The 140,872-nt window shown below is 48.7% G+C and overlaps 6 protein-coding genes and 1 pseudogene across 10 annotated transcripts in view; 3 read left to right on the top strand and 4 right to left on the bottom strand.

Moving 5' to 3' along the window:
• The window catches only part of Paip2b (poly(A) binding protein interacting protein 2B), a 33,046-nt gene extending 19,105 nt beyond the window's left edge, over positions 1 to 13,941 (top strand). For all 5 annotated transcript variants that reach the window (XM_028860323.2, XM_028860324.2, XM_028860326.1 and 2 more), the window contains 3 exons: positions 4,695 to 4,842; positions 8,898 to 9,074; positions 10,195 to 13,941. In XM_028860323.2, coding sequence (XP_028716156.1) covers positions 4,695 to 4,842; positions 8,898 to 9,074; positions 10,195 to 10,251 — 382 coding nt within the window. In that variant the 3' untranslated portion in view covers positions 10,252 to 13,941. The remainder of the gene's footprint in view (positions 1 to 4,694; positions 4,843 to 8,897; positions 9,075 to 10,194) is intronic.
• Positions 13,942 to 16,588: 2,647 nt separating this feature from the next.
• Nagk (N-acetylglucosamine kinase) lies at positions 16,589 to 24,120 on the bottom strand. Its single transcript, XM_028860322.2, is given in 11 exon segments — positions 16,589 to 16,903; positions 17,620 to 17,698; positions 18,088 to 18,107; positions 18,110 to 18,184; positions 18,963 to 19,050; positions 19,714 to 19,826; positions 20,446 to 20,556; positions 21,404 to 21,545; positions 22,233 to 22,331; positions 22,474 to 22,558; positions 24,020 to 24,120. Coding segments are annotated over 11 exon segments (1,029 nt in total). The 5' UTR covers positions 24,049 to 24,120; the 3' UTR covers positions 16,589 to 16,715.
• Positions 24,121 to 59,041: 34,921 nt separating this feature from the next.
• Tex261 (testis expressed 261) lies at positions 59,042 to 66,028 on the top strand. Its single transcript, XM_028860331.2, has 6 exons — positions 59,042 to 59,194; positions 59,759 to 59,838; positions 60,982 to 61,135; positions 62,699 to 62,766; positions 63,304 to 63,406; positions 63,521 to 66,028. Exons 1-6 carry the CDS (start codon positions 59,125 to 59,127, stop codon positions 63,634 to 63,636), a joined length of 591 nt encoding a protein of 196 aa, XP_028716164.1. The 5' UTR covers positions 59,042 to 59,124; the 3' UTR covers positions 63,637 to 66,028.
• A 573-nt stretch (positions 66,029 to 66,601) lies between these two features.
• Positions 66,602 to 72,728, bottom strand: Ankrd53 (ankyrin repeat domain 53). The gene is made up of 7 exons (XM_037204313.1): positions 72,718 to 72,728; positions 72,209 to 72,514; positions 71,993 to 72,122; positions 71,500 to 71,699; positions 69,363 to 69,527; positions 68,888 to 69,008; positions 66,602 to 67,321 (listed from the first exon to the last, which is right to left on the bottom strand). Exons 1-7 carry the CDS (start codon positions 72,726 to 72,728, stop codon positions 66,623 to 66,625), a joined length of 1,632 nt encoding a protein of 543 aa, XP_037060208.1. The 3' UTR covers positions 66,602 to 66,622.
• Positions 72,729 to 75,137: 2,409 nt separating this feature from the next.
• Atp6v1b1 (ATPase H+ transporting V1 subunit B1) lies at positions 75,138 to 91,458 on the bottom strand. The gene is made up of 14 exons (XM_028860332.2): positions 91,235 to 91,458; positions 84,620 to 84,675; positions 81,989 to 82,087; positions 81,721 to 81,814; positions 81,110 to 81,187; positions 80,185 to 80,324; positions 79,243 to 79,344; positions 78,584 to 78,681; positions 77,706 to 77,829; positions 77,324 to 77,474; positions 77,097 to 77,179; positions 76,044 to 76,148; positions 75,759 to 75,888; positions 75,138 to 75,674 (listed from the first exon to the last, which is right to left on the bottom strand). Exons 1-14 carry the CDS (start codon positions 91,353 to 91,355, stop codon positions 75,511 to 75,513), a joined length of 1,545 nt encoding a protein of 514 aa, XP_028716165.1. The 5' UTR covers positions 91,356 to 91,458; the 3' UTR covers positions 75,138 to 75,510.
• A 3,671-nt stretch (positions 91,459 to 95,129) lies between these two features.
• Positions 95,130 to 123,154, bottom strand: LOC114685688 (ventral anterior homeobox 2). Its single transcript, XM_028860333.1, has 3 exons — positions 122,869 to 123,154; positions 98,968 to 99,155; positions 95,130 to 95,831 (listed from the first exon to the last, which is right to left on the bottom strand). Exons 1-3 carry the CDS (start codon positions 123,101 to 123,103, stop codon positions 95,400 to 95,402), a joined length of 855 nt encoding a protein of 284 aa, XP_028716166.1. The 5' UTR covers positions 123,104 to 123,154; the 3' UTR covers positions 95,130 to 95,399.
• Positions 101,919 to 110,926, top strand: LOC114685678 (annotated as a pseudogene).
• Positions 123,155 to 140,872: the final 17,718 nt, after the last annotated feature.

Genomic DNA, 140,872 nt, shown 5'->3' with positions numbered 1-140,872 from the left:
TAGGTATCTCCATTGATGCAGTAAGCCAGATCAAACCAAACTGAAAAAGTATAACAAGTTTATTTGAGCAGAGCAACTCCCTGCTGGGTTCTCCAGTCCCAGAGATGGAGGCTGGAGAAGCCATATGCCCAAACTAAAGCAGGGAGATTATATAGGTTGTAGGCAGGGGTGATGATGTGTCAGTTACAAGCTGGGTTTGTGCCCAAGTATGGTCAAAGGCTGACCACTTTAGCCGCCTGGCAACTTCAGGGGAGGAGCTGCAGTAGCTGCCAAGAATGTAAAACTGGGCTTTTTGGTGCCTTCCCCTTTGTTTGGAGATTCTCTGTGTGGGTGGGGTTTGGAGAGACAGGAATGGGGCTTCTCAGACCATGCAGGAGTGAAGTGGAGGTTCCAACAGAGCACTGATTTGAAGCCAGATTGAACCAAAAGGCTGTGGTTGTATGAGCCAGAAACCTTTGATGAGTCCCAAGATGGGTCTGTCATAAAATCAAAAGCCAACACACCAGTGTTGTGCTTGGTTTCTGTTCCCACTCCATGAACAAGTGTATCTTGGAATTTACTGTGTTCTGCCTTGCTCTGCACCACAGTTTTTCTTTTACTGCCTTTTTATCCGTACAATCATGTGTACAGGATTTCTTTATTTATTTTGGACAAGGGTAGGTTTTTTTTTTAGAAAACTGCTCTGCTTCTCTGGATGGTTTCTTTATGGTGGCAGAAATAACTGCTTGTTATAAACAGCTACCAACTAAGGCCTTGGGAACGACAGCCCAGCACAACCTGGGCTAAGTGAGGTGGGAAAACCCACCCTGAATGTGCATAGCATTGTCCCGTGGGCTAGGGTTCAGGACTGGCTGAAAGAAAGCTGGGCATCAGCATTCAGTACTCACTGCTTTAGCTCCTTACTGCTTGTCACCATGCCTCCCCCAAGATGGACTGGACTTCTTTTTTCAAACATACATTTATTTATTCATCTGTTCAGAGAGCTATGTTTTACTTAAGTTGTGTAAGTGAGATTCCTATTAATCTTCCCCTTCACTGTTTGATTTATGGCAGACATTTTTCTATAGGCTAATCCATAATCTAAAAAGATTTTAGCCTCCCCTTCTGAAAGTATGGCCAGCATTTTCTTTCATCAGCTTTATACAGTACAAATTCTTATCCTAATAGTGAAATGTTTCATTAAGCTTGCCCAGTGATTGGGTAAAACCAAAACTTAATTATAAGCCACATTCATCCTAGGGTCCCCTCTGCTAGGTAGCCTCCCTGGATCTGTGGATTACAGTCTGATTGTCCTTTGTTTATATCTAGTATCCACTTATGAGTGAGTGCATACCTTGTTTGTCCTTCTGAGTCTGGGTTACCTCACTCAGGATGATATTTTTCTAGTTCCATTCATTTGCCTGCAGATTTCATGCTGTCAATGTTTTTCTCTGCTGAGTAGTACTCCATTGTGTATATGTACCACATTTTCTTTTTTTTTTTTTAATTTATTTATTTATTTTGTATACAACATGTATGACTACAGGTCAGAAGAGGACCCCAGATCTCATTACAGATGGTTGTGAGCCACCATGTGGTTGCTGGGAATTGAACTCAGGACCTCTGGAAGAATAGTCAGTGCTTTTAACCTCTGAGCCATCTCTCCAGCCCCCGACCACATTTTCTTAATCCATTCTTCAGTTGACAGGCATCTAGGTTGTTTCCAGGTTCTGGCTATTATGAATAATGTTGCTATGAACATAGTTGAGCATGTATCTTTGTGGTATCCAAAGTATATAAAGAACTCAAAAAACTAGACATCAAAATACTGAACAATCCAATTAAAAAGGGGGCTATAGGGCTAAACAGAGAATTCTCAAAAGAAGAATCTCAAATGGCTGAAAGACATTTAAGGAAATGCTGAACATCCTTAGTCATCAGAGAAATGCAAATCAAAATGACTCTGAGATACCACCTTACATCTTTCAGAATGGCTGTGATCAAAAACACTAATGACAGTCTATGTTGGAGAGGATGCGGAGCAAAGGGAACACTCCTCCACTGTTGGTGGGAATGTAAACTTGTACAACCACTGTGGAAATCAATATGGTGGTTTCTCAGAAAATTGGGAATCAATCTACCTCAAGACCCAGCCATACCACTCTTGGGCATCTATCCAAGGAATGCTCAGTCATACCACAAAGATACATGGGCTGTACTTTAAAACCCTTCCTTTATCAGGTATTTGGTCCCAGCAGTATGTAAAGTAGCTAATACAGAAGCCAAAGTCAGCAGTTATAAACATTTGCAACTTAGTTTACTTGTTAATTTTGCCATGCTGAAGATGAACCACTGCACTCTAAACGCAGCCTATGTATGCCTTTAAAAGCTGTAAACAAAAGAGCTGGTGGGATGGCTCAGTGGGTAAAGGCACCTGCTGCCAATCCTGATGACCTGAGTCCCATCTCCAAGACCTACAGAGTAGAAGAGAACTGGTTTCTGCAAATTGTCCTTGGCTTTCACATGTGCACCATAGTGTATATGTGTGTGTACATATATACATACATGTATACATATATATATATATGTGCATGCACACACAAAATAAAGTTTAAAAAAATTAAAAAATCTATAGACATGTATGAAATTGTCAAATAATTTTTTTAGAAAAAGTATACACAAGATAGACAAAATTAAGATGAATAAAAGTGTTGCCAGCCAGGCAGTAGTGGTCCTGGCCTTTAATCCCAGCATTCGGGAGGCAGAGGCAGGCGGATCTCTTGAGTTCAATGCCAGCCTGATCTACAGAGCTAGTTCCAAGACAGCCAAGGCCACACAAAGAAACCCTGTGCCAAAAAACTGCCAAGAGTTAAACAAATAGTCAATGAAAGTAAAAAAATAGGCGCTACTGGTAAGTTTTTTTTTAATCTCCACCCTACTCCATGCCGTGTGTGTGTGTGTGTGTGTGTGTGTGTGTGTGTGTGTGTGTGTGTGTGTGTTTAGAGAATAACTTTTGAAGTTACTCCTCTTCCTTCCACCATTTGGGACCCAGGAATAGAACTCAGTCATCAGGTTTGGCAGCAAGTGCTTTTACCCTCTGAGCTATCTCGCCAGGGTGACAACAAATCAAGAACTTCAAAAAAGTGAATATAACCAACACCGAAGCAGCTGTGTTTCTGGGAGATAGTCTCAGGAAATCAGTAGGAAAGATGGACAGAGGCTCTTTCAGACTGTGTCACACAGAAACACTGGACTCAGTTCCCAAGACAGGTTTGCATGCTAACATAGAACATGTTGAAATGGTCCTGTCATCATGCTAGTAAGAAAAGATACTGGAGAATGTATGTAGCTGCACACATTAGGCGTTTAGGTGTAAGAAGGCTGTGTGCACCGTGTTGCTCATTGTTTTTAACTATAGATGGTTGAGGAGCTGGTGGATTTCTTTCTCTTTTTTGCTTAGCAATATAGTGGGGTTTTTGTGTGTTTGTTTGTTTGTTTTTAAAGACATGATCTGGCTACGTAGCCCAGGCCTCAGAATAATAGTAATCCCTCCAATCTCGCCTCCCATGAATTGTGTTATTTTTGGAATACATTTTAAAGAGAAATAGAATTTGATACTCAGAATAAAGAGCAGGTGCTTACACTGTTCATTACCAGTGTGTTTCTAGGATGCTGGAAAGATGGCTCAGCTGTTAGAAGCACTTGCTGTTCTTGCAGAGGACCCTAGTTTGGTGTAGTTCCCAGCTCAGATATCAGGCAGTTCACAACTACCTATAACTACAGCTCCTCCAGGTGATCTATTGCCCTCTCCTGGCCTCTGAGCATCCCCACACATGTCATACACTCATAGACACATATACATAAATGAAAATATGCATAAATAAAAACATTTTTTAAAAGAACGCACTTCCTCTTCCTGTTTAAATATTAAAGAAGTTGATCTGCAATAGGTTCTAGAATGTTTAGGAATTTGGCATAGGAAAGTTTCTATTACCATATCCTTTGGCTTTTGTTTGGGAAAAGTAAGCTTAGACATTTTTTTTCTTAATCCCTTTTGTTTGTTTTTTTATTTTGTTTTTGTTTTTTGTTTGAGAAAGGTTTCACAATAGCCCAGGCTAGCCTGAAACTGGAGGCAGTCTTCCTGCTTTGACTTCTGAGTGCTGAGATGACAGGAGTGAGCCACCTGTCTATTTAGGGTTTCTGTCACTGTGTAGAGACACCATGACCATGGCAACTCTTATAAAGGAAAACATTTAATTGGGGGCTTACATTTAGTCCATTATCATCATGGTGGGACATGGCAGCATGCAGGCAGACATGGTGTTAGAGCAGGAGCTGAGAGTTAATACATTTTGACTTGCAGGCAACAGGAAGTGGCTTGAGCATATGTGAGAGCTCAAAGCCTGCCTCCACAGTGACACACTTCCTTCAACAAGGCCACACCTCCTAATAGTACCACTCCCTTTGGGGGGCATTTTCTTTCATATCACCACACTACCATGCCCACCCCTCAATTCTTAAAGAACTATACATCTGTATAACTGTTAACTGTATAGATATGATTGATAGCATAACACTTACAAACTAGCAATCGTGTTCATTTTCATTAAAGTTATTGGCCTACAACTTGAGAAGCATCTGGAAGGACCTGGATGGTTTAGATTCAAATTTTCTTAGTCCTTATCTTCACTTTTTGCCTTCTTTTATCTGTTTAGAATCTCCATAATGAATGGATCCAGTGTGGCAAGTACATCACCCAATGTGAAATGCAAGGAGGACCAAGGATTAAATGGACATGAGGAAAAGGAAAACCCATTTGCAGAATATATGTGGATGGAGAATGAAGAGGATTTCAATAGACAGGTAGGCAGAGGTAGAAGGCAGTCGTCATCCCCTATGAACTACTGGAATCTTTTGCTGTACTTGTAGGAACAGGGTGGCTCTTCTAGAGTTGATAAAGGCCTGACACAGAGAACAGGGGTTCCAGATCTTAGCAGCTAGAGGCATATAGCTCAATTAGAGTCTGTAGCTCTGGGTTCTAAGCTAAGGCCTGACCCTCAAGACATAGTGCAGTCCTCGGCTCTAAGCAGCAACAGTCAGAGCCAGCCAGGATTATAGCTCCCAAATCCTCCTAAACCCTCAAGGACCTGTAGTCTCTCCCTCCCTCTTCCCTTCCACCCTTTGTGGGTCTCTGTATTTCCACCCCATGGTCCTTCATTGTCTTTGCTGCTTGTGTGGAGTCCTTCCTTGCCCTCTTGCCTCCACTGACATTGCTGCTATCATTGTCAAGGTGGTGGCTACTACAACACTTTGCTGACATGCCCTCGCTGCTGTTTGTGTATCTCATTCTGGAAAGTCATATTAAAATTGACAAGACAAACAATCAAGATTTAAGATGCAGTTTAAAAAAATTGATGAAACAAGAAGTTACTATATCAAGGTTTCCAATCAGGCCACAATTTCTGTACCATAAGATTCAAGTCAAGCTGCATAGTATGAAAAACACCTTATGGGGCCTGTGAGATGGCTCTGTTGATAAAGGCAATTGCTGCAATGCCTTACAATCCGAATTAAATCCCCAGGGCCCACATAGTAGAAGAAAAGAACAAACTCCCACAAGTTGTCCTCTGACCTCCAACAATAAGTAAACAAACATAATAAAAATAAAAAACAAAACAAAACTGTAATCCCTAATACTAGTATCAATTGCCATTGGTTGGATTGGAAGATACACATCCTCAGACACCTATGCATGTGGAGGCCAGATGTCAATATGTGTCTTCCTCTGTCAGTCTCCACTTTAGTTTTTGAAACAGTCTTCAGTGAATCTGAAGCTGGGGATTGGCTAGACTGGCTGGCCAGTGAGTCCTTAGATTTCCTGTCTCTGCCACTGGACACTGGGATGACAGGCATACACCACCACACCTAGCTCTTTACACAAATTCTGGGGATCCAAACTCGGTCTTCATGTTTGTGCCCCAAGTACTTTACCTGCTGAGCCATTTCCCCAGCCCCCTTTGGGGAAAAATGTTCACTGAAAGATGGTCATGGTGGTGCATACGTGTAATCCCAACATTTATAAGAAGAAGCAAGGGGATCAGGAGTTCAAGGCTCTGTTTAAAATAAAAGGTGAACAAATATGAGGCTTTTAGGACTAGACTGAAATGTCATATTGAAGGGGAAAAGACTAAGACCTAAATAAGGAAATGTCACTTGTTTGAGGTCTCAGCAAGTAGTGGCATGTGATGGTACATACTTTTAATCCCAGCACTGGGGGAGCAGAGTTGACAAGAACAGTTCAAGGTCAGCTTCTGCTACCTATCCAGCTTGAGCCTATAAACAGGTACATGACACCCTGACCCAGATAGATAATAACAACAAATGGAATTTCAAGAAGTCTATAACTCAGGGGCTGAAGAGGCAGCTCTGCAGTCTAGTGCCTGCTGTTCCTGCACAGGACCGGAGTTTGGTTTCTAGCACCTCCGTGGTAGTCCACAACCATCTGTAACTCCAGCTCCAGTGACCCCAGTGCTTTTCTTCTGGCCTTTTCATTCACCTGCACTCGTGTGCACTCACCCTCCCCTCCCCGATTAAAAATAATAAAAGATTTTTTAAAAGGAGGATAACTCAGGAAAGGGAAGGATTCTTATAAGAAGAAACACATTAGTTCTATTTGTGAATGATTTATATTCATACACAGATAATTTTAATACTATAAAGAGAAGAGTTTTGCTAAGTTTTACACCAATTCTGTGCAAGTTGTAGGATGTGTTGCCACTGGCGAGGTATGACATGGAATACTTAGTTGGGTATTAGGGATCTTTTACATACATATTCTCTAACTGGGTTTTTTGTTTTTGTTCGTCTGTAAGCTCCTATCATTTCCCCATGGGTATCTAATAACTAAAGGCAGAACAGACACAATACTCATTCATGCCTCAGAGTCGAGACTTAGGATCTTTTGTTTGTTTTCTTTTCCTTTTTTCTTTTCTTTATTTCTTTTATGTTTTTAGTGCTAATTTCCCAACTCTTTCACAAGAAAATAGAATATTGCTATAAGAGAAATAGACTCACATGGCAAGGTCCTAAAAGAAACAGCTATAGTAAAATACTTGAGCAAGGGAATATGTAAGAGAATGGAGAGCATGAATATTGTGGCTTATACCTGTGGTATAAGACTTGGTAGGCCGAGGCAGGAGGATTGATGTGAATTCACAGCCAGCCTGAGCTATATACATAGTGAGTTAGTCCAGCTCGGTCACAAAGAGAAATAGAGAATGGATAAATACCAAACATTTCAAACACAAAGCTATAAAATCTTACGGCTTAGAAATACTTTGTTGTAGTTTCTTAAGAGCTTCATAACTATGTAATTTATGAGATTTAAAAATGTTTGGGCAATTACAAATTTAAGATACTTTTCTTAAGCTGGGTAATAGAACATGGCTTGATCCCAGCACTTGTCAGGGAACAGGCAGGAGGATCAGAAGTTCAAAGCCAGCCTCAGCTACATGGAGAGTTCAAGGCCAGCCTGGGATATATGAAATTCTGTCTACAAACAATAGAAACAATTAAAAACTTGCTATTAACATATGAGGCACAGTTGAGTGACTTCTTGTTGTTGATGTTTGATCTGTCTTGTGGAGGTAATGAGCTGTGAACCTGTTACCTAGCAGGAGGTGAGAAAGATTTGGCAAGTGTGGAGCAGCCAGTGAAGTCACTGAAATCTGCCCAGTAAACACTGTTTGCAAAGGACTGGAAAATCCTATAGCTCTCTTTACTTCAGTTTGTGACAGTGTTTAGGAAGTACGGAGTAGTTTAAATTGTTGTGTTCTTGTTTTCAGAGAAGACTGCATTGTGACATATATTTCTAGTAATGCACCAGAAAGTGTCCTCTGTATCTCTCTAAGATTCTAAAAGTATTTTTTCTGCCTTGGGGTTATTACTAAAAAAGTGGGTCATGAGCTAATATTGGTTTTGATTTAGTTTTCAGTAACCAAGAAGCAGACCAATTACATACTTCCTTTGTTTTTTACATGTTCCTTGTAAAGTGGGAAATTTAAGAATTTTGTTTTGTTCTTTTGAATCAAGGTTTCACTATGTGGCCCTGGCTGGTCTACAACACAGACCAGGCTGGCCTTGAACTTACAGAGACCCACCTGTCTGTGCTTTTTAAGTGCTGGAATAACAAGCATGCTGCCACATCTGGCTAGAAAGAATGCTTTTAACAAGATCAAGGAAAGAATTCAAGCTATAAAATGATTTTTCCATACCATTGTAAAAGTAGAGAATAAAAAAAGCAAGATAAAAAATCAAAAGTAATAATAAAAAAGTGTCCCATAAAGATTTATGAAGACTTGAATTTTCTGCCATTTTGAATAACTAAAATCATGTTTTCTTTATGTTTATCAGATCAGTTAGTTACTTGTCTGTTGTTGTGATAAAATACCATGACCAAAAGTGGCCTAGGGAAGAAAAGGGTTTATTTTAGCATACAGTTCTAGGGGAGATCCAGTGACGTCCATCATGGCTGGGCTGAGCAGCAGATAAGCATTGGCAGCAGGAACAAGAAGCTGGCTGATTACATGTTATCTGCAAATTGGAAGCAGAGAGAAAAAACAATGGGGTATGTCCATAAATCTCAAAGCCTGCCCACACTGACATACTTTCTTCATCAGGGCTCTATCTCATAAAGGTTCTGTGATGTCCCTAAATAACATCACCAACTAGGGACCAAGTATTTAGAAACATGAGCCAATTGGGAACATTTCTCATTTAAACCATAATAGTCCTTAGAAGCATCATTAGCTCTCCTGCCCATAGTTCTGAGTTGCAGAGTGAGGACCTCTGAAGGGCTGAGGACCCCAGAGGGATCATCCTTTGGGATAGTACCTCTGAGTATTCCCCTCTCTTGGCAGGTAGAAGAAGAGCTGCAGGAGCAAGACTTCTTGGACCGCTGCTTCCAGGAGATGCTGGATGAAGAAGACCAGGACTGGTTCATCCCAGCACGAGACCTGCCTCAGGCTGTGGGACACTTACAGCAGCAGTTAAATGGACTATCAGTCAGCGACAGTCACGAATCTGAAGACATTTTGGTAAGAGCCTTCAGTAGTTCCACGTGTGACATCCTGTAAGCAATATAGTGTTTAGAGTCGTAGATGCCTGTGTGGCCCTACACCCTACATCAGATCTCTGGAGCCTCTCAGCTGCCATGTTTTCACCCCTTAAATGGCCTCCAGCTCTGTGAAACTGTAGTCATCAGCCTTCATTTACCCTGATGCTCTGTACTGGGATAAGATTAGAAGTCTGAGTTGGGTTTCAGTAGGACCACTTGATAATTGTCTTTCTCTTTCACTATCTGTATCTAATGTACTCTCAGTCTGCTAGGAAAACTGTTCCTATTAGAAGGAACACATTCCTGACAGGCCAGTTTGTAGTTCAGTTGAATCAGAGAAGTGAGTTCCTTGCCTTTTATTTTGATGTGGCTGGAATCCTATGAGCACTGTGGTTCCCACATAGCTTTGAGTGGCTGTGCCTTGCAGTGAGCCAAGACTCAACAAGACTAACAAGGGGCACAGAAAGATGAGAAAAATAGAGGAGGTTCTGGTATCCCACCTGGCTTCGTGGATATTGTTTTTTACCATGTTAATCTGTTCAGTGGCTTCAAGTGCTATTTTGGAATGAATGTCATTCAGGGGAATATCCTGAAATTGGGAGTAGGAATAATTCAGTGACAGCCTAGGGTGTTAAGAATCTTCCTTCTTTCCCGAGGCTTACCAGGAAGGGTACTATGGGTGTGGCTCAGTTGTGGAACACTTGCTTAGCATGTATCAGAACTGCAAAAACAAAGTTTTAAATGATTTGGTATTTTTATCCCAGTCCCTGTCCGTCTTCCCTTCTTTTTCCCTGTACTTTCATCTTTCTGCAGGGCTGGGGATTTGAACCTTGTACATGCTAGGCAAATACATTACCAATAAGCTACATCCCTAGCCTGAAAATAAGTTTTAAAGTATAATATGACATGAAAGTAGAAAGATGGCCATTGGTATGGGGAGGGATAAGAGGCAGGTATCAGCAAAGTCAGTGTATTGCATATGTATAAAATGTTATAGTGAAACTCAATATTTTGTATCCTAAATTAATTTTTTTAAACATGAAAAGTATAATAAAGTACAGCTTGCTTTGAGATATGTTTTCTCTTGATTCTTATTTCAGAGCAAAAGTAACCTGAATCCAGATGCCAAGGAGTTTATTCCAGGAGTGAAGTACTGAGCTGTTGGAAGCTTCCAGAAGGACTTGTCTTGTCCCCGTACCTGGGGTCAGCAATGCACAAAAAGGCAGAGCTGAAGGGGGGTGGCAAGGGTGTGTGGCCAGGGCGGGTTGGGTTGGGAAGGTGGTTTAACTGGATACTGTGAGTAACTAATGTGCGAGGTACTACTCTCCAAGCCCTCTGAACTTGGCTCTTCTGTTCTGCTGACTTGTTCAGAGCAGTTTCCCATTTTATTTTATTTTTGAGAAGTTCTTTGGAGTTGTTTTTCCCTTGTAAGGAATGTTCTGTCTGCATTCAAACAAAATAAGCTGACCAAGGAAAACAGTATTTAAGAAGTAATCTCCCTGCTGTGTACCTACCAGGAGCAGGGCATCTGGAGAGCTTAGGGAGTTTGCAGCTGAGTGGTAAGAGGGAAGAACAGAACAGGAGATGTAAACCAGATGCAACACTCAGCTCTCCAACCCCTGACATTTCCATAGTGAACTGGGGTACCAGTGGCCCACAAAGCCCTTGTCTCCTGGCCTGAACTCTGCTCAAGAAAACACAGATTTGGAAGTTCTTGGATGAATGTAACTTTGGATGGATGCAAGTTGTACATCAGAAGAACAGGGCTGGATGGTGTCTGTCATTTCGTTGCTGCTGGCCTGGTGTTGATCATAGGTGTGTAGCTGTCACTTATCATTTATAAGGTCACATAGAGTCACTTTGTCTTCACAATCCATATAGGGGCTACTCCTGGCTTCTTTCCCTCACAGCTCTAAAAGACACTGTTAGCCAAAGTCTGAGCCTTTCGTTGGGTTAGTTGCATCTTGAATCTTTTTGGACAGTTTTGTTTTCTTTTCCTTAGTCCCATAAATACCTGGCTTTTACAGTGTCTTAATTCTCTCAAAGATTTCTGTTTGCTTTTTTTTTTTTTTTTTTTTTTCCTTCAAGGAAATACGTTTTTCCAAACACTAGTAAGCTGCTCAGCTCAGTTTGGGTGCTTCTCCTGCCTTACAGAGTGATTCCCAGAAACTAAGCTACTAAGGAGTCCTGCCTGAGAACACAACAAAGCTCCTTGAAGCTGTTAATGGGTATTATTGCTCCCACAAACTAGCTTTTTTTGTCCTCATGGGCCTGGCTGGGTGTACTCTTAGTTCTCCCTGTAACTCACTAGGGTTTTGTTGATACTTTGTGGAACTGAATTCCACTGGGAGCTGCTGTTGTGAGTAGAGGTGAAGGTGGTAGTGTTGAGGGTGAAAGAACAAGTGTCCTGTCCTGTTCGTACTCCCAGGACAAGGGATTTGGAGAGGCCTGAGAGTGCTGTCCCTGTGCTGTGTGTTAGGTCTGGAAAGATCATGTAGCTTCCATTCTATCAGTTCAGCATGTGGAGGTGGGCAGAGACTGGAAGAACGAATTGAGTCTGGAAAGTTGAAACTTTTCCCTTTTTAAAGAGCTAGTTTTCTGACTTTCCATTTTGTTTTGGTTCCAGGGATAGAACCCAGAGTGTCACTTTTGCCAGGTTAGTCCTACCCTTGAGCTGTTCTCAACCCTCCCTTGTTGACTTGTAAACAGCCCCAGCAGTTAAACACAAACTTCTCCTGTTTTTCCTGTTAAGTCTCATAGGATGGCATCTTGTGACAGTGGCCTTCCCCCTTAGGTCACATCATAGTGAGTAGCTCAGGGAACTTGTATGTCCAGACACATTGACTCCCAAAGCTTCTTCCTCAAGAGAATGAAACTAGGAACTCCTAGTCCTCTGGGAGGACTTTATTCCTGCTTCATCTTTTAGCTTGGCTTTTCACTTCTAATAAGGAGAAGGGTATGGGTAGGGCATAAAAAGATTCTGTTGCAGTCTCCACGAGGCTGATGGAGATCAGAATGTATCAGGATTGCAGGAATATCTTTGAGAATCTCCACCTGAATGTAGTGCACCCTTCTTTGAGTACTTGGCTGGGAAGCCTATGCAAGCCTGAGGTTTTGTTCCATCCTAAAGTTTTGCCCTTTAGAAGCCAAGCTGCTAGGTGTGGTCCCAGAGCTGTGCTGACTCATTTTACTTGGATGTCAATCTCTGTCTTGGTTTCGAGGGTGCATTTGGTTACTACTACTAGAGTGCTGTTGGGTGTACCTGAAAGCAAGTGCTGGTGTGTTGGGTCCACCTCAGAGCAGCATGCGGACTCCAGGCTTGGGATACAGCCAGTGAGGTAGGTGGTCCTTAGTAATATGTAGAATGACTTATTCCTGTGACCCAACTCTCCTATCATTCAAAGTTGTGAAGTAGCATAATTGTGCCCCCAGACTACAGGCTCAGCCTTAGAGTTTGCCAGCTTAGCAGAAGAGTTTTGGGTTTTTGTGGGTTTTGTTTCCCCTTTGAGAATTTTTACAGCAGTAGAAAATGTTCTTAATAGTTGCTGGTCTGGCTGGTCCCAGTCTTCATTTATTAGACTGAGTTCTAATTGTGATTATTTGACTCTATAACTTTTCTTTTGTGGAGGGGGAAGGAATAAAGGAATGTCTCTTCAGGCATTTTGGATGCATAAGAAATTATGGAGGTAGCCAAAGCCTGGGTACTAGGGTACAAAGCTCAGGGTCTGGGGCCAGTTTCTATCTATAGTGTACCTGACTTTTGGTTGTCATATAAGCAAGCCAGAAAATAGTCTAAAGATTGGATCTTTTTTATTGAACTAAGATCTCACATGTGCTATGCAAGCACGACACCAGGCTGCATTCCAGACTTGTGAGAGAGGCTGGGTCTTGGGAGCACCCCTATTTCCAAAGTCAGAAGAGCTATGATTGCTTCATTAAGATTGTAAGGCTAACCATGTCTTAAAAATAAATGTTTTTAGTGAACTACTAAGCATTTTCCATATTATTGTTATGTCAAGGGTTTATTGTTTTGACTTTCAAGAGACTAAGATGCAGGTAAACAGCTCTGCAAGTCAGCACCTTCAATGAGTGAGCTGCGAAAGGGGGACAGCCAGAGTGAACCTCTTGATTGGGGCTGTGGTAGATAAGCATGTGACTGCCTGGCTTCCTGAGTTTGTCCCCTGTTGCTAGAGGGGACAGATCTCTTCAGTAAGAGTTTTGGTATTACATGCTATTAGTCTAGGTTTATAGGATGTTAAGAATAGGAGTTTGACTAGAAGTTGGAGGTACCCATCTGGTGGAAAAGCTTATCCCAGCCACTCTCCTCTGGGAGAGAGAGCAAGGGTGGGAGGCATTAGTTTTATCAAGTAGGGAGAGTAGAAAGGATGCTGAGATGTGAAGCAGGGACCCTGAATGACCTGTCCATTCACAATTGCCATAAGACTCGTTGCCCCCAGGAATGGTCAGTTCTGGGATAGCTCAGTGCAGTGGGTGTGAGCACCTTCCAAAATCCATTCTGCTACTTGGAGGATGTCACCAGACTTAGATAGGTCACAATCTGGAAGGAGTGGGTTTCTTTTTCCCATGTTTAATCTTCCAAGAAGTCGCTGGTAGTGGTGAGAACAGACAGGAATCTGCCCAGGGACACATTAGACTACATACTACCTGTCCTCTGCCTTCATCAGCCAACACACTGCTGGACCCCAGACGTTTCTGTTCCCTGGGAGTCAGGACTAGGTCGTAAGACACACTGCTCTCTTCAAGATGTCAAGCTTAGGAGCCACACTTCCTTCCCTGTTCTTGGGGAACAGGAAGAAATTCAATAAAAGTATAATTTAAATGGAAAATTTGCTGAGCTTTCTTCCAAATTTACCTGACTACTTTTATTTTAAAATGAATAAACATTCCAGATTACTTAATAATATTAAGATTTTTTTCAGGGGGAGGGGTAGTTCTTAGGATCAAACTCAAGACCTCACACAGCTAGGCAGCATTCTACCACTGAAGCTATCCTTATCCTGGGTAAGGATATTTTTAAAAAAATTTTTTTTTGAGTCATAATCTTGCTCTGTGGTCCAGACTAGACTTGAACCTCTGATCCTCCTGCCTCAGCCTCTCCAGTGCTGAGATTATAGGTGTGGACCACCTGTTTGTCCTAAGTAGCTTAATATTGTACTGTTACTAAATTGTCTTTAGTGCTGGGGGTTAAGTGGAAGATGTCATGCAGGGGTGAGGAAGTGTTCCAACAGCAAACTATATCCCTTAACTATCATATGTATTTCCTGTAAAGTAGTAACATGTTTTGCTCTATAAACACACAAACAGAATTTTGTCCTGCCAGTTGTGAGCCTTCAGAAAGATTGTGGGCAGTACTCATCTTTAATATCAGGATTTGGGAAGAGGCAGAGGCAGGTAGATCTCTAGTTTGAGGCCAACACAGAGTTCAGACTAGCCAGGTCTACATAAATGAGACTGTCTATAAATAAGTTAATAAAAATAAACTAGTACTTGAAAAGTACAAACAGGGCTCCTAAAAAAAAACAGCTTTGAACTGGGGTAGTTCCCTAATGATGCCTATCATACAAATCATGAAACTCACTGGGTTTAAGTGTCTCTAAGTCACTGAGTTTAAGAATTTCTTTAGCACTGTAGCAACAACCACATTTGTCTCTCCCAGTCAGCTCTCTCATATGCTGGTCCCCAGGCCCTGGTGTGGCTGATGCACCTTTTCTGGACATTTCATGTCAGTGGCATCAAATACTATAATTAATTTGGCCCTTTTTTGATGTGTTCTTTCAATGTTGAGCTGTTTCCTGTTGATGAATACGCTGCACTTTTGTCAGAGAGCCCCTTAAGCTTGGGTTTCAGCCTCCTCAGCTCTACTGGCTCTCCACCTCTATCTACTTTGGCAAGTTCTCTGTGACCTTTGAAGCATCTGAGGCCCATTTAATAATGAGCACAAGTGGACAGGGAATGAAACTACATGAGTGTTTCACTCAGAATCAGTGCTGAAGACTGCAACTTTCTAGTCATGTCCATGGGTATTGGCATTGTCCACCATGCTAGACTCTTGAGGTGGTGATGTACACAAGAGGAAAGAGGGTCAAAGTGGAGATGGAGGAGCCAGTGGAGCAAAGCAGCCTATTGATGCCCAGGCTGCCTGGCACCTCCAGTAAACCTAGGTCTAGACTCTATAGACTCTAGTCCCTGTTGCAAATGTTTAAAAGCTCACAGGTCCTTTAAGATCTAAAAAACAAGCTGGTGGGATGGCTTAGCAATTAAGAGCATGGTTGTTCCTGGTTCAATTCCCAGATGGCTTACAACCATCTGAAACTCCAGTCCCAGACAGGATCTGATTTTTTTTCTGGTCCCTGCAGGTGCACACACAGTGTTCATAAATGTAGGCAGAACACCCAAACATAAAATTACCACAGAAACCTTAAAACAATTTTCCTAAAAACACCAAAAGTGTGGGGTGAGGTGGGTGGGGGGAATTACTGAAAAGTTAGTTTTGCTCTACAAATCAAATGGCATCTGTTTAAAACCTCACTGAGAATAAATGCACTTGCTGAGATGCTGAGGTAGCACCTTCCTGACTAAACCTGGTTCCCTCCTCCCACCTGTATGGACAGGTATACTGTGCCGGAGTTGAAGAGAGGGAAAACAGAACCCAGAGGTTAAAACTAGCATTGTGCACATCCAGACCTGGTTAATCTTAGTTGACAACTGGGAGTGGGAATGACAGTGCCTCTGGGCATTTCAAGAGTATTTCCTAGAAGGATTAGCTCCAGAGGAAAGACCCTCCCCCCAGGGCTGGCAGCAGCAGCCTAGCTATAAAGATCTGAGAAGGAAGTGTCCCACTGTAACCAGAACCAGATGAGCAGCAGTGAGGAATAGGCAGGCTACTTGGCCCACAGGGATTCATTCAGACAAGAAACAATAAAATGCCTTGTGTACCTACAGCTCCCAAATCCAAGAATAAGTCAAAACTGAGACTAGGATTGTACTGTTCCCTAAATCCTACTAGGAACCTTGGGAGAGGGTGTGATAGATCTTGGGTCATTCCCTGGGAGGTAGACATGGATACAACTTAGTTCCATCATAAGAAATAGTAACTCAGCCGGGCGGTGGTGGCGCACGCCTTTAATCCCAGCACTTGGGAGGCAGATCCAGGCGGATCTCTGTGAGTTCGAGGCCAGCCTGGACTACCAAGTGAGTTCCAGGAAAAGGCGCAAAGCTACACAGAGAAACCCTGTCTCGAAAAACAAAAGAAAAAAAAAAGAAATAGTAACTCTGCCAAGAGGAAACTGGGTCCCAGCTCCTCGCAGCCAAAGTACGTGGTGTGGAAATGGGAAGTGCGGGACCATTATATGCTTAAAAACCTGGTAGGTGTGGTAGGTGCATGCACCAGAACAATCACCTGGAGTGTATCTTTCAACGCTGAACCTGTTAGGCTAACCTGCTGGAAGTGCTGAGGACATGCACAGCAATGTGTTGAGGATACCATCCTACTAGGGAGGGGGTAAAGTGCATTTATTTTCTTCCATGTATGTTTTTAACAACAAAAAAGCTCCTTCTTCTAACACTTACTGTCAGCTGGATGGGGGAGGGGGTGCAGGCCCTAGAAGGTATAGGAAAAGAAGGCAATGGCGTTGATGCTATAGTCCAGGGGAAGCTGGTATCCAATGTGCTTGGCTCCTAGGCTGGCACCTCCCAGTGCAGAAGAATGCTGTAGCTTCATCAGGGTAAAGCTGGAAAAGGATTTCTGGGCCTGCAGCTCTCGGCCCTGAGTCAGTGCCAGGAGAAAGCCTGGAGAGAACATAGAGAAGAGATCAGCAGCTAGGGCTTCAGTGGAGATGCTGGAGACCCCATGCCCAAGCATCCAGCACAGAGGCACCAAGATGCTGTGGGTCTTGGGACCAGCAGCCCAAGGAACCCATACTCAACTCCAGAGCATGCAACACCCACAACTTCTTAGTGCCAGAATCTGGTAGGAACCCTGAGCTGTTTCAGAGTCTAATGTAAACCCTGCAACTGGCTGAGCTGAGGCTGCCATGCTAAATTCTTTCTGACCAGAATGGTGACTAAGGCTACCACAGGTTATCACACACTGGCCTGAGCTATAAGGGGATGGAGAGATGGCTCGTGGTTAAGGGTATTTGCTGCTCTTCAGAGGACCTGGGTTCAGTACCCAGCACCCACATGGTGGCTCACAAAACCTGTAACTCCAGTTCTGACAACCCTCTTCTACTCCTCCTTGGGTACTGCACACCCATGGTGCACAGACATGCTGGCAAAAATACCCACACAACATAAAAGTAAATAAATCTTCAAAAGTGATTAATACATCACTTGGAATAGAACATCTTTTCACCAGCTCAAGAGCTAGAGCTGTACAGCTCTATAGTAGAGCACAGGTTTAACAACCACATACCCCAGGAGGGGGTCACAGGCGCTGACCCCACGCCACCCTCCTTTCCAGCTGTATCTGTTGTCTTCACCCACACATGCCCATGCAGACTCACCTTCCTTCAGCATCTCCCAGCTCTTCCACACTGAGCCCACACACACAATGGGGAGGCCAAGCTTCCCTTGGAACAAGACCTGGGAAGAAGGCAGAAATAGGACATTGCAAGCTGACCCTAGACCTTGTCAGGGCCTAGAGATGTTTCCTCAGACCCACTTCAGTCTAAGACACTCTCCCTCTAGTGGGGAAACTAAAGGTGGACTCAAGGAAAAAAAAGGGAGGGAGGAGCGGCAAGGAGGAAAACGGAAGTCATGAAAGTAAGGCAGAAAGAGGAAAGGAATGGTCAAATGGGAAGAAGTTGAGTAGGAAGATGGAGAGCCTAGAAGACAAACACCACATGAAGTCAGTCTCTACAGATTCAGATGCATCAAAGCACTTAGAGTTTGATGGGGCAGTCTCATCACCCTAGGCCAAGGGCCAGACCTCCTCCAGCTGCCACCCACCTTGGTGTCTTGCTTCAACTCACCGGGTCAATCACTGGCAAACTGCCACAATATGTTTGCCCAGTATCTCCCCAGCCTTCTTGAAGATGTACCGGGAAAGGAGATCTCCCTGCTGTGCACCTGGAGCATGGAAGAGGAAGGGGCTGGAGAACACAGGAAGCAGCCTCTATCTACTCTAGCCGCTCTCTCCCTTCCGTAAGGCAGAGGCCAAGTCAGTGTTAGGTTGGATGCCCACATTGGTAAAGCAAGCCTCCTCCCACCATTCCAGATACCTCCTCTTCCAGTGCCCTGCCCGAAGCAGCTCACTAAGCTTTGAGAAGATCCTCCCCGACCCCACCAGAGCAGTAGGACTAGACTCCAGTGAACTATTAAACCATATTGCTGTGTATCAGCCCTACAGACAAGGAAACCTGAGAAGACTGCTGATACCCCTGTTGGTGACCAGCACTCCAACAGTGTGCTGCTGGCCAGCCCCATCCTGGCTGGTATTTCGAGCCTTAGTTCTCAGATAAGTCCTGGGGCCAAGGAATCCAAGTTAAAGGGGGGCAGACCTCACATTGAAAACACAAAGTGTGACAGGCAGGCTCCTCCCAAAGCCAATACAAGCTGCCCGAACTTTCCAATCCCTGCTTCTGTGAACTTGCCCAACAGACACACTTCAGGTTCTCAAACCCAGGCCTGTGGATTGCATCAGCCACATGGGCACCAGGGAGAGAAACACAAGACAATCCAGTGCTGTCTGGTCCCACCTTCGCCCTATCCAACACACCAAGTTGAGCCACAGACTCCAGGGAACTTGGTGAGACAGCCACCGGCACACAGGCTTAACCACGCACCACCCTCCCATTAGACATGCTTCTGTGGAACCAAGCTACAAACAAGCCGGCACTTGCAGTACCTTCTGCAATTTTCTGGCAAAACCCAGCAAACTTGGATTTATCAAAGTCTCTATACAGGTGGGTGAGGATTCCTAGCCGATCTGGCACCTGAGGAGGAGACACAAGCAGTCAACAGACACAGAAGACCCCTAGTTTGTCACCCCAAGTGGCCTTCCTAGTGTGTCCATTGGAATGACCAAAATATTTTGAGACTTTTTTAAAGCTTTAAAAATTACAGAAATTTGAGATTTATCACTTGAGTAGTTTTGTCTTCCTCAAGATCAAATTCATTGAAGAACTCTTAAAAAGACTGCCTGAGTTAAAGAGCAGTCCCTACTTCAGAGTAGCAAACCAGAGGTTCTGAGAAGTGCTGCAACCAAGAAATGGATTCACCTCCCAAACTGTCTTCCTCCACCACCACCAATCTAACACATCCCCCTTCTGAGTCCCCAAAAATACAGATTCTCCAGAGTACATTTTAGTGGGAGTGGGATAAATATGTCTACAGAAACATTACAAAGTGTTTTATACACTTGTCTCATTTGGCTTTGTTTACATTTTTGCAAAAATGCTGAAACTCCTAAACAGCAGTGGCACCCACACTGGTGTGAACACGCTGCCACATCACTCCAAATCCTGTCATTTCCCTGTCACTTCTCCACGTTGCTGTTCTGACCACCTGGAGACCCCCATCCCCTTCTCCTGCAGCTCTCTCCTGTGGATTCCCCAGTGTCCTACACTAGGTGTACATGACTGTGGGGTAGGCAGTACCTGGAAATAGTTGAACATGGCCTGCTTGACATAGCCAATATCATGAGGCGCTGCCTCCAGGTTGTCCATGGAGTCAAACACAATTTTTATGGCTCGGTGTGAAATCCAGAAGGCTGCAGGAGCAGAGGGCAAAGAAGACAGCCAATCACAGGCCATCTCCTCACCAAGAAGGAGTCTCAAGCCCAAGCCCAGTTAGAAGTCAGTGATCAATCAGTGGCTCCCAGTAGGAGGGGGGCTTTTAACCAAACTATCTGGCAGACCCAGACAAGGGAAAGCTGGTGGGAAGACTGCGTAGGTAAACTTGTCACACTGGCTCCCATTCACAGACAAGGGTGGTGAGCTGTCATACACAGCTGCAGATACATCAGGAGCTGGACCCCAAAGGCACCAAAGAAATGTATACATGCTGCCCTAAAAGTAGTGTCAGTGGGCAGTGTTTCCAGACCCCTTTCCCACGGGCAGAGAATCTCTGGACACCTATGGCCTTAACCTTCAGTCTGAATCCTTCCCTTAGGTCTCCAAAAGTCAACAGAACTAGGCTGCACCACCATGCCATAAACTGAACCTTGGGCATGGGAGGCTACTAAGGAGCAAGACGGTAACTGTGATTCTCCTATCACTACTCTGTACTCTGAAACAGGTTTAGGAGCTATTTAGGAACATCTGTTTTGGTTTAGGGACCGAGAGGGCAGGGAGAGGGAGGGGTTATGTTCAGGCCCTACGTGTGCTCACCTGAGCCCTCATCTCCCATCATGTGGCCCCAGCCACCACAACCATTCTCGGAGCCGTTGGGATTGACAAGCCTACAGTTGGAGCCCGTTCCAGCGATGAGCACAATCCCACCTGGGGAGAGGGGATGGGGGCTCAGTGTGGCCAAGAGCCTGCACAGAGCAGCAGCTTCCCACTGCAAAAGATAGGACAGAAACCAGCCCCACAGCGGAGGAGTCACCACCCAACCTCCCAGAGCAAACAGCCCACTTGCTTCTGTCCAGGGGATGGAGGAAGAACACAAATCTGCATCTTTTCAAGGGAACATGGCTCCCTGCCAGCTAGACTTCAAATGATCTTGGTTTACTGAGTACCTAATGCCAGAGACTATGGCAGACACTGTTCTTACAGTGACCATCAGCACCCTAAATCATACAGCCAGCCACTCCCACTTCTACAGAAGTGAAAACCCTTCCACAACTTCTCAAAGATGGAAGGCCTCTCAAAAGTCAGAGCCTAAGCCAGTTTCATTTTTGAGATGGTCTCATAAGATAGCCCTGGCTGACCTAAGACTTATTTATGTAGAGCAGGCTGGCCTTGAACTTGCAGTGATCTGCCTGCCTGTGTCTCCTGAGAGCTGGAGTAAAAGGTCTTCACTGACATGCCTGGTGAGACTCAGTTATATACCAGCATACTACCATACCCACCGAGTCCTACACTTTCTCTTGAGTACCCGCCATCTTCTGCCCCCAGAGATTCCACCCCTCACTTCCCACCCAGACACTTATCCTGCTCTCCTCCTTCCTCCTATGTCCCTGGTCCCTGGTCTAGCAAGGGTTTTAATAAGCCAGGAAAGGACAGCTGGGACAGAATAACAGTGGCTGCCTTCCAGATGTTTGTAAGAGAAGTTGTGCCAGTTGTAGGTAAGGGGCTTTCTCCATCGGACAGTTCATTCTCAACCCCACCCCCTTCCCATCCTCACCATTCGGTGTAGCTGTGGCAATGGAACCTGCTGCGTCAGTGGTGATAATGTAACTTTCACTCAGGTGGGGAAATCGGCCCTTCAACTCCTCTATCAGGAGCTTCACTGCATCCGCCTGCTCCCCACCACTCAGGGACAGGCCCTAGGCCACAAGGGAGAGGGACACGCTGAGCAGAGAAAGGAGGGAGCAGCCCCAGGCCAGCTCTTTTCTTAACCCCTCTCCTCCTGACACCCATACGGCCATATGGGTGTCAAGCCATCCACTCTAGCCCCCCACCACCACAGTAAGCCCTTAGAAGGCCGTGCCTGCAGGGACAGCCTGGCCTAGGAAAGGGTGGAAGAAAGGAAGACACAGGCAAAGGAGCAAGGTGAGAGGATATGGAGAAAGCAGCTTGGCTCGACATTCAGGGGATCTGACTGCCTGCATATCTCCCTTGCACATCTGAGAAGTAGCCACAGTCACAGCAACCTGGGAGAAGAAGAGCTAACATTTAAAGAGCCCTCCAGGCTACAGGGTGCTGACCATTTTGGAATACAATCTCACTATCTCACTTTCCCAACAACTCTTAGTATCTGTATTTGCAAAATGAGGAAACTGAGGCTGAGAGAAGGTGACTGACTTAAGGGACACTACACTGGGTAGCAAAGCTGAGATTCAAATCAAGGTACCAATGGGTCTCTGGAGCCCCATGCTCTTAAAAAACATTCTCAGCTATATAAGATCGAGGGTCCTGGCCCTAGAGACCTTTTCCTCTCATCATCAAACTCATCTAACCCTACTGGCCACCTGCTTCAGCACTGATGCTAGCCCCAGCTCCAGGCGACTCACCAGGCTTCGAAGGGGTACCTGAGGATCCACTCCAGCCTTCTGTTTGGCAGTGGTCACCATCTCGTTGATCCTCTCCACACACTTGTCTGTGCCAATCAGCTGGCCCCAACAGGGAAGGAGGAGTTAAAAAGGCTTGCAGGACCTGTACTGCCACTACCAGCTGCTAAGAGGCCCCTGAACAGGAGTCACAGCACTTTCAATAAGAACCAAGCCCTCTGGTCCCCTCGGGATGGCTTTTTACCCAGTGGTTTGTGCTCAGTCCATCTGCTTCTGACAGGATCTTCCCATCCTCAGAAAGTAAAAGGGCTTTGGACCGTGTGCCTCCCCTATAAAACACAAGCGAGGAGGAGACTCAGTCCTGCTAACACTGCAGACAGAGCCAAGCTTGGACAGCAGTCCCTTATCTTAGAGTCTGGGGGAGAGACAGCTTTAGCAAACCCAAGCTCTACTTCCAAACCTACCTGTTTAGTGTCCACCACACTCTGCAAAGGGAAATGGAGCCTTGCTCATTTTCTCCTTGTAGGTCCTACTTCCCCTGCAAGACTCCACTTACACATCCCCTAGACCTTACAACTTGTCTTCTTACAACTTGGGGGCTTCTCCAGACATTAGTAAGCCCTAGTTAGCAGGACTGCTCTGAATTAGGAGTGCATTAGGTTGTTTCGTGTCTGCTTCTCACTATGAGCTCCACCAGGTACAACTCCAGAGCGACTCCTTATCCTAACCGGCCCAGGGCCTGGCCAAAGCAACTTAGGGTAAATTCATCGGAGGAGAAAAGCAGACCTCTGCTCCTCTCACACCAGCTGAGAGCCACTTTCGAGACCCATCCCCTGTCACCAGGGTCTTCAGGACACTTAGGAGAAATGATCACCAGGCAGGGAGAAATTTATACAGACCTCAACAACTAAACCCTCAGGAGTTAAGTGGCATGGAGGAAGAGTGACATTCGGAGGGGCGATGTCCTACTGATCAGCACTTCCTGGAATGTAAAACTCGATGATCCAACTCAAAGAGGAAATCAAGTTCGGAGCGGATATTAACGAACGAGACAGCAGACTAAGAATCCAAAATCACTTCTTGACAAACTAGGGAAAAGTAAGCTCTACCTTCCAGATGACTATAACAAGGCTAAGTGCAAACTCCTACATTCTGCTAAGGGTTTTTCCTTGTTTGTTTTTAAGGTGTCACAAAACAAACAAAACAAAACACACCAGAGGCCATCCACCTTAGCAATTCACGGAGACACTTTAAGGGTAAGTCAGCAGTGAGCTGTTAATGATACCAGACCCTCCTCCTAGCATGTCCTGGTTTGACATACCCAGATCCACAAAAAAAAGTTTATCATGCGCAGGGAACAGGCCAAATCACCATCTTGCTCACCCTTGTTCTTGATTTACATATGTGGCAACTGAAGCCCAGAGCGGGCAGACATCGCACCCAAAGCCATGCCCGGCAGAGCTACTACCCAAAATCCAACAGACCAGTTTCTCAACAGGAGACTGTGGGAACCAACAGCGGCGGAGGGTCCCAGTCACCAGGACAAGACGGTGGTCTGCTCAACTCCCGGCTTCCCTTGGCCACAGATCTCAGTCTGGGCTTCCGCCTCTTTCCCATGTCCACGCGCGACCGGCAACTTCCCACCTGACCCCAGCTCTGGACGGCGGGACGGTGGCGCCCGGGAGGGGCGTGGTCGCACCGTGGAGCCCGAGGCTCCGGACGTGGAGAAGGCGGCCGCCCCCCCGACCCGCCGCTCCCTAACGGACAGCCTCGGCCCGTCCAGCGCTCACCCTTCCACGCCGCCATAGAGAGCGGCCATGGTACAGTTGCCACCGCAGGTCCCTCTGAGGCAACCTCCCTCCCACTGGGTCGATTCTCTCCACCCGCCCCGTGTCATGTGACCTCGGCGCGCACGCGCAGGGTCCGAACGGCCCGGCCTCTGTCGCTATGGTTGGCCAGTTCTAGCCCGCTTGGTTCCAGCCCCTGAGCTCCCGCGCGGAGGAGGCCGAACCTCGACTGACCAGCCTGGGAAGGTGTGCGAGGGAACGCCGGAAGCAGCCGGCAACCGCACGGTTAATTATGGGGCGCGCACGCGCACGCGCATGCCGAGGCGTGCTCAGAGTCTGGCGGAAATGCCTGAGGACCAAGGCGGGAGCCAAGATTTAGTCCCCTGCTGCGCAGCCTGAGGTCTACGCTGCGCTGAGCACTGAGCCGGTACCGGGCAGAAAGGCCCCAGGCTGCTGTCAGCATCCGTCTAGCGGTGGTGGGGCTCACTGGAGCCTAAGGTTCCGTGCATGTCAGGCAACCGCTCTACAGGGGAACTGAGCCTAGCCTGTTCTTTTTGGACTTTATCTCCTCTGTGTAACCCAGACTGGCCTGGAACACCATTCTGGCTCAGCCTGCAAAAAGCTGCCATTCGCAGACCCGCGTTCACCTTCTGAACACCACCCTCCCCTATTCTAAAATGTGCAATGGAAGAGGAGCAAGATGCCATCAGGTCTGGCAGAAGAGTGGCTCCCGTGTGCCACCTCAGGCTCCTCCAGGTGGTTCTTGACCGATTAGTGCCCCCTTCTCTCCCCTTTTCTTAATAAACCTCTCAAGTGGGCCCTGTCGTATGGTGTGACTCCTGCCGTTTTTGGTTTTGTTTTTTTGGTTTTTCAAGATGGCTTTGTGTAGTTTTGGTGCCTATCCTGGATCTCGCTCTGTAGACAATGCTGGCCTCGACTCACAGAGATCTGCCCGGCTCTGCCTGAAAGACCCCCATCAAAGGTCCAGACACAGTTCCCCCAAAAACCCAGAAGAGCTGAGGGAAGAGATATCTTTTTTTTTTTTTTTTTTTTTTCCGAGACAGGGTTTCTCTGTGTAGCTTTGTGCCTTTCCTGGAACTCACTTGGTAGCCCAGGCTGGCCTCGAACTCACAGAGATCTGCCTGGCTCTGCCTCCCGAGTGCTGGGATTAAAGGCATGCGCCACCACCACCCGGCCTTGAGATATCTTAAAATAAACAGAACTGAGTCAGTTTCCCCTCCTGGAGAGGGTGAAGTCAGGTGTTTTCAAAAGAACAAAGTCAGGATGTCTGGTGGTGACCGATTAACCACAAGATGCTCTCTGGAGATAACATGACCAGACCCCGGAGATGGGTTGTAAAACTCCTGACAGGGCAAACAGATAAGCTGAAATAAGACAAAGTCCAGGCCCCGGGAAAAACTGGACCAATCAAGGATGGACCCGTACTAACCCCCTCCCCTCTAAGAAATTTTGTGGGGTTTGCCTATAAAAACTAACTTCCCCAAGAAAGAGTAACTCCTCCCTGCCTCACTGCGCTGCAGCCAGTGAGTGCTTGAGATGAGTTCCCTGTCGTGACTTGTAATGGAAATAAACCTTGCTTTTGCCTTCTGAGATAGTCCTCAGTGGTCTCTCTAGGGGTCACCATCTGGGCACAACACTGCCTCCTGAGTGCTGGGATTAAAGCCACCGACGCCCGGCTGTGACTCCTGCCGTTTATAAAATACAGCAGCTAGGGGCAGCTTCCATAGCCAAGAGCACTGTCTGCTGCCCTTAACATTTCTTTGAGACATCAGATGGAGCCTCCGTAGGGCTAGCCTGCCACCTGTCCAACCTCTGCCCTCCGTGCCTGCCTCCTGTGCCTATCTCCTAACTAGTATCCTCTTTCCCTGACAGTTAATTGGCGCTGGTTGAGTTTTGGTGTGAAGAGTTGGGAAGGTGGACACACATTGTCTCATGTATTCCAAACTAACCTCAAACTGGCTCTGGCTGCGGGTGAATTTAAACTCCTGGTTCTCCTGCCCCCACCTCCCAAGTGCTAGGATGTCAATTTTTGGTGTAGGCATACTTTAAGATTAATGAGTGGACTCTGTAATTTATTTCTTATCTATTTGAGTCAGTAAAACACCAAATAACTCAAGAATAAAAACAATATTGCTACCTGATAGAGAAACTAGAAGGAGGGTCTTAATGCCCACTTGAGGTATTTCCATTCACAGTACATCAAAGATGGAAAAGATTTCATCCAAAAACAATTTTAGAATCACAGCTAATTGCATTGGGTTCAGAATGAACAGAGGTTTTAGCAGAAATGTGAAGTTGGTGAATTTTGAAGAGGAATTTCCATTTTTGTGCTAATGTGATGAGGGTGGGGACCTATTTGTGATAATACTCAACTATGCTTTTGTGTTATTGTTTGTTTTTTGCCATTTTTTTTATTGTATTGTATTTAAATTACATTTTTTCATTTATTTTATATACTGAACACAGTTTCTCCTCCCTCCTCACCTCCTGGTAGCACCCACCCTTCCCCTCTACTCCTCTCTCCTCCCACTCCTCCTTCATTCAGAAAAGGGCCAGGCCTCTCATGGGCTTGAAAAGGGTGGCACATCAAGTTCAGCTAGGACCAATCTCTTCCCTGTTGTGTGATATTTTGATTGTGTTCTGACAAAGCCTGCTTGGAGTTAGAGGGTGGATTCAGCCACTAGCTGACCAAAATTAACCATAGAGGTTTGGAGGACTGTAGACAGAGATGAGACAGGAAGTAGTGAGGCAGAGCTGAGAGAGGAGTGGTAGTAGAAAATGACTGGTGGCTGCTCCCTGCTTTAATCTTTTAAGTTCTTACCCCGATATTTGACTCTCAAGTTTTTATTGTTAAAGATTAATTAGATAAATGCTTTATCTGAGGTCCAACTCTTGAGGCACAAATTCACGAGATAGTCACTTGCCTGTGGCTTTGCAGTTGCCCACCCCTGCAGGAGCTACATGTGGGAGCAGCACCTGCTGCTGACTGGCTTTTCCTTTTCTTCCCCAAGCCTTCTGAGTGAGTCTGGGATTTATTCTGTTGCAACCTCTCTACAGCAATCTCCTCAAGCCCCAAACTCCACAGGTGCCTGGGCTCCAAACACCACTGGAGTCAGCCCCTCACCACTGGCCAGCTCTGCCTTCAGGCTGCTCTGTGCTCTCCCTTCCCACCTGTCACACATGCTGCTTTCACACATTCCTGTTTCTGCCTTTCAGACAGCTGACTCTTTGGCTCCTTTTCACTGGAGTTATGGGCTTTCCCTGGATCTCTCCTCAGGCTGCTGATGCAGGATCAGAAGTAGCTGTCTTCAGCCAGGCTGTGCACTGCCTATGTTCTCCACCCAGATGTGCTATATGCCTTACACTTCACTGTCATTGTCAGCAGATTTGGTGAGACAATGTGGGATTCTTAAAGGTGGGAATTAGTTGAAAAAGGAAGAAAAAGGGAAAAGAGGTATTCCCACGTTAAAAGTGGGAAACAATATTATGATGGAGGGAGTTAGGTCTCTGTATGATTCCACAATGGATGGTTTGAAAGTGGAACAATTAAATGAGGGAATAATTAACATAGTTGGGACTTAGATAATGTCAATTATAATCATTATCTATTTGGTAATTCTTGTTTTAGTCCTTAAAAAATTGGTTGATATCAGTGTCAAGATACAGGTCTTAGAAAAGGTTACTAAAGGAAATAATGCAATTTTGACTGATAAGTTACAAGCCTTAGAAAAACTTACTGAAACAGATAATGAGATATTTAAATGAAGACAAAGGAATTTGAAGGAGAACCAATCTCACCATTACATTATAAAATTAGAGAGGGGTGGCCCAAGGTTATTGGAAAACCAACCTTATTTTTATGGAGAAGTTAAATGTAATCCTTTAGAAATATTAGATTTGAGGAGATTTAATGAAGATATTGTTTCATATGGTATGCATTCACCTTATGTGAAGTGGATATTAAACTCATGATCAACGCAGAACAGAATTATCCCTCAAGACTGGAAAGATTTGGCATCAGTGACATTGGAAGCTGGTCCGCAGTTACAATGGCAAATATGGTGGAAAGAGGAAGCTAGGCCATAGAACAAAATAGGGCTAGAGGTATTAATATTTCACAAGATCAATTGCTAGTTGAAGGCTGGTATGTATCAAATTGCAAAGGCAATTTGAATTTGATGACCACACCTTGGTGCTATGTCAGTTAGCAGCCTTAAATGCTTTGGACAAGGTTAAAGAACCAGAAAAGAGTTCTGAATCATTTACTAAAATTATACAAGGCCCAAAAGAAGCCTTCACTGATTTTTTTTTTTTTTTTGCAAAGATTGACCCCCAGTTGTAAGTAGAATAGCATCAGATTCAGAAGTCAGACAACTATTAATTGAATCTTTGGCTTTTGAAAATGCTAATTCTGAATGCAAAAAGGTGATCAGGCCACTAAAGGCAAGATTGGCACCAATAGATGAGTGAATTAGAAATATGGCTGATATTGGATCTCATACCTATGATGCAACTTTAATAGAAGTAAGCTCTAAAGGTTTGAAGAAAAGACAAACAAAAGTTTTGGCTGTGGCAAGCAAGGTCATTTCAATGGGGATTGTAGGCAAGGCATTCCTAGAAACAATTTTTTTTCTGGAGATAATTAAAAAAGGAGGTCTCTCTGCCTTCTGGAGTATGCAGAAGGTGTGACAAAGACTGACATTAGACTAATGAATGCAGATGAACAAGGGAAAATGAAACAGTTTTTTACTTATTACAGCATAAAGCATCTTACAGGTATACCACACAAACCTGCAAAACAAACAGTTATAGAAAGATCTAATGATACATTTAAAAATGTGCTTATTAAGCAGAAAGGGGTAACAGAGACCCCTAGAGATAGATTGCACAATGCTTTATTAACTTTAAATTTTCTAAATGCTAATAAGAAAGGAATGACAGCTGCGGAGAGACATTGGATAATAGAAAAAAACTGCTGAATTAAATCAGTCTGTATACTTTAAAGATGTGTTGACCTCAGAATGGAAATCAGGACATGTGTTACACTGGTGAAGAGGTTTTGCTTTTGTTTCCACAGGAGAAGAAAAGCTATGGATACCATCAAAATTGATAAAGATTAGATTCAAACAGGAGAGACCTTGATTAGAAGAGGCGATTGTTCATCAAACAGCATGACCATTCAATCTAAACTAACTTATAAGACTAACAAGTGCTTTTCATTTGATTAGATATAATTTGCCAAAAGGGAAACTCCTCGAAGTTAGGGTTGGGGCTGGGATTCATTTCTGTCTTTCCAGGAGAATAAAGGCATCCAATTAAGGAATCTGAAGACCACTGGACAAATGAGACATCTGAAGAAAAAGGACAAATCATCCAGAGAAAAATATCCCAAGAAAAAGAGTAAATTGGCCTATTGATACATCACATTCCCAATAGGATAACAATTCATAAGTCTTCACAAATATTTGTTTCTGCTGTTCTCTACAGACATGTAATGCAAATGTTGTTTTTGTAGGCTAAAAATGGATGCTCCAACATGGGGAACCTTGGGTGACTGTCCAGGAAACCAGCTGTTTCTGTCATTTCTTAGTTTTGGAAGTTGTTTGCTCTGCACTTCCTGTTAACTCAGGTAATATATCCTTCTCAGGTCTCTGATGGAGTTGAAGACTAGATAGTTATGGTTTTCCTTGTTACCAAGTTGAGAAAAGAAACTCACAAAAGAGGTATAAAGTGAATAAGGCTGAGATCCTTCTCAGGTCTCTGATGGAGTTGAAGACTAGATAATTATAGTTTTCCTTGTTACCAAGTTGAGAAAAGAAACTCACAAAAGAGGTATAAAGTGAATAAGGGTGAGAGTCATAAAAGATAGTTTGGGGTTCATAATACAAGTTAGGATATAAAGTGAATTATGTACAACACTTTGGACTCACCAAGATAGGATAGATAATGGAGTATTTTCTCTTATTTGTCAAATGCTAATATACTGGACATTGTTAATTTAATTTTTGCCTGTATATATTTGTATATAGTTATTGTATTTACTGTATATAGTTTTACTATGTTAGTTAAAGCCTTTGCTTTTTGTTTAGACAAAAAAGGGGGAAATGTTGTGTGATACTTTGATTGTGTTCTGACAAATAAAGCTTGTTTGGAGTCAGAAGGCAGAGCCAGCCACTGGCTGACCAAAATTAACCATAAAGATTTGGAGGACTGGAGACAGAGAGGAAACAGGAAATAGTAAGGCAAGGCTGAGAAGGGACCTTAGCCCTTCTGGATGGAGGAACAGTAGAGGTAGGAAGCGACTAACGTTGCTCCCTGCTTCTCTGATCTTTCAGGTTCTTACTCCAATATTTGACTCCTGATTTTTTATTGTTATGGATTAATTAGATAAATGCTTCACCTCTCCTTGATCAAGGCTGAGCAAGGTAATCCAGCATTGGGAACAGTTCCCCAAAGCCAGCTAAGTGCCAAGGACAGGTCCTGATCTCACTGCTAGGAGCCTTACAAAAACACCAAACTACACAACTATCACACACATGCAGAGTACCTAGGTCGGCCCAAGGAAGCTCCCTAACTGTTTGGTCCAGAGACCATGAGCTCAGTCAGCTGTTTCTGTGGGTTCTTCCATCATGACCCCCCTGGCTCCTTCCTTTCTTCAGCAAGACTCCCAGAGGTCAGCCCAGTACTTGGCTGTGGATCTCTGCATCTGCTTCCATCAGTTACTGGATAGAGTATCTCTAATGGTGTTTAGGGTATTCACCAATCTGATTATAGTAGATGGCCAGTTCAGCCAACCTCTCCGCTATTGCAAGGAGTCTTAGCTGGGCTTATCTTTGGATTCTTGTGGGTTTCCCTGGCAATAGGTTCCTCCCTAACCCAGAAATGTCCACCCCCATCAAGAAGTCTCTTTCCTTACTTTCACCCTCTGTCCCACTCCAGTCAACCTTCCACACGCAGCCCACCTAAACTGCTCCCTCAAGTTCCCATCCTCCTATCACCCCCTCCCCGGTCCCCTCTTTACCAGGAGATGTTGCTGGAGGGCTTCTCTCCAGGTTCCCCAAGCCCCGCAGTCCCACAATCCACTTATAAATAATCACTCAGACGCTTATATCACTTATAAACTGTATGGCCGTGGCGGCTTCTTGCTAACTGTTTTATTCTTAATTACCATTTCTATAATCTATACTTGCCACGTGGCTGGTGTTACGGCGTTTTCACATGCTGTTTCCTGGCGTGGCTGCAGTGTCTCTCCCTCAGCCTTCCTTCCCAAATTCTTTCTCTCTTGTCCCACTACTTCCTGCTGGCCACCTACTTCCTGCTGGTCACTGCCATCAGTGTTTTTTATATAGAATGATATCCACAGCATTTCCCTTTTTTCTTTTTTTAAAAAGTAGGTTTTAACTTTAACATGGTAAAATTACATATAACAAAACATTATCGAGCAAGAATTACAGTTACAATATTAAAGAAGATGTCCTATCTATCTTATATTTGTGAGTTTAAGGTTTTATATCTAACTTATCTTTTATTATAACTGAGGAAATTACAACTATCTAGTTTTCAACCACATCAAAGACCTGAGAAGGAACATAATGGTACTGAGAAATGGTAGATGGATGCAAGCAACTTTCGGGAATCTTGTAAGAGTAGACCAAGACAGCTGGCGCCTGGACAGTCACTAATGTTTCTCAGCATTGTTGGTGCATTTAAATTGGCTACAGGCCTAGAGTATCTGACGACCATTTTTAGAAGCAGGATTCTGAAAGACCATCTTACCTGTCTTGGCAGAGTACGTGGTCGCTTTCCTTGTGTCCCGCTTGTCCAGAAGGACAGCATTGCATTTGTACTGTCAGCCATCAAGCAAGGGCAGTTCTTTGCCAGTTGCCTTTTGTGCCAAAAAGACAAACTTCCAAATGGAAATGTCTTAGAAGCCAACATTCTCTCGGATCAATTGTGCAGCCAGGAGCATTGTGTCTCAATCACGAATTTTAAGTTTTTTTTTTGTTTTTTTTTTTTTTTTTGTTTTTTTTTTGGTTTTTTCGAGACAGGGTTTCTCTGTGTAGCTTTGCGCCTTTCCTGGACTCACTTGGTAGCCCAGGCTGGCCTCGAACTCACAGAGATCCACCTGGCTCTGCCTCCCGAGTGCTGGATTAAAGGCGTGCGCCACCACCGCCCGGCAATTTTAAGTTATTTAAATGCCATATTCTCTAGGTCTATGAAGTGTTTGAAGATTACCTATCTATCTGAATATATCTATGTATACCTAAAACTTAACTAACATGGCTACAGATATGATTATCATAGATGACTAATTATTAATCTATTTTTAATTATCCATTACATTTTAATGAGTTACATAAACATAATACCTCAAATAAGAATAGAATATATATATACAGTATAACAAATTAACTTCAAGTTTGTATCAATAAACTAAAATTTATACCAATGTAAAACATTTTAAACATAAACTAAAATCTATACCAATGTAAAACATTTTAAACAAGTTGTTCTTTAAAAGTAGGTTCATTAATCTACCTTTATCTTATCATCTCCATATCCTCCTATATATCTATATAATATCCCATTTTCTTTTTTAGAAAGAGATCATATTTATAATCACCTGTTTTAAATAAAAATATTGGTTTTTCTCTGTCCCACACCAGAGGGCTCTTTTGATTTGGGGCACAAGAATCTCTTAACCATTTTTTTTTTTAAGTAATATGTCTGGGTTTAGAGGGGAGTGAGCCAATTCCACCTCTAAAGCCAGCTTGGTATTATTTGGGATTTGGGCGTAGCATCTCTTACTACTTCCTGCTGGAGGGGGGCGCTGTATCTTATGGGGATACAAAGAAAATTTTAGACCTATGGGGTAGTCCGTGAGGCTGTATTGTGTGAATCAGTTGCCTTGAAACCGCTCTGGATGTTGGATCATCTGGGCCATGGTGTCATCGGAGACCTTTCAGGGGGTCTGGCTGGTGAAACCTGATGTATCTTAATCTGGAACAAATCCACAGCTTCTGGCTTTCTGTGGAAACAAAAGCAGAACCTCTTTTCCAAAATAAAATATCCTTATATCCAAATTTTGAAGTCAAGGTACCTTTAAAATATACATTTTGGCATAACTCAACAGCTTTTGCAATCAAATGTTTTTCTTCAGTTACAAATATCAAAGACAACATAATCCAGATTCTCTGTGTGGTAGCCATCTTTACGTGGCTTATTTATATTAATTTATCTTTTTTTTGTCTCTTTTAAGCCTACATATTGTGACTCTATTGCTTTAAACTGTAGTATTTTAAGACTGAAACGGCGCTGTGGCTGCTGGCTCCGCCCATTTCAGCTTCCCAACACGGCGGCTGTACGTTTTCTGCCAGTTCTGTGAGTCATTAAGTCTCAGAAATAGTGGGTCTAAGCTTTTATCAAAGCAGTGTGTAGCCCAGAAACCTCTTTTTTTTTTTTTTTAATACTAGTAAAGACTAAATCTACCACACAGCTTAATGTGCCGCTGGCAGACGCCTCATTTCCGCCATACTGCCGGTCAAACGCACACGCCAGGAACCCGCCAGTGTTCAAACCTGCGTTTTGCGGCGTCTAGCTGCCGTATGAGACAAGAAGCAGGAACCTGGTTTTGGCTCTGTTTAGAATTGGTTATTAAATATTCTCAGGTTTAAGGTGGAAACTCGAGCGTTGGCGCCATTTGTTGCTGGAGGTTCTCTCAGTTCCCAGCCCCGCAGTCCCACAATCCACTTATAAATAATCACTCAGACGCTTATATCACTTATAAACTGTATGGCCGTGGCAGGCTTCTTGCTAACTGTTCTTTTATCTTATATTAACCCATTTTTATAAATCACTCAGAATGATTTTTTTTCTATTTCCATCCATTTGCCTGCAAATTTAATGAGATCATTGTTTTTTGTTTTTACATCCGAGTATTACTCCATTATGTAAATGTACATTTTCCTTATCCATTCTTCGGTTGAGGGGCATCTAGGTTGTTTTCAGATTCTGGCTATTATGAATAATGTTGCTATGAACATAGTTGATCAAGTGTCCTTGTGTTATGATTGAGCATCCTTTGGGTATATGCCCAAGATTAGTATAGTTGGATCTTGAGGTAGATTGATCAATTGTCAATTTTCTGAGAAACTGCCATATTGATTTCCAAAGTGGCTGTACAAGTTTGCACTCCTACCAACAATGGAGGAGTGTTTCCCTTGTTCCACACCCTCTCCAGCATGAGCTATCACTTGTGTTTTTTATCTTAGCCATTCTGACAGGTGGTATCTCAGAGTTGTTTTGATTTGCATTTCCCGGATAGGTAAGGGTGTTGAACAATTCCTTAAATTTTTTTTCAGCCACTTGAGATTCTTCTGTTGAGAAGTCTCTGTTTAGATCTGTACCTCATTTTCCAATTGGATTATTTGGTATTTTAATGTCTCATTTCTTGAGTTCTTTATAAATTTTGGAGATCAGCCCTCTGTCAGAGGTAGGGTTGGTGAAGACCTTTTCCCATTTTGTAGGCTGCCATTTATCTTATTGACTGTGTCCATTGCCTTACAGAGCTTTTCAGTTTTAGGAGGTCCCAATTATTAATTGTCAGTCTCAATGTCTGTGCTATTGGTGTTGTATTCAGGAAGTAGGCTCCTGTACCAATGCATTCAAGGCTACTTCCCACTTTCTCTTCTATCAGGTTCAGTGTAACTGGATTTATGTTGAGGTCTTTGATCCAGTTGGACTTGAGTTTTGTGCAGGGTGACAGATATGGATATATTTGCATTCTTCTGCATGCTGACATCCAGTTATGCCAGCACTATTTGTTGAAGATGCTTTCTTTTTTCCATTGTATAATATTGGCTTCTTTGTCAAAAATCAGGTGTTCATAGGTGTGTGGATTTATGTCAGGTTCTTCAATTCAATTCCATTGATCCACATGTCTGTTTTTATGCCAATACCAAGCTGTTTTTATTACTATAGCTCTATAGTAGAGCTTGAAGTCAGGGATGGTGATACCTCTAGAAGTTCCTTTATTACACAGGATTGTCTTAGCTATCCTGAGTTCTTTGTTTTTCCATATGAAGGTGAGTTTTGTTCTTTCAAGGCCTGTGAAGAATTGTGTTGGAATTTTGATGGGGATTGCATTGAATCTGCAGATTCCTTTTGGTAAAGATTGCCATTTTTATTATGTTAATCCTACCTATCCATGAGCATGGAAGATCTTTCCATTTTCTGATATCTTCTTCAATTTCTTTCTTTAAAAACTTAAAGTTCTTATCATATAGGTCTTTCATTTGTTTGGTTAGAGTTAACCCCAAGATATTTTATATTATTTGTGGCTATTGTAAAGGGTATTGTTTCTCTGATTTCTTTCTCAGCCCATTTATCATTTGTATATAGGAGGGCTACTGATTTTTTTGGAGTTAATCTTGTATCCTACCACATTATTGAAGGTGTTTATCAGATGTAGGAGTTCCCTGGTAGAATTTTTGGGGTTGCTTTTGTATACTAGTATATCATCTGCAAATAATGAAAGTTTGACTTCTTCCTTTCCAATTTGTATCCCTTTGATCTCCTTTTGTTATCTTATTGCTCTAGCTGGAACTTTGAGTACTATATTGAATAGATATGGAGAGAGTGGACAGTCTTGTCCCGTTTTGGTGGAATTGCTTTGAGTTTCTCTTCATTTAATTTGAAGTTGGCTGTTGGCTTGCTGTATATTGCTTTTATTATGTTTAGGTATGTTGCTTGTATCCCTGATCTCTCCATGACCTTTTTCATGAAGGGGTGTTGAATTTTGTCAAAGGATTTTTCATCATCTAATGAGATGATCATGTGATTTTTCTTCTTTCAGTTTGTTTGTATGGTGGATTACATTGTCAGATTTTCATATGTTGAGCTATCCCTACATATCTATGATGAAGCCTACATAGTCATGGTGGATGATTTTTTTATGTGTTCTTGGATTTAATTTGCCAGTATTTTATTGTGTATTTTTGCATCAATGTTCATGAGAGAGATTGGTCTGTAATTCTCTTTCTTTGTTGCATCATTGTGTGGTTTGGGTATCACAGTAACTGTAGTCTCAATAAAAAGAATTTGGCAATGTTCTTTCTGTTTCTATTGTGCAGAACAATTTGAGGAGTATTGGTGTTAGCTCTTCTTTGAAATTCTGATAGAATTCTGAGCTGAATCTTTCTGGTTTTTCTTGTCCATCAACATCTTTCACCCGCTCCCAGCTGCTCAGACCAACGAAGTAACACAATTATATTGCTTAAAATGTATGCCAGGTTCTTACTACTTTCTTTGTTAAATTATCATTTATAAATCTATGCCTGACGTCTGGGTACCGGCGTTTCATGTGTGGTCATGGCGGGGCTTGCGGTTTGCTCCTTCGTTGTTTTCTCTCATTGTTACTTTGTCCTGAATTAGTGTTTTTTTTTGACATTAGAATAAAATAAAGTACAATTGTTTTTTTGTTTGTTTGGTTGTTTTTTTTTTTTTTTGTTTTTTTTCTGGGAAACTTTTAATAACTCATTCTTTTTCCTTAGGGATAATAGATCTATTTAAGTTGTTTATCTGATCTTGGTTTAATTTTGGTATGTGGTATCTATCAAGAAAATTATACATTTCTTTTAGATTTTCTAATTTTGTGGAGTACAGGTTTTTGAAGTATGATCTGATGATTCTCTGGATTTCCTCAGGGTTTGTTGGTATATCCCCCTTTTCATTTCTGATTTTGTTAATTTGGATATTCGCTCTCTGCCTAAGGTTGGTTTAGACAGGGTTTGTCTATCTTGTTGGTTTTCTCAAATAACCAACTCTTTATTTCATTAATTCTTTATATTGTTCTCTTTGTTTCTATTTTATTGATTTCAGCCCTGAGTTTGATTATTTCCTGCAGTCTACTCCTCCTGGGTGAATTTGCTTCTTTTTGTTCTAGAGCTTTGAGGTGTGCTGTTAAGTTGCTAGTGTGAGATTTCTCCAAATTCTTTGTGTAGGCACTTAGTGCTATGAACTTTCCTCTTAGGAGTGCTTTCATTGTGTCCCATAAGTTTGGGTATGTTGTGCATTTATTTTCCTTTAATTCTATGAAGTCTTTAATTTTTTCTGTATTTCCTCCTTGACCTAGTGGTAACTCAGTTGAGAGTTGTTAAGTTTCCATGTGTTTGTAAGGTTTTCTGTAATTTGTGTTGTTGTTAAATTCAAACTTTATCACATACAATCTGATAAGATACATGGGGTTATTCTAATATTTTTTTTTATTTGTTGAGATCTGCTTTGTGACCAAGTATGTGGTCAGTTTTAGAGAAGACCCCATGAGATGCTGAGAAGAAGGTATATTCTTTTGTGTTTGGATGAAATAGTCTGTAGATGTCTGTGAAGTCTATTTGAGTCATAACATCTGTTAGTTCTCTAATTTCTCTATTAAGTTTGCCTGGCAGACTTGTCCATTGGTGAGAGAGGGATGTTGAAGTCAGAACTGAAACTTCATCTTGATGAATTTTTCCTGTGATGAATATGAAATGTCCATCTTCATCTCTTTTGATTAATTTTAGTTTGAAATTTATTTTGTTAGATATCAGGATAGCTACACCAACTTGCTTCTTAGGTCCATTTGATTGGAAAATCTTTTCCCAATTCTTTACTATGAGATAATGCCTGTCTTTGGAGTTGAAGTATGTTTCTTATATGTAACTGAAGGATGGATCCTGTTTTTGTATCCATTCTGATAGCCTGTGTCTTTCTATAGATAAATTGAGTTCATTGATATTAAGAGATATTAATGATCAGTGATTGTTAATTCCTGTCATTTTTTGGTTTTGGTGGTGGTGGTAGTAGTGTGTGTTTGTGTGTGTGTGTGTGTGTGTATTTCCCTTCTTTGTGTTTTGGTGGTGTGAGATTATCTATTACCTGTGTTTTCGTGGATGCAGCTAACTTTTTGGGTTGGAGTTTTCTTTCTAGTACTTTCTGTAGGGCTGGGTTTGTAGATAGGTATTATTTAAATCTGATATTTTCATAGAATATTTTATTTTCTCTGTCTATGGTGACTGAAAGTTTTGCTGGGTATAGTAGTATAGGCTTGCACCCATGGTTTCTTAGTGTCTGCAAAATGTCTATCCAGGACCTTCTGGTTTTTAGAATCTCCATTGAGAAATCGGGTGTAATTCTGATAGGTCTGCCTTTATATGTTACTTGGTCTTTTTCCTTTGCAACTCTTAATATCTCTTCTTTATTCTGTATGTTTAATGTTTTGATTATTATGTGGCAAGGGAGCTTTTGGGGGGGGTCCAGTCTATTTTGTGTTCTGTAAACTTCTTGTACTTTCATAGACATATCTGTATTTAGGTTGGGAAATTTTTCTTTTATGATTTTGTTTATTGTAGACCGTTAAGTCCTGCTCCATGGCTACAGACCAGGTTCAGAAAAAAGATCCACATCGAAGCAAAACAGGACTTAGGACCTTTTTATCTGAGGAGTATGGAAAAATTCACACACCATTTGTCCAGGTCATGGTTTTTATTAATCTGCTCACTTCAACTTTCCATTATATATATATATACAAACTTTGGCAGTAAAAAGGTTATTCAAGGCTATTTTCTCAGGGTGATAAAACATTCTTGTAGATATGATATGAGTCACGATATGCCTATCAGCTTTGATTAATGGCAGCCAGCAGCTGTGGTTGTAAAAGTAACCTTATCTAAAAGGGGCAGCTACAAGAATTACAAAGGGAAGAAATTAAACCATTGAGAGATCTAAGGAAGAGGCAAAGAATGCATGTGCTATTTTACATTTCTCAAGTGTGATTAATAATATCCAGACACTGTTAGTCAGTTAACAGCCTTTTCCTATTAACCATCTGAATCTCAGGACCTAAACATAAGCGGTTAGTCTACTGAGTCTAAAATCTTGCATCAAAAACTGGTGTAGAAGTATATACAAAGTGTCAATTGCTTTTTTTAAGTCAGAGCAGGGAGGTGCTGGTGGAGGAAGCTTAGTAGAACATAGGTTGCTATTCATCTCTTGAAGGACTATGATATAAGAAGGCCAGACACCTGCAATATTACTCCTAGTTTGCTGTAAATCTTCTCAAGGACCTTGATCCCACAAGGCCAGATACCTGCAATTCTGCACAATGAGTAAGATTTGTGAAAGTTCCATTTGTGATTTGTCCAGAAGGACACTTTGTTTGGCCGATTGCCCTGTCAGTAAGCCAAGGATAGAGAACAGGCTTCTTAGTTTTTCACCGTAATGTGGAGAGTTTGCTTTATTTACCAGAATAACACAGTATAGAGAAGAGTCATCTTCCTGACCATCCATAAATATAAGTGCCCATAAGATTGAGATGTAATTATGAGATTACATGTACATATTACATGAAAATGCATGGTAATGGGGAGATATCACAGCTGTATTTGCATAAAAGAAGCTACAGATAGGAGCAACAGTTCTCGAGAGTCCATGGCCCTGCAGCCCTGCCTGACAGGATTCCTCCAACAGAGAATCCTCTGGTGGGTTGACATCTGAATTATCAATTGCTACCTGCTGTAATTGCATAATGGCCCACAATAGCTCATGACAAACACTCCTGACATTTGTTGAATATATTTTCTGTGCCTTTTTGAGCTCAAATTCTCCTTCTTCTTTCCTTATTATTCTTAGGTTTGGTCTTTTTATGGTGTTCCAGATTTCATGGATATTTTGTGTTAAGAATTTTTTGGATTTAACATTTTCTTTGACTCATGAATCTATTTCCCCTATTGTAACTTCAACACCTGAGATTCTCTCTTCTATCTCTTGTATTCTGTTGCTTGCATCTGTAGTTCCTGTTCACTTACCCAGATTTTCCATTTTCAGAATTCCCTTGGTTTGTATTTTCTTTATTGCCTGTATTTCAATTTTCAAGTCTTGAACCACTTCCTTCACCTGTTTGATTGTGTTTTCCCCCCTTGGCTTTCTTTAAGGGATTTATTAATTTCTTCCAATTTTTTTGTTTGTCTTTTCCTTGATTTTTTCAGGGAATTTTTCATTTCCTCTTTAAAGTTTCATAAAGTTATTTTTTCTTTTTTTTTTTTTAAAGATCTATCTATCTGTCTGTCTGTCTGTCTATCTATCTATCTGGGTACTTTGTCAGCATGTACATCTGCACACCAGAAGAAGGCATTAGGCAGTTGTGAGTTGCCATGTGGGTGCTAGGAATTGAACTCAGGCCCTTTGGAAACAGCAGTGAGTGCTCATAACCACTGAGCCATCTCCCCAGCCCCTCGTAAAGTTATTTTTAAGGCTGTTTTCTTTTGCTTCATCTGCATTGGGATGTTCGGGTCTTGCTGTTGTAGGAAACTGGGTTCTGGTGGTGCCATATTGCCCTTCATGTTGTTGCATGTATTCTTAAACTGGCGTTTACCCATCTGTTCTTCCCACTGGAGTAGGTGGTGCTTGTGCCTATAGGAGCTGCTGCTGATGTGGTGGATTGTTAGCGAAGAGGAGGAGGATGGGGTGGGTGGGTCTGGGCAGCAGAGTGGGTTGTAGGGTTTACAGAGTCCAGTGGGTGTTGGGGATGGTGTTGCAGCCCGCCCACAGATCGCTCACCTGTTGGCCAGCTGCTGGGGACTCTGGATGTTTTTTAAATGAGGTCTCAAATCACCAAGGCTGGCCCTACACTCCTAAGGCTGTCTTTGAACCCAGTCCTCCTGCATCCACTTCCCAAATGCTAGGATTAATGGACTGCACTGCCCTCCCAACTTTATATTGTTTGTTTAGAAAATAATACAAGAGAGAAAGCTTGATTTGAAGACAAGATTGAATTCTGAATTTGATTTTGGATGAGAATTATATATAATTGCTGCCAGTTCTCATCTTCAGAATAAAGATGATAAATTTCAGTGCCAAACTGATGGTTCAGATAGCACTTGCTGCTCTTGCAGAGGACTGGAAGTGAGTTACCAGCACCTACCTCAGCTGGTTCCCAAACCCTCTAACTACAGCTCCATGGAATTCACCTCTGTCTTCTGGCCCCCTTGGGTGTACTTCGTAATGCACACATACACACGACTTAAAGTTAAATATAAAAAAAGATTACAAACCTCCAGAGACCCAATAAAACAGATCTCATGTAGCCTAGGCTCACCTCAAACTCCCTGTGTAGACAAGGATGACCTTGAACTTCATGTGTTCCTGCCTCAACTTCCCAAGTGCTGAGATTACAGGTAGGTACCACCATGCCTGGTTTATGTAGTGCTGGTAATTGATCCCAGGGCTTTATGTACTGTAGATAACCTCTCTACCAACTGAATTGCATCCCCAGACCAATGGCTAATTAACATCCAAATGTAATTTTAAATACTTGAAAATACAGATTTAGGTATAAAATCAAATAAAATACTAAGTTTTATATGAATTCCATATTGAAAGGATAACATTTGGGACATAGTGAATTAATTTTTTGTGTCATTCAAATTGACTTAGCCAATTTTTTTAGCTTTTAAATTAGAACAATGTAAATCACACATGTGGCTAATGTTTGTAATTTACATTATGTTCCAATAGCCATTCTGGGTCTTGTCTTCTGTTCATCCTGACCAGATTATTTCAAAGTCACTGAATTGCCTATTTTTATGGAACATTTACTAGCCATATTAACTTAAAACAGTACATTGAATAAAAGATTGATAAGAACACTGTCCATTGCCCACAATTCTTTTGTGGTTTGGTTTTGTTTTTGTTGGTGGTACTGGGCCTTGAACCTAGGTTTTACCCATGCTAGGCAAGTGCTGTACCACTAAGCTACATCCCTAGCCCATGTTAATAATTCTTTAATCTTTGTATGTACCTTTGTTAATCATGCGAAAAAAACTGTGGGAAATCACAGGAGATTCTAATCACATTTTACAAGGGGGAAATTTAGGCTGTGTAATCAAAGCAATTAGCCTCAGCTCACACAAATTATAGGGCTTGTTATAGATGTGAGTGGTTACAAGGCCGAGGCAATAAAAATGCTGCCGTACAAGGTGTTCATTTGCTTTTAAGCGGCTTTGTAAAGGTTTAATGCCCTCTGCCCTCAGCTTGCAACCTCCCAACAGCTATTCCCGCGATGCTCACCAGATTCCTAATGTTCTGAAGAGACTTTGCAAGCCACAGCTGCTGTCTTCTCCCCTCTGTCCCCGTGACCCCAGGGAAGCCTTCACCGCAGAAGCAGGATGAGGGTGGGAAAAGGCACAATGGAAAAATACCTCCGTGCCACATTTACTCACAAGGAGGGATCAGAGGACTCCTGGCCCAAGGTCCGTCCTTAGAGGATTACCTGGATCTAGCCTGTAGGACAGTGCCACATCTGCTGTTGGGCAGTGCTGTTTGCCGTGTGGACCTCAGACTGGACACTGCAAAGCTTTGAAAGTGCCAAGAGACTAAGATCCTGCCACGACAAGGGCTAAAATAGGGAGCAAGCAAGTCCCGTAGTAAAGATGGCTTTCAGCACAGGCTAATGAAAGAGGCAGGGGAAAGGCAAAATGAACTGAGGAAGCAGAGCCGGACGTGGGCCCAGGAGGTCTCGCTAGGGTCTCACTATGAAGGTTTCCAGTGTAAATGTGATCTCAACTCTGTACTTTAGAAAAGTCCGGCAGGATCGGAGGATAATGAGGGAGGAGCTTGGAGCAGGGAGACACTTAGATAAGCATCACTACTATAAAAAAAAAAAAAAAAGAAACAAAAGCAGTGAACTTTTCAACTACCCAGATAGCTCACACTGAGGCCCCAGATCAGGACCTTTTCATTTGTTTCTTTCTGTTTGGTTTGGCTGGACCCACAGCTGCCAGGGAGCTTTAGCAGCTGATGATTGTTGCTGGAGCCCCACGGCCTGAGGGAAATGGACAAAGTGGGCCTGCACAGGCGATATGAGGAGAGCACCCTTCTACTCCTTCCTCTAGATTCTGTCTAGGCAGTGGTTCCCAACCTTCCTAATGCTATGACCCTTTAATACAGCTCCTCATGGTGTGGTGACTCCCAACCATACAATATTTTCGTTGCTACTTCATAACCGTAATTTTGCTACCATCATGAATCATAATGCAAACATCTGTATTTTCCAGTGATCTAAGGTGACCCCTGTGAAAGGGTTGATTGAGCTCCCCAAAGGGGCTGTGGCCCACAGGTTGAGAACCACTGTGTTTAGGCAAGACCTTGGCCTGTCACTGCCTGTTCTGGGCCCCCGCAGTGGCTTTCAGCTCTCCAGACCCAGGGTCAGAGGTGTTACCTGCTACTCTTTCATTTTTATTTCTGAGACAGGGTCTTCTATGTCCCACACTGGCCTCCAACTTGCTGTGTAGCTGAGGATGACCTTTCCCTCCTGACCCTCCTGTCTCCCCAAGTGCTGGAATTACAAAAAGGTCTGCCACTGCACCTTGTACATGTGGTGCTAGAAACCCGGGGAACCATGCATTCAAGGCAAGCGCTCTACCAGCTGAGCTACACGCCAGGGTTGGACTGCCTCTTGTGTACTTTCCCAAAAAATGTAAAGGGAAGTCACTGGGGCTGTTGTTGACCGTGTGTGTGTGTGTGTGTGTGTGTGTGTGTGTGTGTGTGTGTGTGTGTGTGTGTTCTTAACACCCACTCACCCATATTCCTAGCCAGGACACCAGGGAAGAAAGACAGAGGCGCACTGCAGTCCATCTCTGCCCCGACCCTAGGTTCCTCCTGAGAGCAGAAGTGGCAGGCAGGAACAGCATGGGCTGCAAGGACAACAGCACGGGCCAGGGCAGCACAGAAGACTTCCTGGAGGAGGCGGGATTTGATGCTGTCTTGGAGACTGAGTGGTGTTTATTCTCATCCCAAACTAGAAAGAGATTCAGACCCTGAAAAGGTTTGGGCTCTGCTGGCCATGGTTTTATGTGTCTGTTATATTCCAGCATTCCGGGGACTGCAGAAGAAGTATGGAGAGCTCAAGGCTAACCTGGGCTACATAGTGAAGCCTGGTTTCAAAAACCTGTAAGGAAACCAGGCATGGTGGCACACGCCTTTAGTTCCAACACGAAAGAGGCAGAGTCATGCAGATCTCCGTGAGTTCCAGGCCAGCCAGGATCTCAGGATGAGATCCTGCCTCAATACAAACAAATAACAACATAAAGACACCCCACAAAACAAAACGGTATCGAAGGGGGAAATGACTGGGCTCTGGAAAACTCTGCAAGGGCTTTTCTACACTGGGCTCTTGAGGTTTTCTTGAAGAGTGGGAGTGAGGAGACAACACCCCCCTCCAGCTCCACCATGCCTCTAGGCCTTGATATCTCGTGTGGCCCAGGCAATGTGGGCCTGAAAAGTCTTCTGAGAGGAAAGCTATTTGGTCAGCACCCACTGAAGATCCTGACGCTGACTGGGGAAAAACCCTTGCTTTTCCCAGGAGCTCTACAATTTCAGAGACAGGAAGGGATGGGACCCAGCCGTTTCTGCTCTGAAGTCAGTCCACTGAAAGTCCTTGGACACAGTGGCCAGCAGACATCATAACATCAGGCTTCGAGACCTGTCTACCGAATCTAAGCAGGGATAGACTTGAGTTTCCTTTTCTGATACTCCAGACCCCTGCTCTCTCTTGCCTCTCCCTGGGCAGGGGTGTGCTCTTCAGAGAAACACTGAAAGGAAGCCAGGAAGCCAGAACTCACTAAAAACATCCTTCTAATAGTGGTTTCTCAGGCTCTCGGTCAGCTTACGCACAGGTGCCTGGGCCTGGGCCCTTCCTAAGGTGATCTCATACCCCAGAGCCATACCTCTGGATGGAGAGGCCATCCAGAGCTATCACTTTTGCTGAGTTTTCTCTTCTGCCTCTCAAGATGGAGTGTGTGTGGTAGCGGCAGTGGTGTGTGTGTGTGGAGGGGGGCAGTGGAGGGAGGTACCATCAAAGGAGCTGGATTGCCCAGTCTGTCCCACATGGCCAGGCATGTGCGGTTCAATGGCCAGCTGAGGCCTAAGCGGAAGGGACAGCAGAGCCTTTCCTGAGACAAGTGGGGAGAAAGTATCAGCCACGGCTGACCGAGCTGTGACCCAGGGCCCAACACAGAGCCAATTAGCAGTCACCACCATGGTGGCGGGCTTGCCACAGTTTCCACAGGAGGCCCTCATGTGCAGTTAGAGTGTCAGGCCGAGTTAGCACCAGGAGGCTGAGTGGAGCCCAGCTGCCTGGATGGAGGGCCATGGGTGACAACACTCCCACTGGGCTCTGGGGGGTGGGGGGCAAGTCAGGGAGACCTGCGAGCAGGCATGCCTCCACTCACAAATGCATGTGCAGGCATGTGCTGGATGTGTGTTTGTGCACATGCCAGTCACTGAGGATTTGTGTGGCCTGGACTGCTGCCTGGGCATGCCTTTGTGTGTCCAGTTAGCACATTCAATGTGTGCCTGCTGTGTATGCCTGGAGGCCTAGGATTAAGCAGTCCACAGTCCCTGTCCTTGTGGAGCTGGAAGTCCAGCCGGACAGGTCGGGAATGAGTGGGTGTCTATTGTGTTGTATAGCGGTAGGGCCCATTGAGAGAAGGCAGATCTGGAGGCAGGGTGCAGTTTGCTTTAGCTGGAGTCCTCAGGGTGGGCCTTTCTGAGAAAGAGATGCATGGGAGTAAGGTGGCAGCCAGTTGATTTGGAAGAGGGAAGCGGCAGGTGGAGGAACAGGCCAGAGAGTGAGAGAAGCTGGATGGAGGAAACCATCCCTGGAGTGGCCGTGGGAACAGCCTTCAATAAGAACCTACTTTCCCAGCCCTGATCCGAGGACCGTTCTGGCCCTTTTCCCTCAGCCCAGCCGCACAGCTTACACAGACAGCACCCAGGACTGTCTGTGCTGGGTATGCTCAGCTATACAGACCCGGCTGGGTGCCCTAGGAACCCATGGGTGCCCAGTGAAAGGAATCAGAGCTCTCAAAACCTGGTGTGATCCTGGAGCCACACCCAGCCTGAGGCCGGCCTTGAAACTGCCTGCTTGTGGCCAGAGGCAAGGATGCACATGGAGACTGAGATGCACAGTACCCATTGGAAGATAGGGAACAGGGCAGGTGCTCTCAGCCCAGTTTTCACTGTCCACCTACCCTGTGCTCAAGGGCTCTGAGCCCCACTAGGGTCATGGAAACTTGAACTCCATCTCCCAAGACCCGTATCCCAGACAAAAAGTCAGGGGCGGGGGAGAGAGAGAGAGAGAGAGAGAGAGAGAGAGAGAGAGAGAGAGAGAGAGAGAGCGAGCGAGCTAGGCTGGCCGATCCCAGATGGCCTCAAGGAAAGTTGGGTGTCTACAGAGAAAGGGAAGTGGCATTGTCGTGGAAAACTTGTCACCATGCCAAACCAGCTGAGCTCTCCTCCCTTCAACTGAAGAAGTGTGTGACACTATTTCTGGGGAGATGTGATCAAACATCCACTCACCCCAGACAGGAACCAACAACTGACCAGTTATGATACCACTAAAGCTCAACTTCGAACCAATGGGCTTCGTGGGGTTATGGGTGTACGGGTGAAAGGTTAATTCAGGGATATGGTTCACTCAAGGCAGATGAGTGGCTAAGAGATACCCCAGTGGGGGGGGCAACTCACAAAACTGGAACCTTAGGACTCTGTGGGCCTTGCAGGCAGTTCTACAGGTCAAGGGGTCTCCTCAGGAGCTTTTCTGCTTTACACAACCTCGCAGAGGAAGAGACCCATGCATCTGGTCAATTTCAGGAACTTCCTTAGACTCGAGATTTGCTTAGTTTCTGAGTTTTAAGAGCTTCCTGTTAGAGACTCTTAAGTCTCGGAGCTTCGTCTCGGAGCTTCCCTCCAGGGTAGAATGTTTCCGCTCAGAGGCTACTGCTGCAACAAGAAGGATGCTTGGCTGTCCCAAGGATGTTAGGTGGGAGGCCCAAAGCTTTGTGACTGCCTGGGTCCTGTGTCTGTGAATGGGCCCATACATTATGTTTGATTCAGACCAAACTGGAACTACCCTGCTAGTCTCTGTGAACATGCCCCCATGTACCTCTGCGCTGTATGCCTACCCAGGCACACAGCTGGGCCCCTGCCCTGCCCACCATGGGGGCCTGTGTCTGAGCTTTTCTGGGAGACTGAACCAGTGAGTGTCTGTCTCTAGGCTTGTCATTCAGCGGTCAGCCTCTGAAATCTGTAATGCCCTCTTCCCCAGCTGACCCAGAAGCTCTCAAGGAATAAGCTGCAGGCTCCACCCTCCCTCCTCTGGGCAGCATATGGCCACAGCAAGTGGACAGAAGGCACAAGGAGCTCTCCCAAGATGCTGCTCTGTGCTGTAGGTCAGCAGGCTTGCACCCCTCTCTCCCTCCCCCCACCTTTGTCTATCTGTCTCTGTCTGTCTCTCTCGTGCACATGCAGCTATGTAGGCAGTCAGTGTTGGGGTTCTGGCCTCTTACTGACCTCTGGCTTTGCCTGCAGACTCGTATCCCTTTGGTCTCCCACCCTGAGGATGCAAGGAGCATGGTGATGGGGCCCGGAGAGGGGCAGAGGAGAGGGGTGAGAAGAGGAGAGTAACACCTTCAGTGCAGTGGAAACTGAATTTCCTGAGGGAAAGAAAATAGAAACAAAGCAAAGAAACACTGTGTCAAAGATTCTCCGAGGCTGCTTGACTGAGTGGAATGTCCACAATGGTGGAGAGACAGGATGTTGCACATCTGGAACCAAATTATCCTGGGCTATGTTTAGCCTCCTTAGTAGCCATATGTTGGCTACTTTTGTGTGGGAACTAACACCCCGTGACCATCAGGTGAAGTCCGTTCTACAACACAAAACAGACCCTCTGCTTCCACAAACCCAAAGTCTAAGAACGCCACCAGACAGCATCTGTCTCTAACAGACGTTGCTGTTTCTCTGTGGCCCGCCACCCTAATGTTTCCACCAATGTGGTTTTTATAGTTTCACAATTCATAAGTTTCTTTGTTCCGTTACTGTAAAAACTTCATGAAACTGTCTCCATGTTGGAATATGGCGTTTTAGGGGAAACTGAACCTGTGTTCCTGAGCTGTGGTTACTCATATTTGGCTCAAAATAGAGTCTGTCATTCCCTTTGAGGCGAAAGCTATGTTTTGCATCAACAGTACAGATTTCCGAGTGCCTCCCTCAAGCCGAGTCTGGGGTCTGGCCAAGCTGTGGGTAAGCAGACATGGGGCTTCCCACCTGGAGTAGAAACTCCTGTAAAGCTGCTTCAGAGCCAGGAGCCAGAAGGGTCCGGTGAGGATGGTGGGCTGTGGTGCAAACTGGGCTGGAGGTGTAGACAGGACAGGCAGGCTCTGGGTTTGTGTGGATGGGGCTGAGGAAGCCTCAGGGGGCTGGCTCCCTTGCTGAGAGGATGGAATGATAAGAACCGGGCTGACAGAGCAGGGCTGGCTGTACGCAGGCCCTCAAGACTAAAGCCTCTGCAGCGCTGGGGGGAGGGCTCAGGACTCCAGCCACCAGAGCTCTCAGTGTCCTTGTTCCTAAGGCAATGGCTCCCTCCCGGGTGCTCATGGGAACTGTGAAGGTGAGGACCTGAAAATCTGCTCCTGATGGACACATCTGGGAGGCCCAGGAGTCAGCCTGAGTTCCCCAGCAGCAGCAGCTGGGCCCTGGAGCATCTAGTCCTGAGGTGGTTGTAGGATAGACCAAAAAAAAAATTGAGCCCTTTCTTGGAAGAGTCAAGTGTGGGAGGCAGCTGGAACAGGAAGGTTGGAGAACTTTATGTAACCTGGGGCCCAGACCACACCCAAGAAGTGCTGTGGGACAGTCTGTATGTCAAATTGCTCTGATTGGTCAATAAATAAAACACTGGTTGGCCAGTGGCCAGGCAGGAAGTAGGTGGGGCAAGGAGAGAGGAGAATTCTGGGAAGTGGAAGGCTGATAGGGAGAGACACTGCCAGCCGCCATGATCAGCAGCATGCGAAGATGCCGGTAAGCCACCAGCCACGTGGCAAGGTATAGATGTATGGAAATGGATTAATTTAAGCTGTAAGAACAGTTAGCAAGAAGCCTGCCACAGCCATACAGTTTGTATGCAATATAAGTCTCTGTGTTTACTTGGTTGGGTCTGAGCGGTTGTGGGACTGGCAGGTGACAAAGATTTGTCCTGACTGTGGTCAAGGCAGGAAAACTCAAGCTACAAAGAAGGCCTTTCTCATGACCAACCTTTCCATTAATGTTTTCTCAACACAGACAGTCTACACTGGATCAGGTGGTTACCACAGACCTGGCAGGCTGCTATCGTGGTAGCTCAGTATATACAAGCCAGTGTGGCTTCTCTCAGAACCATTGTTCTACTGTGGTGAAGAGAATATGTTTGTCTGGTAAGCTTGAGTCAGGGTTCCACCCCTTCAAAAGGATGGCATGATCTGGCAGAAATATGACTTCCAGAGGTAGGCCCATAGGCAGAATGGCTCAGACCCTGACCCCCCCCCCCAGGTACCTTTGTGCCAGACCCTGTATGGGCGTTCGGGTCACGGCCATGAGCTTACTCCCATAACCTTCTCAGGAAATATTTGAGCTGGGTATTGAAGAGCAAACAGAAAATTTCCAGATGTAGAGGCAGGCAAATGGTACTGGGAAAGGCTGAGGAGCCTGCAGCTGGGAAAATGCCCTATAGAAAGAGAATACAAGAGAAGGGGCTGGAGAGAGGGCTCAGCAGTTAAGAGCACTAACTGCTCTTCCAGAGGACCCAGGTTCAATTCCCAGCACCCACATGGCAGCACACACTGTCTGTAACTCTAGTTCCAGAGGATCTGACACCTTCACACCAATGCACACTAAATAAAGTGAAGTAAATAAAGAGAGAGAGAGAGGGAGGGAGAGAGAGAGAGAGAGAGAGAGAATACAAAGAGAACACAGGAGAATACCTCCCAACTCTCTCCTCCCTGTCTGGATGGAAAGGAAGTACCAAGACAAGATGGGTGTGCTGGCTAGTTTTATGTCAACTTGACACAAGCTAGAATTATCTGAAAGGAGGGGAATTCAATTGAGAAAATGCTTCCTTAAGATCCAGCTGTAAGGCATTTTCTTAATTAGTGATTGATAGGGGAAGGTCCAGCCCATTGTGAGTAGTGCCATGTCTGGGCTGGTGGTCCTGGATTCCATAAGAAAGCAGGCTGAGCAAGCCATGGAGAGGGAGCAAGCCAGTAAGCAGCACTCCTCTATGGCCTCTGCATCATCTCCTGCCTCCGGATTCCTGTATGTTTGAGTTCCTGTCCTGACTTCCTTCAGTGATGAACTATCACAGAAGTCAAATAAACCCTTTGCTCTCCAACTTGCCTTTGGTCATGGTGTTTCATCTAAGTAACAGAAACCCTAAGACAAAGAAAATCCCATGTGGGGATATCCTGACTGTGTGCTTTGGATTGGATGACCATCTTGCTTCCTCCGGCCAACCCAGCTACCTTGCAATCAAGTTTCCATATGCCAGTGACTAGGCTGAGGCCAGCAATGGAAAAGCCATTTGTGTGCATTGTATTTTGTTTTGTTTTGAATTTTTTTTTAATGGAGGCGGGGTCGGGAGAGATGGCCCAGTGGTTAAGAACACTGGCTGTTCTTCCAGGGGACTTTGGTTTGGTTCCTAGCATCCACATGGTGGCTCACAATGGTCTGTAACTCCAGTTCCAGGATATCTAATGGCCTTTTCTGGCCTTTTAGGGTACTGCATACCTATGGTGTATCGACATACATTCAGGCGACTACTCATACATGTAAAATAAAGACAAATAAAATCTTTAAAAATAAGTAAATAAAATAAAAATAAAAATGGAGGCTGAACCGGGTGGTGGTTGCACACAAGGCAGGCCGATCTCTGTGAGTTTGAGTCCAGCCTGGTCTACAGAGCGAGTTCCAGGACAGGTTCCAAAGCCACACAGAGAAACCCTGTCTCAAAAGACCAAAATTTAAAAAAAAAAATGGAGTCTGGGGGTGGGGGTGGAGAGATGGCTCAGAGGTTAAGAGCAGTGGATGCTCTTCCAGAGGTCCTGAGTTCAATTCCGAGTAACTACATGGTGGCTCACAACCATCTGTAATGAGATCTGGTGCCCTCTTCTGGCCTGCAAGGCGTATATGCAAGCAGAACACTGTATACATAATAAAAATAAATAAATAAATAAATAAACACACCTTTTATAAAATGGAGGCTGGGGCTGGGTGGTGGTGGTGCACGCCTTTAATCCCAGCACTCAGGTGGCAGAGGCAGGCGGATCTCTGAGTTCAAGGCCGAGCCTGGTCTACAGAGTGAGTTCCAGGACAGCCAAAGCTACACACAGAAACCCTGTCTTGAAAAATCAACTCCCTCCACCCCCATCCCCAAAATGAGTCTGGGGAGATGTCTCAGTCAGTAAAACACTGGCTTTGCAAGCATGAGAACCTGAATCCAGCCCCCCAGAACCCAAATAAAAAAGCCACACGTGGCAGTCTGTGCTTGTAATATTAGTGCTTCAGAGGCTGAGACAGCTGAGTCCCTGGGACTCACTGGCCAGAGCCCCATGTCAGGGAGAGACCTTGTATCAAAAAACAAAACAAAACAAAACAGCAAGGAACAATACCGTTTTTAACCTTTGGCCTCCACATCCCTGTGCATACATGTGTGCATACACCTGGAGACATGCACACATGCCAGCACACACAGTGGAAACAAAGTCTCTCTGTGTGTCCCTGACTCACTTGAAACTGTGTAGCTGAGCTGACTGCACACAGTGCTCTTGTCTCTACTTCCCAAATGCTGGGGTTACAAGTGTGTGCTGCATTTTGTTTTAAAGCAGGACACACCGCCAGCTGCCAACAAGAGGTGTTTTCTTAGGAAGAAGGGTACTCAAGTTAGGGGTACTCAAGCCTAACACCCCGGGTGATATGCCTGCTCTCTTTAGGATGAGTACGTGACTCCAATGCCTCCTGTCACACACAAGTGCACCTGGCTGAATGTTTGTGTTGCTAATAGAAAAGTATCCAATGTCCTAAAGTTAGTTATAGGCCAGGGAAGGAAGCAAGACAACAGGCAAAACTCCCAAGAGGATGGCCATGGTGTGTGTGTGTGTGTGTGTGTGTGTGTGTGTGTGTGTACCACCTCATCATGTGACACCTTTTCCAGTCCCTTGTCCTATCCTGCAGTCCCTGAAATTTTGCCCAATTTCTTCTTGTCCCTCTCCTCTTATCTACAGATCCATGATAAGCAAGTTAGCCTTTCTTCCCCCATATCTTCTTTCCTTTAAAAGTTTTTATTACATTTGTTTTAGGGTTTTGTGTGTGTGTGTGTGTGTGTGTGTGTGTGTGTGTATACATGTGTGTGTGTGTGCCAGGGTACATGTAGAGGTCAGAGGACAGCTTGTGTGAATTTGTTCCTTCCGTCCACCATGTGAGTCCCAAAACTCAGGTCATTGGTCTTGGTGGCAAGTGCCTTTACCCACTGAGCTGTCTCACCAGCCCCAGATTTTCATGATCAAATATCCGGGGTGTCATCCCAGCAAGACAGATCTCAAGACATACTTCTGCCCTCATCTTGGCCATCAGAGTCCTGAGACAATGGACGCCAAGAAACTGGCTTTCCTGAGGGAATCTCAGGACTGGGAGAAGGACAAGGGCTGAAATGGACACCAGCCAGAGCAGGAGCTTGTCGCCCAGAAAGAGATTTCACACACCCGTCAGACCACCTTGCAAGAGAGCCTGGAACCGAGACACTGAAGGGTCAATGATGGGCGGACCACACCCTCGCCAGGGCTGCTTAGCTATGTCCTCTACTGAAACGTAAACTTCATGTCTGGTCCCTGACAGATGGACTTGGGAGTTGTTAGACCTCACTGTTTTCTTCCTCTTCCTCACTGATTAAGTCTCCTTTCTCTGCTTTCCACTCCCACTTGTCCCTGTAGTTGCCAACTTGAGGACAGTGGTCAATTCTGGCTCGTCAGGGAAGCCAGAGCCCAGGCTGTGACTGTGAGCACACTGAAAAGGCAGACGTGGTTCCACCTGCCACCTAGTTCTGCCCCTGGTGGCGGAGGGACATGTTCCAAGACTGGTCCTGTCTTCCTGTCTTGTGGCTTTGTAATGGCTGTAATAAACCCTTTCATTCCAGAGATCTCTCAGTCTCTAGACCTTCGCTTTAACAATATGCTAGGGTCTGATCTCCACTCCACCCCGGCTTCTTGTCACCCCCCCCCAAACCCTGTGCACCTGTCTTAGTCATTTTTCTTCTGCTGTGATAAGACGCCATGAGACAACTTTTAGGGGGAAGAGTTTATCGGGAGCTTCCAGTTTCAGAGGGCGAGTCCATGACCATCATGGCCGGAAGCATGGCAGCAGGCAATCAAAGCATGGCTCTGGAATAGTAGCTGAGAGCTTACATCTTGAGGCAGAGACAGGAAGCTAACTGGGAATGGCATGGGTTTTTTGAAAACTCAAAGCCCACCCCCAGTGACACATTTCCTCCAACAAGGCCACACCACCTAATCCTTCCCAAATAGTTCCACCAGCTGGGGACCACACATTCAAATATATAAGCCTATGAAGCCATTCTTTTTCAATCCATCACAGCACTCCTGCACATGGTTTTGTTGGGCCTGGCACATTAGAAGACAGCGCTTGAAGAATGATCAGAACCTTTGAGGACGTTTCACTAGTGTGATAAGGATATGGGTGGGGACTGGCACACCGGGTAACTTGGACAAATGGATCACAGATCATTTGTGTGTGCTGTGCAGCGGTCAGAGCTTTCATAGTTTGCTTTTCACCCCCTTCTGGGATTGTGCTCTGGTTAACTTGCCACAGGAGACCAATAATAAACTCACTCACTTCATGGACCACCACAGGGAGAACTGGCCCCCTAGCAGGGGGACACTACACAAGAAGATATCTACTAGAGGCATGGTGTGTGTTTGTAGTGGAGAAGCGTGGATGGGAACACTTCTGCAATGGCTCCCACCACCGTATGCTGTTTCTGGGAGGCCTTGAGAGCCGACAGGGAAAAGAGGTCAGGCATGTGAAGAAAGAAGAGCCTGATTCTCCAGGTCTACTGGTGTCTGATCTCTCTCTCTCTCTCTCTCTCTCTCTCTCTCTCTCTCTCTCTCTCTCTCTCTCTCTCATTACCATTCATTGCTGCAGCCTGGGAAGACGGGGCAGCAGAGGTCCACTGCTGAAGTGGACCCTGTCCACAAGTGCATGCAATGTGTGTGTGGTGGCTGCTATCAGGCTCCCTGGCTGGCCCTCACTGCAAGACCCGCAGGAAAATCTCAAAACTCCATTCAAGAGGCCATGAAACCAAACCACTCCTGGCTGTAGTTCCCGGATACTCCTCTGATCGCCACTAGAGGGCAGACGTCAACAACTCCAACTAAGGGATTTTTGCCATCACCATGTCTCACACAACCCCGGGTTTCTTATCAAGACTGATCTGATTCCAAGTAGGGACCACAGCTCAACATCAATGTCCCTCATCTTAGACAGAGTGAATTTGTGAGTCTGTGAGAATGTTACAAGGTGAGTTATTAAAGGCACACTTTGGGGGAACAAAGGTGGCCAAAGAAAGAACTGTGAGATGTGTCCACACGTCCTTGCAAGGATAAAGCTAGAGAGGAAAGAGGAGGCCTGGAACTGAGGCAGGACCCAGCACCTGGGCTGAAAGGAAATAAATGGACAGGTAGAACCAGCTGGCCAAGGAAAACCACATGATTTCCTGCTGCAGGCCACAGGAATATATCACAAGAACTCAGCTGGTTATGGCAGAGCTACTACCTGGAGGGATCAAGGAATTCCTTCAGAGGAAGCCAAATCCAGGGAGCTTTTGGTGTTATTTGGCTTATCATATCATATATTATTATATTATATCATATCATATATTATATCAGCTGTCTTCTGTTATGAAAATCATGTGTGCCTTCATAACTGTCCCAATTGATTTTTCCCCAAGAATTGCTAACAGTGTGGACATATACACTTGAGGTATTTGGAGAACAACCTCAGGAAAGACTTCCTTCCCTAAGGCCCATCTGTTTCTTCTCCATTTAGCGCTGGAATCAGATATCTCCCTTAGCCACATTCAAGGACTAACAGGAATAACAGTCCAAACCACCACATAATAACTTTCCTGAATTACAGTCAATTCCACAAGGAGACACTGCCTAGGTCAGGTGGACCTTAAGTAATAGCTTTGCACAATTTAGCTCGGACCCTCCTTTTCTTACAGCCTTACTAACTTTATAGACCCCCAACTCCTTACCTAACTATTTCTAGGAATATTTAGATAACCTGCACTGACAGCTATGCACAGCCAGAACCTCAGTTCAAGCTTCCCTGTAATTATCGTCATTGGCAGCATCCGGCCAGGTCCATCCCCAGATGGAGGAAAGTACCTTATCAGAGATATCTCTGTACTCTCTAAGAACAGAAAGCATCCAGACTACCTGTTTGAGAAGGTCTGACAGATGTGCCAATTAAGCTTAACTTTCTCCTTTTCCAAATCTTATCTCTAGTTCCAGATCTCCCTTTAACTATCACCAGAGGGCATCTAGCTGTACACAGGTTGCCTAGTAACTGAGCACACTTTCTCCCACCCTGCAGAAAAATGGCAGATAGCTTGGACAGATAAGGGTCAATGGGATAAAGAGGCAGTTTTATTTTCAGAGAAGGAGACATAGAACTGAGAGGTATGAGGAGATGTTGTGGGATGGTCTGTATGTCAAATTGCTCTGATTGGTCAATAAATAAAACACTGATTGGCCAGTGGCCAGGCAGGAAGTAGGTGGGACAAGGAGAGAGGAGAATTCTGGGAAGCGGAAGGCTGAGGTGGAGAGACACTGCCAGCTGCCGCCATGACCAGCAGCATGTGAAGACACCAGTAAGCCACCAGCCACGTGGCAAGGTATAGATTTATGGAAATGGATTAATTTAAGCTATAAGAACAGTTAGCAAGAAACCTACCACGGCCATACAGTTGGTAACCAATATAAGTCTCTGTGTTTACTTGGTTGGGTCTGAGCGGCTGTGGGACTGGCAGGTGACAAAGATTTGCCCTGACTGTGGGCAAGGCAGGAAAACTCTAGCTACAAGGAGATGGAGAGGAAGAGAGGAGTGAAGAACTTGAGGATGGAGAACTGAGAGGGATAAGGAGGGTTTTGACCAGAGAGAACATGTGGACAAGATGGAAGATGAGGAAGAGGCAGATGGGGAAGTCCTAGCTGGGTAAGAACAAGATGAAAAGGACCTAGATGAGGCAGAATTAAGACGAGAGAGTTAAGATAGAACTTAGAGGGAACAGTAGATAAATATAGAGAGAAATCAGGCAAAAAAGGAGCTGGGGGGCAGGAGGACAGAACTGAAGCTGTGTAGACAGGACCTTATCCCAGAGGAATAAAGTAGACAGACAAAGAGCTCGGTGTGCTGAGATTCTTTTCCCAAAAATAGTTCTTGCCATTCGCAGTTCTCTCTCCTGGGCCCCCAGGAAGTGTAATATCAAGGCTGTCCTCTTAATATTATACAAGAGTTTCTGGAGCCGGGCTGTCCAGATTCAAACCCTGGCTCCCCCTGGTACTAGCTATGTGGATTTGGATGGGAATTGAAGCTCTCTGTGTCTTGGTTTCTTGTCTGTGAGACAGAGACAGTAATTAATAGTAGCATCTCCTGCTCTAGATGTGATGCTAACTGGGTCAGTTCATCTGAATCATTTAGGACCATATCTGGCACAGAGTAATAGAGTGGAAATTGCCAGCACTTAGCATCTTCTAACCTTGATTTTAGCAAAAAGGCCAAGAAGTGATTCATTCGGTCATTGATTTCCAAGGAAGAGATCTATCTGGGGTTGAGCTAGTTACCTTCCTCTCTCCACACATTTGGGCACAAATGTGTGATGAGGAAAAGCAAACGGGTTCTCTGCAACCTCCGAATGAGAACATGTGCCAAACAGGCTCTGCTCATGACCAAGTCAGCCATCAGTTCGGATGCCTTGAATCTCTCAGACTCTACTCTTGAAGTGAGTCCTTGGAATTTAATGCCCCTCGTCCTTACCCCCTCAAATTGAGACTTGGGTTTGGCCCTTCTCACCCTGACCCCTGCTCAGCTTGGTCCCCAGGATTCCAGAGCCCTGTGATGTGGAGTTGAACTGGAGGGAGCAGAAGAAACTGCTTTTTGTTTCTTCCTGCTTGCCTCTCGGTTCCCAGGAAGCAGTGGTTTTCCTCCTTTCTTACTCTCAAAGGGATTTCAGATCTTCAGTCCTGGCTGCCCAGGCCAGTTTGGGCTCTAAAACAGGGGAAGTAGCAGCACTCGGCTGGTGTACCGGTTCTAGTTGAAACACGGGTGCACTCAGCTTTCAGGGGCCTCGAGTTCTGTTGTCTCCAATTCTGGAGAGGTATCGGGGACACGTTTATATTTCCTCCCTCCTTGAAGCATTTTCATTCATTAAAAAAAAATTGTTATTTTATTTTTATTGTTTGTTTTAAGACAGGGTCTAACTATGTAGCCTTGGCTAACCTGGAATTCTCTGTGTAAACCAGACTGGCCTCAAACTCACAGAGATCCACCTGCCTCTTTCTCTCAAGGGCTGAGACTAACAGCATGCAGCACCATGTGTGGTCTATTAATTTTGAAGTATGTGTTTATGTGTCTGTCTGTGTAAGGGTATGTGCACTTGAGTACAAATGCCCAATGAAGCCAGAAGCATCAGGTCTACCTTGACCTGAATTTACAGGTGGTTGTGAGCCACCTGACATGTGTGCTGGGAACTGAACTTGGGTCCTCTGCAAGAGCAGCCTGGGCTCTTAGCCACTGAACCATCTCTTCAGCCCAATTCCTTGGTCTTTTTTTGTTTGTTTAGGAATGTGCCCTTACTTTATGAATCAAGAAATATGATTCTGTGTGTGATAAGGTGGCACACCCCCACAATTCCAGCACTCAGTAGGTGAAGACAAGAGGTTCCGGAGCACGTTATCTTAGGCTACATAGTTAGTGTGTTCAAGGCCAGTCTGGGCCTATAAGACTGTTTCAATAAAGAAAAGAGCTGAGTGTGGTAGTCCACACTTCTAATCCCAGGATTTGGGAGGCAGAGGCATGATCTCTGTGAGTCCGAGGTTAGCCCGATTTACATAGCAGATTCCAGGACTACATAGAGACCCTGTCTTAAAAAACAAAACAAACAAATTTTTATTTTGCCCTCTCATGGTGGCACATGTTGTCGGAGGGCTTCTCTCCAGGTTCCACCAAGCCCCACAGTCCCACAATCCACGTATAAAATAATCACTCAGACGCTTATATTACTTATAAACTGTATGGCTGTGGCAGGCTTCTTGCTAACTGTTCTTTTATCTTAAATTAACCCATTTCTATAAATCTATACCTTGTCACGTCGCTTGTGGCTTACCGGTGTCTTTACATGTTGCTTATCCTGGCGGTGGCTGCAGTGTCTCTCCCTCCTTCTTCCTGTTTCCCCAATTCTCCTCTCTCCTTGTCCCGCCTATACTTCCTGTCTGGTCTCTGGCCATCAGTGTTTATATAGAGCGATATCCACAGCAGGCACATATCTGAAATCCTTCCAGTTGAGAGGCGGAGATGGGAGGACAGCCCGAGCTCTGAGACCTGGCCTGAAAATAAGGAAGTCTGAGTTAAGAGGCATACCAGCACTCGGAGCTTGCCTGTGTCAGCCACTAGGGGGTGCTCTCTCAGATAACCGCCTGCGGTGTCCAAGTGCGGTCAGTGCTTAGCGGTAGCCTTACTTAGTCCCGATGCAAAGGTGCAGACCTGTACTGTGTTCGAGAGAACTAAGCCTAGAGGGAGAGTTAGGATAGAAGGTGACCGTTTAAAGGCACCCGGGATTCCGGACTATTCGGCTTCCTGGTGTGTGACCTGAGATACGGTAACTCCCTTTCCCAGAAAAGCCATGTCCGTGCGGAGCAGGATTGGAGGACTGGGCTTGGTTTGGTCCCAGTAACCTGGGCTCTGTGTGGACTCTCGGTGCAGGGTGCAGCGCGAGCTCGATCCTCCGCGCCGGTTGGCGGCGCTCGCGGGCTTGGCCGGAGCGCAGGGGCGGCGGTGCTCCGACCTGCTTGCTCCTCTCGGCGTCCGTGGGGCGGGGACAGTACGGCGGCCGCCGCTCAGTGTCGCGGGAGCCGGACCGCGCAGGCCCGTCCCGGCGCCCGGGGGGCGCCATGTGGTTCATGTACGTGCTGAGCTGGCTGTCGCTGTTCATCCAGGTGGCATTCATCACTCTGGCCGTCGGTGAGAGCGCTGACCCGGGCCGCGAGCACCCTGGTGCCCCGAGCTGCCAACCGCTGCTGTGCTTTGCAGCTGGGTGCGGGCGACCCCGAGCTGGTCCTGCTGGACCTCGGCCAAACCTTCCGGAGGGGATGCATGGTCTCCGAGACGCATCCTTGCTCTCTGGGCCATGGGCTGCCCCCTCTACCTGTCCCCTCTAGCCGGGGCAGGGAAAGGCCCCTGTCTGTCTCACCCGGCTGTGTGCTAGCGCACAGCGCCCGGCCTGTAAGCTAAGTGTTCTGCAGGTATTGATTGAGTGACTGAAGTTTAAGGTTCCTGGGGCAGAGGTTAACCCTATGTTGTGCAGTCAAATCCAGTCTTTCTGTTGTCCTGGCAAAGTTCTGTTTGTGCAGATGGGAAGGGCACCACAGGGGTGCTTTAGCTTCTTCCTGACTTCCTGAAGTCTGGAGAGGGTTGGTGGGGACTTACGGGATGAGCAGCCCGGTGGGAGTGGCCCTGGCTGAACTCTTCCTGTTTGTCCCCTCCTGTGACACACCCCACCCCACCCCCCAACCCCCGCCAACTCAGCGGCTGGACTGTACTACCTGGCAGAGCTGATAGAAGAGTATACAGTGGCCACCAGCAGAATCATCAAATACATGATTTGGGTAAGTGGCAGCTTTTCCCTGGAGTCACCCAGGGCTTGCTTGCCCCGCCTCGGAAGCAGGAAGTGGGGGCTGTTTGGTTTGGAACTGCTGTGGTGCTGAGAACCCAGGCTCTGAGGGTATCCCTCCTACCTCCCTTGCCCTGCACTCTGCACTCCTGGGTCCAAATCACCCCGGCCCTCCATCCTTGTGTGGCATTGTTTTGCAGCCTACTGCATCCTTTAAGGTGATGGTGGAGCTATTGGAATGACAGGTCTCGTGGTTTTGCCTTCACATGGCTCTTTCCCACGCTGTCTCCAGCCCCAGATCCCCACCCCCAGTTCAGGCTTAGAACTTACTGCGACCTTAAGGACAGTTTGTCGTGCTTATTTTTCGCCCTCTTTCTAATCAGAGTGATTGGTCCTAAGGGAGCAGCATGCCTGGCCTTTCTCTTGCCTCTTGGGAGGCTTCATTTCCTGAAGACGTGGTCCCTGCCACTGCCAGCGAGGCTGTAGGAAGGCTGTTCTCCAGCAGTTGTGAGGGAGGCTGGGGTTGCTGTGGGAATGTGTGTGGACAGAGAAGTTCTTCACCTCTCACTCACCTACTCTCTGCAGCTACTTGCCTTGTGCACGTAGCCTGGGGTTGTAGTATGTGTAAAGACGGGGCTGCAGCCAGTTCATTGGCTCAGCCTGTGGGTGTGGTTGGTATGGCAAATTAGACCTTTCACCACTGACAGCTGAAGCCTCTCTCAGGCTGCTGGCTGGATTCATTCCTGGGTTCATGTAATTGATTCGGTAGATCATGCTCAGCATTCAAGGAAAATACGAAATAGGAAGTGGAGGGTGATGGGCGTGCATGTGGCCTGTGGTTAGATCCCCAGCTCCCAAAATATGATAACTGTAAAGACTAGGACGACCAATTGAGTGTGAGCTCTGCATGCATATGGATGGGTGTGTGGTGGAGTGCTGTGTAAAATGGTTTTTTCTTACTTTGGATCACTGTCAAAAATCTTTTAGAAGTGACCTTCAAAGATGCCACCTTTGACAGCTGAGGGTGGCTGTGGCAGTGTCTGTGAACCAAGAAAAGCAAAGTCCCTTTGTAGCGGGCTGGGGCTGGGGTACAGGTGGTCTGATGGCCCCCTGCAGCAAGTGCCTCTGCCTGTTTCAGTTCTCCACAGCCGTCCTGATCGGCCTCTACGTCTTTGAGCACTTCCCCACCAGCATGATTGGCGTGGGCCTTTTCACCAACCTCGTCTACTTTGGCCTTCTCCAGACCTTCCCCTTCATCATGCTGACATCACCTAACTTCATCCTGTCATGCGGTGAGAGGGGACGAGCAGAGAGGACTTGATGTGACCGGATGTGGGCCCTCCATCCCAGACACTGAGGGGGTGACTGAGGAGGGGAGCAGCTAAGGAGCCGCCGAGGTCCTCCGGGAGGCTAGGCTGCTTGGGGGAAATGGCTTCTTATTCCTGAGGACCCTAGAGCCTGTCTCTGCCCAGGGCCCAGCCCTCATCGGGGAGGGGCTCCAGCCAGGAGGACCTTATCAAAAAGGCAGAGTGGAAGGAGGGCTTGGGAAAGTAGAGAAGACACATTGTAGGCCAAGTGATTCTCACCTTCAAGAAGCCACTTGGGCCCTTTGGAAAGCATGGAGCTGGCTTGGCAGATAGACAGCTCCCGATCACTGCGACGACATCTTGGAGCTAGCTGCCTTTCCTCACCACATGGCCAGAGGTTCCACTGCCTCAGGCTTGGGTCCTGCCTTCATCCTTGGCCCCATGACTTTTTCTGTCCCCAGAAAGTCATGTCCCATCCCTGGGCCTTCCCTGTTTTGTCAGACCCAGTTGGTTCATTCGGTGGTCACAGATGTACACGGATGTTCATGAGAACGGTTTTAGAAAGTGGTCATGGGCACGGTAGTCTCTCCTCACCATAGCCTGGGTCAAGACGGCAGATGGCATGGGGTGAGCTTTTAGCTACATGTCTGTATCTAGGGGGAGATTCTGAATGTTATCCACAGAAAGGCAGATTGTTAGAGCTAGGCATCTCTCCATGCCAGGTGTGGTTTTACCTCAGAATTTGTTCAGCACCAGGCCCCTCGTGTGTCTCCCACAGAGGAGCTCTGGTCACCAGAAGGCTCCTCTGGCTTCCTTACGGCACTCCCTTGGCCTGCCATTTGGGTGCCTGAAGGAGTTTTTCTGAGGGACGTCGTGGGCACCAGGTGCCGTCTGATGTCCCTCAGCCTTGTGCGTGACATAGCAGAGTACTGTCTTCATGGTAAAGGGGAAAACTGAGACAGGCGGCTGTGGGTATGGGGGTGGTCTTTCTGGTGCATGCCCTTTACCCTGCCGTGGAGGCCGCTTGGGCCTTGTGCCCCTCAGCAGCTGTCCCTTGACTTGCTCTTTTTCGTGAAGTTGTGCACACGAGGGAAGAGTTGATGGGGCCGGAGCATACCAGTGTAGACCGGTGTGCCTCCTCCCGTTGTAGCTTTCCGAGGAACCCTGGCTGTACACGTCTCTGAGGAGACCTCCTCCCAGCTGTACAGTGTGGAGTGGAGTCTGCCGTGGTGGTGGTGTGTGCTCTGCCTGCCCATGTCCTCCCGTCACCTGCTGCTCTTGGGAGAGCAATGGCATGATCCTGGATTACGTAACACACACAAACGTGTTTTTATAGCACGCCAGAATGTTCCAGGCTACCTTCTGATTCTATTCCTGCTACCCTCTGCACTGAGAAAGTTGGGGCTAAGCACCCGTTCTGAACAGATGGGGACTGAGTTCTAGACGGAGCCATGCTGTGAGTCGGTGCAGAGTCAAGGCTTGGAGCTCCAGTTTTGGGGCCTTCTAGATTTGGTGAACACACAGTGATCAGACTCTTCGTCCCCACAGGGCTAGTGGTGGTGAACCATTACCTGGCATTTCAGTTTTTTGCGGAAGAATATTATCCTTTCTCTGAGGTAAGATGTCCCCAGCGTCTAGCTCATATACACATAGTGGCAGAGATGGAGGAGTGAAGGGACTTACCCGATCTGCTCTGTGAGTGTAGCTGTGATCCAAAACTGGCCCGTTCAGGAACCATATTTTTTTTTTTTGTTTTTTTCAAAACAAAAACCATGATGATTTTGGAAGGCAGGCTGTCTGAGGGACAGAAGGGGTCCCTTTGGCTGAGGTGGACCGACACTGTCCCCTTCCCCACCATGAGTCCTTTGGGTGCCCCCGTCAGCTCATCTCAAGTCTGGGAGGGGCACCAGGCTGGCCTGTGTGACCCAGACCTCACAAGACAGGACTGGGTGGCAACCCTCCAGCCCCCAGCTCCATCCATTCCTGCCCAGAATTCCTCCTGCCTGAAACCCCCCGAGAACAGTGTCCCTTTGGGGAGGGACTGCCTTCAGTCACCGCCATACTTGCCCTCTCCCTGAGTGCTAGCCCCTGCAGGGATGGGGTGGGCCTTGGGGGGCGCCCCTGGGGCTCTCCTCAGTCTCTCCTGTCACCAGGTCCTGGCCTACTTCACCTTCTGCTTGTGGATAATCCCGTTCGCCTTCTTCGTATCGCTTTCAGCTGGGGAGAACGTCCTGCCCTCCACCATGCAGCCGGGAGGTGAGGAAGGGTTTGTGAGGTCAGGTGGTGGTGGTGGGGGGGGTGGCTGGTGCCAGCCCTGTGAGAGAACACTGGGGCTTTGGGTGATGGACACACCTGCCTGTGTTTCCACAGATGACGTGGTCTCCAATTACTTCACCAAAGGCAAGCGCGGCAAGCGCTTAGGCATCCTGGTTGTCTTCTCCTTCATCAAAGAGGCCATCCTACCCAGTCGGCAGAAGATATACTGACCCTTTGGGGAGGGCATGTGGGGGGCAAGACCAGTAGAGCCAGGCCCCTGGGCTTCTGGGCTCATGGTGCCTGGGAGCCTGGAGGGTGTCTTCTGCCAGCCCAGGTTTCCCTTCCCTCTGTTCTGAAGCCCCATCCCTACCCTCCGGGGGGGCTTGAATGCTGCCAAGGGCACCAGAGAGGGTAGCAGAGCCTGCTTTGCTAAGAGGCTACGTCCCCAGCCCTCCCCTTCCCAGAGTCGGGTCTGGCTCAGATGGGGTAGGCAGGGAAGGGTCGATGCCGCTGGGGAAGAGACAGCAAGTTCTCAGGCAGGTGACCATAGGGAAGAGCTGAGGGCTGGCACTTCTGGGAAAAGTGCGTTTTGCTGTCGAACTGTGGGTCTTGTCCAATGCGGATTCCCCTTTGAATAAACATTCTAGGTGGCACTGTTTGCCTTAACACCCCAGGAGTTCATCTTTCTCTCTGCCCGCTATCCTTCTGCCTAGACTGGGCTAGCCTTCTACTCCAGGGACTCATCTTCTGGCTCTTGCCCTTCTGAAGGAATTCTTGTGGCCCTAAGTGGGAAGGGAGCAGAGATGAGGATGAGTGGATAACGGCAGTTTTTCTGAGGCTCCTCCCTCTTTGTCCATGTCTTCCTTGCCCCAGACTGTGATCGTCCAGATGGGAGGGAGCAGAAACAGTTGGGACTGGGTTAGAGATGCAGAAGACCATCTACAATATCCTATTTATGTCTTCCTTTGAGGAAAAGGAGAGGTTTCTTGGTGAATTCTATCTCAGGCTCAATGAAAAAATAAAAATAAAAATTGGCTTCTGGGCAGCCTAGGCTGTGGCCTGTTTCTTGAGAAATGGGATTGGGAGAGGCTGCCCGGCCGCTCAGAGCACACTGGCCTCACACTCGCGTGTGCTTCTGGCTCCTGGAGGGATGTGAGCTCTGCCTTCTAAGAAGGTGGGCCCCATCCTGGGGACAGACCAGCATCTGTTGACCTTGCACTCCAACTACAGTGCCTTGCGAGGGCTCGGCAGTACATGGAATGAAGGCCCCACGAGAGCTACCACTGGCCGAATCCGTACCTCACAGTGAGTCTGGCAGGTGCCCCGATGGACAGGCATGGGGAAGACCCCTGTGGTGAACATCTCTATCTCATGCATCCTTCATCCCGTTGGCTCTTACGTTTCTGTTGAGTCTCAGCCTGCCATTCCCTGAATTTTGCTTTGCAGCTGCAGGTGAGCTCGCCAGACCTATTTCTGCCTCTCGGTGGGTGAAGTATGTCTAGGACCCGAGGCTGCTGCCCTTCAGCGTCCTGAGACTGGCTCCATTTGGCCTTGCTGCCCACTTCTCTATCTTTGCTCACCCTACCTGCTGGTCAGTGCTTGGGCAGGGGCTTTCCCAGGCTAACCCCGGTGGAGTCATCACGTTCCCTACCGGGTCCGGGGGTGGCTGAGAGCTGGTGGTCTGCTTTCTTGACTCGCTTCCCTGGCACTTCTGTGGCTGCCTGTCCCTCTACCTCCCTGTCCTTTCCGTTTCTGTAGTGGCTTTTCTCTTGCCCTGTGCACACAGTTGCTCTTTGGCTGTGCTATGAATTGCCCGAGGAAGCCCATGGTGGCTTTAGGGACACTGTGGAGGAAGCCAGGGCCAGCCTTGAGCCCCACTTCCTCTGTAACTTCTCAGCCACAGTTCTGCCTTCTGGGGACAGAGATCATTTGACCTCAAAATCTGCTCTGTTCACCTGCTTTTTCTAGTACCTGCCCTGGTCCCATGATGGCTCAGGAGCCAGGCAGGCTCTGGCTTTCTCTTTCTGCCCTACATCCGGTCTATTCTTAGTGTCTCTTCCTGGGAGCCGCTCCTACTGCCATCTTTCACCTAGTTTGTGCTGACAGTCCGTCCCCTGTGTTTCTCTGTCCTGTGGCCAGCTGGAGTAGGTTTTCTAAAATGCACAGTTGGCCAAGTCTTTCCTGGCCTCCAACTTTTCCCCAGCTCTCCACTGCCCTCAGGATAAAGTCCAGACTCCTTAGCATGTGTGTGAGGCTCCTGGTGTCCTGGTCCCTGCGGGCCTCATCACTTGACTAGTACCTCTGGGCCCCCGCCTCCTGTATGCAGAGACCATGGCTCTCCGGCCACTTTAACATCCTTCCCTCTGCTCACTTTGGTAGTTTGCCACATTCCTCTTAGATTCGATTTCCTCCAAGGAGCTTTGAATGGCCCCTGTCCTCCCCTAGCCCCAGCCGCCACACAGATCCCTCTAGGCTCACTGGCCTGTGGTATGGTCTGCCCCCCCCCCCCAAGACTGGAAGCTCCTTGAGGGCAGGGAAAGCCCTTGGATTTTTGTATTATCAACTACCTGATTTTGGCGCCTGGCCCATGGAAAGCGCTCAATAAATGTTTTGTTTAAAGAATGAGTTGTAAGTGTGTAACAAGGGACCGCTGGGGTGCAGGGTGGCTTCCTGGACCAGTCTCCCATCAAAGCCACAGGGCTTTCTCTCCTGGCAGAAATGCTGCCCTGCCTCCTGGAACCGTGGCTTCACACACCTCAGTGGGACCCGGAGAACCAGGCAGTGGCACATGGGCAGAGAAGCCTGGTACTGGATATCACATTCCCTGTTCCTCATCCCCAGTCAGGGTCTGCAGCAGACAGGAAGGGGAGGTGGCAGAATTCCTAGGGGCGCCCTGTTCTGGAAGCCTTGTCCCTTGTGTGCCAGGGGTAGGTTAAGCTGGAGCGGTGAGGACCAGAGGGTTACCTTTACATTGCTCTGTCCCAGGACATGATCGGCCCTCTACTGAATCTTATTCTCTGTCCAGATGTATACATCCCAGGGAGGCAGGCAGTTTCTTTGTAGAGAAAAGGTAAGCCTAAGATGTGTGCTCTTGGGAGGAGGGAGTAAGGGCGGCACCTGTCCTTGGGAATGAGAACGCCATAGGTATCTCTCCAGTCCTTCCGCCACAATATGAATCAACACTTCCGCCTTCGCCAGGAGGGTTCCAAAACAACTTTATGTGAGAACTCCCTTGGAGGGTGGGGCCCCTCCAGCTGGGCAAGCTTTCAGGGTAGCCAGGAAGGGTTCATCAAATGTCTCACGCAGGCTCATAGCCAATGCATTGCTACAGGTATCTCCCAAATGCCGTTTCTGGGGCACTTTGAGGATGTCAAGTGGATATAAGCCCTGGGGCACTTTCATCCTGTAGGGTTGAGCCCTGGGGTACAGCACCCGGACCATCACCTCAAAAGGCAGCCGGGGTACAGGTGTCACTGAGTGGTTGTCCACTGTGTACAGGCATGCACCTCCCAGGGAATTCCGAGTCACCTCCACGAATCTGCAGAAGTCATGCTCCTTGCAGGGGTCTGGGTGCACGCCCAGGCGTATACCCTGAGGACAGTCAATCTTTGTGACCGGGGAGCTGACGGGGTTATTGCTAAGATTCCACAACTTGGGCCGACTGATGGTGCTCTGCTGCTTGTAGATGGGCTTGGGTGTCACCACAGGTGAGGGCAAGCTTTGCAGTTGAGCCTCCACGGAAGGATAAGTCGGGAAGCTTTTGATGAACTGGGATCTTAGAGTCTGGGAGAGGGCCAATGACCAAGGTTGGACACCGGCCTCTTGTTTGGGTTCAGCGGAGCTCTGGGGCCGGCTCTGCAGCTTGCCTTGGAGCCATGTTCTGAAATGGGCCTCTCTCAGAATTTGTTGTTCTTTCTGCAACAACAAAGGCCACAGGGCAGTGGCACTTACGGACAGGAGACCCTGAGGCCAGCGCCCTGGGAAACCCCAGGCCTAGTGGGCAAGTTGCTGCTTTATGTGAGCCTTGCTCTGAGAGAGTAGGCATCCCTTGTTCTGACGGGGCTCCCAGGCTGTGGAGGAGACCAAAACTTTCATAGGAGACCTCCAGCTTGAGGACAAAGTCCTCCCTAGGGACAACCTCAAGTTTGCAGGCCTCCTCACTTCCCCTAGAGGTAGTCCCAGCCTCAAGGAGATGGTCAGTCCTACCCTCTGATGGCTCTGGGTTGTCCGCAGAAGGAGAAAAGAGGAAGAGCTAGGAGGCCTGGCATTGGCTGGAAGTAACGAAGGTGCACGGGCTTCTGGGAGTGACATTGAGGAGGACAGAGCAGCTCGTGGCCGGACTGGGTGCTGGAGGGCTGGGGACTCAGCCAGAGCTGTCTTTGCCACCGCTGCTACTGAAACTGTCCCGTGTGGCTGTGTCCCCACCCTGTTGTCTCAGTGCCGCACTCCTCCACGGCTGCTAAGTAACTGGGTGCTTTGGAGATTGACCCAGCTCTAGAGGCAGACCGATTAGGCTAAGCCAGGAGTCCTAATTCCGTCAGCCTTGCCCAGTCCTAAGTCAGGCGGCACCTGGCTTGCTCTTCCTTCTAGTCATTGGAAGAATAGTGGTCATGTGGTCCACTGAGGCCAACAAGAGGATCCTGAGGGGAGGTCTGCTGAGTAGGGGTAGGGTCAACAGAAAACCTGACAGCTGTAAGGGCTGGGTGACCTAGACAGGGAGGACATCATGAAGAGAGGCTCAGCTGGGACACTGGCAGGGCCCTGAAGTCACTGTAGGATTCACTTAGGAATCCATGCTCTTGAGTTCCAGGCCAGTCTGCTCTACAGAGCAGGGGGTAGGGGGCGAGGAAGGGAGAGTCCCAGCTCCCTCCAAGTGTCCTGTCCTGTCTGAGTGTTTTTATGCCCCCCATGGCCTCTGCTTGAGCCCTCCCCCGCCATGTTCACTAGCCAAAGCGCTTCACTGCTCTGGACCCTTGCCAAGCCTCTAGTCGGTCTAATCTAGAGTCTGATTGATCCCTACGTTTGCTGTTTTCTGCCTCTGGGATGCTCCCGTGTGCCCCATGTGTTCTGCACGGTGACTCCTTCTGTGGGTCGCTCCTTCCCTGCTCCATATGGATATCAGATGCCTGTCCATCTTCAAAGACACCTCCTTGGCATCCCTTCAGGCACCCTCCTTGACTCTCTCCAGGAGCATAACCTACCCCTCCCTAGCACTAAGCTCCTTGAGTAGAGACCCTGCCTGGCTGGACTTGCAGGGCCTGGCAGGAGCCTCGTGCATAGTGAGGGTAGGATATCTCAATGCCCCATAATTCAGGCTGCATTCGCTTTCTGGCACAGGACAAGACCTTTGGCCTGAAGGAGTGGTTTATAAGGGAGGATCTGGGAGGGGGCGGGGTTCCTTCTGTGAGGGAGTCTTCCGACTGCTCTCACTTGGCAGCAGGGCCCAGCCCCGGGGGTTGGGGGGGGCGGACTCCCCCTTACTTGATACTCAGTCAGGTAGCGGCGCTCCAAAACGGTCAGCTTCCTCTTCAGGGTCTTCAGTTTCCCCATTTCTCGGGCAAAGTCCTTCTTGTTCTGTTTCCACATGGCATCCTTCAAGAACCTGGCACCAAGATGAAGGTGTGGCATATTACAGTAACTAACTGGGCTGCCCTCGGGGTGGGGCACTGAGGGCCAGGGTGGGATGAGTGGAATTGCCAGAGCAGAGAAGAGCAAGGCACCCTCATCCTATGCCCAGGGACCCTCTGAGGGAGAAGAGGAAAGTTTCTGATGGAGAGTTGGGGGAGGGGAAAAGCAAAGAAGGAGGGCAGTGTTCAATCTAAAGGGGTGAGGTCAGGCCAAACCCATGTGGACAATATCCTGCCACCTGCCTCCTCAACCCTCCCCCTAGGGGCTCAGTTCTGGGGAAGGGCCTCGCCAGAAGGAACAGCAGCTGGTACGGTTGTCACAGGCTCACCGGGCACAGCTGCGGTGGTTCCAGAGTTTGCAGTAGTCAAAGGGCTTGCAGCCCATGGCATCTTGGGCGTGCACATTGGCCCCATTCTGCACCAGGATCTTCATACATCCCAGCAGGCCATTGCGGGCAGCCAGGTGCAAGGGTGTAGAGCCATGGCATGTCTTACTGTGAGGTATACCACAGGGCAAAGGGCAAAGGGCAGAGGGAAGGGGAAGGGCATCAGATAGGCAGGTAAGCCGGAGTGGGCAGGCTTCCAGTGCCCACTCTGCCACCACCGTGAGGGATCCTGTCCATAACCCTGCTCCTCACCAGGCCTCCAGTTTCTCTTCTCTAAGCTGAGCAGTGCAAATCTAAGTAGAGGATGTGGTTGAATATGACAGCTAGGAGGCTGTAATATGAATATGCCTGGAGGCTCCCTGGGCTGCTTCAGGGCTGTCAATCTCATCCGCTTTTGTCTGATTTTTGAGACAAGGTCTCTTGTAGTACAGGCTGATCTCAAATTTGTTAGGTAGCCAAGGATGATCTTGAACCCCTCACCCTCCTGTCTGCATCTCCTGAGAGCTGAGTGTACAGATAGATATGTACCACCAAATCTGGCTCCTCCCTGGCTTTTGGCAAGGTTGGCTCACTTGGTCCTCAGATTGAAGTTCATTTTAATGTGTGTGGTGTGCATATGTGTGTATGCATCGTCACATGTGTGTGTAGGTGTGTGTGCCCATGTGTGCATGCATGTGCATGCGTACATGCATGTGTGCATGTGTGCGTGCATGTGCATGCGTACATGCATGTGTGCATGTGTGTGCGCATGTGCATTGCGTGTGTGTGTGTGTGTGTGTGTGTGTGTGTGTGTGTCAGAGGTTGACACTGGGTGTCTTCCTCTGTTGTCCTCCACCTTATATGTACAGGCATGGTCTCTCTAACTTGAACTCAGGGCACACTGAATCAGCTAGTCTAGCTAGCCATCTTGCTTGGGATTTCTTGTCTCTGTCTCCCATTGGCTGGAATCACAGGAAGGTCACCATGCCCAACTGGCATTTACATGGATGCTGAGGATTTGGACTCAGGTCCTCACATTTGCACAATGGGTGCTTTACCCATTGAACTATCTCTTCAGTCTCTATAGGTTGCAATTAAATGTCACCTCCTGGGGCTGGGGATGCACTTCCTTTGACAGAATATGCTGCCTAGCATACATAAAGCCCTGGGTTCAATCCCAGCACCGTATCAAACCAGGTGTAGTGATGCATACCTGGGAAGTGGAGGCATGAGAATCAGAAGTTCAATATCCTCCTTGGCTATCATAGCCAGTTTGAGGGTAGCCTGGACCACATGAAGCACTCAAAAAATAATGAAAAAAAGGAATTGCTGCTTTCTTAGAAGTTATTGCTTCTTTTAGATAGACCCTTCCCCAGGGCTCCCACCCCATCACCCCATTGTTCTCTTCATAACCCAGCTCTCGGAATTCTGGCCATTCGTTCATTTATTTGCAATTAGCACACTGTCCAGTCACCAGAAAGTCAGCTCTGTGAGGGCAGAGATGGGCTCCTGTGTCTGTTGCGATGCTCCCAGCTTGGGTGTGGTGCTTGCTAGCACACCGTGAAAGCTTGGTTAGGACTCTGGGAGAGCAAGGCAGTCTCTTGGTGTGCCATGCATTGTCCTTGTCATGGAAGTATGGCTGGAGAGATGGCTCAGCGGTTAAGAGAATGTACGGATCTTGCAGGACCCGAGATTGGTTCCCGGCACACAACCGCCTCTAACTCAAATCCTTTATCACAACAGCTCTGTGGCACAGGCACTCAGCCTCCCTGTCTCAACCAAAGACAGCCAGTTCCCACACTAAGCTACAAACTAGAAATACCCGGGGATCGGCAAGGCTTCCCAAGCCCACATGCTATCTGTGTACTCCTGAGTGTGGGGACGAGGGCACTGAGGCTCCTGCAGACCCACAGTTGGCCTGAGCCAAGATTTTGAGAATCGGATCTGCCCTCTCTGGATGCTCAGTCTCTTAAGAACCAGGACACTAAGTGGGTTCCTTGACTGCTTTCTTCAGGCAGAACCCCTCATCTCGTCCTGCAAGACTCCACTTGCCTGGCGACCCAGAGTCCCAAGTGTCTCTCCAATAGCAGGCTGGACTTACGAGTCGATGGCCGCCCCTTTCTTAAGCAGGTAGTCAATGCAGGGGAGGATGTCCGACTTGTTGTCTTTATGGATGACTAGGTGCAGGGGCGTCTGGCCGTTGTTGGTAGGCAAATCCACAGGGAACTTGTACTCTTCTATCAAGACCTGAAGGCAGGAAAGCTTGCTTCTCTGCGCTGCGAAGTGGATGGCTGTGAAGCCCTGAGGAGTGGCGTGGAGAGCGCAGGAGAAGGCTCAGCAGGATTGGGGCGGGGCCCACAACCCTGCCTCTGTCTTGGGGTTGCCCTCTTTGTTCCCTGTGTCGCTGGAGGGGCTCACAGTCCTTCATCCTTCATCCCCCTACCTCTCTGCTTCCAAATGGGCCTTCTATGGATGGGTAATTAGGACCAAGGCATAGAAAAAGTCACCTCGGAGCTCCTCAGCGGCAGTTCATCTGGTAGCCTCTCTCAGGTGTTGGGGAATTTCAGTCCCTGCCTCCACGCTGCAGGCTTTACCTTGTCGTCGACTGTGATCTCCTTGCGCTCCCGATTCAGGCAGAACCGAAGCCAGTCTACATTGCCCACCGAGGCTGCGAACAACTCGGAGTGGCTTGGAATCGCTTTGTAGTTCGACGACTCTGAAGGGCTAGAATTGGCCGGGCTGGGGTGAGTGGGAGGGCTGGGAACCTCCCCGGGTTTCCCCGCCCCGTACCGGCCCGCACACCTGCCCACCTGGGCTGCGAGGAGGACTCGGGATCGTGTGTGTGTTCTGTCTGCTGTGTGCTGCCCGGTGCAGCGGAACTGGACTTCTCTTTTCTGCCCGAGCCCTTTCCGGAACGCAAGGACCCTGCCCTGCGCCTCGGGGTAGCAACGCTCACAGAGGTCGCGCGGGGATTGGAACTACCGCGGCAGTGCACACAAGGCTGCGCGGGGCGGGGCCCTCGACCCACCCCAGTCCCCTGGGTGGCGCCTCCACCGCCTTTGGCCCCAGCCAGGACTTGGGGGAGGGGCGGAGCCCGCAGTCCTGGAAACTCGGCACTCCGGGCTCACTACACACTTAGTCTATAGTGGAATCACATAGGAATGAAAAGGAAAGTGCGACTGGGAAATGGAATCTGGCCATCTCTGCCCATAGAAAGCAGGGTCCGGTGCCACACACACACGAAATGCGTTTGTATTTGAAGTTGCATTATGAACTAGCTGCCCTTGAAATTCCACGAGCTAAATTATTACGTCCTCACAGCAGCAGCATAATGGACAACCGCTACGTCACACAGGCCTTCCAACGCAGAACCGCTCCACTCGGTGCTTTTCTTGGGAAATGGAAGGATACAGAGTTCCAGGGTAGCCCGGGCTACGCGGTCAGATCTTATCTCAGAAAAGTGCCAGACATGGTGGTGTAAGCCTGCATGCAACTCTGCATTCCAGAGTTAGCATTATTAGAACACAGTAGACACTAAGGGGCAAGGTATTGGTTTAAATATTAAGGCAACTCCACGTAGTTAAAAGGGAGGTTTATTTTGTGGGGTAACTTACAAGTGAAGGGATAGTTTACAGGGTCTGGGAAAGGTGTAGCGCAGTCCGGCAGTGTTCTCTGGAGAACTCTGCTTGGTCTACCTCCAGCGTCCAGGATCCAGTTACGGAAGCCTCCAAGTGGGTGGTACTTCCAGATCAAAGCTGGACCCACTACATCAAGGCCCAGTTGGGGGAAGTGGGTGCCTGTGATGTGCCTTTGGAGTATATGTGTGCCTCAGGAAAACTGAAAGGAGAAGGGTACCCTAAGATGTGCAGAGGTACAAAATAGACATTCTCTGGGCTGGGAGTATGGCTCAGGAGTTAAGAGCACTTGCTAATCTTTCAGAGGGGTTAGGTTCAGTTGCCAGCACCCATCATGATGGCTCACAACCATCTGGAACTCCAGTTCCAGGATTTCCAATGCCATCTTCTGATCTCTAAGGGCATCCAGTATGTAAGTGGTGCACATATATAAATGCAGTCAAAACACTCATATGCATAAAGTAAATCTAAATTAAAAAAAAAACTGATTCTCCAGCCAGAAGCACCCTTCTCTAGACCCCTGCATTGTACATTATATTACTAAGCCATGTGATGTTTAAGCTTGTCAAAAGTGGACTCTGAAGGGGGCCTTCCTGTCACAGACTTCACGATGTTTATTTTAAATGTTTGGGACTGGAGAGATGTCTCCATAGTTAAGAACAGTTGCTGACTTTCTAGAGGACCTAGGTTTGGCTCCCAGCACCCACATGGCAGCTTTCAACTGTCTGTAACTCCAGTTACCTTCTGGCCTCCCCTAACACCAGGCACACATGTGGTGCACATACACACATGTAGGCAAAACATCAATCCATATAAAAATTAAAAATAAATCTAAAAATAAATAATAGAAATAATCTTCAAAACAGCTTTTCCTGGAGCAGTGTGGGCCCCTAACTCTGGGCCAGGGTTTGGGAGAGTTAGCAAAGTGGCCCAGAAGTAAAATGTTGTCTTAGCTAGATGGTGTTTCCAACAGATGTTGCAATTATTTATCCCATGATACACACACACACACACACACACACACACACACACACACACACACACACGCCTATAATCTCTTCACGGTCCTTCCGAAGCCTAAGCTACTTTGAATTGGGTTTCTGTCCCTTTCAGGAAAGCCTGACTAGTGAAAAGTCTTTGGTTAACTCCTTCATGGGGTACAATGATTAGGACTGGTGTGGTGGCCCCCGGAAGGAGCTGTGTGGGCTAGGACTCCATGACACTCAAGGGTGTTGAGAGTCATCTCTGCACTGTCGGCAACAGCAAATAAATGAGAGTGAGGACTTATGCTTGGACTGCCAGGCCTGGCTTGTCTGAGTAGGGGCATCCCTGCATGGGCTAGGACTGGGTGCTCACCATCACTTTCCCGCTAAGGCTTAGCACGTGCTGCTATACAGGGCATCTGCTTCTGATACCAGGGCAGAGGCAGGGACGGAGTTGGCTCCCAGCAGCCAGTGTGCTTCTGGAGGTCTCGGGTCTGGCTGTGCTGGCAATGGGCAGGAAATAGAGCTTCCGGGTCAGTGTCCTGGGTGCCAGCAGAGCTAATGTGGTCTTTGTGGGGTGGGCGTCTGTGTTTGGGAGAGAACTGGAATGGTAAGTCCTAGCAGGTAGGGCAGCAAATGGATCCTACAAGCAATCCATTTGCTTGTAGGATCAGATTGGAGGAAGACAGGTGTCTGAGGTGTTTTCAGCACTGAGGACAGAGGTCTGAGCAGGGCTGAACCCTGGAGAGAGGACATGTTCCAGAAAGCTCTGTGGCCTCTCCCCATCTACTTTCCTTAGCACTCCACTGCCACGCCCATTCTGAACAGGTCCTTCCCAGGAGCCTCAGAACAGTTCCTGAGGATCAAAGAGGCCTGCTGGGCAGATATCTAGTCCCTTCCAGATGGCCAGTTTCCTTGTGGCTGGCAGATCAGAGAGTTTATTTAATCTCCTACCATGGAAGTATCATGACAGTCCGAAATGATCCCAAGAGGCATCCAGAATGAAAGGCTTTGGGGTCTGGGGAGATGGCACAATTGGTAAGGTGTTTACCACACAAGTGTGAGGACCTGGGTTCAGATCCCCAGAACCCATGAGTACAAGGATCAAAAGCACACTCCACTATGCCCAACTAGAGTTTTCTTTTTTTAATACTTTTACAAACTGCATGGTATCATCTACACCTTCAACAATTAGCAAATTTTCCTCAATCTTGTTTTCACTGGAGACAAATTCATCTCAGTTGCTGTTTTTGTTTTCCATTTCAGTTATATCTATGGAGGCAGGGCTCTAAAATACAAGTACAGGACAGAGGTGGAGTTCAGTAGTAGGGTACCTGCTTAATAGTCTGAAGCACTCCCACCCCCCACCCGCGCCGCTTTTATTCTCAGCATGCCCCTAAAAAGAGCCCACCCTCACCAAAAGACATTCCTGTCAATGCAGGGCATAAGACACTGGTTTGACCACCAACTAGAAGGCTGCAGCCTGGGGCTGCTCTAGAGCGCGGTATCGGACGCGGGGTCCTGCTGCGCCCCCTGGCGGGAGTAGAACTCGTCCGTCATGCTCTGCGGGATGCGCTTCAGCATCTCTTTGGGGAAGATGCGCAGCAGTTTCCAGCCCAGGTCCAGCGATTCGAACACGGTGCGGTTCTCGTAGGGACCTGGGGACACGCAGGAGCGTAAAGGCTTCCTGTCCAGAAGAGAAGGGCCAGGTGGTCCCAGCCCCGCCCCCCGCCGCGCCTCACCTTGGGTGATGAAGTTCTTCTCGAACTTCTGCAGAAACTCCAGGTAGAGCAGGTCCTCCGAGGTGAGTGCCTCCTCCCCCACCACCGCTTTCATGGCTTGCACGTCCTTCCCGATGGCGTAGCAGGCATACTACGGAAGGGCAGTGTGGGCTCACCACCCCCTGAAGGCTGACCTCCACTTGCTGGGGACCAGCTTTGCGCAGACAGGAACTTCTTGTCCAGGTGGGGATCAGAACTCTCCACCTTTTAAATCGGGGTTACCGCAAACACTGCCCCTCTCCTTACCAGCTGGTTGGAGACATCTCCGTGGTCCTTTCTGGTCATGCCCTCGCCTATGGCCGACTTCATCAGCCGTGACAGGGAAGGGAGCACGTTGATGGGGGGATAGACCTGGGGAGCAGAAGAGAGTAGCATGTGGCAGGACCCAGGCTCTCCTTTCATTCACCTGCCCCTCCACACCCTTCTCAGAAGACTCCTATTCATCCTACGGAAAAGTGAGCGGCTACACTCCGCCTGCTCTATTCCCCATGGAGTGAGTCTAGGCCTTGATGACTCGGTGGAAGACAGTCAGGGTTGTTACACAGGCGAGTCTATGCAGGAAGGAAGCTGGAGCCAGGGGTAATGAGGTGGAATTAGTTAATGAAACACAATGTCAAAACATTTGATATTTGTACAAGCAAGTCGAAGCTTAATAGTGTGTGTGTGTGTGTGTGTGTGTGTGTGTGTGTTGTGTGCATGTTTTGAGACAGAGTGAGTGTCTTGTAGCCCAGGCTATCTGGATTCAAACTTCTTTGTAACTAAGGATAGCCTTGAACTTCTGATCTTCCTGCCTCCACCTCCCTCGTACTAGGATTACAGGCTTGTGCTAGGTTTGCAGGCTGTCTTGTTGCCTGTATTATGTAGTGTGGGGATGGAACCCAGGCTTCCGACATGCTGGGCAGGCTCTTAACCAAATGAGCTACAGCCCCAGCCCTGTTACCCTATTTAGTGTCACCAAAGCTAACAACTGTGAGTGGAAGAGAAATGCTTTATATTTCGTGCTTTCCATATGCTTCATATATACTAATGCACCCCTCCCAGTACATTGGTGTGATACATAGATATGGACCCAGAGATTAGCATCATAGGACCTTTTCTTGAGGTCCTGTGGCCAAGTGGGCTAGCCTATGGCTAGCTGTGAAGCACAGGCTCCCCCAGTGCCTAGCTCCTGACGGTGTGACTTTGGGTCGACCTCTCCTCCTTCTTGCACAGGAGCGATACATAACTCTTTTTCGATGTCTTGGCCGCAGGGGAGCAGATGGGGGGAGAAAGGGGGCAGCTATTGGGAAGGAACAGTACCTGCCGGTTGTGTAGCTGTCTGTCCACATAAATTTGTCCCTCGGTGATGAAGCCAGTCAAGTCTGGGATGGGATGGGTGATATCTGCAAGCAAATACCCTGTCAGTGTATGGGGGCGGGGTTCTCATCTACTGGGGACACATGAGTTCTCCTTTCAGCATGGGGATGATGGGGTGGCTGGTGGAAATGGAGAGTGGGTTCTGGAGGGCTGGGGGTGCTGGAGACTACCGTCATTGGGCATGGTGAGAATGGGGATCTGTGTGATGGAGCCACCCCGGCCCTCCACGCGGCCAGCTCGCTCATAGATGGTGGCCAAGTCTGTGTACATATATCCAGGAAAGCCACGGCGCCCTGGCACTTCCTCTCTGGCAGCTGAGACCTGCAATACCCACAATAGCAGGTATGTCAGAAGATGAAAGGCTAGACTCAGGAAGAGAGATTAGGAGGTCGGACTGAGGGGACAGAGGAGTGCCCAGCCTGTGATTGAGCTGAGACTTGCTGAGAGGAGCAGGCCTAGATGAGTGAATTATTTTGTTTATCAGGGTGGATGTGAGGCCAAGGGAGAAACAGGGAGGGGTGGTTTGAATCTGACACCCCTCAGCCAGCATACCTCCCGCAAAGCCTCTGCATAGGAGCTCATATCAGTTAATATGACCAGCACATGCTTCTCACACTGGTAGGCTAGGAACTCAGCTGTGGTCAGGGCCAGGCGAGGCGTGATGATCCGTTCAATCCTGGAAGCCAAGCATGGCAGGGCTCAGGGGGCCTGGGGGCCCAAGCCTGGGCCCACGAAGCCCCAGAATGGAGCGTAAGGTCGGCTGGGAGATGGCTGGGCAACAGATAAAATGAGCCCCGCCCAGGGCTCCTGGTCAAGACAATGGTTCTTAACAGTGGGCACTTCCTGGCAATACTGATGCTCCCTTGCCCACTGTCCAAGGTGAGCCAAAAATGTGCCTTTCCTGCTTGAAGCAATCCTGACCACGCTTCCTTTAGCTGGCCATTTCAGTTCTGGGCTCTGGGCCTGTGGCTCTTCCCCTGGCAATGCCATTTCGGCCTCCAGAATTCTGTTATTTAGTTTGAGGGTACCCTTAATACCCAGGATAGGTTATTAGATTTTTAATGTCATCCATGTGAACCCCAGATTGAAAGTCCCATCTTCAAAACTTTCAAAATAGAGCATTTTCTGAATAAATGCCACAAACAGTAGTCTCTCCGGTGATGACCTTGTTCAGGTGACACAGGGATGGGATGAGAGGTCCCCGACTAGGACAGCTGCTGTGTCACAGGTATGAGGAAATCAGAGGGCAGGTGGGGTCCTGGTCTGGCTCCCTAGCATGCCCCAAGCCTCAGTTTCCTTATCTGTACAACCAAGAGTTATTCTCACAGCTCTAGCCCATGGCTGTAGTTCTGAGATGTCCTGAACCCCAGTATCCCAGGTCTAGGAAAGGGGAAGGCCCCAAGGGCAGTCTGAGCATAGGAAAGACTCACGTAGGATCATTGGCCAAGTTCAGGAAGAGGCAGACGTTTCCCATGGTTCCATTCTGCTCGAAATCTGACTTGAAGAACCTGGCTGTCTCCATGTTCACCTAGACACATAGCCAGGGGAGCTTTGGGCAGGCCATGCGGCCGAGAGCTGGGCTTAGTCATGACCAGCTTTTCTCAGCAAAACTTGGGGACTGACAGCTTAACAGTCATTGGCTGTACAGGTGAATAGTCACTGAGGTGGCCATAGGGCCCAAGGAGGACTCATCAGGTCCCCTACAAAACTCAGCCTTTTTAACCTCCAGCTCCTTCTTGTCCCTCTCTTGGCCAGTTACTTCCCTACCCAGCCCCTCAGCCTCTGATTGAACCCTCTGAGGACCCTTGGCATCCCCTTTCAGAAGATACCTTGTCTCTGTAGGTTCCCTGGGCTCCTGCTCCAGGCCAAGTATGGCCCTGGGATGCCTTAAGGGTCACTCCCACCTGGTCACTGAGTCCATCCCTGCCCCCTTTAGCCATGCTGGGGTCTCTGCCTCCAGACTGGCCTGAACTTTAGGGGCTTCTCAGGGTGCAGGACTCAGTGTCCCCCATCAGAATAGGCTGTGCTAAAGCCAAGGCAGGCAAGGCTATTTCTCACCGTTTCCAGACTTGCCTCCAGCTCCCCTTACCCCCATGGCTGCAAAGACAATGGCGAAGTTGTCCTCATGGTAATCCAGCACAGCCTTGGACTTCTTCACCAGCCCGGCTTGGCGACAGATCTGGGCAGCAATCTGAGACAGGATGGGCCAGGAGGGAGGCTGTCAGGGCCAGAGCCCTGTGACATCCGGCCCGCTGAGCATCACTGCAGAGGATGGATGTTACAAACTTGGGGTGGGGAGAGTCCAAACCCCAAAGAGTGAGGGACTGCCCTGGATCCTGCAGTCTTTCTCAGGGTTGGGGATGGTCTCTTCTTTGGCTACTAAGGAGTTGAAGGCACCTGTCACAAGGAGCAGGGCAGCATCCCCAAAGAGCAATAGTCTTGTGTGAATTTGGGCAGTTTAGCTTAGGATAGCTGAGCCTTTCAGAGCCTGCACCTTCCACAGCCTGCTGGAGTGATATGAGCCTAGAATGTGTGTGACTGTCAGAGCCCTCTGTCCTGAATCAAGATGTGTTGGGGGGGGGGGAACGGGGACGGGGGACGACTCTCGAAAGAGTTGGCACAGTCAGGAATGGTGAGGAAGGGATATCTAGAAACCTTGTCACACCAGTGGCTGAGAGGACCGCATGGTTCTTGTCTGGTGGTGGCGGTCAGGCAAACACAAGTACAAGGACCGCCTGACACAGACCGGCTCAGCTGAGCAGGGCTTCTACACTGGAGTCTACTCAGGCTCTCTGATGCCAGTGAGCACTCCATTCACTAGGGAGAGCATGCAGCCCTTTCCGGGGGCCACGTGTGACGGTATGTGTTGGGGGTGTCTCTTATACCACCCTGGCCCTGAGCTGTCCGGAAACACCAGCCGGGGTGGATGCTGGTCATTCCTACTCTTTGCTTGGCACAGAAGTGCTCAGTGCTAGCCTGGAAGCCCAGGCCTCTGCTTGTCCCCGATCCTTGGTTATACGTCGTCCCTCACCTCATTGTGGGGGAGCCCAGCCGCAGAAAAGATGGGGATCTTCTGGCCACGGGCAATGCTGTTCATCACATCAATGGGGGAGATTCCTGTCTGGATCATCTCCTCGGGGTAGATTCGGTCATGAGGGTTGATGGGCTGGCCTGGGAGGGGTGACCATGCAGGTTCAGGGTCCAGCCCTCCTGCCACCAACCACCACTGCCTCTCTCTGCCAACCAGCTGTTCCACAGCCCCTTCCGCAACAACGGAACTATGTGCACAGCGTCACCCGGGCGCCTGCGGCTCTTGTGCATGTGAGATGCAATTGAAAAATGAAGTTTCCTTTCATTTGAATCGGTTCAAGTTTAAAAAGCCGTTCTCTCCATTCAGTCTTAGATAGCATTGCCCTCGCATCTTAGCTGGACAGCCCCCCTCAACGCCTAGGCACCTGAGTGGTGTTCAGAGGACCAGAGGGTGGCTCAAAGACTATGTGTGAACAAAGACACATGCTTTTGCCACTAGCTTGCTGTGTGGCCTTGAGCAATGGGTGGGGGAGGCTCCACGGACCTCCATTACTGCCTCGGAAAACTGGTGGGTGGGGCAGTCAGAAAGGTCTCCTAAAGAATAGCTGGGGTCCTAGGAAGGGATCCTTCTCTGCAGTGAGCCTTCCGTCCGCAGCTCCCAGGAGAGAGCATAGGGAACTGAAGGCCACAGGGGATGGCTGTGCAATGACAGAATGGAGTGCTAGAGGCAGTTCTATGGTGGATCTGGGGAGAGAGGCCTTTGCTGATGAACAGATGGCTGTGATCTGGCCAGCTGTGGGGTTAGCATTGCTTGGCCTAGGTCCATGCAGGACTTCCAAGGGTAGGTCGCAGAAATGATGGCTCAGGTGGGCAGGTGCTAGGGCTGTGTCCTCAAAGCCATGCAGGGTGGGCGTCCACTCTCTCACCATTGATGTCCAGAAAGTCCTCTGCCATGACAACAGGCCCTTTGTCAATGGGCTTGCCAGAGCCATTGAAAATCCGACCTGGGAGGGACAGGGGGTTCAGGAAGGTGTCAGGGCTCCCAGCCTGTGCACGGCCACCAGCTCCACATACTCCTCCAGAATCCCAACACCCTGTGTTCCCTGCCTCCTCAGCCCCCCACCATCACACATGCCTGACTTCCGCGACTGTTCCTGCCAAGGACAGGGTGTCTTCCTTCCTTTGCTGTGAATTTTCACAGGCAAGGCATTTTGGAGTCACCCTGACCACTGGCCTGGGCCCAGGTTGATCACTAATCAGAGGATCAGGCCAGGTAAGGAAGGGCTTAGTCATCCCTTTCAGCCTGGCCCCAAGTAGGTGGCTTCCAGCTGCACCTGTAATGACTTAACCTCCACGCCTTCATTATTGAGCATGTTCTATATGTTGGGCCCTACACTAGGGATGGGAGCTGGAGAGAGAAAACCACCTCTGGCTTCAGAAGGCACCTAGGAAACCTGCGTGCAGGCAGTGAAGGGCTTGATTAGAGAAGCCAGGAGGGAAAGACGGAGGAGCACCCACCCTGGCCCTCCACTCTCACCCAGCATGTCCTCTGACACAGGAGTCCGCAGGATGTCCCCTGTGAATTCACAGGTGGTCTTCTGGGAGTCAATCCCTGAGGTCCCTTCAAACACCTGTGAGTCAGGGATTGTTCTGAGGGGCTAGCTGGAAAGAATGGGCCGCCCACTGTAGGCACTCAGTGCATAGCTCTGCGCAGGGTGTTCTCTGGGGAACAGGCCATTCCTCCCTCCAAGGCTGGTGAAATAGGATGGGAAGTAGGCGTTCCCTCGTCTCGTTGGCACACTTACCTGAACGATGGCTTTGGTCCCAGCCACTTCGAGCACTTGGCCACTCCTCTGGGTCCCATCCGGGAGGGTAAAGTTGACAATCTCAGCATACTGGGCGAACTGTTAGGGAGAAGAGCCACCCAAGGGGAAGCGCCTGTCACTTCCCATCTCTTCTTCTGGTCTCGTTACTGCCTGTCTTATTGTGCCTTGATGTGGGGAAGGGGCTTTGTTTGGGAGAGGGCACCCCGGAGATAACTGGGATTTAATCAGAAGCACGTGTTAGGTCCAAAATCTCTTTTCTTAGTGCAAGTTTATGGCAGCTGTCTAATTACTTACACGGCTTACTGAGCCCTCAAGTCATTAATGCATGAGCCTTAGTTTTCACCTCTTTAAAACAAGAGTGCCAAGAATAAGCCCCACCCCACAAGACTGCCGAGACAAGGATGGGAACCCTACAATCAAGCTGTCAGCACAGCGCCAGGTGGGGTGGGGTGGGAGGAGGGGTGACTCAGTGGCACAAAGTGGCCATTGTGGCCAGCCAGGTCTCCTGAGCACGAAGGAGGAGCACACTTGTCGCCAGAAGAAAGACTCCCTGTTTTCTAGGTGTCGCTGAACCAGTGACAGCCTATTCCTAGCTATGGAGCCGGGACCGGCATCTGGGTAATGGTTAGGAATTTAAACAAAAATCAGGTTAATATAAACAAAATATACAAGGGACTTCTATGACGAAAAGGATTTGATTAAAGCATTTGAATAGGCATTTCTCTAAAGATGCAGATATGGCCAGTAGGCAGGTGGCCACATGTTCATGGCCATTTTCCTCGGTCAACAAGAAAATGCAGATCAAAACCACGATGAAGTATGGCGGTACACCTGCTAGGGTGGCTGAAAGAGAAAAAGCGGGTGTTAACACACACTACCGAGGATATGGAGAAAGCAGAATCCTCTTTATTCTCCCGGGTGGAGTGTAAACCAAAGCACTTGGTTTACACTGAGTAACATGCAGCTCCTCAAAAGGTTAGAATAGAGTCACCATTTGACCTAAGCAGATTTACTCTTAGATATCTACCTGAGAAATAAACACACATATATCCACATGAAGTCTTCAATGTGAATGCTCATGGAAGCATTGTTCAGAATAGCAATAAAGAAGAAAGAAAGGAAGAAGGGAGGAAGGAAGGAACCCGTAAACAGAATGGGATTGTGGAATAAATCTATATTTTTTTTCTCTGTGACAAAATTCCTAACCAGAGCAACTTAGGGAAGGCTTTGTTTGGCCCTTGGTCTGAGAGGATGCCGTCCACCATGGTGTGAAAGGCTTGAGACAGAGCTTGAGGTCACGAGGAGAGATGAATTCCAGTGCTGGGCTCTTCCCATCTCCCCTTTCCCCTTTTTATTCAGCCTGGGACTCCCCTATGGGGTGGTGCCATTGACATTCGGGGCAAGTCTTCCATTCTCAAGTGCGCCTCTCTGGAAATGCCCCTCACAGAAACACCCAGTGGTGTCTCCTAGGTGATTCTAAAATCCAGTGCAGTTGACATTGAAGATTAAGCCCCACAAGGATCAGTATATCCGGAAACACAACCCGCTAGGCCACCATCCAGCAGGGGTACATGTGTCTCTCTGCACATGCGCTGTTCACCTGAATGTGAGCATAGCCTGCAGGTCTCACACAACTGTCCCACGGGCTGGGGACAAAGGGACAGATGGTTAACTGTCTTTCCTTTGTTTCTCTGGGTACAAGGAGCATGTATTGTTTTTTGTTATTAAAATGTAATAACATTAGGTGACATACTATAATGCCACAAGTGTTCATAGTCATGGCTGTCAGTCTGTCCCCTGATGGCCACACACTACTGACCTATGAATCTGGGGAACGTGCCGGATGGACTAGTGACTAGGGTGGGCCACTCCCCCAGGGCCTTCCCTGCTCAGATTTGCAGCCATGACGGCCACTGATGGCGGTTTTGTTCGCACTGGTGAAAAGAAAGACGCGAAGGTGTCCCCCTTTCTAGGCCCTGCGGAGTAGGGTTGCTCAAGGAGCGGCCCTCCCCAACCCGAACCCGAGGGGTAGGAGGTGCGGGAGTCCAGCCGTTTGGCGCCTCAACCACAAGATGGCGCGCAAGAGCAGAGAGACAGAGGGACATCCGCGAAATGAGATCTACAGCCAAAGTCCCGCTCTTTCCTCCTCCCTGGGAACCTGAGTCTCGGAAACCACCCCTGTCCTCAGTGTTTGTCAGCCTGAAGAGGAAAATTTCAGGCCAGAGAACGCTGATTTGGGCCTAAGAGAAGCAAGGCAATAAACCTGCTCAACAAAATAAGGCAGGGAAAGAAATGCAGCTCAGGATAGAGTGCTGGCCTGGCCTGCGGGAGGCCCTGGTTTGATCTCTTGCGAGTGGGTCGGGGGAGGGAGAGGGAGAGGGGGAAACTGGCCGATGGACAGGATTTCCAGGGCCAGCACTCACTAGGCCCCAGCCTTGAGTACTGGTGGTTTTTACAGCCTCCCACAGACAAATTGTGAAGAAGAAACTTGGCAGGAGACTTGAGGGGTGACAGAGTTAAAAAAAGAATGAAACAAAGCCCCTGGGTGGGCAGCTTAAAAGAAACCCTGAGTGTGGCCTAGAGGCCAGGAAGGAGACTGAAGACTCTTACCTTGACCTGGTCGAGCACCACAAGAGGCCCATTGACGCTGCACACGGTCCTGTAGGCTGGGGGAGGGGGGAGGGAGTCAGCGTCTCACCTCCAAATCCCACTGTGTTCTACCTCCACGGAAAATGTATGCATGTGTGCACATGTGCGTGCACACGCGCACACACACACATTCATTGAGACACACATTTACTGAGAGACACACACATTCACACACACACATTCACTGAGACACACATTTACTGAGACACACACATTCACACACACATTCACTGAGACACATTTACTGAGAGACACACACATTCACACACACACACACACACACACACACAGAGAGAGAGAGAGAGAGAGAGAGAGAGAGAGAGAGAGAGAGAGAGAAGCATCCTGTCTCCTGCCCTCTGTGCACCCCCACCTCCTCCTCCTCAGCCTGGGCCATCAGGGTCATTAGCTGTGACAGCACCAGCCACCATTGCTGTAAGGGTCAAGCCCCTGCCACAGACCCCCCACTGTCTCAACACCTGCAGGATGCTGGAGGAGGGCATGAGGGCAGAGGCCTCCTCAGAGTCCTGCCCAGGCCTGCTGAGCCCTCCACCCCGTGTGCTTCCCCCCTGGCCTCAGCCCCCACCTCACCTACTCCCTCTTCCCAACTCCACTTGCATGTTCCAAAGGCGTCTGGGGCACAGCTGTGGCCTCCTGGACCCTCCCCCAGGCCCCCATTGCCATCCCTTCACCCTGCACTGATGAGCCCTGTGGGGTGAGGGGCGCTGCCCCCCTCCACTTCCTCCACCAAGCCCTGGCCAGGTCCCACCAGCACACTGGGCATCCTAGTGGGTAGAGGAGGGTGATACCAGGAAGACACACACACACACACACACACACACACCCCACACTGAGAAGAAAGCTCAGCTCCAGGGTAAGATCCAAGGACAGTCGGCTAGGAAGCCTGCCTCTGGTCCTCCTGGGGCTAGCTCAGGGGCTCTGAGGAGGCTGTGGTCCCTTGACTGGCAATGGAGTACCAAAGCTAGTCTCTCCCAGGGATTCTATGGAGCACCAGTAACACAGTGGAGACCAGTAATTTGCCCAAACCGGATGCGTGGGGTGCTGAGAAGGAATTGGGTCACTCAGACCACGGAGCTCAGGGGAGGTGGGCACCATGGGCCTGGGACTGGCATGCTTGTGGCACATGTTGGGAAGGGGCTGCCCTGGGCCCTCCATCAGCCCACACTGGCCCACAGTGTGCCTGACCCCAGAGGAAGCCAGTGTCCCTGTCCACGCCTTCCCGGTCACCGAAGCTGTCTCACAGCACATCCACCTGAAAGAGCAAATGCACAAGGCCATTCTTCCGCTGGTCTTTGCAAAGACCCCCCTACTGTAAGGACTACCTGGAAAACTCAAGGCTGAGCCCAGGATTGCCCGAGTAAGACGCTCCGTTCCCTCCCAGAGCTACCTACTACCCCTGTATCGTCTTCCCTCAGCCCCTGAAGGATGTCCACCTTTATCTGAGGCAAGGATCCAGGAGAAGCCCCTCCCGGTGAAGGGCTAGCTCCTCACCCTGCATTTGTCTCTCAGGCTAGCCCTACCGCCCATGCGCAATGGCTCCCTCTCAGCCCCTCCCCCTCCCCTGCGCTCACTCTCACAAGAGGACTACTACATCATCAGGTACATTCTCCTTCTTCCATATCCAGGGTCCTTGGAAGAAACCCACAAGGTCCCCCACTGAACGGCTTCTTACAGATCAGCCCAGGCTCTGCTCCTTCCCTCTCACTTCCTGTTCCCTGGGAATCTTCCCTCCTCCCTTCCTTTCTTTAAATCCTAGCTGTTGAATGCCATCCAACCGCCACTAGCAAGGCAGATAAATGACAACTCAAATGTAGAGCCTAATGTCCAAAGGCAGGGAGGGACAGAAAGAACATGGCATTGTGAAACTACGAGAAACTACAGGGATGTTTCGGTGGGAAAGGTCAGGATGGGCTAGTGAGATGAAGGTAGGGTGCATGGACCACATGGAGGGCAAGATGGGCAGGTGAGGTAGGTGCAAAGCCAGGAGGCAGAAGAGATGAAGGATGGGATGGGCCAGGGACCAGAGTGAATGTCCAGGGAAGAGGCATTCTCAAGTCAGGGGACGGAGTTAAAGGGAGCCTTCCAGCCAGCCCCAGCGAGTTGAGGGAAGTGCCTATGGCAGAGTTGAAAGAACCCTGATTGCTACCTGCTCAGGGGACAGAGAGGAAGGAGGTGACTCAGGACTCCTCTAGGCTGGCTTCCAGTGTGGGGAGAGCTGTCAGATATGGTCTCTGCCATCCCTGCTCAGTACAAGGCTGGCACTCTGTACGTTGGGCTGACTGAGTTCCGGAAGGCACTAACTGGGTTCTATGAGTTCATTATTCCCTTATGTCCCCATCAGACCAACAGGTATCCCCACCTTAGCCTCAAACCGAATGGGGGTCCTGATGCCCAGCACAAGGGCCACACCCCCAGCTGCTGCCTGCTGAGGACCACAGAGGAAAAGATGAGAGGAAATATGTACAGTCTTGAGGGGGGTGGTTTGGGGGGCCATGACAGACACTCTGATGGAATTCACACTGTGAGGATGGTACAGAGCGAAGCTGGTGATACCAGCAGAGACAGGACCGGGACCAACACCTGACCAGGGTGGAGAAACTTTTGGACTGGCAGGTGCGTGTTTCCAAGCCTGGGGAGAGCTGGCATTTTGCTAGATCCACAGAGATGGGGAAAGACAGCAGTGAGTCTGGAGTCAAGAGACTCCAGGGTGTGTGGGCCAGAGGAAGTGGGCCTGTCTCCAGAGAGCGAGAGCCACAAAGCCCAAAGGGATCACTTTTGGTTTCACAACCTTGGGAGACAGCCTGCTCCCGGACTTCATGATTCACAGCTCATCCTGAGAAATCTCTGTTAATCCTGAGGTCCAGCAAGTCCGCCTGGAGAGAGGGTACCTGGAGATGGAGGTTAGGGGTTGGAGGCTGGACACCCTGCCCGGGGGAAGGGGGAAGGAGCGGAGGCCATGCTGGGCACCCTGCCTGATGCCAAGGGGGAGGGACAGTGCTGGGTGGCCTGCCTGGCTCTCTGGGAGTCAGGTTGGGAGATCTTAGCTTCCCTTAGGCCAGACCACATGGCGACCACTGTGAGGTCTCTGAGTCTCCTTCACTCAGCACCCCAGCCTTCTTTCCAGACTGCAGGATCCTCCGGCTAGCTCAAGGCAGGAACGGCAGAGTGGATGGAGGAAGGCACAGCTCCCTCTGCACTGAGGCCCTCACTCTAGAAAATGACTCAAGCACCATTTTCTATTCAACACGGGACTGCAAGTCCTTCAGGCCGCACCCTTGCCTACCTCCTGCAGTGCTTCTCACAATTTCTCCTCTGGAAATCCCCAAGACCACAGACTGGTACCCTGAGGGATTGTAGACCCCAACACAAGACCACATCTTTTCTCAGAGCCATCGGGCTTTATTGGATTTTTTATTTTATTTATTTATTTGTGTGTGTGTGTGTGTGTGTGTGTGTGTGTGACAAGGTTTCACTCTATAGTCCAGGCTTCCTTCAAACTCACTCTTCTATCGCAGGCTGACCTCAAACTCGTGGCAATCCTCCTGCCTCATCCTCCTGAGTGTTGGGATCATAGGTGTGCCAGCACTTCCACCTTCGGGCTGTCCAGTTAGGACTCGGGCAAAGGGAAACTGAGCCACAGAGATGCCTTTGACTGGTGGGCACCCTGACTGGGCCCCTTGCATGGAGAGGCAAGCTAAAGTGGGAGGTCCAGCTGGCGCTGGGGCACTCGGGGATTCAGGCGCTGCCCACCCAGGGATGTCCCACTTGACCCTGAAGAAAGACACAGGGTGATGAGCTGCCAAGAGAGCCCTGGCTCCGCTGACCTCAGGGCATTCCCTCAATGGGCTTTCCCCAGACTTAGCAGACACTCTCCCCCCTCGGCTCACCCCCTCCCATTGTCTCTGACACTGGGGGCTGCCGTGTGGAGGAGAGCTCCCTACCCCCACCTCCCCACAGCCCCGTCAAAGGCTCAGCAGGGCTCCTACACGGTCCTAATTAGCGCCTGACCAGCTACACCTGCAGTGTCCGGTCTCCCTCCCCCAGCAGGCTGGAGGCCAGGGTGGGGGCAAGCCTGGGGCAGCAGGTCCTGCTCCTCTACCCCCCCCCCCACCCCCGTCCCAGCTGGGGCGACTAGGGGAGGGGGTCCCTACTGGAAGATGGGGGTCTTAGAGTCAGAACCTGCTTGTTCAGACTCCACTGTAACTACCTCCCCTTTGGCTCTCAATCCCTGGAGGAATGGCCGGACCTGACCCCATCCCTCCAACTAGGCTGTCACTTGTCCTTTTGCACATTTGCACGAGCTGTGCTCACCCCCACCCCATGTGCAATGCTGCACATCTACCCAGTGATCCCAGGAAGCCGCACTCACTGCCTCTATAATAAGCCAAGGAAGGCACTCGGAGTCCGGGCAGTTCCGCTGAAGGAAGGCCCTGCTTCTCAAGGTGGCTGTTGCCAGCACTCATGTCCAATTCCAACTCTGTCCTCCTCCTCCTCCTTTCTGGCCAGCTCTGTCCCTCAGCATTAAGTCACCCTTCCAGCTGCTGTGCCCTGGGACGACCAGACTACCTCTATGCGAGACTACAGGAGCCCTGGGGCCCCTGACCTCTGCACTGGCCCATCTCCTAGGCTCCCTCTCCAGTTCTCCAGCCTGAGCTTAGGGCCTGGAGTTTCAGAGTAAAGGGCTGGCTGGAGGAGGAGGACAGAGGGGGCACAGCATCCTTGTCTTGGGGGGGCCGGGCAACAGTACTGGGGAGGGGGCTCCAGACACTCCTACCCTTGGGCTCATTCTCCTAGGAAGAACTCCACCCAGGTACCCAAGATGGATGGAGGGGTATGGGGAACTAGGCTGAGCCAGGCTGGGAGGGTGTCCTGGAGGGCTAGCCCAGCCCCTAGGCTATCCACCACAGCCTTTGCTCTGTCACTGTGGCTGTGATCTTGTTGTCTTGGGTTTGGGGGGGTGGGTGGGTGTCAGAACCTGCAGGGTGTTGACAATAAATAAGTGGCTGGCTGGAGGAAACCGGTGAGAGGCTGCTCTAGCTTGAGCCCTCCTACCTGGAAGAAAACGTGGGGTGAGGGAGGCAGTACAAAGGTTGTCCAGGAGATCCTTGTAGATCCCTGCAAGGCCGCATTCCAGAAGGAAAGCTGAGCCTGGAGGTCCAGGCTCCTGCCCCACCCAACCTGGCAGCTCTCCTTTGCCCACAGGTGGTTGGGCCTGCAGGGGCAGGGTATCACATGGCCCAAACCCTGGGCATAATGAGGCCCCTCTCGCCACTGATTTCTGGGCCCTGGTGACTCAAGCTTTTGCCTGGGGGGCTCTCTCTAGGCTCTGTATGTCCATGAGGCAGGGCCTCCAGGCCTCCTTGAGAAACCTGGCTTGCCCCCTTTCGTCTTTTTCCCCTAGCTGGTGCGTGCTGTGCCTGTCTCGCTCAGCCTCAGCTGGGCTGGGCACCCAGGGCTCTGCTCCCTGCAGGCTGAAAGGCACTTTACTTGCTCTGAGCTCAGCTGTTGGCTACCCTGTATGTGTCCACACCTCCCCTGTGGGGCTGGGTAGCTTTGCAGTCAGGGGGAAGAAGGGATGACTGTGTCTAGCTCCTTCCCCTCACCCAACGAACACACCCTGTGAGGAGCCTCAGGCTCCGCTCAGCCAAGGCCACTCAGGCTGGTTTACTCCAGTGAGCTGGGCTGCCTGAGACTTTACCAGGCTAGGGAGAGTGACCTTGGACAAGAACATGGGGGGTGTTGGAACATGGGGCCCCGTGGACCTCGCCAGGTTTTCTGTCCCTGACCTGGACTTGGCCCACCCTTACAGATCAGACACAGACAACGTGAGAAAGACACACCATGTGTGAACAGGTCCGTGCTCTTACCCCAGCCGAATACACAGATTGCCACAGCTATGTGTGTTCTCATACACCATGTAAGCATAAAGCCACGCGTTCTCTCCCCTTGGACACACGTGCACACCATATCCAAATGTGTGCACACATACACACTCACCTCGCCTCCACCCTGTGTGTACAAGCATGCACACACACACACGCCGTTGCACACCCCGCCCCCACTCCCCGGTGGTGGAGAATGCCCTTCTAGTACATGCTTCTCTATACAGATTCTCTCCCCTAGGAAATGATGCAGGCACAGCACACTGGTTACTGAAGTCCTCAAGCCAAGTGCCCCCTGACTGTACTGCTACATATGTCCCCGCACACCCATTTGCCCACTCATACATGCCCACATGTGTTCTTGTTCCCTCTCTCCCTCTCTCTCCTGTCTCTCCCTCTCCCTCTCTCTCTATCTCTGTCTCCCTCAAGCTCTCTCTGGACCTTGGGTCTTAGACAGGATCCTGATGATAACAGTTGCTCCTCAATCCTCTCCTCCGCCTGAACGGGGGGCTCCATCCCTCCACCTGCAGAGGTGACCTGGGCACAAACTGTGCCACCACATGCCCCACCCTGGACCCAGAGCCCCCTGGTCTCCTTAGGTCTCGGCCTCCTTTTCAGAGGCAAAAGCGTGATCCCAGCAGCCCTCTCCCCTCGCCAGCTGGACATGAATACTCACTGACACGGGGGTGGGTGATGTAGTTTCGGGTCACAACCTGCACATGCTCTCGAGCTGTGACTGGGTCGCAGCCATTGCTAGTGAATCCCCCAGGCCTGGTGTCTGCTGCGGTCGTGGCCATGGTGTGTGGAGAGCTGGCGTCAGTGCCTGAGAAAACTGGTGGCGACTCTAAGACTTCAGTTCCAGCTGGAGCAGGCTGCTCAGCCTGTGCCAGCGGCCACCCCTCCCTTCCTTCTGTCCCTGCTCCCCCCTCCTCTGCCAGGTTGACTGTAAACAGGGAAGCTGGCACGCACCAACTCCGAAGGTTTCTCAAGCACAGGCTGAGCAGATCCTGTAGTGGCTGGCCCCCGGGTGCCAGGTGCTGAAGGCTCACAATGACAGACAGAGCGAGGTGCACAGCATTTTTCTAACTTCCATGCCCCCCCCCCCTAGTTCCCACAGTGAGTGTGGCTTCAGCATTACCTACTTTCGGCAAGTCCTTGTCCCTCACCATATCACTCTTTGGTCTCCTCATGCTCTGTTTCTGGCAGATTGTCTTTTCACTGTCCTCACAACCTGCACCCTTTGTCTTGAGCCATACTGGGTGCTCCTTCCTCTCCAATTCCATCACCTTGTCGTCTGTAAAGGCTCATCTCCTGGCCAGTCACAGGCCACCTCCTGCAGGAAGCTGCCATGTTCCCTGGTCCATTTCAGGTCTCTGCTCTCTCTCTCTCTCTCTCTCTCTCTCTCTCTCTCTCTCTCTCTCTCTCTAGCATCCCATTATGTCAAAGAACTCTTCTGTTGAGGGCTGGGTGTGGCTATGAGGGATCAGCGTTCTGACTGCATGCTTCCACGAGGCTACACCACAGGTGAAATGATGTGAGCTTCCGCCCGTGGTCCCAGCGTTACTTTTCTGTGTGATAAACGCTAGGTATTAAAAATTGCTATCATTGTGGGCAATTAGGTGTGATGGTTAACTTTGACGGCCAGCTTGACAGGACTTAGAAGCATCTAGGAAATATACACAGCCCTCCCAACTCCTGCCATCCCCATGCCTTTCCTACCATACCGCAATCTCAAATCATGATCCAAAATAAACTTTCTCTTCGCCAAGTACTTTGTCATAGCAATGAAAAAGTAACTAATACAGAAACTGGCACCAGGAGTAGAGTTGTGACTACGAACCTGGCCACAGGGTCTGCAACTGGTTTGTAAGAGGAATGCGGAAGAGTTTTTCAGCTGCAGTCTGGAGGAGCCCTAGATTGGTGTAAGGAGAGTGACATTGGCCATTCTGGTGGAAGACGAGAATGCTGAAGAGACACATGGACGGGTGAATCCCAGCACATGACGTGTCAGAGGGAAACAAGGACTTTATGATGAAATGGGCTAGATGTGATTCATATTATATTCTGGAAAAGAATCTGAATGTATTCTGCCTGTATCCTGAGAATTTGAGTGAGACTGAATTTAGAAGTGATGGGTTGATCTGTTTGGCAGAGGAAATCTCATGGCAGGTGTGGTGGTTTGAATGGGAATGCCCCTGTAGCCTTATATGTTTGAATGTTAGGAACTTAGTTGGTAGAACTGTTTGGGAAGGATTAGGAGGTGTGGCCTAGTTAGAGGAGGTGTGTCACTGGGGCTGGGCTCTGGGGTTTCAAAAGACTAGCACCGTTCCCAGCTCTCTCTCTCTCTCTCTCTCTCTCTCTCTCTCTCTCTCTCTCTCTCTCTCTCTCTCCTTCTTCCTGTTTGTGGATCTGTGTATGAGCTTTCAGCTGCTGCTCCAGCACCATGCCTGCCTGCCTGCTGCCATGTACCTGCCATGATGGTGATGACTCTAACTTTGCAACTGTGAGCCCCAAACAAACTCCTCTATAAATTGCCTCTAGTTGTGGTGTCTTATCACAGCAATAGAAAAGTAATTAAAACAGCAGGACAGCATTCAGATTCAGGCTGTAGCATGGCTACTGCTCACTGATCTTATGCAGTGAAAGAGAGCAGCATGTATGCAGAGCAAAGATACGAAAAGTGTACAGTTTGTCAAAGGGAGAGAGTTTAATGTTACAGTCAAAGCAGGGTTGGAAGCAGCTGGGGTTGTTAGAGAGGTTAGGGCCATCATAGAGAAACATGGCCCTCTGCACTGGAACAATAGGAAATGGGCTCTGACGGCAAGACCACCCACCCACCCACCCAACTCTCCAACTTATAAAAATGCAAATTCATTTGAAAGAAGAGAGCCTGAACTGAGGAACCCCTACAAGTTTTCTGAGATCCGACTGTGGAAGAGCACAGAGGCCACCACAGCATCAGCAGAAGGGGCCAGAGCACATCTCAAGCTGATAGCAGAACGTGGCAGCAGCAGCCACCTGTTGCTAGTTTTAAGGGCATGCAAAATGCAAGGGCTATACAGGGCCATGGAGGTTTGCACCACGGTCCTAGAAAGCTGTTGAGGCCAGGTCACGTGTGGCAGGTTTGAATCTCCTCCAAGGAGGCCCTGAGAAGCTGTTGCATGGAACTCTGAGGGTAAAGCTTAAGTTTTAATGGAGGTGCTAGGGCCATGAATATCTGTTGAGGAAAGCTGTAAGCACAGCGTGGAGTTAGCTCAAGACAGGTGCTTACTTGTGCTGCAAGTGGCGGAACAAAGAGACAGAGCTACCCAAGCCCGTTGGCACCTCTGTATCCCTGCCTGGATACCTAGTCCCAGAGGCCAGAGCTCCAGGATGTTTCCTCTGCTGGGTTCTGGTCCTGCCTTGGCTCGTTCTTTCCTTCTTGTGTCTTATGCATCCCTTTTGGGATGGAAACACTTATTCTGTGCCACCATGTATTGAAAGGGGGTCATTTTTAAAAGTTGGCTCTTTCAGTCAAGAGTTTGTCTGATCTCCACACTTTGACCAACTGTGGAATGGTGAAGACTTCAGGAACTCGTGGAGATAGACTAAACACATTGCACACTGTGAGATGAACATAAGCATTTAGAGACCAGGGCTAGAATACTGTTGATTAAAAGTGATGTGTTTATGTGCCAAGTTAGTGGGGTGGTGATGCTGAGTAACCTCGACTGTCACCTTGATGGGGGGGATGATGGATAACCTCAATTGTCACCTTGATGGGGGGGGGGTTCTGGATAACCTCAATCGTCACCTTGATGGGGGGGAGCTGGATAACCTCGACTGTCACGTTGATGGGATTTAGAATCACCCCTACTATATTCATACCTCTATACAGAGCTGTCAGGGCATTTCCCGAGTTTTAAACAAGGAGGGGAGGGTGACAACAATCCTTGGGCTGGGGGCCCAGACTGAAGAAAAGTGAGAATGAGAACTAAACACCAGCGTTCACGCCAGCTTCCTGACTGAGGCTGCGGTGTGAACGACCACCTCACTTCTGGGGCTTCCCACAGATGGACTTCCCACCAAGCTGAACTGCACCTTCCTGCAATCAGCTGAAATAAATCTTTCCCTCCTCACCTTGCTTCTGCTACACGCTTTGTCCTGGGGACTAGAAAAGCCAGTGGCACAGCGGGCGAACGACTCCCCGAGAGTCTATGATTATTACAAACAAAGGTTCAATGGAAGCACCATGAGCAGAATGGGACTTTTCTGAGTGCTGATGCTGCAGAGGCCTCTCCCCAGTCCAGCCTTGTTCCGGCGTACCTTTGATGCTCTCTCAGACCTCCTTCCACCTTGCACCATCCACCTCTTGAAGGACTTACTGCCCACCTGAACAAGTATTTTGAATTTGAAAGAAAAGTCCCGTGGGAGAGAGCTTAACCAGAGAAAGCACAGATGTTGTGGGGCTGTGAGTCCAGATGAAAGCTGTGTAAACGGTGGACCCACGCCTGTGACACCAGCCCCAGGCCCACCCCTTCCCTTTTGAGCTTCCCATTTTGCTGCACATTGAGGACAAGGACAGAAGGGGGTGAGTTGGTGCTGCTGGGACCAGTTCCCTTCTTTATTTCAGTGAGACACACACGCACACACGTATGCACACACACGCTCACACGCACATGACACACACATCAGAGTAAGTTGGGACCAAAGTCATTTGGTACAGTCTCTGAGCTGAGGGCAGGTGGAGAGGAGCATGCTGTGCCCACTCCTCTTCCAGGCCTGCTCAGTACAGTCCACAGGGGCCAGGAGGTTGGGGTCGTGCTGTGCTGGGGACTCAGTGTCACATGGGGACGGGACTCTTAAGTGTCAGCTTTCTTGCCACTTTGGCCAGGGCTGCCTACTTTCTGTTGTTCTAGCCTGATGTAGGGCTCAAACGCTGAGGACCCCAGTTTGTGGCTGGCAGGCAAGTCCAGGAGCGGAGCTGTGGAAAAGCAGATGGCTGGCAGAGGGGACGATGCTGAGGCCGAGGGCACTGGATTGAGGCCTGGGGAGGAGTTCCTGGGGTCACCCAAGGAGGTGCCCCTGTGGCAGGCAGGAAGGCCTGGCAAGCCGGGGGTCAGTGCCAGGAGGCTGGGGGCCCTGGGCACGGAGAGCAGCCGCCCCTGTTCCAGAAGCCGCAGAACGCTGGAGGTGGCAAAGGCCTCAGAGGCAGAAGAGGATGCCCGCTTCTCCAGGTCTCTGCTCTGGTCCTTCTTCTGCTTGGTGCGGCGATTCTGGAACCAGACCTTCACCTTGGGGGAGAGGGCACACGGGGATTCCGGAAGGGGCAAGAGGAGGAGCAGGAGGCGGAGCCAAGAGAAAAGGAGAGGAAGTTCAGAGGTGGGGTGGGGTGAGAGGGCACAAGGGGTAGGGGAGAGGAGGAGAAAGAAGGGCAGATTGTTAGTGTGCCTCCCAACAACCTGGACTGAGGAACTGACTGGAGATCTCAAGTCTCAAAGTACAGACACCCCTTCACTGCTGCTCTGGCTCTGGCCAATGGGAGCATGTTGGCAGACGGGAGGTGGAGTCTGGGGGTCCGCTGAAGGATTGGATTGCCCCTTCATGGCCAACACACTTTACTCTTAGCCAGGTATCTGGTCTTAGACATCACTTATGTGTAGGTAATTCCCAACACTACCTTACGCCTAGACCTCTAAACTGAGATCCAAGCCAGTCAACCAACTGCCACGTATTTATTTGTATTTATTTAGACGGGGTCTCATGATCCCAGACTGGCCTTGAATTTGCTATGTAGTTGAGGGTGACCTTGAACTTCTGAACCTCCTGCTGGGATTACAGTGCTGAATTATAGGCCTACACCACCGCATCCAGTTGTACACATTGCCAGGGATGCCACCCAGGGCTCTGGGCACGCTAGACAAATACTCTGACAGCTGAGTTTCTGTCACAGCTTCGCACACATGAGCAGGGGCAGTATGCGGAGGAGGAACGGTGGCCCCGAGGCCCCGGAGGGAAAGGCTGGGGAGATTGTCTCAGCCTTTCCGGCTTTCATAGGACCTGGGGGCCGGGGGGGTGGTGGTGTCCAGCCACTTGAGTGGCTCCAAGAGAAGGAACTGAGAGAGAGAGAGGCTCCCAAGTCATGACTCCTGTGCTGGGGAAGCTGAATGTCTCACAGGGAAAGGTACGAACCCATTCGGGGATGACCATGACCAGGGGTATGGCGAATGCAGAGTGACAAAATTAGGGGAGCGTGCTCCCCACTGCACCCTGCTGTGGCAGAGTTCTATGAGCAGAAGGAGAGGAAGGCACGGGAAGGGTCTCCCAGCAGGCAGGCTCTAGACACGAGGAGAGAAGGCTAAGGGGGGGGGGGGGCTGGGCTGAGGCTGGGACCTGGCATTCTACCTGTCACACACGGACTCTTAAGCCTGGCTGCGCACAAATTTCCTGCGCACATTGTAAATCCTAGTGCCCAGGGCTCATTCCAAATCCTTTCTGTCTGAGCTGGGTCAGGATGGAGATATCAGGATTTCTTTTTTTCTTTCTTTCTTTTTTTTAATTTATTTCCTGTGCATTGGTTCAGTGAAGGTGTCAGATACCCTGGAAGCAGAGTTACAAACAGTTGTGAGCTGCCGTGTGGGTGCTGGGAATTGAACCCAGGTTCTTGGAAAGAATAGGCAGTGCTCTTAACTGCTGAGCCATCTCTCCAGTCTCTCCTGCCCTGGCGTTGGGAGTTCTAGAAAACCCTGTGGGTGATTCCAATGTGCTGCAGGTAGATCGCCTTCAGGACCCGAGCCTGTGTTTCTCCTCATCGATCCCTGGGCCCCTGGAGGCTGGTCTGTAGGGCTCAGTGACTTTGAGACGGGCCAAGAAGCCTTTTATTCCTCCCACCGCCGCTTGTACTGATTCTTTCAGACTCTGCTCTGTCTCTCTTCTGGGAAGCCATTGCTGGCAGACTCCTGAAGGGCCAGGGCATGGCCCTGTGGGGTGTTTCCCAGGAACTGACTGCCCCGCTGGGCTCCTTAGTGCTCTGCAGAGGGTCTCTGCAGGCTGCCATCTTGGATCCAGGGATCTCAAGGAATACTTGGTGACTTCATGTCCTGCTATTTTGCTGGGCCACGAAGACCCACAGCAGGGGCATAGTTTCCAGGACTGAGAGTCTTTTTTTTTTTTTTCTGGGAGAATATTTCCTCGGGCCTGAGGTTAGTGCTCGATTCTAAGGCTTGTTCATTTGAAAATGAAAATGCCATTAATAATTTAGAAATCAGACAAGGTCTCCCTGTGAAGCCCATGCTGGCTTTAAACTCTGCATCCCCCTGCTTCAGCCTCCTGAATGCAGGGATAATAGGCATGCACTAGACCTTTGTCCTTCAAAGGCCACTTCCTGAGACCATGGGCTCATACAGAATCTGGATGTCTGAGTGTGGAGGCGGCTTGGTTTTTCCTGGCCTAGGTCCCTCTAGTCCGCTGCTTTGGGCTTCCAGGGCAGGGACAATGTACTGGGACTGCAGACGATTGCCGAAGAGCCGGAGTAGCACTTACTTATTTAAGCCGTGACTCCGTCAGTCCTGAGGTTTGGCACTTGTCCTTAGCCACCACCGAGTCAGGCTCTCTCACCTTTCCTTCCATCTAAACCTCATCTCTTCCCATTCCCGGTTCTAGGCATGTTTGTTTATGTGGTTTGAGACAGGGTCTCATGTAGCCCAGACTGGCCTCAAGCTCACTTTGTAGCCAAGGATGACCTTGAACTTCTGACCCTTTGGCCTCCACCTCAAGAAGGGTGAAGAGACTCTCCTTCTCTGTCTCCCATTTCCACATAGGGGCATGGGGATTACAGATGCTCACATTTGGATTTTCAATGGGTCCTCTGGGGATTCGAACTCAGGTTGCTAGGTTTGCCCAGCAAGTGCTTTTACCCACTGAATCTTCTCCCATTTTTCTCCTTGCTTCTTGCCTTCCTCTCTTTCTCCTTCCTTCTTCCCTTCCTCCTTCCTTCCTCTTCCTCCTTCCTTCCTCTCTTTATCTCTTCCTTCCTCTCTTCCTCTTTCCTTCCTCTCTTCCCCTTTCCTTCCTCTCTCCCTCTCTTCCTTCCTCTCTTCCTCTTTCCTTCTTCTCTTCTTCCTTCCTTCTTCATCTTTTAAATTTTGTTTGCTCTGGGATAGGGTCTCGCTGTGCAGTCCAGGCTGGCTTCCAATCCTTTATACTTCAGCCCCCTCCCCCTGAGTGCTAGGATTGCGGGCATGTGTCACCCCTCACAGCCCAGCCCTCTTGTTGACACTATTGGCCCTACCTTACCTGTGACTCTAAGTTTTCCCCTCACGTGTGTATGTTCCTCCCAAGTCATGCCCCCCATGTCAGCTCTTGGCCTCATACACCAAGACAGTCCCCAGATACCTGCACCAAATGGCGGAAACCTGACCTGACTCTCACCTGGGTCTCAGAGAGGTTCAGCTGGCGGGCCAGCTCCGTGCGCTCTCGGCCCACCACGTACTGGCAGCGCTGGAACTCCATCTCCAGACGATACAGCTGCTCTGCCGTGAAGGAGGTGCGGGTCCTCTTGGGTCGGTCAAGGTCCAGGCCCTTGGGCAGGACAATTTCTCTAATGGTTCCCTTGGCATCTGCAAGGGCCATGAAGGGAGTCAGATTAATTCACTGTGTTAGATCATCTGAGGGGTTTTTTGTTGTTTTTGTTTTTTTATTTCCTCCTCCTCTTCCCCCATCTTCTTCACAGGGTTTCACTGTGTAGCCCAGGCTGACCTTGAACTCATGGCCTGGTAAGATCCTACCAAGAATCCTCAGGTCCCTGTCTGAATACTTGATCTCAGAAAACTTGCTAAGCCTCTCTGAGCCAAGCTTCCTTATCAGCCCCATGCAGGGAGTCAAATGTCATGGGTATGGAGATAAAGATAGATGGATGGATAGATAGATAGGTAGGTGGGTAGGTAGGAAGGAAGGTAGGTAGAGATAGAGGGAAGTCGAGAGGGAGGGAGTGGGAAGAGAGAGGTGGGAGAGTGAGGTTGGCCATCATGGCCTGGGCAGAAGTGAGTCCTCACTGTGGCTCACCCCGGATTCTGTTCCCTTTGCAGAGTAACTAGCTGGGACAAAACAGACCAAGTCCTCAAGTCCAGAGAAGATGGATTAGAACTGAGTGTGGTCAGTCACAGAAGGCTTTCTGGAGACACGGAGCCCTGGTCCCTCCTGGGGTCCAGAAGGATGTTAGCTGATGTGATACAGAGGGCAGACGAGAAGCTGGAAACCCCAGGAGGGGCCCAAAGGCTGGTACCACCCTGCTAGGCTGCTGGGTTATCTTCCTGCCAGGGAACTAACCTAACCCACTCGCTGTGTCCCTGTACAGCTGAACCATCTCAGGCTTTAGGCCAATATCTTTCACACAGAACCCTCTTTAGTGCTTTGGGGTCCGTTTAAGAAAGGCCAAAAGCCTACAGCCCACGATCACCACAGAGCACCACAAAAGCTCTCAGAAAGGGGAAATGCTGTAATCTAAGCTCCCCACCACTGATGTGAAACCTGTTAGCACAGGTAATAATCAGACGGTGGGACAAGGCAGCACTGTGCCCATGGGATCCACCAGGCACACAAGGAGACCAGCTGCAGTTCCCTGCAATGGAGGAGCAGCAGCCTGGAAAGCTGACCACCAGCTCGGCAGGGCACGGTGCTGCATGCCTGCAAGCCCAGCACTTGGGAAGTGGAAACACGAGGACCAGAGGACCAGGCCAGCCTGGGATACAGACCCTGTCTCCAAACAAAACCAACACCAATTGAGTGACAACAACAATTGAGCGACTCTTGCTCAGGAAGCCCCTGCAACATGCCATCTCCTGCAGCTGCAAGGATCCTCATTTCCACCAGGGGGCGCAGAAACAGGTTTTGCTATGTGCTGGGAAGCTAGAGGCTACTAAACAGGCTTCTTACATAGTCGCCCTAAGAAGGCTGAGATGGGCCTGGAGATACCGCTCAGCAGTGAAAAGCGACTGTCGCTTTTGCGAAGAACCTGGGTTCTGTTCCCAGCACCCACATCGGGGGACTCACAACACCTGTAGCCCCACCGCTGGGGGATCCTACACCCTCTTTTGGCCTCATGGTATGATACACATGTGCACATATACCCCCACAGACACATACCCATAGTTAAAATATATTTGAAAGATATGAAAGCAGGAGACTTGTGGGGAAGAGGGAGCCCAGAGGTGTGAGGGTGGGGCTGGCAGGGTAGTGGTTTTAGTCCTAACACATTGTGTACACGTAAACAGGCAGCAGTAGCAACAAAGGGGTCAGGTTCTTCAGCCCCTGCCCTGGGCCGGGGGTTGATCTTGAGTTTGAACCTTCCCAGTGTCTCCACGGAGATGGAACTGTCATTTCCCTACTTTATATTCGAGGAGCAAGTTTTTATTTATTTATTTATTTATTTATTTATTTATTTATTTTGGTTTTTCGAGACAGGGTTTCTCTGTGTAGCTTTGCGCCTTTCCTGGAACTCACTCGGTAGTCCAGGCTGGCCTCGAACTCACAAAGATCTGCCTGCCTCTGCCTCCCGAGTGCTGGGATTAAAGGCGTGCGCCACCACCGCCCGGCTTGAGGAGCAAGTTTTAAGTGACTTCTTGAAGGTCCCACTGTCAGTATTCAATAACCCCTAGAAACACCCTGATTAGCACACTCCTGTGCTAATCCCACCACTACGGTGATGTTAGCAGGAAGACTGCAAGTTCGAGGCTAGCCTGGGCTACACAGTGAGAACCTTTCTCAACAAACAATAACAGCAACAGCAACAAGCAGGGTCTGGAGATGTAGTCCAGCAGAGCGTTTGCCTAGCAGGCACAGGGCCCTGGGTTCAATCCCCAATGTGCAAACAACAGCTCCCAGTCACTCTCGTCTCACTTCATGAACATGCTGTGGGACATCCTTAATACAGTTGCTAAGTTTCAGCCAAGACTTCAGCAATGGGCAAGAAGCGATCTTCTGGAAAAGCCCCTTGTTCCCTTGGAGAGTGTGAGACAGGGTGTCTATTTGGGGCTGCTGCCTGCCTTGCAGCCCCCAAGGACTGTAGTCTTCCTTTTAGAACTTCTATTCCAGATAGGTAGCCTCAGCCCCTTCTTCCCACACCCATGGCCTGGCCTGACCCTTACAGCTCCTGTTTGCCTCAGTGGCTGTTCAACCTTCAGGGTGTGCTCTGGCTCTGGTCCCATCTTCATGTGCAATCAGCCTTGGAAGCAGGCGAGTGGGGGTGGGGATGGGATGGTGTCGGGGAAGAAGGACATCATTGCTCAGAGGGGACCAAATCCTGCCAGCCCAGGTCCCACCCAGGCTTGGAGCCCAGTATGTCTGATGGATGAAGGTCTTGCTATTGGTGTGTTGTAGGGACCATGGGCCTCTTGGGACTCTCCCTCAGGGCCACTACACAAGAAAAGCAACCACTGACCACCACCCGGCGTCAAGCCACACAGGAGAACCCAGGGAAACGTGTTCCACATCACCAGTGTTCGGGGAAGCGGTTTAGAGCCACAGTGAGGTGTGCCTGTTAGAACAGAAGACATCACGAATGCTGGGGGGCAGGGGAGCAAAGAGGAAGAGAAAGGAAAAGGATGCTGAGCATGCCAAAGGCCACGGAGGATGCAGACACCGGATCTCTGGTAAAAAGACGATCCAGCCACTCTGGAAGCCAGCCTGTGGTAACTGAGAGAGTTAAAGAAACAACCAACCAACAACCCGGTGACTGTGTTCCTGAGTGTTTGTCCTGGAGAAGTGAAACCTTATGTCCACACAAAGACCTGTACACAGCGGCTTTTCTTTTTGCCTTTTTTAAAATTAAGATTTACTTATTTTTATTTCATATATGTGAGTGTTTTGCTTGTATTCATACATGTGTGCCTCGGAGGCCAGAAGAAGTATTTGATCTCTTGGAACTAGTGTTGTGAGCTGCCATATGGGTGCTGGGAATCGAACCCAGGTCTTCTAGAAGAGCAGCCAGTGCTCTTCACCGCTGAGCCATCTTTCCAGGCCCTGCTTGTTTTTGAGATGGGGGTCTCATGATTCTAGGCTGTCTACAAACTCTCTAGTAGCTGAAGATGACCTTGAACTCCTGATCTTCCTGCTGGAATTACAGACATAATCCACCATGCTTGGTTTGTTTGGTGCTCTGAATTGAGTCCAAGGCTTCATGCATGATAGGCAAGCAATCGACCAACTGGGCTACACCCTGGCCCCAAATTTCCTTTTAATGGCCTCCAAAGGGAACTAAGCAAGTGTTTTTTCAGCAGCGGGCTGGTTGGAGAAACTACTTAGAAGTGAAGAAGGGTCACTGTTGACAAAGTTGATGTGCTCAGGGAGCACAGTGAAGAAGCCAGAGCTGGAGAGGGGGCTTGGAGCTTAAGAGCACTGGCTGCTCTTCCAGAAGATCTGGGTTCGAGTCTCAGCACATCCAGAGCAGATCACAATCTTTGGTAACTAACTCCAGTTCCAGGGGGATCTGATGCCTTCTTCTGGCCTTCCAGGCACTATGTGCATGTGATACACAGACATACTTGCAGGCAAAACACCCATATACATAAAAAAAATAAATGGAAGCCAGTTCCCAGATGTCATGTACACAAGCTTCTGTTTATATAACATCAGAATGACGAACTGGTGAGGGGGGGAGGGGCAGAGCAGTGACTGCCAGGGCCTGGGGCAGGTGAACGATTTGACCACACAAGGGGAGCATTGCAAAGCCCTTGTGGGCCAGGGGTGGTGGTGCGTGACTTTAATTCCAGCACTTGGGAGGCAGAAGTAGTGGATCTCTGTGAGGTCAAGGATGGCCTAGATTACACAGTACAATTCCAGGACAGCCCAGGCTTTACAAAATAAAAAATAAAAAAAACACAGAAAGACTGGAGAGATGCTCAGCAGTTAAGAACACTTGCTGCTCTCACAGAGGACTTGGGTTCGGCTGCCAGCAGTCAGTTCACATCTCACAACTGCCTGTAACTCCAGCTGCAAGAGAACTGGCACCCCTGGCCTCTGAGGGCACCCACATTTCTGTGCCCATACCCACACACAGATATCTGTAGGATTAAAAATAAAATAAGTCTTTAATTTTTTTTTAAGAAAGAAAAGAGAAGCCCTTTGTGGTGGGGCCATGGTTCTTTATTTCAGTCATGTTCTGAACCCATGCATGTGACAAGGCATCACAGAACTATGGGAGACAGAGATGAATGATGCCACACACAGATGGAGCTCAAGGAAGGTCTACGGCTCAGTTTCTCGGACTAACCACCTGGCAGTTTTCTGTGTGATTTTCTTGTTTGTTTTTTATTTTGTTTTGTGTTTTTGAGACAAAATCTCCTGAAGTCCAGGTTAGCCTGGAACTCTCTATGTAGCTCGAGCTGGTCTTGAACTTTTGACCCTCCTTGATTCTGCCTCTTACGCGCTGGGATTGTGTGCTGGGATCGCGTGTGTGCCACACCACTCCTGACTCTCTCCTGGATCTGATAATGTGCCATGGATGTTTGTGAGATACTCCCGAGGAGGGAAGCCAGGCTGGCTGGTGGCTACTTCAGATCTTTCTGCACTAATCCTGCAACTTATTGTGGGCCTGTTGTTGATTTCGAAATATGAAGTTAACCACCACAGAGACAAACTACAAAGCCAGCGTGGACTGGTGTCAGCCAACGCACAGATTCACCAACAGAGAGAGAACCCGGTAATGGTTCCCCGTGTCTCTGTGGGCTGTAAGATGATTTAAAACAGCACACGAGAAACGCCTGCCATTTCAAAACTTATTTTAATGTTTACTAGAAAAACCTTAACCCCTGTGTAGGTTGAATTTGAATGAGAATAGCTCCCAGGGGCTCAGAGGTTTGAATACTTAGCCCCCAGTTGGTGGTGCTGTTTGGGTATTTGGGTAAGTTTAGGAGGTGTGGCTTGGCTGGAGGTAGTGTGTCACTGGGGGCAGGCTTTGAGGCTTCAGAAGAATCTGAGAATTCCTAGAACACACTTTCTGCCAAGTAAGTGGTTGCAGTTCAAGATGTGAGGTCTCAGTTTGCTAATGCAGCTGTCGTGCCTGCCTGTGGCTATGCTTCCCTGCCAGGGTGGTGATGAACTCGAATTGCTCTGGAACCACAAGCCCAAATAAACCCTTCCTTTAATAAGCTGCCTCGGTCATGGTGTCTTATCACAGCAACAGAAAAGCAACTAATAGACCATGATTTTACATGGCTGGGTGAGGCTAAAGTGAGTATTTAATTTTAGAGGTGTAGAGACGATGGCTCAGCATATAAAGTTGCTTGCACACACACACACACACACACACACACACACACACACACACGGTGGAAGAGAATCAGCTCCTGAAATTTATCCTCCGACCTTCACATATGTCTCCCCTGATTAATAAATAAATGTCAAGAATGCACTATACTAGTATATTAAGTAAAGAAGTGGAGTGTGAGTGTGATAGGAATGGAATGGTGTTCAATGGCAGTCCTGGAACAGGCAATCGGATGGAGGGCACACTCACTGTCAGACATGTGTGGACAGCAGTGGAGCAGTGGTTAGGGCCATTCTAAAACTAGCCATGGCCACCCAGCCCCGCATGTGTGTGTAGTGCCCACAGAGGCCAGAAGAGGTTGTTGGATCCCCTAGAGCTGGAGTTAGACGCGGTTGGTTGTGAGCCACTCAAAATGGGTGCTAAGGACTGATTTTTGGTCCCCTACAAGAGTGGCGAGTGCTTTTAACTGCTTAGCCATTCCTCCAGCCTGTAAGGGACATTCCAAATGAGGACAGGCTGCGCTTATAAGAGAGCTTAAATAGACTGGTGGCCACAAATCATCTATTTGGAATAAAATTAAGTGAAAACTTTTTCTCACACCAAAAATATCAAGTTTCAAGTAAGTCACAGAGCAAGTGATCTATTATAAAAGGGTGAATTAAAATGGTAAAAAAATTAATATGGTAAAGACATTACAAAAATATGGTAGGTATTTCTTTTTTTCTTTCAGATTTATTTATTTATTTATATTATATATATATATATATTTATTTATTTATTTATTTATTATATATTCAGTGTAATGTCTGCATGTATCTCTGCAGGACAGAAGAGGGCACCAGATCTCATTACAGATGGTTGTGAGTCACCATGTGGTTGCTGGGAATTGAACTCAGGACCTCTGGAAGAACAGCCAGTGCTCTTAACCTCTGAGCCATCTCTCCAGCCCTTTCAGATTTATTTTATTTCATTTCTATGTGTATAAGTGTTTGGCTACATGTATGTCTGTGTACCATGTGTGGACCTGGTGACCTAGGAGCACAGAAGAGGGCATCAGATCTTCTGGAACCTGAGTTATAGAGAGTTGTGAGCTGCCATGTGGGTGCTAGGAATTGAACTTAGGTTTCTGTTCTTAACTGCTGAGCCGTCTCTCCATCTCCAGGACACTTTCCTATGACCTTGCTTGTTAGGAGCTTGCCTGTTTTTTAACACAGGGTGTCTTAGCCCTGGCTGTCTTGGAACTTACTCTGTAGACCAGGCTGGTCTCAAACTCACAGAGACCCGCCCGCCTCTGCCTCCAGAGTGCCAGGACTAAAGGCGTGCGCCACCATGCCCCATTCTCTTAGGAGCTTACTAAGCAGACAGAACACAAGAGACTGGAAGAAACACAGAGGATGTGTCTGACTCCATTAAAGTCAGTCTGAGCAAAACACCAAAGACCAAAATATACAATAAACACTTGGGTGGAAATACTGTTGAGCAGAAATCGCTCCATGGGCAAGAGGATTGCTGAATGAGCATGGGGACCTGAGTTCAAATTCCAAGCACCAATCTCAGCAGGAGTGGGGCCCTAGACAGGCGGGTCCCTGGAGCTCACTGGCCAGCCAGCTAGATAAATTGATGAGTTCCAGGTTTAAAACAAGGTGAAGTGGCTAGAGAGAAGGCTTTTGAGTTAAGAGCACTTCCTGCTCTTGCAGAGGACCCAGCTTTGGTCCCAGCACCCACATGGTGGCTCACAACTATGTCAAGTTCTAGGGGATCCAAAGTCCTCTCAGGCTTCTGTGAGTTCTCTACCTGTGTGGTGCATGTATATGTATGTAGGTAAATACTCACACAAAACAAAAGATAAATCATAACAACACATGGAGAACGATTGTGGAAGATACCTAATGTTGACTTTTGGTCTCTACCCATGCATGTAGACCCATGTGACCCCATAGCCACACATACACAAACTAAAACCTCAAAACATAGGCTTGCATGGCAGTACACACCTTTAATCTCAGCACTCAAAAGGCAGAGGCAGGTGGATCTCTATGAGTTCCAGGCAAGCCTGGGCTACACAGTGAGACCCAGTCTCAAAGAAACAATAACAATGAAAAATTCTTTTTCAAAGTACCCCAAATGTTACCCACAGGGAGATGACTGAACACACTGTGACCCATGCTATAAAACATCTGGTAGAAGTGAGAAAGAGTGAGGGAATGGTCATGTGACCTGACACAAAGTGCAAGAAAGTAACATAAAATAACACGTTTAGGGGCTGAAGAGATGGGTCATCAGTTAAGAGCACTGGCTGCTCTTGCAGAGGACCCAGGTTCAGTTCCCAGCACCCACATGGCAGTTCACAACTATCTGTAACTCCAGTTCCTGAGAATCGAAGCCTCTTCTGACCTCCCCAGGTACTCCATGTATGTGGTATACATACACATATGCATAGTGCAGATGCATACGCACATGCGAAGCTGTTACACATATAAAATAAAATATTATTGAAAAATACGTTAAGAATAAATAACATGTACAGTATTATCCCATTATGTAAATAAGAAAAGTCATATCTATTTATTGGAGCAATAGATCTTTATCAATGTGCCAAGCACTGTTCTAGAATCTGAGGTCATAGGGACCAGCAAAGCAGACAAGGTTCTGTTTCCAGAGGTCCTGTGTGGGCAAGAAGGAGAAGTAATAAATTTAAATTAATTTTAATTCAATTAAAAAATAAAATTTAAACAAAACAACAAGGTAAGAGTGGGAGCAGAGAAGATAATAAAACAAACCTGGAAGTCACAAACCCACTCTCCAGGCCAAACAGAGCCCCTCTGACCCCTCTCCCACGGGACCCCTCGCTTGCTTCACTTCCTACCTCGCCCCAGGAAGGCCCTTTTCTGCAAGAGGCGGCTTGTGTGTGGCTTTGTTGTTATTCATTTTCATTTTGTTTTTCTGAGACAAGGTCATGCTCTGTAGCCCAGACTGGCCTTGAACTCAGCAGTCTTCCTGCTTCAGCCTCTGGAGTGCTGGGTTTACAGGCCCATACCACCATGCCTAGCTTTAATGTGTTGACTTCTAATTGAGACAAGACTCTTCCTACCTTGATCCAGAAATAGAATGTTGCCACTATAAAAATTCCTTGTGGAAAATTCACTTTCATGTTTACTGTGGAAATTTAAATAGTTAAGGAAAAGTCTTTCAAAAAGAGGCAGCTGGGTAGTGGTGATGGTGGCAGCAGAGGTGTACACCTTTGATCCCTGCACTGGGGAGACGGAGAGGTGAATCTCAGAGTTCGAGACCAGCCTGGTCTACAGAGTGAGTGCCAGGACAGCCAGGGCTACATAGAGAAATCCTGTCTCGGGGAAAAAAGGGGCAAAATTTAACATGTTGGAGACCCCTGCCCATCCAATTTTATTGCAATCTAGCTGACCATCAACAGATGAATGGACAGAGAAAATGTAGTGGATATCCACAACAGAATTTTGTGCAGCCTGAAATAAGAATCAACTTAAAAAATTTGCACAAAAATGGATGCAAACAGAAATCATTTTGTTAACTGAAATAAGCCAAATTCAGAATCCTCATCTCTAGATATATATTACGTAGATATATGAAAGCATGTATGTACATATAAGTGTATACAGGATTAAAGGTAGAAGCATGGCTTGGGGAACAAATGGGAATGATTGAAATGGAAAGGAGGGAGAAATTGGTCAAAGTCCATGATCACGTATATGAAAATGTCTTTTGTATATACGTATGTGTGGATATTCATGTGTGTGACGGCCAGAGGTCCATGTCGAGTATCTTCTGCTATTGTTTCCACCTTAGTTTTTCAGGTAGAAACTCACAATGAACCTGGAGCTCATGGATTGGTTAGACTGTTGGCAAACTCCAAGGATCCTCCTGTCTCCACTTCCTGGCACGGGGATCACAGCCCCCCTTCGCCCCCGCCATGGGTGCTTTACTGAAAATCATCTCCCCAGCCTCAAAAAAAAAAAAAAAAAAAAATGGCACTGTGAACCCATCACCATGTACAGTGTGACCATGACAATAAAAATCATCCAACCAGAGCTGGGTGTGGTGGTACACTTGAGAGGCAGACTCAGGAAGGCCTCTGCGAATTTGAGGCCAGCCTGGTCTACATAACAAATTCCAGGACAGCCAAGGCTATACATAGAGAGACCCTGTGTGAAACAAATAAACAAATACATGTTTTGTATTTACAAAGTTACACACACACACACACACACACACACACACACCACCACCACCACCACCACCACCACCACCACCACCACCAAAAACAGAAAGAGGAGAGGATGCCTACACAGCCGCACAGCGAAATCTGTTCTGAATCCAGACTCACTAAAGTGGTGTGACTCGGAGGACAACCTCGAAGCAGATCCACATGCCCTCAGGGATCCTGAACATTCTACAAAGATGGCATTTCAAATTAGTTGGAGGAAAGACAGGGCTGTTAAAGACGTGGGCCTTGGACAGTTAGCTCATTGTTTGGAATAAGGCGATCCATCTGACATTGCATACAGTACCAAATTAACACTTAAATATGAAAAACGGAGCTTCACAAATCAAGGAAGAACACAAAAAGCACTCAGAGGAAAGCAGTGGCCAATAGAGTGCTTCTGAGCACGTGTTTCTGCAGGGAGTGAGAGGGTTAAACACAGACCCAGAGAAGAGTCTGGAGTCAGAACACACCCAGCCGCTCAAGGCCAGGGCCAAAGCTGGCCAGTCCGTGGAAAACTGAACACATCATCCAGAGAAGAAGAAGTACAAGTGGTTAATTAAAGTGAAAAGTGCCATGTGGAGAGATGGCTCAGTGGTTAAGCACTGGCTGCTCTTTCAGAGGACAGGGGTTTCATTCCCAGCACTACATGGCAGCTCACAGCTGTCCGGGACTCTGGTTCCAGGTTATCGGGCACCCTCTTCTGACCTCCATGGATGCTGCACACACATGTGGTGCACAGACATACATGCAGGCAAAACACTCATATACATAAAGTAAAAATAAACAAATCTTTAAAAATAAAGTAAAAAAACAAGAAAGTGCTCAGGCTCGCGTTTAGTCACAGAAGGGACCAGGGGAGCAGCTTGAGGGTCCTTGGGACTTTTGAAACATTGTATTTCTCAGACGAGGAAAACTGCTGGCCAGAGTCAGAGTAATTAGGTTCTCTGAAGCTGCTAATAGAAACACAAATGGATACAACATGAAAAGTACTTGGGGCTAGGGGGGCGGTAGACTGCAGCCCCATTCACAATAGCTAAGATACAGGATCTGCCGAGATGTCCATCAACAGATGAACAGATAAACAGAACATGGTAACACAATGGAGTTTTATTCAGCCATGAAGAAGAATTAAATTGGGGGCTGGTGAGGGCTCGGTGGGTCAAGGCATTTGCCACTGGGTCTGGTGACCTGGTTTCCATCTCACAGATCCACACAGTGGAAGGAGAGAGCAGACGCACAGGAAGTTGTCCTTCGAGCGCCATACAAGTGCTGTGGCTTGCCACACATGCACACAGAGATTTATAAAAAATGAGTTCTCTTTACTAAAGAAGTATGCTTAAAATTAAAGACGTCATTTGCTGGGAAATAGATGCAGCTGGAGGTTATTGTATTAACTGAAGTTAAGTAAAATAAGGCGGAATCAGAAAGACAAAAAATACTTGTTCTCTCACACTTTGGGGTCCTAGAATCCTTCAGACACACTGGAAATTATATATGTATGTGCACACACACACACACACACACACACACACACACACACACACGACATGAAAGCAGAAGAGAGCTCTTCCAGCCTCTTTGGTCTCGGTGGCAGAAGCAAGGAACGCCATCCTTTGGAAAGTGTCACAGTAAGATGCACACACATGGTGCCACCTCTGTGGCTCTGCGGCCTACCACCTTCAGAAGCCGACCTGTGGCAAATGTGGCTATCCTGCCAAGCGCAGGAGAAGGTATAACCAGAGTGCCAAGGCTAAGAGATGAAGCACTTCAGGGCTGGGTGGATGAGACACCTAAAAGTTGTCTATGGAAGATTCAGACATGGATTCCGTGAAGGGACATCACCTAAACCCCAGAGGGCGGCTGTGGCAGCATCCAGTTCATCTTGAGGATTTCAGTCAGTCATAAAATAAATGTTCTGGTTTCAAAAATGAAAAAAAAAAATCAGAAGAGAAGCAAGAGGAAATAGGATGGCAGGGGAGGAGGAGAGGGAACTGAGTGTGTACTGGAGAGCTGTTTGTCGTCTGTGCGAAACCAGTAACATAAAATCAGTACACCCAGTAAACAAGCAAACAACAGTAAATACGAGGCCCTCCCAGAACCCTTGAAGAGCTTCTGTCCTAAAGAAATGCTGGAATTTGATGAAGTCAAATCCACCGTGATGTAGTTTCATTAAAAAGCAAAACAAACAAAAACCCTCAAAAGCTTGATAATAGACTGGTCAATGAAACCAGTGATTTTTGGCTACTCTAGAGCCATTGGTAAGAATGAGGAATGTCAGCCAGGTGGTGGTGGCGCACGCCTTTAATCCCAGCACTCAGGAGGCAGAGCCAGGCAGATCTCTGTGAGTTCGAGGCCAGCCTGGGCTACCAAGTGAGCTCCAGGAAAGGTGCAAAGCTACGCAGAGAAACCCTGTCTTAAAAAAAAAAAAAAAAAAAAAAAATGAATGAGGAATGTCTTCACCTACTAACCTGGATGGACATTCACCAGATACTGTCAACTGCAACAGCAAGTCTGTGTGAGGTTGTGTATATATGTATGTGTGTGTGTATCTATGTGTGTGTGTATGTGTGTATGTATGTATCTATGTGTATGTATGTATGTGTGTGTATGTATGCATCTATGTGTATGTGTGTGTGTATATGTGTGTGTGTACGTATGTGTGTGTGTGTGTATTTATTTATATATTTGCAGAGTAAACTCCCATGTGTTCCTGTGTACCCACACAGTAGCAAGTCTGGCTTGCAAACCCCCACCCCCACCCCCGCCTTCTGCTCCCTCTTGGAACTAGAAGTTGATCAGAGAAGGAAAATTTCTCCCACCATCCTTTGTATAATTTTTTTGAAGTATTTAGTTTGCTTTGAAGGCAAAATGATTTCCCCCCAGTACTAAGGCTGGTGCCAAGAGCCTGGAGCAAAGGAGCAGGCGCTCTCCCACCATCCTCCAGCGTTCCTCCCGACTCAAAGATGTGTGTTTGCACATATTCAAGGACTCAAGCAAATGCAGATCAATGTTTAGTTAGGGATTTCCTAAACAATGCAGTTTAACAACTATTAACATAGCATTTGCATGCCATTGAGTGTTGCTGGTGAAGGAAAACGCCAGAAGGGTGTGCATGGACAAGTGTGCCCAGCACCCTTTGCTTTTCCTTGCTCCCTCGCTCCCTCGCTCCCTCGCTCCCTTCCCTTCCTTCCCTTCCCTTCCCTTCCCTTCCCTTCCTTCCCTTCCTTCCCTTCCCTCCTCCTCTCCGTGTCCTCCCAGCCTCAGTATGTCTGCTGCTGAAGCGACACCAGCACCGTTTTCTATAAGTGACTTCAGTGTCTGCATGGGGTTGTGTGGGATGGATTCACCCCTCCACAAATTCGGGATTTCCACATTCTGATTCCCTCCCTCCCATCTCCATTTCTAATCAGGAACTAAAATCTAGAATCCCCAAAGGAGACAGCCATTAGATGTGATGACCGTTTCAATTTCAAGTTGCAAACAAAATAAATCTCAGAACGATTTAAAAAAAGAAAAAGACCGGAGGGATGTCTGCAACACAAGCCACAAAGAGGGTTTGTCTCCTCGGTGTATAAATAGCCCTCTCAGGGCTGGAGAGCATCAGCCATTGGGAGCAATTCTAATCTAGCAAAGGCCCAGGTTCCACAACCAGCACCCACATGGTGGCTCACAAGCATCCGCTGGCACACACAAGGCACACATACATACAAGCAGGCAAAACACTCACACGCACAAGATGAGTAAATTTTAAATTTTTGAAAAGAGCTCTTTCAAACAGAAGCCAATTCAACACAGATGTAATTGCGTGCACAGCCGAGAAAATAAAAATGCAGAATAAATATTACCAGGTTTAGCCTCACTAGCAGTCGGAAACTGTGAGGGTTTGGTTTTGGTTTTTGGTTTTTCACTTGGAAACATTTTACTCTAAAAGCAGACTCTTTGGGAAGGAAGCAGTGAGGTGATACATGCATTTTTGCTTGCTGGGCATGTGAGCTTGCACGTTTTGGCATGAAATATATAAATACCTATAATAGCTTTGTTGTATTTAAAAAAAATTTTTTTTTGAGTTTCTCTGTGTAGCCCTGACTATCCTGGAACTTACTCTGTAGACCAGACTAGCCTTGAACTCACACAGATCTACCTGCTTCTGCCTCCCGAGTACTGCGATTAGAGGTGTGCACCACCACTGCCTGGCATGTTTTTAAATTTTTGCTTCTAAAAATTTATCCTGTAATTATAACCATACCATGTATATGTGAATAATTTCAATTACTGTAAATATTTTGTTATGATAAATTTCAAACATATGCACATTAAAGAGAGTAGTATAACGGATGTTCACTGTCTCCCAGTGTTCACTATTATTATCTCAGAAATAGTTCTATTTCTTTGGTATGGCCATACTTGGCAAAACATCACATTACTTCACCCACAAAAAGACCCCTCTAAGACACTTAACCAGAGTACTATTACTGCAATAAAAATGAACAACGATTCCATACCAGGCTTGGTGGGGCCAGCTGCACCTCCAGCACTCAGGAGGCCGAGGAAGGAGAATCCAGGCAGGTTCAGGGCCAGACACCACTTTAACACAACGCAAAACAGACCGACAACCACAAAAACCAAAGTGACAATTAATACAATGCATGATCCCACTGTGGTTATATTTTCCATAAATGAGATTTTTAAAAAACTGCTTGTTTAATTAAGATGCAGCCTTGGGGCTGGGGAGATAGCTCGCTGGATAAGAGAGCTTGCTCTGTAGGCTCAGGGACCTAAGTTTGAATTCCCAGCACCCACAAAGAAAGCCAGGCCCTGTGCCTGAAGCCCCAGCACTTGAGGGCAGAGACAAGTGGATCTGAACTCATCAGCCAGCCAGCCTGACAGCAATGTGCAGCTGCCAGTTCAGTGAGAGCCTGTTTCAAGGCAATGAGACAGTAAGAGATAGGGACATCTTGCCTTGTCCTGCTCTGACCTCTGCCTGCACTTGTACTAGGTGCTTAGGGCATGTGCACCCACATTCCCACAAATAAAACACACACACACACACACACACACACACACACACACACACACCACAGAGTTTGGAATTGTGAAAAAGAACCAACCTGAATACCCATCAGCAGAAAATTAGTTAAATAAATAACATGCTAGCTACACAATTGCACATTGTATTGTTTATTCAAAAAAAAAAGAATGAAGGGATTCTAGATATATTTCCACACAATATTTACTAAATAAGAAAAGGAGTTTGTGAAAACATTGCCTGATTTTGCAATACATAACTCGCACACTTCTGTTTTTCGGTTACTCGGGGCATCCTTGGAGTAGATATGACCATGCAGGGAAACAGGGAAGCTTCTCTCTGTATATATATGGCAAGGCAAACCAGCTGCATGGACTACATGATTGAAAGGACATCTTACACCAAAGAAAACAAAGGCCATCATAAAGTTGAAAAGCAAGCTATAAACTAGAACAATCGCAATAATATTGCGAGTATTCGGGTGACTATAATACAGAATTTCCGTGGACTAATAAGGAAAGGAGTATTTGAAAATATGGTCAAAAGGAAGAGTCAGCGATTGTCAGCAGAGGAGATGCTCCTGGGCTCACGGGTGTGGGAAGACACCCAGCTTCACTAACAAAGAAGTGAAGTTAAATGCCAGCTACTCCAGTGTCTAAATGATCCACAATATTTAGGGATGAGGCAAAGGGAGGAGTATGAATTACTAGACCTCTTTTGCAGAATAATTTGACATTATCTATCGATCTGTAAGCAGGCCAGGTGTGGTGGCTCTCATATACAACGAGGAAGTGGAGATAAAGATTCCAGAGTTAAAGATCAAGTTCAGATACATAGTAAGTTCTAGGCCAGCCTGGTTACATGTACACAATGTCTCAAAAACCAAAAACTAGGGGCCAGCCAGATGGCTTAGCTGGTCAAAGTGCTATGCTGCCAAGCTTAAGGACCTGAGTTCCATCTCCTGGTTCCACATAGTAGAGAGCACTGACTCCTATAAGTGGTCCTCCAACCTCCAAATACTCACACTCATACTTACAATAATAAATAAATAAATAAATTAATAAATTAATTAATTAATTAAAAAAACTAAGCCAGAGGCTGGAAAGATGGCTTAACAGTTACTAGTGAGTACTACTCTCTTATAGAAAGAGTATATGCCCTTGCAAAGGACCAGAGCGTGATCCAGTTCACAACTGTCGGGTCTGTAGCTCCCACTCCAGGGGATCCAACAATCTCTTTTGGCCTCATGTATGCACAACACACACACACACACACACACACACACACACACACACAGAATAAAATTATAAAGTATTTAACAACAGCCAGGCAGTGATGGTGCATGCCTTTAATCCCAGCAGAGCCAGGTGGATCTCTGTGAGTTCAAGCCCAGCCTGGTCTACAGAGTGAGATCCAGGACAGGCACCAAAACTACACAGAGAAACCCTGTCTTGAAAAACCCAAAAAAAGAAAAGAAAAAAATATTTAACAACAATAAACCAACCCTAAATCAACCAACTAACCGACCAAACATACAAAATAGCTCTAGAGAAGGGGACAGGGAACAGTTCAAAGGCTTGCCCGCACCTGAGGTGCAGAGGGGATTTGGAAAGAGTAACTGTCCAGCATTCTTGGTAGCAATATAAATTGCCACCACCAAAGGCAATTAAAGACACCCTTTGACCCAGTAACCCACTTTGAGGAACTCCCTCACAGACATACCCAGCAAATGAAAATAACCAACCAAGCAACCAACAAACAAAAAACCCCAAGTTTATTAACTGCAACATGTATGGAATAGCAACAGAAAACAGTCCAATGTCCACCAGCCATGTGACAGAGATCCATACAAAGAAACACCATATATTTGTTAAATACAAGCAAGGGTTCTTTGTGTCTAAAATTCAGTGGGAGGAAAATAAATACACAGCTGTACAGATGTGCAGAAACATTAGACAACCTAAACAAAAAATGGCTACCTTCCAGCCACTTGAGGGCTGAGCCAGGGGGCACTGCTAAGAAGTGTGTGTGTGTGTGTGTGTGTGTGTGTGTGTGTGTGTGTGTGTGGTGCCTTAGACTTTAAAAAGGGGAAGGGAAGATTTGGGGCTGCTGAGAAGGCTCAGCAGGTCCTAGGCAGAGATCTGGGGAGAGATAGCCTGAGTTCCTTCCCCAGGACCCAGATGGTACGCAAGAACCAACTCCTGCAAATTGTCCTCTGACCTCTATACATGAGTGAACACATACACATCAAAAAAAAAAAAAATTGAAAGAGGCTATTTATGAAGGAAATTTTTGATGAATTCTCTACTTGACAATTAAGTGAAATGTCTTTAAAATCGTGTAAGCCTTTCAAATCAGCCGTTTGGCTGCTAGGAATTTATGTCACTGAAACATTTAAAAACATCTACACAAAGCCTGGGGGCCTGGGAGTTCATTTCACTGTATTTATAATAAATTAGACCAAGTGCAAGTCCTTCCTGGTCTACACAATTAGCTCACTGCACCGTCAAAGGACACGGGTCTGGTGGATCTGCACTTTAAGATTTTTTAAAGGTGAATTTCAAAATAGCACAGGGAAATCGCCTGGAAGGGGACAAGGGGACGCCGGAAGCTGCTTCTGGCAGCCTTTGCTGCCTTTGGTTCTGTTTCCTGTGAAGCTTGTATTCTGGAATTAAAGCTCTCCATGGACTAGTGGATGATGTTGAGTGAGGCCGGCCTAAGCTGGACCTTGAGAGTGTGGGATCCTCCCTGCAAGTCCGGGAAGGCATCCCGCAAACCTCAACGTTAGTGAGGAGGTCAAACCTGGGCAAAGAGAACAGTTCCATTTTTCTAAGCCGTTTGTGAATTGGCAGGATGCAGATTTATCTAGTGGTTTAAGCTAGTTCGTTGTTAGAATTTTTGTTGTTGTTTTGGTTTGTTTTCGTTTTTTTGTTTGTCTTTTTTTTTTTTTTTAAACTTTTGGTTTTTGATAGACTCCGAGGCTGACCTTGAACCTGAGGCAATCTTCCTGTCTCTGCCTTCTGGAGTGTGCAGGCATTACCAGCTCTTGGCCACCACTCTGGACAACCAATTTAGGCTCATTTTGCTGGTGGAAACTTACCAGCGCATCCATGGCGGCCCTGCACTTCCTATGACCTTGCAAAAGACTCCCCTATGCCTTTCCAGCACTATGATCAGAACACACACACACACACACACACACACACACACACACACGCCCGCCCACGTGCGCAACAAAAGAAATTAAGGTTGTTTGGTCTTAGTTTTTAGCGATTCCCAAAGCTGGGAATTTGAAAAGGTTCTGTCGACCTCGTACTTTAACAGTTACATTGTATGCTCCTCCTGTCCACCCTCAAAATAGGAATTTCCGAACGTCCGTTGGGGAGTGGTCACTAGTCGCTTCACGCCTAGGAAATAGGTAATAGTGACAATGGTCTTCTTTCATTTATTTGGCAAACATTTGAGTGCCTGCTGTCTGCTGAGAAAGAAAAAAATGGAGTGGGCTTGGCAGACATGGTGTCCACCTCCCAGGGTCGCCAAGGGACTGGAGAATCCCGCTCCCTGCTCTCCTGACACCTCCCCCTTCCCGCCATTGCGCGACCTAGGATCCCAGTGCTGGGTCCTAGAGTCTCCGCAGCAAATCTCCAGGTTGAGGCATCCCTGGCTTCAACCATTCAGGTTCACAGGAGTGCTCATTGGTGTCTGTGGACTAAGTCAAGAAGAAAGGAGGTCTCTGCTCTGAGAGCAAATGGTTAGAGAGGGCACCGCCCCTGCAGGCAGACACCAGGCTGCAGGTCACAACAACGAAGCCTGGATTTCATTGCACCCACCCTTGGCCTTCGAGGCCAGCTCCCCGCCTGTCGCTGCCCCTTCTCCGCAGTTGTCTAGGCCGCTGGAAAACCCAGGCGTCTGGAAAAGTCCTAGCCGCCCTTCAGCCCTTCTGCACAAGCTCCTGGGCTACCCTGGGTCTCCGGGGGAGGGCGCGCTGCTCTCCACGCCTTTCCTAAGATCAGCTCCACCTGCGGTGCAGAATAGAGGCTTATACCGCCTCCGGATCCCCCCGAGAACCAGGCCAATTTCTCTCGTATGAAACAAACAAGAAAGAGAAAGCAAAAAACGAAAATAAGAATAAAAACAAAAACAAAAATCCTCATAGGCTCCCGCTGTCGCCCCCGATTAAAATGGAATGGAAAGAAACAGGAGGCAGAGGCAGGTGAGCAATGGCGTCGAGGCCTGCACAATACACAGATGCCATTTCTAACGGATGGTGCTGGACCCCTGAAGGTGAGTTTGGAGCGGAGACCGCCTTGCGACACGCAGGGAAGTCACATCTCGATTTTCTGATTTTCCCCAGCCCCAGCGATCCTCACCCCCAGCTCCAGCTTTCCAAAGATTTGTCCTCAGCGCCCCCTCATTGGGTCCTGTAGATGTGGAAATCCACCGTGACTATGCAGGGGAAGAAAGCTTGAGAGAACAGAGCCATGTAAATGGTCGCCATCGTTCTCTGAAAATGAGGTTGGTTGGAAGAGCAGAAAGAAGGCCTCATTCTGCTGCCCGCTTCGGTTTCCTGTGGGGTGGGAGGGTGATTAATACATAGAAGGGAAAATACAGAACCAAATGACTGCGCACAGACCGGCGGTGAGAATGCGGTTCTTCTGCTGACAACAAACGAAGCGACGGAAAAAATACAGAACGAAACAACCACTGGAAAATAATTTAAAGTACTCTCCGCAAACATTAAAATTTAAAAAAAAAAAAATTAAATTCCAAAAGTTCCGAAAGTTCGGTTTTCTGAATGAGTCCTCTAGGGCTCTCAACATCTGCTTCAGGCATGTGTTGGACCAGGTTTCCAAACACATCCACAGACTGAGATATGGAGATCCCTGCCCCCGAAAGAGGCCCAGGATTGGGGCTTTGCCCAGCTCTCCGCAGTTCAACGCGGGCCCTGGCGGCCCTGGCTTTGCTGCACCGTGCCTGCTCAGCAAGGCTGGGCCTGCAGCCTGGAGGTTTCCTCAAGGACCGGTGGGAAGCCAGCGGAGCCTTCAATGCTGGAGGAAGTGTCCCTCCCTGCAGCTAGTTGTTTGGAGCCACCGTCTTTTCGGGAGCAACTGTAGGAGGCAGACCAGCCCCATGCAACCTTTGTACTGGGCGCTACCACCCGACTGGCTGCGTGTTTTGAAGAGCCAGATCGTGCTCAAGTCGTTTCAAACCATTTCAAGGCAAAGACCCAGTGTTCTCAGGGGGGCCTCCAAGCACCGGGTGCGTCTGTCCAGCTTCCTCTCCAGGGCGTTTTAGCCGGGAAGATGACCGGTGCATCACTCCTCCGAAGGATTTGCCATGTTGGGAAACGGTTCTTAGAAAGGCTGGGGTGCAGACGATGAGTCTTGGCTAGTGTTTGGAGACCTGCCAGGAGGCAGCAGGCTCCAAGGGGGGCACCTCTGACAGAGTAGATTATTGGTGCCTCCTGGCATTGACCATGGAACTATGGAGCATTCTCAGATCTATCAAGACCAGTTAGATTCTCATCTGGATTGATAGGAAAGCACCACTGGTCTGAGCCAAAGGTGGCGGCAGGCTTGGACTGCCAATTGCAGGGATCTGTGAATTAGGCTGTCTCTCTTCTGCCTGTCCCAATCCCTCTCCACTGAAAGAGTCAGCACAGGGTTGGCCAACTGCAGGGTGAGGTTAGAGCTTGGAGGCCCCACGCGTTCCGGTGGCCTCCTGCCTCCACTGGCCAGCCCCTTCCAAATTAAAACAAAAGGTTCCTTCCACACTACCCCTCCTTGGCCAACGGCCTGGTACAACCGCACAGGGGGTGTCTAGGGGCCTTAGAGACTGGAGTCAGGGAAGAAGCATCACTGTGTGGAAGCCTGTGGTGTGCCCATGTCTGTCATCTTGGTGGCACAGTATTTATGCCAGCCGCTGGAGAGAACGCCTCCATTTTGAAGGCAGGGTGAGCAGAACAGGGGGGCTCCAGGGCTCCCAGCTTTGTTTTCTCTGAGGAAATCTGAGACATTGGTCAAACAGGGTTACCCAGAGGAGAACCCCACTGCTTGTTTGCAAGATGGTCTGATTTTCTTTTTATCAGTTGTTCTTTACCTCTAAACTGCTGACTTTCCACAGCAACTCAGTCCTTGGGTCCATGGTGTGTGTGTGTGTGTGTGTGTGTGTGTGTGTGTGTGTGTGTTAACAGGGGCTTCTGACTACCAACTCACACCACCCCATCCATTAGACAGGTTTTGTAGGTCACCCAGGGCGACTCATGCCTCCCCTCAACAATATTTATGGAAAGCCTGCAGAGTGCTCTCTGTGTGCCTGGCAGCACCCTGGATCCTTAGCAAGCTTCCTGGAGTGGGGGCAGCAAGGCCAGAGATGAGACACCAATTCTGCTCACCTCTGGCTCCAGCTGTCTTTGGACTTTCCAGTGCTAAAGATTTCTCTCAAGCAATCCCACAACCAGGGAGGAAGGGTGAAAGATGTGGAGAGAGTGGAGCCATTTTTTTTTTTTTTTTTTTTTTTGGAGTGCCCTAGCCTCACAGCAACCAGGGCAGATAATCCTCATAATCTTGCACCTTTTTGTTTTGGTTTGGTTTTTTGGAGGCAGGGTTTCTCTGTGTAATTTTGGTGCCTGTCCCGAATCTCGCTCTATAGACCAGGCTGGCCTCAAACTCGAACTCACAGAGATCTGCCTGGCTCTGCCTCCTGAGTGCTGGGTTTAAAGGCGTGCACCACCACCACCCGGTCTCCCTTGTACCTTTTAATGGCTTCCCTGGAAGACATGAGGGGGTTATGTCTTCAGAGTACCAGAAGACAAGGGTAAAATGTGCTTAGGGCTTATGGGAGGCTGTTTGTTGTGGACAACGAAGGCTTCCCTTCCTGAGTGTTGAGCTGGCTTCACTTATGGAGGCCTTCCATAAGTGGTGGGGCTTCAAGTAATTGAGCAGTGACTGACACCAGTGACCCTGCCTAGGAGGGATTAGCAGTAAAAGACATCCTGGGCATTTCAGGCCTGTAATAACATCCTTGTCATTAAATGGGGGAGGGGCAGAGGGATTTGTGAGGGCTGCATTTGCTTTCCATTTCACTCAGGTGGATAACTGTACTTCATATTTCATTTTTCCAGTATGCTTTACAAATGTAAGAGAATTACCTTTGTGAGTACATTACAAAAGTGTATCATGACAATGTACCGGAGCAACCCCACATATGTGTCTCAGCCTGACTTAAGTGGCTCTGTCCCAGAGGAGAGAGTCACTTCTTACTCCCACCTCTAAGAGTCTGCACCAGAGACAATCCCACTGATGCCCATGAATGAGATTTATTTGTTCTACATAAAGGTTGGTAGAGTGGTAGATCATGTTTGGGCTCAGAACTCAGTCATCTTGACAAGAGGAAAACCTGCTTTTAGGTTGGTGTGATGCATAATATTGGCAAGGACTCAAGACATTACCCCTGGAGCTGGAAACATTAGACTGTCTTTATCTCTAGAAGCCTTGCAGATTTCTTAGTGAAACTCAACTGGTGGTTCACTTCTTGGACTCAGAACCCCTCAAATGACAGAATGGCATTCTAATTTAACTCCAAGTGACCAACAAGTCCTCATATCTTGGTGGTGTAACTGCCTTAATCCATTCGGGTCCCTAGAGTGGCAGTGGCCACCCAATTTTCTAGTGACCACACCTATTCCCAAGAGTATTTCTTTATGCAGGTTCCCTTCTGGATTCAAGTCAGCTTCCTATGCCTTCAGGTAGGCTGTCCCCATGCCCTGCCCTAGCTGAATCTCAGATCCCCAGGGCCACTCACATTCGGGAAACGGGATTCAGGGAAGTTGTACTCCATCTGCTCCAAGGCGAGAGAAACCTAGGTTCTCCTAGGCAGAAGAGAGGAAATTGGGTATGGTTGGTGGCTTCCTGAGGCCTGCAGGTTCCAGGATGGGTACATGGGATGAATAAGTTCGAGAAAGGGCAGCTAGGGGAAGCCAAGTGAGCCAATCTGAAAACCCAGGATGGCGGAGGACAACAGGCCTCAGGCCCAGGATCCAGACTTTCTACCTTGGAGAGGCCCAGACCCAGGAGGCCTGGGGGCCTGGGTCTGGATGGGCGATGGCAGGAGAGTGCTACGAAGTCGAGTTCCGCCGCAGGGACAGGACTGGGAAACTGGGTGAAGGCGAGTGGAGCAGAGGAGGAAAGCATCAGCCAGGCTAGGTGGAGGGGCGCCCGGAGTCGGCGACCAGGCTAGTGGGAACTGGGCAGCGGAGCCACGGCGGGCCAGCCTACCTCCGCCCACCGAGCCCTCCCTTGACCACCAACCCATGCAAGGCCTGGTTCTGGGAAAGATGGCTGGGCTGAGGAAGGAAAGCACTCCGCAGGCCTGCGGGGCCGGCCTTCTTCAGCAGCTGCCCACTCGGGTCCCTCCCTATCCTGTCCCTTCGGAGCGCGCGTGACACTTTCTCCTCCCTTGCTCTGAGAACCGTTGCGCGAGGCCCTGGCTCTCGGTGTCTTGCTTCCCCAGCCGATTCGCATCCTTACTACAGCAACCAGCCGGTATGGGCCTAGGGAGAGAGAACCAGCCCGAAGGATGAACTGCAGGACGGAGAAACAAGGACTCCTTCCAGCCTCTGCTTTGTCCCCTGCGTTCAGCTCAGTGTCCCGTACACAATAGGCAGTCGGAATAATTGCTGTATGTACTGACGAATGAATGAACCAGTATATGAACTGTGAGATGGACGCTGTAGAGAGGTCGGAGGCCCCAGGAAGGGTAGCATGGTGACCCAAGGAACCAGAGCCGCGGCTGTCCCCTTACCTCGTACCAGGATGCGGCGGCAGTGGTCCGTCTCACCGAGCGCCGGCTGTCCGTCGCTGTCTGCGCCGCTCTCCCTGGAGCCTGCGGGACTGGAGACCGAGGTCGCCGCAACCTCCCTTGGACTCCTGCTACCCGTGTCAGCACGCAAGTCTTCCGCTCCATTGTGGTCGCCGTGGCGTCCGCTCCGGCCACCGCGCTTGGGGCCGCGGTCCCGCTCCGCGCCCCCATCGCCCATGCCCGCCACCACTGCTGCTTGGGTCGCAGCGTTCCCTAGTCCAAGCTCGGGGTAGCAACTCCTTCCCCACCCCTCCCTGCCCCTTCCTCCTTCTGCCCCGCCCCTTCCACAGGCCCGCCCCCCGCGGCGATTGGACGCGAGCTAGGGTTCTGGGATTCTGGGTGGATCTCCCGGGTGCAGCGCAGCGGGAGATTGGGGAGGGAGGAGGTGAAGAGGGAAAGGGGGAGGGAGAGAAGAGAAGGAGGATGGATTGGAGGAATAGAAAGGAGAAAAGGGGAGGGGCGGTGTCCTTTTACCTCCTCGCGTGGGGCGTTGTTTAGAGCCTGGCAGTGGCAGACTGGACCGCCCAGACGTAGAGAAGACCGCCCCACACCCTCTGCTAAACTTAATTACTCCCCACTGGTCCTTCTAACCGCCTCTTCTCTCGGTCCCCTGTATCCTCAGGAAATGTGTCCAACGCTCAGGCTGGCTCCGCTAGATGGATAATCCATTGCGCGAGGGAGGCGACCCGGCACAACTCTGCAGAAAACAAGAGGTTTGCTGGGCTCCAGCACTTAGTGGGTTGGTGGCGGGGGTGGGGTGGGGTGGGGGGGGGTGGGGGGCTGGGGTGGGGACGGGGTGGGGCGGTGGAGACTAGGATGCAGGCCTGGGGCTCAGAGCGCCCGTCCCGCTCCCAAGCCCACGCACACTCAGGCGCACAGAGCGCTACTTCTTGCGGAACTCCCACAAGTTTGGCCAGACAAGCTCAGGAGGTCGACGCACTCTCCCTGACCCTGGTGAGGTGCCCAGCTGGACAGGCAGGCACCCAGGTCCCACCGGAGTGAACGCTGGCTCTCCCGCAGTTTTGAGGTTGTTACTCCCGGGATTGACACCTAGAGAATGAGTTTTTTTTTTTTTTTTCTTTTTTTTTCTTTTTTTTTTTTTCTGTCTTGGAGTAGTCCCTTGCTCGCTGCTGCCTCGGGCTATGAGAACTGTGAGCAAGAGCCCTGGGCGCGAGCCCGGCGCGCTTTCAGGTGTCCCCTTGGTTACACTTTCTGCAGAGTCCAGCTTTTCTATAGACAGCGTCAGGAAGTGTGGGGACCAGTTTCATTTTATTTGGCTCAGGTTTAAAGAGATTTTGGGGAAAGATTGAGAGAGAAGACGTATGTGTGACCGAGGGTCCCTGGCTCTTTTTCTAAAGGCGGGAACCCCTCCCAGACCGCTCCCTTCTTCCACCTGCAGAGCTGGGATAAACCAGGAACCAGGAGTGAGCCAAATGCTCGGAGTGAGTTCAAGCCAAGGTACTTCAGGAGGCCTCGAGATCTGGTTGAGGTGTCTGTGACCACCAGGGGTAAGCTTGTTGGGTCTCTGTCTCTCTAGCAGGGCTGAGTGTGAATAGGTATGTAAATGTGATGAGTCAGTCAGTGCCTTGGCCCACGTTCTCTCTGTGTGAAAACATCTGTGTGTATTGTCCAATTCCGGTGTCCTTAGCCAAAGGGAGGTTTGCAGAGATGCACCAGTGACTGGGTGACTCTCACTGATCCTTGTAAAGTGTGGAAAGGAAAGGAAAGGAAAGGGAAGGGAAGGAAAGGGGGAAGGGGGAAGGGGAAGGAAGGGAGGGGGTAAAGAGAGAATGCCTGCTGGCCCATAAGAGGAAAGGAAGGAAGGGGAGAAGACCGGAAGGGTGGGAGAAGGAAGAAGACACTGCGAATGCTTTGAGCAGTGACTACAGAGGAGGAATGTCTCCCCTGGTATGTGTGTGATAGAAGCCTGCAGAGGGGGAGCAGTGTGGACTAACTGCGGGTGCCTGGAGTTCACAAGGAGTTTGTGGGAGGGGGAGAGAGAGAGAGAGAGAGAGAGAGAGAGAGAGAGAGAGAGAGAGAGAGAGAGAGAGAGAGAGAGAGAGAAGAAGAAGAAGGAGGAGGAGGAGGAGGAGGAGGAGAGGAGGAGGAGGAGGAGGAGCACCAGCGCTTTAGTTAAGGTTGGCTCTTTGCCCCTCCCCCTTATATCGTGGCAGTGTGGCCAGCCCCACACTGGTTCTCCCAGCTTGGCCTCTGGAGTGCAGGAGGACTTCTCAGCAGCCCCATCGCGGGGTGTGCCCCCCTACACTGGCCACCTTACCTGCGCCGTCTGCATTTATCTCATCTCTGGCTCTCTGGATTTTTAAAATTATGTCTTACAGCTAGTGTAGAAAAACCCAAACAAAAGAACAAGCTAGCGGCAGCTAGACCTCACTCTAAGCCCAGGCGTTCCCTCCTGCCTCCTATGAAGCTGTTTCTGTGCTGATAGAAGTGGAGGGGGGCACCTTCTGGATCCTTCCTTTTCACGATTTTGAATCATTTCACTATTGGCAGGAAGTTGGTCTTATTTCATGAGCCTCTTCTGGGTCAGTCCCCAAGTGAGCCGGGACATTCTTCCTGGAGAGGCTGAGTGTTTTGCAGAGAGCTTTGGAACCAGGGTCTGGAGGTGTGGGCTGTTCTGGGTCCCCTAGTGATCTGATAGCACTCGGGTGATTGGTCCCTCGGGGCCACTGGTCTCTTGCCAGTGTGTCCTTCCTCTCAGGGAGACTGCATTCTTTAGTGCTGTCCTGGCTGAGGAAGTTTGGGTACACCCGTGCTAGCGCGCAGTCCCTTGGCCAGTGAGTGCCACAGTCTGTGGTGGGTGATAGGATGATGTTGGCTTCTTCTGAGTGTCTGGGTGTGTCCTGGAAAGGGGGGACCTGTAGAGAGGCGTGGCTCAGAGGATCCCTTCCGCTCCCAGGGCTGGCAGCAGGGGGTATCTGAGTTTTATCTGATGAGAATTCAAAGTTTTTCTCACACAAGTTAGGAAGTCCGGAGGCCTGGGTTTTATTCCCACTGTTCTTTCCTGGCCGTTGTACCCGCCTGCTGCCTCACTCACATCCCAACCTGGCCACAACCCCGAGAATCTCTCTTCCTTCTTCTTCTTCTCCTCCCCCTCCCCTTCTTCCGGCTCCTCCTTCCCCTTTTTCCCTCCCTTCCTCTTCAGGGTCTCAAGCAGCACAACATGGCCTCAAACTCACAGCTACGTAGCTGTGATCAACCTCTGATCCTTCTGCCCCACCGAAATGCTGGAATTATAGGTGTGTGTCATCACACTGGGGTTACGCAGGGTTGGGGATCAAACTCAGAGCTTCCTGCACACTAGGCAAGCGCTCTTCCAACTGAGTTCATCAGCCTCCCTCTGAAACTATTGAAGAACCCCAGTGAGGCTGCTGCAATTACAACACAAAGATGGTGGAAGAGGTGGGGAGGACGTGCTGACAGCCACCAACCGGACCAGGGCCCAGCTCAGCCCAGTTTTCCACGGCTGCTTCCCTCTTGCTGATGGTGGATGGGCCATCCTCCAGCAGTGTGTGCTGAGCTTGCCTGCTCACTCGCTGCCAGCCTCTTTCCTGATTTGGGAGTCCTCTCAAAGATCCCTGGGAGGTCCTGAGTCACATTTTTGCATTGTCCCCAGAGAATCCAGTGCTTAGATTTGTCACCACGGGAGCTTGGAGTTTGGGGTAAGCAGGGAAAACTGCTTGTAGACCCCCCGTGCTGGCTCAGAGAGCAAGCAGAGCTCACAGAAAGAGTCTACCCACTCACCTCCTTTTCCAGCCTCCCATCTGGAGCCAGACGCTGTACCGACATGCTACAGGAGAACCCACTGTCCTGCCCATCCCCTCCCCATAGGAAGATGATGACATTTGAGCAGAGTGCCATGCTGAAAGAGAAGGGAGCAGGTGTGGCCATGAGCTCTCTGGCAGGTCCCTGTGGTGCTTTGAACATGGTGCCTCACATTCTGGTGCCTAGTCTCCTCCTGAATTGAACCCTACAGGCTCACAGACACATTAAAAAAAAAAAGTTAAACACCCCACTGTTTGTCATATGTACTGACACACACCTTTTAAAAAAAAGATTTAGTTTTATGTATGATGCTTTGTGTGCATGTACGTCTGTGCACCATGTATGTGCCTGGTGCCTGCAGAGGTCAGAAGAAGGAGTTGGATTCCCTGGAGCTGGAGTTACTAGAATTACAGATGGTTGTAAACAGTCATGTGGGTGATGGGAATTGAACCCAGGTCCTCTACACCAGCAGAAAGTGCTCTTAACCACTGAACCATCCCCTCCAACCTCTACTGATACTTTTTAAGCAACACAAGATGACGAAGGTGTGTCTGTGGCCTGGGTTCTGCAGGGAGCTGGACCCTTGTGCTGTAGGACAATGAAAGGGCACAGCACATAAGAGGTTACTGCTGAGGCTGGGCAGAAACAAAGTAGACTAGGGCTACTGATTCCAGCTGGGGATACCAACTATTCCAGCCAGCTTGTCACCTCTGGACTCACCACCGGTCTGCTCCCTAGTGCTCTGCTTTTGCTGGCCTTTGTCTACAGAAGTCCCCAGTGGGCTGAAGTGCTCTAGGTCACAGGGCAGGTTATTATCAGTCCAGTGTGGCTGTATTCTTCCCCTGCAATACTCAAGTTCCAAGATGCCGCTCTGACACAAGCTATCTCTTGTGGGGTATCCAGGCTGTTCTCCCCTACTTCGCTCTGTCCATTCAGCTCTTGCAGGAAACCTAGCCAGGCTGCCAGAGTTCATGTGCCAGCTCTAGCAGGGTGCTTGCAACTTTCCAGAGCTGCTGAGTCCTCGGGTCTTGCTGGAGACTACCCTGTGGAGACTGTGGGTCCGCAAGAAAGATACAGTAAGGGGACATGGTGACAGGTGAGGTCCGACACAGTAAGGACACATGGTGACAGGTGAGGTCTGATACAGTAAGGGGACATGGTGACAGGTGAGGTCCGACACAGTAAGGACACATGGTGACAGGTGAGGTCTGATAATTGGCAAGTGTGGAGCAGGCAGCATTCATTTTGGCCCTAGTTTTGACATTAGAGTCAGAGACTTTAAGAAAGAGGGATGGGGGGGGCCTCTTCAATAGGAACCCACCGAGAGCACCTAGAATAAAATCTCTGGTGCTCAGCTGCAGCTACATGGTTACCCAGAAGTTCCTCACAGACATACATAGACAACCTCCGGGTGATTCCACCTGAGGGCCATAGAGCTGGGACAAGAGTGGTAGAGCTGTGTGCGATGGTGGCATTTTTATTGAGATATAATTCAACGATCACATACCTCACCCTCTTATGGTGTATGGTTTGGTAGATTTGAGGGTATCACAGATAAGTGCAGCCATCACCACCACAAATACAGCATTTTCATGGGCTATGGATGCAGTCAGACAGAGTGCTTGCGTAGCAAACAGAAAGCTTGGGTTCAATTCCCAGACACCTGAAACCAGGTGTAGTGGCCATGTCTGTAATCTCACTCTTGGGAGATGGAGATGAGCCGATAAGGAACTCAAGTCACCCTTGGCTTCATAGCAAGTTTAAGGTCAGCCCGGAAGGAGGACAAGAGACCTTGTGGGGAAACTCACTTTACAAGCTCCCGTTCCCTCTCAGCACTGAGCTGTGGCTGTGGATTAACTTGTTTGGGGTGTTTGGTATGAGTGCGTACCCCGTGGTTGGCTTCTTTCTCTCAGCGTGTTTCAAGGTTCATTCGTGTGTAGCATGTGTCCAGCACTCCACTCCTTCCTATGCCGACTAGCACCACTGTATGACAGTGCACTTTTGTGTGTTTACATTGTGTGAGCCGTACTGATTCTGGGTGTACAGCCCACAGCTCAGCTAGGAGGGGAATTTCTGGGGAGTAGACAGAGGAGAGGCTCAGGGCAGCATTGCTAGTCACCTGGCTGTATGTATGCCTTCAGTCACCTTCTGGAAGCGTCCTTTACAACGCTGCCCAATGAGGAGGGATTGCGGGGCTGCTGGGCTTGCAGAGGTGATGGTGTCTGGAGAGATAACTCAGAGCTGTGCGTCTTGACTAATCCTTGCTGTCACCAACTGATGCTCGCTTCCAGAAGTGCCCTGGGTCCCCACCTATGTAATGGGAACATCTGTTCCACCCTAAGGAATTGTTATCACAAGTAGATTAATTAGGAGAACACTTGTTCCCATGCCTGTAGTCATTGGCGCCAGAGAAAACCAGATGTTTGCGTCATTCAGGTGTCTGAGCCAAGCGCACACCATAGCTCCTGATGGTCTCCCTCGTCCTCCACCAGGGGAGGTTATGGTAGCAAGAAGGATGGGGAAAATTTGCGGCGCATGCCTTTAACCCCAGCACTCGGGAGGCAGAGGCAGGTGAACCCTGTCTCGGGGGGGGGGGGGGAAACACAACAAAACAAAACAAAACAAAAACAAAAACAAAAAAATCTTGCAAAAAAAATATTTGTGTTCTGTCACGGGTTGAATGAATCCAGTAAGACAGCATGTTAAACGTGCTTGATTCCAGTGGGCTTGCAGGGAGATTTTGCTCTAGAGCAACAGATCGAATTTCCTCTCTGGATGCTGTGCCTTCTGCACTGGCCGGAACACTGCCATATAAGGCACCAACCATCCTCTTCCAAGTCTCCAGCACTGAGGATCCAGAAGCCCTGTTGTTTCGGGGAGAATCTGAGGCCTCTCTGCTCTCTGGCCTATGGCTGAGGAATTTCTAGAGAATCTAGCCTGGGGTGACAGGGACCCACTGCACCCGCCCCATTGGGATTGAACACAGGATCTTTTGCATGAGCTACACGCTCAGTTTTAGTCTTGACTCTGGGAAATGACTTCCAAGATGTGGAGTTGAACAACAGTGTAACAGCCCTGTGAGGTGCTTGCCGAGCTTCCTGGGGACGCTTGAAGATGCCAGCGATTGGCTGAGCCCCCACTTCAGGTCGCAGCTTAAGGACTTTCTAAGATACCCTAATGACTTTCTCATTTCTCTGGGAATAGCTGCTTGCTCCAGAATACCTTCATCTGTCGGGCACCTTTGGGAGCCAAATAGACCCAAATCCCTCTACAGACAGACACGAATCTCTGGAGATCGCCAGCTTTGCCTGGACAGTAGTCAAATGTGTTGTGTGATGCAGAGCCAAGGCTGGGGATGTCAGAGGTCCTGGTTGGGTCACCCCACCAGGTGGTTCACAGATGTGCACCAACCAGGCCTAAGCTCGGGTTTTCAGCCTAACAGAAGATACATTTACACAGCTGCTCTTGCTCTCTCGGAGGACCAGGAAGGAAGCTCCTCGCCTCAGCACCTTGCAGCTACAAAACAAAACTAACAACTTCCAGCAAACCTGCAGACTCACAGCTTGGGCAGGTGTGCGAGTGTGGACTAATTTACCAACGTTTAAAATAATAACCAGTTTTAATTTTTACAGAGAAGACTCTAGATGGGAAGAATTATAAGAGGGCAAATTAAGAGTCCCTGCAGACTCAGGCCCCATTTCTAGGACTTGCCTCATCTCAGACCTAAAACTCCCTCAAAACCTGGAGTGAAGTCGCTAGATCTGCACTGGCTCTGCGTTTCTTGCAGCCTTTCTGGCTTTGGCGGGGGCCCCCTTCCCCTTCCCAGGCTCCACTGCACCGCCACCTTGCCAGATTCGTTGCCTTACAGAAGACTGTGATATTTGTATGGCTATTATTTTCTTTAAACGAATTACATTAAGGAGCGCCAAGAGGAGAGGTGTTTGTAGCTGAGGCCCTTTGCTTTGGTGTGGAGCTCGGGGTGTGAGCCGGGGACACCGTGTGGAGCCCTGGTGATGCCCTTCAGAGTCTCGGGCCGGGCCGAGAGGGAGTGGGGGTTGCGGGGCGAGCGGAATTAGCGCGTGGAGCGAACATCGGGCAAAGAGTTGGGGTGGGATTAGCGGTTCAAAAGCAGGTCAGGGGGAGCTAAGCGTGGCGACCAAGTCCCTGCTAGGTCAAGGTCCTTGGCAGAGGCAGGCTGGGGGGATCTGCAGGGAGCCGCACAGGCCTGGCGTTGCCTAGCCAGGGACCCCAAGCTCGCCAGCGACAATTACAGGACCCCACCCAAGCTCCCTAGTTGAGCGGTGCCCATCTGAAGGACCGGGTTTCCCTATTCTTTTACATTTTAAGTTTTTCTCTCCTTTTTTCCCTTTCTGTTTGAGACACTCTGTGGCCCAGGTTGGCCTCCAGCTCTCAGCCATCCTCCTGCCCCAGCCTGCGGAATGCTGAGATCACAGGCGTGACTTACCACGTTCTGCTTCTTTTTCTTTTCAGTAATATCCCTTTTCTTTCTGGCCAGATAAATATATCGACCCACATGCAGGTAAAATTTTCTTCTCAAGATTCTCTTCCTCCCCTTGTGGAGCAAATGGGGTGGGTGGGGGCTTCTGAGACACAGTGTAAAATAATCGCATCCCTTTTTCCCGTTCATCTTGCGGTAGAGAGCGAGAGCGGGGAGGCGCTGAGACTCAGGCGTCTTCTCTTTCCGAAATATAAAGAAGTGTTTGTGTGACTCCGAGCCCGTATGCATTCCTCCCTTTTATTCTCTAAAGGCCCTAAGTTCTCATGGGTTACAAACGTAGCGCTACCGCGGAATTCGAAATCCTGGCCTTGTTGACCACCTAAGAAAAATTCACAAAGCAATCGGGGTAGAGGGATGAAACCTCAGTGTCTCCGGGTGGAGGTGGCCCCGCCCGGGTCGTCACCTCCAGCGACTCCAAGCTGCCACAGCCTGCACTTGGGACCTAGCGTCTGTCTTTTTTTCCTGCTTTCCCTCCCGCGCTGGGCCGACTGGGGAATCGGGTCCAGCAGTGGACTTGGTCTTGTTGAAATCCCGCGGGTCTGGATCCGGTTCCCGTTAGCTTTTTGGAGAAACACCAAGTGGACTCCCGCAGGGGAGAAATTTCTTATTTCCTGCACCCTGGGGACCCAGACCGAGATGGCGAGGAGCGGTGGAGAGCCGAGGTGGCTTGGGAGAAGCCTGGGCTGTGGCGCCGAGGGGATCTTGGTTTCGGAACGTGGAGCGTCCGGCCCCAGCCCCGCAGCCCTCGTGCCGGGCGGCTCCCGGGATTTCTCGGAAATGCTTCCTCACTGCAGGCCCTGGGTGCCGGCTCGGACATGCAGGCTGCAGACTCCAAATCCGTGCAGAGAGAGGGATTCCGATGGAACCGCAGCTCGTGCGGGGCTTGGGTCCGAGTGGAGTCAGTGGACGTGGCTAGGCTCCGAGAAACAATGCAAATGCCCTTCACGGTTCCCAGTTCCACGGAGCCCGGCAGCTCTCTACTGGAAAAGCGCCCGGGGCCGAAGGCACGGTCTCTTCATTCTTCAGGGGTTTAAAGGAGGCGGGTTTCCTCTCGGCGCTGCTTGCTATCTGGCCGTCACAGCGTTCCGGCGGCGCCCAGAAATAATGGGGCTGAAGGCAGGAAAGCCTCCCACTGATTCCCTCCCTCCGCTCTTCTGGTGTCCCCCCCCCCATCCCTGCTCATCCTTGTTTGTGAATAAATTTACCGTGAAAGTGCCTTTTTGTATGTAGCCCTTTCTTTTTAAAAACAAACTAGATTTTTTTTAAAGGATTCATTTTATTAGTTTGTGTGTGTGTGTGTGTGTGTGTGTGTGTGTGTGTGTGTGTTTGCACACAGTCACACTCGCGTGCAGATGCTGGTGGATGACAGAAGAGGGCATCGGATCCCTTATAGCTGGAGCCAAAGAGTAGCGCTCTTAACCTCTGAGCCATCATTCTAGCCCCCTTAACTACCATTTTTAAAATTCCACCCATTTATTATGTTTATGTGCACCCGCAAGCCTGGAGTCGGAGGACAACTTTCGGGAATGAGTTCTTTCCTACCACATCGGTTCTGGGGATAGATCCGCTTGACTGGCGGCTGGAGCCTTTACCCATTGAGCCAGTTTTCCATCCCTTTTTTAAGTTTTTGAGACAAGATCTGGTGGCCTAGGCTGGCTTCCAGTTCATTATGACCTTGAACTTCCGATCCTTACTATGGTAACAGACCGGTGTCCCACGTCAGGTGTCTGATTTTGGGTTTTCCTAGGTTAGCTTATAAGTCAGTAAGTGGGCTCAACAGTGTCCCTTTCAACGCCAGTTATTATCCTATTCTACTTTGCTTAACTGTTCAGCTGTAGACGTCTGGGACATTCATTTAGCCAGCGCTGAAATAGCCCACAACCAAAGCCATCTGGTCTGCAGCCTTCTCCACCCAGAACCTTTGGATCATTATTTTACAGGCTCAACAGCACCGAGAAATCTCAAGAGTCGGGAACCCACCACTGCTCTGCTTTCTAAGGGAGCCAGCAAAGGCATTTACTTTGGAATTTGTTTGGTAAGAGTCGGGATCCTAGACGCCAACACAGTGTCCCCACTCCAAAACACCCTTTATCTTCCGAACCTATGCAGGGGTGTCCCTGGAAGAGCACAGGTGGAGAGTCTTACTTCTAGAGAGGAAGAAGAGGCAGCCAGGGAAGCTTGGAGCAAGCGCGCTCTCGCCCATCTGGGAGGTACAGGAAGGCTGCTCCTCCTGGAAAGTCCAGACAAGTGGCTGAAGGAAAGAAACCTGGGGATCTTGGCCGGCACAGATCTCTTGGCTCTGGGGTTTGCAGACACTCTATAGCTGTGGATGCATCTCAGAGAACAGGTGGGAAAGCCAGGGAAGGCCACCTCTGACCATCCTGGTCAGGGGGCTGGGAAACAGGTCTCCTCATCCCTGGACATTAGTAGGATTTGAGAAGGCTAGAGTATCATTAGATTACATAATTACTGTGGTTTGGGTTTTGTTGAAAGAGACATTTCCTTCCTGAGAATTGTCTTCTAAGAAACAGTTTCTTCCCGAGCTACCCTGACACCTATATCAGTTTCTTTCTTGAGACACAGTCTGGAGTTCAGGCTGGCCTGGAACTCTGATCCTCTTACCTCTACCAGCCAATGCTGGGACAACACGTGTGTACCCATCTCCAAGCCACAGTGTAACAATGCAAGCATTAAATTTTGTCATAATCAGAATATGTATGTGTTGTAAGATTAATTTTAAAATTAGGATTCAGCAGAGACTCATACCCTAACTAGTTACAAGTGTGTAGAAGTCTCTCTGTCTTTGCTCCAGGATCTGCCTGGCTGCAGGAACACTGTGTTCGTGTAAGCAAAGCCTGGCTGCAGGGACACTGGGTGTGTCTAAGCCAAGCCTGGCTGCAGGGACACTGGGTGTGTCTAAGCTATTCTGTTTTTTTCAACAAGGTTTCCTGCTACTCCAGCCACTCTGTGTCTTGGTGGCACTCTCTGTCATCCAGCACTGGAGATGTGTGTGATGAGGCAGGGGGGGTCAGAAGTTCAAAGCCACCATTGGTCACAGATTGAATTTCAAGCCACCTTGGGTTATATGGGAGAGACAGAGAGAGAGAGACAGAGACAGACAGAGAGAGAGAGAGAGAGAGAGAGAGAGAGAGAGAGAGAGAGAGAGAGAGAGACTTGAGGGTTGTTCTTCCAGATGCCCTCTCTAGTCTTTAAAATAACAATAATAATGATAATAATGGATAGTCTCTTTCCCTGGAGTATTCTTCCTCTCTGCCTCTCCTCCCAAAACACTGTGTTTAGTGTCTCTATCTCTGTTCCCACAAAATACGCTGTTTTGTGTGTCTGTGTCTAAATTTGTGATTGTGGCAATGTTTTCTCATTTAATTTTAGTTTTTGTTTCAAGAAAATAAGAATTTCAAATTTATGAAACTTACCAGAAGAGTAGACAGGCCACAGCACACCGGACTCCACCACAGCTGGTTTATCCATTTCTACCTCTTCTATGGTTAGTGTTGTGGGTGGTTGAGGGTAAATCACAGACACCCATCATGTCCTTGCTTTTCATTACTACAGTGCGTCTGTCTCCCTGGACGAGAATGACTTCACCCACCTCAGTGCTGGGGACAAAATCAGGACAATTCAAGATTGATACAGCCTCCACATCCTATCCAGATTTTATCAACTATATCAATACTATCCTTTCTATTCTTTCTTTTTTTTTTGGCTCAGATTTTAATCCAGTATTATCCATTGCATTCTGTCTTAAAAATCCTTTTAGTCTCTCTTAGCAAGAAACAGTTCATTTATTTATTTTTGTTTGTTGTTGCAACGTATTTTGGAAGGGCACACCAGTTTTTGCACAATTTTTAGTTTTCTAATTAATTAATTGATTGATTTTTTTTGAGACAGGGTCTCACTACATAGCTCAGATTAGCCTGAAAATTCATGGTTTTGCTGCCTCGGCTGCCTGCTCTTGTAGTGTAAGCGACCTGCCACAGAAAAGGGCTGTGCAAAGAACCCTTGTCCTGACCTATTTGCACATAAGCTGAAGTCACAATGCTTTATTTTACATCCTAATAAACGAAGACATTCTCTTGGGGTCACGATGCAGTCACCAAAATCGGGAAACCTGCACTGTCCCCAAGTCCCCAGCCCTGGGAAGCCTCACCAGTGTCCTGGAAGCGCTCCTCATTTATGAACCCAGGTTCTTAGGCTTTGTATTTGGTTGTTGTTTCTCTCTGGTCCTTTTCGGTTTGGGGACACTTAAAGACAGTCTTTGCCTGACCTTCATGGCCAGTTGTCCCATAGAATGTCCCTCAGTATGGATTTGCCTCATGTGTCCTGGTGACCAAACTCAGATTGTGCCCCTGCGGTGAGGACATCTGTGCAGTTACTCTGAGGTCTCCTTGCAGCCTCTCAGGTAGCACGTGATTTATCCCTTATTGAAGAAGCCACCTGACGGCTGGAGAGAGACAGCATTTGCTGAGGGCGATGGTTAGTTTTGATTGTCACAAACTAGAATCACCTGGGAGGAGACTCAACGAGAGCTCTTGATCAGGTTGGCCCTCAGCTTGTGGTGGGGGTTGTCTTGATTATGACCACTGATGTGGGGAGACCCAGCCTTATGTGGGTGGCTCCATTCCCTGTGCTTAGATCTAGAATTGTACAAGAGAGGAGAAAGCGGAGCTGAGCAGTCACACGCTGCTTGCGTTTCTCTCCGCTCTTGACAGTGGCAATGTGTGACTGCTTCCTCCCAGTGCCTGCCATGACGTCTCCACGAGGATCAACTGTGACCTGGAGCTGTGAGCTGAATAAACCCTGCCCCTCAAGCTCTTTTCTTTTTCAGGGTGCTTTATCACAGCAACAGAATGAAATGGGACACAGGCTTTCTCCCTGAAAGTTACTGTTTTGCTTTGTAATTAATTAGCACCTTACGGGAAGAGTTTTGAGACTACGTATCGGATGGATTCCTGCTGGGCTATATTGATTACTAGCTGCCATCTCTATTTATTTAATTCTTTCCAATGCTGGAATCCTGTAAGGCTGTCTTTTGGTGACAGCTTTATTGAGGTCTGAGTTACTTGTCACAGAATTGGCGTGGGTAAAGTGCACCGTTCAGTGGATTTGAGCAAACTCTCCGAATCACATAGCCACCATCCTCTGGTCAGTTTTAGAATGTTATCATCACCAAGAAAAGGATCCCAGGCCAGGCTGTGGCGCACTGGTAAATGCTGCCTGGAGTGTGTGGGGCTCCAGGTTTCCTCCCAGCATCTTAAGAAAAATAAGAAAAACCCTGCTTCCTTCCGCCCAGTCTTAGCATTCTCGGAGCCTTCCTCGCTTTCTCGCACAAGACTCACGCTTCTCATGTGGCTTTCTGGGCTACAGTTTTGACTCAGCCAATTCTTTCTCCCGAGAATCTTGGTTCTCTAATGTAGCATGATTTAGAAGGCGGGTCTGGGTTCTGGTTTTGGCCATATTGCTGGGGAGTTCAGGTACAAGCCTCCCCAAGGGCGGAGTCTACCTACACATTCACAGTTTCATTTATTCAGATTCATAAGTTCGCGCCAAGGACTAACCAAGGACCCGTCAGCGCGTCCTGCTCTTCCTTCTCCTCCTCCTCTCTTCTTCCCCCTCCCTCCCCTTTTCCTGACCCTTCTCCCCCCCCCCCCCTTCCTTTAGACAGGGCCTCACTACATAACTGCCCTAACTGCCCTGAAACTTACTGTGTAGACCCACCTGCCTCTGCCTGGGTGCTGAGATCAAAGGCATTTGACACTCTTCTCTTTATTTTTTGGAACAGGTTTTTCCGTAGGTAGCCCCGGCTGGCCCCATGTTATATAGCCAAGGATGACCTTGAAATTCTGACCCTCCTGCTTCCACCTCCCGAGTGCTGGGTTACAGATGTGAGCCCCCACACCCAGTTCAAACAGTGCTGGGGTTGAAGCCAGGACTTTCTGCAGACGAGGCAAGCACTCTGCCCCCTGGGCCCACCCCCTCTCGCTGTTCCCCTTTTCCCGTTCACTCTTCTACCTGGCGCGGAGAAAGCTGCCTCCTCTGGGCTTGACTCCATCAGCCCCCCTGCTGTGTTATTACGTTCACCGTACTGCCCCGTCTGAGGAGTATGGACCCTCGGGTGGGGCTTAGCCACCCACTCCAGACACTGTGCCGGTGGCTCTCTCGGCCATAGGTTGCTGTGGGCACACACCCTTCCTTGCTGGCAGGGAACCTGGCCTGGTTTGGCTCCACCTCCTGGCTTTTGAGGGGGCTTTTCAGGAAGAAAAAGAAGCGGTGTGCTTTAAAGATCACACTCTCTCCCTCAGACTGCAGTGTGATTCTCCTGGTGTGTGACCGCTCCCGCTTCTTGTTCTCTCCAGAAAATAAGACTCAGGTGACCCCACTCATCCGCCCCTGTCACCTCAAAAACCACCACTACAAGCCTCCTTGTGCAGATTGTCCTAATCACCCGCAGAGAAGAAGCTCTGAGCAGGAGCAGCGCCCCTGGGTCCAGGACAAGGCGGTGTCTGTCTGATTCAGCACTCCGCGAGGGCTGTCTGTCACACTCACTCGCGTCCTTCTCACCTTCAAGTGGGGAGGAAGCCCTGGATGTTGTGGAAATCCCTGTGTAGACCAGGCTGGCCCCAAACTCACAGAGATCCACTTGCCGATGCCTTCTAGGTGCTGGGATTAAAGGCGTGTGCTGCCACGACCAGCCCTGTATTTTCCTATTCTTAAGTTTTTAAAATACATACTTTTCTTTAAGAATTTCAGACATATATACAATGTAGTTTGGTTCTGTTCACCCCCTCGCCTCTAACTCCTGAATACGAGTCCCATTCCCCGCCCCCCAAGTCTCCCTTCCAACTGGGTGCTACCGCCTCCTTCCTCACACTCTTCTTCCTTCTCCTAGCCTACTGGGCACAATTACTGCATTCCACATACCCCTGAGTGTGGAGCCACCTAGTGGAGGATGCTCGACTTACCGGGGCAACGTTCTTATTAAAGAAACCCGACTCTCCCTCGCCTGACCGACCTCAACTATGAGCAGCTCCTCAGCTAGAAGTGGGGGCTTGTGGGGCCCTCCCTCTCAGCGCTGGGATGTTGATTGACTTGGTCTTGTCCAGGCTGCTGTGAGTTCGAGGTCCTGATATGTCCAGAAGACCCTGTTTCACTCTGGTCCTCCCCAGGTGTGTACTGTCTTTCTGCCTCTTTTTCCAAAAAGTCCCTGAACCTTGGGGGCGGGCAGGGGGAGGTGTTTGATGTACATGTCTTATTTGTGGCTGCTCTTCTTACCTGTTGGACAAGCTAAAGTTGAAGGAGCTTTTGTTGTTGCTTTGATTTCCCTGCTTCTGGTTTCTGGTAATCTTGGGTGTTCTCCCAACATGTCTTAGTAGGCTTTGTTTGAACACTCAGCCACAAAGGGCCTAGAGTTGCTTAAAACCTACACAGGATCAGCTCACCCCTTTTGTTCTCCAGCTCTTCTCTTCACTAAGACGGCTTGAAAAGCTTTTTATCAGATGTATAGAAATCCATAGCTTGTGCGGCCCTTAAAGCATTAAACTAGTTTTCTGTAAATGGGCACTTTGAAAGCTTTTCACTAACACCCATGCATACCCACCACACACATACAAACGCGCGATGCTCCCATAGCCGTCCTTAGTTTTATATATTTGCACCCACACCAGAACCCCTTTGAGTAAATCCCCACAAATGGTGTCTGTAGGTGTGAGACACACATTTGAAGACACTGTACTTGGCCATGGCTGTGTATCTGCACTCACATCTGTAGTGGACGCCAGGCATCCCATCAGGGATGGAGGGCTGGTGAGAAAGGCTGCCACACAGAGAAGAACTCTCTACTTCAGAGATGGGAGGAGCCCTTGAAGCTGGAGGTAGGTGGTGAGGACATCTCCAGGAGAAACTTGAGTGCATGGGTTGGCCAGAGGTGCTGGCCACGGTGTGCAGGCAAGGCAGGGTGCAGGAGGCCTCAGCTTCTGGGAACTGCTCCCTCAGATCCACCGAAGGGAGTCTCTGCTAACGGGAACATGGTCAGCCCTTGTGGCCCAGCATGTGGAGGGTGCAAGTGGACATTCACCTGATGAGAAGGAGATTCTTGGCCCATGAGATTGGCAGGCTCTGCCACGAATACTTTGCAAGTTGTGCCCAGGCAAGGTGACCACATTCAATCAGTGAGCAAAGGCTGAGCTGCTTCTCCAGAGATGCTGTGTGGGTAGATGTGGCCCTGCCTCTGAGCCACAGTAAGAAGACAATGCCCAAGGCTCCCTGACCCCAGAACAGCCACGTGAAGCCACCCAGTAGATATTGTCAGGACCTCTCTCTCCTGAACTATCTCTTGAAGGGGAAATACCCCTTCCCAGCAGTCCCCAGTGAGGCAGCCCTCGATGCGATGCGTTGAATCCTCACAGGCTTTAGGTTGGGGTAACTGGGTGCATTCTTGGAGGGAGAGGAGAGTAGAGAGGACAAAGAGAAAGAGATGATACGTGTCAGTTAAATTAGTGATAAACTCCGAGTCACCAACAGGCATCAGTGTCCCATCTGTCTGTTACATTAGTCTGAATCTGTGTCCCTGGGCCTGCATAATGTCAGCTGTCTCATCTGTCCCTAACAAAGGGCTTTGCTCTTTCTATCAGACAGGGCAGAAGGAATGAGGGAAACTGTACAGAAATCTCTAAGAGATTTTACAAGAGATTGAACTTTTCTGACTCCAACTGACCCAGAAGCACCAAGAAAGGCAAATATTCCTGTATCAAATAATATCTGCACACTGTTTCCAACATGCATGGCTGATATTTGCTGTATGAGGCTGCTTTCAACTGATTTGCTGCTTCCAGCATTTGTTACCTTAACATGCACACACACACACACACACACACACACACACACACACACACACACACATTCCTCATGGGTCAGGGGCATGGGAGAGCATATAACTTAAGATTGCAGCTATGCATTAACTTAGGTTGTAAAAGCTGATTACACGAGAAATCCAAGGCAAGTAAGGCTGGTTGTTACACTGTTCTCTTAAAGGCGGGTGAAACAAGCAGGCATAGCACACAGTAGGAGAGCAGTCTTAAGTGACCTCAAGGTGTATTGTTAACTGGGCTCTCAGGTCCAGCAAAAGTTCCAGGACTTTAGAATGTAGGAAATATTTGCATAATAATGCATTGCTGTAATGGTGTCCCCTGTCCCAGACTGAACCCCAGATGCAGTGACAGAAATGGATGGAGATCCAGGCAGGCGTCCCTTGGGTACTTGGGACTCTGAGGAGGTGGGCTGCCAAGTGGACACAGGTGGGTTTTGAGAGCAGTTCTTCCTTTCTCTGAGCAAAGGTCAGACTCAAGGATGCTCCGTGGAGCTGGAACCTGAGGGGATGGGACAGGACTCAGGGGGCTAATCCTGCTTGAGGTTTGAGCCAGGGACTGAGGGCCAGCGTGGGCCTGACAGTTGTGTCCTCGTTTTGGTTACTTTTCTAGTGCTGTGACAAAACACCATGACTCAGACATCTTACAAATGAGTTTTGGTTTTGATTTACCATTCCAGAGGGATAAGGGTCCACCAGGGGCAGAAGGAGCATTAAGCATGGAAGTTGAGAATGCATATCCTTTATCATAAGCACAGAGCAGA

This window comes from Peromyscus leucopus, chromosome 3 (assembly GCF_004664715.2).
Source record: "Peromyscus leucopus breed LL Stock chromosome 3, UCI_PerLeu_2.1, whole genome shotgun sequence".
NCBI lineage: Eukaryota > Metazoa > Chordata > Mammalia > Rodentia > Cricetidae > Peromyscus > Peromyscus leucopus.
This window is presented reverse-complemented; position numbering and strand designations above follow the sequence as displayed.

Excerpts from the sequence above, each read along its gene's own strand:
- Tex261 (XM_028860331.2), top strand. The coding sequence starts at position 59,125 with ATGTGGTTCATGTACGTGCTGAGCTGGCTGTCGCTGTTCATCCAGGTG. Across the intron at positions 59,839-60,981 it reads TCATCAAATACATGATTTGG|TTCTCCACAGCCGTCCTGAT; the intron begins GTAAGTGGCAGC and ends TGCCTGTTTCAG. Across the intron at positions 62,767-63,303 it reads AATATTATCCTTTCTCTGAG|GTCCTGGCCTACTTCACCTT; the intron begins GTAAGATGTCCC and ends TCCTGTCACCAG.
- Ankrd53 (XM_037204313.1), bottom strand. Across the intron at positions 69,528-71,499 it reads AAAGGGGCGGCCATCGACTC|TAAGACATGCCATGGCTCTA; the intron begins GTAAGTCCAGCC and ends TATACCTCACAG. Across the intron at positions 67,322-68,887 it reads GCTACCTGACTGAGTATCAA|AAAGAACAACAAATTCTGAG; the intron begins GTAAGGGGGAGT and ends TTGTTGTTGCAG.
- Atp6v1b1 (XM_028860332.2), bottom strand. The coding sequence starts at position 91,355 with ATGGCCACGACCGCAGCAGACACCAGGCCTGGGGGATTCACTAGCAAT. Across the intron at positions 80,325-81,109 it reads GGACTTTCTGGACATCAATG|GCCAGCCCATCAACCCTCAT; the intron begins GTGAGAGAGTGG and ends CACCCCTCCCAG. Across the intron at positions 79,345-80,184 it reads CTGGGCTCCCCCACAATGAG|ATTGCTGCCCAGATCTGTCG; the intron begins GTGAGGGACGAC and ends ATCCTGTCTCAG.
- LOC114685688 (XM_028860333.1), bottom strand. The coding sequence starts at position 123,103 with ATGGGCGATGGGGGCGCGGAGCGGGACCGCGGCCCCAAGCGCGGTGGC. Across the intron at positions 99,156-122,868 it reads CCGCCGCATCCTGGTACGAG|ATGCCAAGGGAACCATTAGA; the intron begins GTAAGGGGACAG and ends TGGCCCTTGCAG. Across the intron at positions 95,832-98,967 it reads TGAACCTCTCTGAGACCCAG|GTGAAGGTCTGGTTCCAGAA; the intron begins GTGAGAGTCAGG and ends CTCTCCCCCAAG.